Source organism: Tamandua tetradactyla, chromosome 17, assembly GCF_023851605.1.
Source record: "Tamandua tetradactyla isolate mTamTet1 chromosome 17, mTamTet1.pri, whole genome shotgun sequence".
In the NCBI taxonomy this organism is placed as follows: domain Eukaryota; kingdom Metazoa; phylum Chordata; class Mammalia; order Pilosa; family Myrmecophagidae; genus Tamandua; species Tamandua tetradactyla.
Window position 1 is genome coordinate 1,058,383 of NC_135343.1, and position 144,179 is coordinate 1,202,561.

General features: G+C 42.9%; 1 protein-coding gene, 1 long non-coding RNA gene and 1 pseudogene across 3 annotated transcripts; 1 reads left to right on the forward strand and 2 right to left on the reverse strand.

Moving 5' to 3' along the window:
- Window positions 1-2,704: 2,704 nt before the first annotated feature.
- On the forward strand, window positions 2,705-118,393 carry ANAPC1 (anaphase promoting complex subunit 1). Its single transcript, XM_077133718.1, has 48 exons — window positions 2,705-2,960; window positions 4,535-4,771; window positions 5,244-5,405; window positions 9,207-9,258; window positions 9,753-9,853; window positions 10,478-10,560; window positions 12,356-12,429; window positions 14,030-14,175; window positions 14,404-14,624; window positions 15,315-15,524; window positions 18,959-19,054; window positions 20,484-20,574; window positions 20,692-20,757; window positions 25,403-25,537; window positions 27,442-27,582; window positions 28,101-28,161; window positions 29,954-30,141; window positions 41,458-41,532; window positions 45,402-45,670; window positions 46,941-47,032; window positions 47,826-47,974; window positions 52,952-53,030; window positions 53,397-53,433; window positions 53,526-53,593; window positions 55,524-55,702; window positions 58,282-58,496; window positions 60,459-60,577; window positions 63,487-63,758; window positions 66,471-66,705; window positions 68,718-68,809; window positions 70,101-70,235; window positions 70,516-70,598; window positions 71,493-71,571; window positions 72,214-72,288; window positions 78,841-78,917; window positions 80,516-80,606; window positions 80,698-80,751; window positions 81,810-82,003; window positions 94,264-94,350; window positions 96,266-96,383; window positions 100,587-100,664; window positions 100,941-101,008; window positions 101,983-102,121; window positions 104,961-105,047; window positions 106,098-106,193; window positions 114,124-114,322; window positions 116,182-116,316; window positions 117,863-118,393. Exons 2-48 carry the CDS (start codon window positions 4,559-4,561, stop codon window positions 117,976-117,978), a joined length of 5,832 nt encoding a protein of 1,943 aa, XP_076989833.1. The 5' UTR covers window positions 2,705-2,960; window positions 4,535-4,558; the 3' UTR covers window positions 117,979-118,393.
- LOC143660571 (uncharacterized) lies at window positions 58,010-82,750 on the reverse strand. Of its 2 annotated transcripts, none has more exons than XR_013164125.1 (3): window positions 82,643-82,750; window positions 71,411-71,597; window positions 58,010-58,578 (listed from the first exon to the last, which is right to left on the reverse strand). It is a non-coding gene; the product is annotated as an uncharacterized LOC143660571 (long non-coding RNA). The 2 variants fall into 2 exon arrangements; XR_013164124.1 differs by lacking the exon at window positions 58,010-58,578 and adding an exon at window positions 68,426-68,902.
- LOC143661835 (U4 spliceosomal RNA) lies at window positions 71,720-71,796 on the reverse strand (annotated as a pseudogene).
- Window positions 118,394-144,179: the final 25,786 nt, after the last annotated feature.

Consider the following 144,179-nt stretch of genomic DNA (forward strand, 5'->3'; position numbering starts at 1 on the left):
TGTGTTTCCAGTTATATGCAGGACAGTTGAGTATTGTTAGGTAAAAGAAAAAATGTGTGTTTTATTGTTTTTATTTGGGAATTGGGTATGGTTTAAAGTAATATATATAGCTGCCAAGTTGACAAGGGGTGGACTGTCATGGTCAGGTTCATGTGTCAACTTGGTCAAGTTGTGGTACCTGTTTGTCTGGTTGGGCAAGTGCTGGCCTGTCTGTTGCAATGACATTTCATAGAATTAGATCATGACCACGTCAGCTGCATCCACAGCTGATTCCATTTGTAATCAGCCAAAGGAGAGTGTCTTCTGCAATGAGTGATGCTTAATCTAATCACTGGAAGCCTTTTAAAGAGGATTCAAAAGAGACAGGCTCTCTTCCTGCTTCTGCCGGCAAGCCTCTCCTGGGGAGTTCGTCCAGACCCTCCATCAGAATCATCAGCTTCACAACCTGCCCTGCGAATTTTGGTCTCTGCATTCCCGCGGTCACGTGAGACACTTTTATAAATTTTATATTTGCAAGTGTTCTCTGTTCATTGTGTTTCTCTAGAGAACCCTAACTAATACACCAGCTTTCAGCTTTGATTTCAATTGTTTCAGAACATAAAAGATGCTTTCAGAGAATCAGTTAGATCTGTGGCCCAGAGCGCTGCAACAGCCAGCAATTTCAGGACGGTGCTTTGTTTCATTTCCAAGTTTCTTTAGACACAAAAAAATCTTCTTGGTTGGGATACTTTGCTTTCTGCTTGTGGTGGACATGTGTTGCCATTTCTGTCTACCATCTACTCTGCTTCTCATGGTAACAATACCTAAATTTCATTTTGTGGGTCCACCTCAACCCCCTTCTCAGTCCACGAGGAATCTGATTCCATTTCTGGACTTAGTGATTATGATTTAGAATCAGTCAGTCAGAGCCTCTCCTTCCCAGCCCCTGACTGAGTCACAGATGGGCACGTGACCTCAACTGGGCCAACCACGCTAGGAAAGCTCAGGTTTTGGACTTGTTTTTGTGCTCTGGGGGAAGTTCTCTTTCCCACTGGGTTTGGTGTTGGGCTGATGTGTCCATGCAGATGCTTAAAGCCATCATGCATAACCCGACAATGAATCAGATGCAGCAGGAGGTGGCCATGCAACCTTTGGAGATAGAAGAACACAGGTTCTGATAACATGATTTGAGCCCTGAATCCAGCTGCCCTTGAAGATTGTCTCCGCCCTTTCAGTCGTGTGAGCCAATGGGTTATCTGAAGAGTACTGATTGATCTGTAGCTTAATTGCTCCTGTTTTTAATTTTAAACAATTGATATAACAATATTATTATATGATTAACTATAGTCCATATGTACATTGGGGTTCACTCTTTGTGTTGTACGGTTCTATGTTGTTTTTTTTCTTGGTAACTTACACAACCTAAAATTTCCCATTTTATCTGTTTTTAAATATACAATTCCATGGTGTTAATTACAAGTTTTATATTTTGATGAAGTCCCATTTATTGATTTCTATTTTGGTTGCTTGGGCTTTAGGTGTCATACCTAAAAAATCATGGCTTAATCCAATATTTACTCCTATATTTCCTTCTAAGCATTTCATAGTTTCAGCTCCTTTATTTAGGTCTATGTCCATTCTGTTACTTTTTCTATATGGTATGAAGTATGAATCAAGATTTCTTTTTGCTTATGGATGCCCAATACCTCCAACACCAATGGCTGGAAAAGCCTTGTCCTCTCTCCATTGAATTGCTTATGCAACTTTTAACAAAACATCAATTGATGCCATTCTTTATGTGTGGGCTGCACATACTGTTTTCCTTCCAGGGTGTACGGTATGTAAAGAGGGGGTAATCTTACAGTGGAGAAACCTGAGAAACACCACCCAGCTGTCATCAAGGTCAGCACCAACAGCGGGTGTGACGATGAGGAGGGCACTGTACCTCCGTGGTCTCCCCCCTGCAACCCATCGCCCAGCCTAATCTGAGAAATACATCAGACAAATGCCAACTGATGGACACTCTACAAAACTCTTGTCCATTATACGTCAAAACCACCAGGTCATCAAAAACCAGAGGGGCCTAAGCATCCTCGACACTAAACACACTGTGTAATCGGAAGCCGGAAAAGGCAGGAGGGAAAACCGAATAAACAATGTGGGCGAGTCTGCCCAGGTCCGGGCCAGGGGCGCCTTCCAGCCGACGAGGCACGTGGACCAAAGCCCGGCGGACGACGGCGGAGCGAGAGCCAGGGATGGGCCCGACCGCAGGGCCGGTGCGCGGCGAGCGGGAATCCGGGCAGGCGGCCGCAGGAAGGCAGGGTCCGGCCAGCTGGACGAGTCCGGGCGGAGAAGGTGCCCTTCGCTCCCGGCCGGGGCAGGCGCTCCGCCGTCCCGGCCCAGGCCGCCGGCGAGGCGAGGCGAGTGGCGCGCAGGGGCCTCTTCTGCTTCCCGGGACGCGACACTGCGCGGGCGACGCCGGGGCAGAGGCTGCGGACGCCGCCGGGACGGCCCCACGCCCTTCGCCCACTCCTCAAGGGACCCTGGCGCCAAAGGCTGCGGCTGCACGAGCGTCCGGAAGGGCGGAGACCCTCCTAACTCCGCGTCCGCGCAGGCCCGGGTCGTGGGGGCGCGCTCGAGGAGCACCCAAACTGCGCAGGCGCCACGGCCGCCGAGCTCCGCGCACCTCCCGCGATGCTCCGCGCACCTCCCGCCGTGCCCCGCGCCAGCGCGTGGCAGGACGGGAAAGACAAGATGGTCGCGTCCACCTGAGCTTCTGACTTGAGCGCTGCATTCTCCAGCTTGTTTGCTATTGGCAGTCGCGCCTGCTGCTGCTGGTCATTATTTCTCCGGAGTCGGGGAGGGAGAGGGGATGAGCAGCTGTGGCGACCGAGGAGTCACCGTAACAGTCCCCGCCGCTGCCTTCAGGCCCCGGGGAGCAGCCGCGGCTCGCTGCGCCTGACGCGTCCGGTGTCCCACAGGTGCGGGCCTGCAGCTCCGGGTGGTCCATGGCGCGCCCCCCGGCCCTCCGCACCCCGAGGCTGTGCGCACCGGAGGGCTGGGGCGTTGCAGGCGAGCCCTTAGGGGTGTGCGGCCCTCGCCGTCCTTCCCGAGCTAACCGCGGGGTTCCCCGCGTGGCCTCGGCTGCTAGACTGGCCGCTGTCCTCTCCGGACGGATTTGCCGAGGGCCGGGCCCTTAGCCTGTTGCCTTCGCGGCCTCCTGAAAGGACTGCGGGAGCGCACGGCCGTTTTGCAGAGACGCCGCCCGCGGTGCCTTCGGTGTCTCCCGTTCAGTTTTACTTTGTTTGCATGGGCAGCCCGGGAGCCGAGCCCGGAGTCCCGGCGTGGCAGGCGGGACTCGTCTTGCGTTGGGTTTGGGTGTTTGCTAGACCTTGTGGGCTAGAAGCTTACTGGAAAGGAATTTCTAAGCCTGTTCTCTATTCCTTCTTCCAATTGATCTTCTGATTTTAAAATAAAAATACTCTACTTTGGAAATCTCTAGTTGACTCTTTAGTATTTGCCACATATAGGACGTGTGTAGTTCTTGGTGTTAATATACCGTGTGTGTACCGAGTACGGTGTGTATATATACGGAGTAAACGTGTTTACAGTAGTGCCTGAGTTTATAGTCATTTGGGTCGCTCTGAAGAGGCGTTGTGCTTACCTCGGGCAGGTTAGTTTTCGTTCCTGATAGGCAATGCTGATAGTCTTGATTGATGGCATATCAGTTTAGTATAGTGCTTTATGTATAACTCTTTGTGTTGCCTCTAAGTCAAGTAAAAACTTCTTTGTGAAAGTTTGGAGTACCGTAAAAGTATATTTGTTGTCTTAATCGGTACAAAAAATGTACTGTGAAAAATATTTTTCTTTTCACAAAATTTTAAGAATAAACTTGGATAAAATTATGTTATCTCTTTAAATAGTAAAGGGAGACCTGTTGAATTCTGTTGTTTTCTTGTACGTTTTACAAGGCACTTTTTTAGTTACATCTGTTCAAGCTTCCACAACACCTTTTGCTAGCAGGGGGAATAAAGGAACTTGTGTCATGTTTGGTGATTACAGTTATCTCAGAAATAACATTTGATTCACAGAAAAATAAAACTTCGTGGCTCTTAAGGAAATCCATAGGATTTGAGGTATCTATGTGACACAGAAAACTGATGCCAGAAAGACCTCAGGTGAGAAATTGAGGTCAAATCTAATCAAACCCTTTTAATTCTGTGAGCTGTTTCAAATACTCTAAAGTTTGTCTCCAGAGCTGGCATCAAGTGTTTGTTTTGATCTCTGTATTTGAGGATTACAACTTAAATGTGAGACCACAAATTCTGTTTTCAACATAGATGTTGGAGATGGGATTGACACTCAGCTTGCATACCACATTATATAGTGTCAGAATTCTACTAGCTGTTAATCACTATGTAGAAATGTTTGGGAGGTAGAGAGGAGTGTTTTGACCTACAGCTCATTTACATCTCTTCTGTAAACTTTTTTATGGTATTTTTTTTGCTCTATTTTGACTCAAGAAACTGACCAAAATGTATTTGAATTCATACAGAAATAATGTTGATATTTGGAACCCATGTCGAACTTCTATGAAGAAAGGGCAGCGATGATTGCAGCCAGGGATTTGCAGGAATTTGTTCCTTTCGGTCGAGACCACTGCAAGCACCACCCTAATGCACTGAACCTTCAGCTTCGCCAACTGCAGCCCGCCTCTGAGTTGTGGTCTTCCGATGGTGCTGCTGGCTTGGTGGGATCCCTTCAGGAGGTTACAATCCACGAGAAGCAGAAGGTTCCATTAAGTTTCCCGTTATGTTTTTGAAAATAATTTAAGACTACCCAGATGAAACTGAAAAATGAATATAATGCTAATTTGAGGGTAAAGATTAGGGCTTGACTAGTTTAGTCAAGGCTAAAATGATGACTTTACTGTATTATGGTGTCATAGTTACCTATTTTGACATGCTGTAAAACTCGTTGTTTTTATATTAAGTTCAGTGTGGTTGAGATCCATTTTAAACCTCTTCTTCACGTAGTGTGTAGGGACCACATTTCATGTTAAGTATTAAATGGTAGAGATTAGGTATGATCCCTGTTGCAGAAGATTTGCATGCTTCTAGAGAAGCATAAAAAGTGTCACGTAAGTGGTAGAATAGTTTTGGTGGCTTTGACTAAGTGTTAAATTTCTCATTTGTAAACACTCAGATCTTTTTACCTTGAAAAGAAGGGTGCTTGAACATGTCCTGTGTGTGTGAATTTTTAAGGAAAGCTGGCAGCTGAGGAAAGGCGTAAGTGAGATAGGAGAAGAAGTGGACTATGACGAGGAGCTCTATGTGGCTGGAAATATGGTGATCTGGAGCAAAGGGAGTAAAAGCCAGGCACTGGCAGTTTATAAGGCATTTACCGTTGACAGTCCTGTTCAACAGGTGAGTTATTTAAATTTTAGCATTTGATTAACTGTTTTTACACTTAAAAAACTATAACAGAAAAGATGAAATCATCTATCACGATGATTAGCAACTGGGTATATAATTTAATGTGTAGTGAAGGTAATGATAGGAAAATAAAAAGTTCATTTTATTTTGTATTTCATCAGTTTTTTTTCTTGTTTACTCTATCTTTTGTCAATTGAATGATAGTTTTTATTTATTTATTTTTGCATGGGCAGGCACTGGGAATCGAATCCGGGTCTCTGGCATGGCAGGTGAGAACTCTGCCTGCTGAGCCACCGTGGCCTGCCCAAATGATAGTTTTTAAACACTGTTCCTGACTAATTGGACTTATTATTGTCAATAAAAATGTATAGGTATTAACGTACAAAAAAATATTAAGGGTACACAGTGATTGTCATTGATTGTAACATATTGAATAAAATTTGCCGACTTCTTAACAATACTCAGAGAGAAAGGGAAAGGAAAAAAAATAATTTGCTACCATTTCAGTTGACCATTATATCTAACTCGTCTGAAAATTGGTAAAGGAAAATAATTAAGCATTTACTCTGCTTTTTCTGAAAGATGTGCAGTTTATCTCATCCAGTTTCTATTTATAGAAAAAGTCCGCTAATGTACAAGGAATAATGGAGTTAGAAAATCACCTAAAAAGTCAGTCATAGATTTTTAAAAAAAAAATGGAAAACTGTCCTAGATTAAAAGAGACTAAAGGGATGTACCAAGTATGGTATTTTTTTGAACCTTCTTAAGTGAAGCTTGATTGAATCCTGGTTCTAGAAAACCAGCAACAAAAGACATTTTTGGGAAATTTTGGTCAAGTTCAAAAATGTACTGGAGAGTAGTTGATTGTTTTGGTTTGAGAAAGCTGCCAGAATACAATATTACCAGAAACGGGTTGGGCTTTTATACTGGGAATTTATTAGCTTATAAATCGACAGACCTAAGGCCATGAAATGTCCAAATTATGGTATCAGTAGGGTGATACCTTCTCTGAAGACTGGTTACAGGCTCCTGTGTTACACTGTCACGTGGAAAGGCACGTGGTGGCATCTGTGGTCCTTCTCTTCTGGGTTTCATTGCTTTAGTTTCTGGTTCCAGGGGCTGCTTCTCTGAGCTTCTGTGGGTCCTCTGTTAGCATCTCTGGGGCTTTTCTTTATGTGAGCTTCTCTCTTTTTCATCTCTTAGCTTCTGTGTGTGTTTTATCCTCTTATTAAGGACTCTAGCAAGAGGATCAAGACCATCCTGAATGAGGCAGGTCACATCTCAGTTGAAATAACTGAAACAATAGATCTGCACCCACAGGAATAGATTAAAACATGGCCTTTTCTGGGGTGTATAACAACTTCAAACAACTAAGTGACGTTAGAGAACTGTTAATTTTCCCAGGAGTGATGATGATTTTGTGGTTACATAGAATCTCTTTATTTTTTAGGAAATGCATGATAAGGCATTTAGGGGTAAAGTTTGATGTGTGAAATTTATTTAAGTAGTTCGTCCCTCGCCTAGCCAAATAAAAAACACTCCACGTGCACATCGAGGCATGTGCATAGATGAAACAAATATGACAACCTGTTAATAGTTTCGGATTTAGGTGAAACAAATGTTCATTGTACTCTTTGTTCAACTTTTCTGAAAATTTTTGGAATAAAAGTTGAGGGTGGGGAAATGAATACATATATGGCACTTGAGGTTTTGGTGGCTTTGACTAGTGTTAAGTTCCTCATTTGAAAATACACAAACTATTTTACCTGAATTTTGCTTTTTTTTCCTTAGTTGTTTCCTGGTGAGTACTCTTTCTAATTATTTGTTGGAAAGAATAAACTTGGGTTATCATTCCAAAAATTGAGGCCACGTGTAGAACAATACTCTTTTCTGTCTAAGAGTGTTGAAGCCAGTGATGTTTTTGATGATAATTTCCCCTCATGTAACCCATATAGTTAGTAAAGATGTGAAAAGAGGAATTGATGATCTCCAAATAATTCTTTGCTTCTGTGTTTCCATCTTAATTTCTTGAAGGAAGGATTGATTGATTGATTGCCTGGTTACTAGATTCCGTGGTCGTGCAGTGTTTCCATCTTAATTTCTTGAAGGAAGGATTGATTGATTGATTGCCTGGTTACTAGATTCCGTGGTCGTGCAGTGTTTCCATCTTAATTTCTTGAAGGAAGGATTGATTGATTGATTGCCTGGTTACTAGATTCCGTGGTCGTGCAGTGTTTCCATCTTAATTTCTTGAAGGAAGGATTGATTGCTTGATTGCCTGGTTACTAGATTCCGTGGTCGTGCAGTGGAGCGTTGTCTCCTTTATTGCAAAGATCATGTGTATGTGGGATTTCAGTCCTTTTGTTCTAGAAAATAGATTATTTTGTCTTTTTATTAATATGGAGCAAGATAATTTTGTATTTTGATTAAGAAATGATACCAGGTATATGTGATTCAGTTTTTATCCATTTAGTTTTTTATTTGTTTTATAAAGAATTTGTTTCAGACATTGTGTTGGGGATGGATGATAGACAGTTTGTGCTATCGAAGGACTCAGTCTAGAAAGGTGAAAAACAGATAAACTAAAATCCTGTATTCTTAATGCTATATAATAACTGTCCACTGTGTGGTGAGAGTCCAGAAGTGGGTCTGAGCTCTCAAGGGAGGCTTTCTCAGAGAAAATGCTGTCTGAGGAGGTGAAGGAAGGGCATTCCAGGCAGAGAGAAGCTCAGTGAGAGAGTTATAGAAAAATGTGACTTTTTCTAAGTTCAGAATGACTGTACAGAGAGTGTGGGACTTGCAGCCAGATGCTGAAGGTGAGAGGTGGATCCGCACTGCCAGGGTCCTTGCATGTAAACCAAGACATGCACAGAACGGAGCTTACTGAGGATTTTGAAGTGGAAAGGAACACCATCACTTTTGTATTCTGAGAATCGTTTTCCTCGGTAGCAGTAGATGCGACTGATTTGGAAGTAGAGAGATGTGTCAGTAGTCCAGGTGAGAGAGAGAAAGGCCTTGGAGAGCAAGAAGACAAGTGAGAGACAAGCTGAGGGATGTGTGAAAGGGTCAGTGGTCTCCTGGTTGCCAGGGATAAAGGAGAGTTAAAATATTTCATTTTAGAGACTGGGAGGATGGGATTTCATAACACGGAGTTGAGGCTGTGAGATGTACAGGGTAGGTTTAAAGGTTTGGATATAGATTCAGTTTCAGATATTTCAGCTTGAAGTGCAAGTCTGAAATCTGTTTTCCTTCATAAATTTTCATTAGTTAAAATGCCATTAAATAATTCTGATAAGTGATTGCTAAGCATGCCAACTCAAGTTTAATGGCTTTTCCTAGTTTATGTTTTGTAAGGTGGGACTTCAAGAAAGGAAGATGTTATTTTCTCTAAAGTGAGTCTAGGGATTAATTAAGAATGATAAGATCATTTAGTAAGTATGGAGATTTTAAAATAGCTTAGCAACTTTGAACTCTTTAGAGTGATCATAACTTTGTATAGGATATAAGGTTTGGTTCAAGTGGAGCCACCATTTCAGGTCACTTTTGCTGCAAGACTTCTGTCAGGAGTTTTTAAGATTTTGTCTTTCCATAAAACTCAATTACAAACATAGTTGATATTTCCTTGTAATATTTGTCATAAAGTAGTCTAATTTACTCTTCCCATGGTATATTGGGTCAGCTGAGGAGGAGGAAAAGTAATGTACATGCTGTTATTATTATTTAGATACCATTAGTTAATAGGTTATTATTTAGATAGAATTTTCTGAGATCAGCATTTTGTTTTGCTTTTAGGCATTGTGGTGTGACTTCATTACATCACAGGATAAATCTGAAAAAACCTACAGTAAGTTTCTTTCTGAAATTCTAATTCATTTTATGATGATTTCAGCTATTTTATCTCCCTTTGTATTTATTCAAAATAAGAAACTACTAATAGTGGTTTAGCTTAAGGATTTTGTTTTAAATTTATTTGTTTTTTTTTTAACTTTTTTATTGTATAATATAACATATATACAAAGCAAAGAAGTAAAAAGCAATAGTTTTCAAAGCACTCTTCAACAGATGGTTACCATATGATCCTCTCATATTTTGCCTTCTAGCTGCTCCAGAATATAGGAGGCTAAAGGGCTTAAAAACTTTTTTATCATCACAATCGACCTTTTTTCCTTCTTTTTTGTTTTTTTGTGAAAAATAACGTATATACAAAAAAGCTATAAATTTCAAAGCACAGCACCACAATTTAACTTAAGTATTTTAAAATTGTACATTAAAGAACTGTGTCGTTAGGATTGAACTCTTGAGAAAAAAAATTCATAAATCTGTGCTTTTTCTTTGCAGGTAGTGATGAAATAGAAAAATGCATATGCATATTACAAAGCTCATGCATTAACATGCATAGCATAGAAGGAAAGGATTACATAGCTTCCTTACCTTTTCAGGTAAACTTGAATATTTCACTGTTTTGTTGGAAGCATTCTTGAGTAATTGGTTCCAGGAATATTGATACTCTTATATGTTGTAGTAATCTAAAATGTTTTTACTCAAATAAAATAAATTTTAACAGCTTTAGTCACTTTTTCTATTCTGTGCATAAAAAATAAATTATTTAATGAAGTGAGTTATGAAGTATTAAAACATGTTTAGATGAGCCCATCCTAATTCTTAGTTTATTGCGCTAAGTGGGAATATTGAAAGGTATTTTCTGAGAAGTTTGTCGGTTTTAATGGTACGTAAGATATCACTTTGGTCATATTAAATAAGGCAGATGAGCAGTACTAATCTTTTTCCTGTTTTTCATCATGTTGTTAATGCCTGCTGCTATTAAAATTTTATTGCATTGCCATTTTGGTACTGATTTTATTGCCATTGCAGGAATTTCAGACTGCATTTCTCTTCCTTCTTAGAATGCCTTTTTTAAAAAAATATTATAATTATAGTGGTGTTACTTTGTAAAGCTTGTATTAAATTGAAAGGAAATGTAATATTCTATAATGTTTCTTAAGAACATTTTATAAATGGAAATTTCTGTTATTTCTGACTCTTCTCACCCTTTCTCCTGACAGGTTGCAAATGTTTGGCCCACCAAATATGGATTATTGTTTGAACGCAGCAGTTCTTCACATGAGGCACCTCCAGGTCTGCCCAGGTACCCCTTTCCTCGTACAGAACTTGGTCCTCTCTGTGTTGGTCCTGTGATAAACTGTTTACCTAAAATTTGGAGATGATAGTTTGCAAGCTAATAGCATAGACACACAGTGTTCTCGCTAACGTCAGTATTGTGCACTTAGGAGTGCTACTTCTCACCTTGTACTTACTTAGTCACAGCCTCTTTTTTTTTTCTAAGTAGCAAATTGAATGAGCAAATGAGTTAAAGAGAACAAGATTCAGTTCTTAGTTCTGCCCCTTTTTATTGTGCTATTTTGGGCAAATCATTAGAGCTTTCTAAGTTTCAGTTTCCTTCTCTGTTACAAGAACACTATCTGTTACTTCTTAGAATTAAAGATTGAATGAGATAATGTCTATAAGCTCTGACATAGACCTTCCTTGTATATGTTAGGTATGCAGTAAGTGATTGGTTCCTATTGGATTGTGGTGTGTGTTTTTCTTGTCTCTCTTATCAGTGTGAGCTCTGAAGGGCAGGAACATAGCATCTCTTAATTGTGTGGTGCAAAAAGTAGACATTCTGTAAGATTTTAAAAATTGTCTATAAGGGCCTGGCAATGGTGGCTCAGTGGTGGAGTTCTCACCTGCCATGCCAGAGACCCAGGTTCGATTCCTGGAGCCTGCCCATGTCACACAAAAAAAGAAAAAATTGCCTACAGGTTTTAAACTGTCTTTAGATTAAAAAAAAAAAAAACCTTTTTTTTTCCTCTCTATTTCAATCACTCCTTAAATATTTAAGCATACTCTTTTGTAAGCAGTAGGAGACTCCATAACTACCATAGTCACACCACCACTGAGAAAGCTTAGAGAAATGACTGCCTAGTATCCATTTCTATACTAGTTCTGTGTTGATTGATGCCTGCTGTTTCCTGATTCCCCGGGCTAACTCTGTTTCCCTTTGTGTGTGTGTATGAGAGCAGGAGGGATTTCTAGGAACGAGATAGAAGATATTGTGAATAATACTACGTAAAAGTTGTTCTAGTTTGCTAGCTGCCGGAATGCAATATACCAGAAACAGAATGACTTTTAACAAGGGGAATTTAATAAATTGTTAGTTTACAGTTCTATGGCTGAGAAAATGTCCCAATTAAACAAGTCTATAGAAATGTCCAATCTTAGGCATCCGGGGAAAGATGCCTTGGTTCAAGAAGGCCGATGAAGTTCAGGATTTCTCTCTCAAGTGAGAAAGCACATGATGAACGCAGCCAGGGTTTCTCTCTCATCTGGAAGGGCACATGGTGAACACGGCGTCATCTGCTAGCTTCCTCTCCTGGCTTCCTGTTTCATGAAGCTCCCCGGGAGGCATTTTCCTTCTTCATCTCCAAAGGTCACTGGCTCCTGGTCTCTGCTTTGTGGTGCTGCAGCATTCTCTGCTCTCTCCGTCTCATTCTCCAAAATGTTTCCTCTTTTATAGGACTCTAGAAACTAATCAAGACCCACCCAGATGGGTGGAGACATGCCTCAGCCTAATCCAGTTTAACAACCACTCTTGACTAAATCATATCTCCAGGGAGATGATCTAATTACAGTTTCAAACATGCAGTGCTGAATAGGGATTAGAAGAAACGGCTGCCTTTACAAATGGGATTAGGATTAAAACATGGCTTTTCTAGGGTACATACATCCTTTCAAACCAGTATAGTTGCTTTTAGATATTGTAGGTTTCTGGTTGCTTGTGTAATCTGGAGAATATATTTCCTTGCAAGGAAATTGAAAAATTTATGCTGAACAGAGTTGTCTTTTGTTAATAGATGTTTTGTGTGCTTGTGTATTGCCAGAGAGCCCTTACCCACTATGTTCAGCATGCTGCACCCACTAGATGAAATAACCCCACTTGTTTGCAAATCTGGAAGTAAGTGTATTTTTATGAATTCTTTTACATAAGCTCTTTAGTTTGAGCTTGGAGAAGGAGAGGAAATAAAAAAGGAGCTTATGAAAGTTTAACTTGATTTATAAAAATAATATAAAAAAATTTGTATTATGAAAGTAAAGCAAACCTTCTTGGATATCGTTATTAATAACAGTTACTCTGTAAGTATAGCAGATGGGGCCTCCCGGTAAGTCATTCACGAATACTGATGTATTTAGGGATCTACCCACAGACGACTTTGTTCCTCAGTAATTAATAAGTAAATGAATGATACCTGGATGAGCTCATATTGTTTTCTTTTGGAAAATAAGAATGTAGGGACTTAGGTGTGTTCCGTGTAAATTTTAATATTTCATTTTTCCTTCATAAGAACATACTTTGCTGAGGCTCAGAATTTTTCATATTTCTATAAGTATTTCTAAATGCTTAACCAAACATGATAGGTTATAATAATGAGAACTTGAAGGCTAAAAAAAAATTTATAGTCTTTGACCAATTTTACTTTTAGGACGTCATCCCAAGTTCATAATCTGAAATGCCACTGAAATTTTTATGTTTTGTGTCAGGGATTGCCAAACTATAGCCCATGGGTTAAATCTACCCCCAGCCTGTTTTGAAGCCTTAAAAAAACCTTTCAAGGCTTTTTCCATTTTAAAGGGTTGTAGAAAAAAATGAAGAAGAATATGGGACAGTCGGCTTGTGGCTTGAAAAACCTAAAATATTTATACTCTTTTGCCCTCTAGAGGAAAAGTTTGCCAATCCTGTGGTCTATTAGTTATGTTGTAGGGCCTAGGAAGGGAGTAGTCTGCAGTCATTATTGATCCTGATTTTGAATAATAGTTAATGACCTGGGGAATCGCATATTGTTATATTGTTAAGTAGGATAGAAAACTGTAAATACAGTGTGAATCTAATTTTGTGAAAACATAAAATGTTTGTGTATATGTATAGAACCAAGCAGGAAGAAAACCTCCCTAAATATTAGTAGTGGATATTTTGAGATGGTGGGTTATGAGTGGCTTTTACTTCAATTTAAAGTACTTCTGATTCTTAGAAATGATCACTTTTATTTTTTTCAGTATTCTAATTCAGATTTTTAGGAACCTCTGAATAAGCATATAGAACCCTATCCGTGGTACTATAGAAATAGAAACTGGTTACACTGGAAAAAAGTGATTTAGCATTTGTCATCATTAAAACAGAAACAGTAGTGTTTGGAATAGCTATTGCAGAGAACAGATTTTGTGTGTAAGAAAAGAACCAGTAGGGAAGTCAACCTTGGCAGAATATCTATAACAATACCTATAGCTGATGAATTTAATAGCAAGTCAACACAAATCTTGGCTATTTAATTGGATGTATGTGAAATTGAAACTTGTAATATTTCTCATTTTTACTGTATTTTAAGGAAGTTGATATCCAAAGTTGGTTAATTAAAAATTCAAGGTTAATTATATGTTAATGGGTTTTGTGTTTTAATTAGCTCTGTTTCTCTTTATTTTTTAGGAATTTATGAATTCAGTTCATAAAGAATAGTCTCATAATGTTCATTCTGTACCTGGCAATTTTTCTTGTTTTTAAGGTCTTTTTGGTTCATCACGGGTGCAATATGTTGTAGATCATGCAATGAAAATCGTTTTCCTTAGTACTGACCCCTCCATTGTAATGACCTATGACACCGTTCAAAGTTTGCATTCCATATGGGTTCTCCGGAGAGTCAAACCAGAGGTGAGGAGAAAAGTAAGACCTTTCTTCTCCTTGATGTGAAAGGATAGTTAATATTGAAACCTTCATGATTTTTGGAAGAAGTGTTTGAGAGATACCTGAGTGTTTTAGGAAAAAAGAGATACTGTTTCCTAAATAACTGACATCTACCCTGCTTTCTCATAAGGAAATTGCTCTTTTAATCTAATTATAGTCTGTTTTCTTTTTCCTTTTCTTCATTTTTTTCTTAAGGAAGAGAATGTTGTTTTAAAGTTCTCTGAACATGGGGGAACCCCACAGAATGTGGCCACTAGCAGCTCCCTCACAGCTCACCTCCGAAGCCTCTCCAAAGGAGACTCCCCAGTGACCTCGCCATTCCAGAATTACTCGTCCATTCACAGCCAGAGCCGCTCAGCCTCGTCGCCCAGTCTCCACTCTCGCTCGCCTTCCATTTCCAACATGGCGGCTCTGAGGTGGGAGTCCAGTGTGGAAGTTTCTTGTTTTAAACAAGATGTCCCAAGACAATAGATGCCTCATGTTCAGACTTCCTCTGATGTTTGAAGGATCTAAAGTTTCTGTTGACAACTCTTAGGTGTTATTTAGGCAAAATAGTCATTATCCTAGTTGTGTATAGACTTCCAGGTCTACTGTGTCACTTCTTTGAGGAGTCATATTTAGAAGCTGCTTATGCACTTTGTCAGATTGATTGCCTCATTTCTACCACTAAGTGGCAGCAGTTTGATGAATATTACTTAAAAAGATACTTTGGTTTATTTTTTTGTCTTAATTTATATTAGCTTATCTAATGATAAAGGAACATAGTTTTGCTGGCTTGTATATGTCTGATTATGGGAGCCTAGTTTAGACCTTTCTGAATAATACAAACAATTCATTTTTCTGGGGCAGAAATGAATAAGAACTAGTTTTCAGTTGTAGAAGAATGAATTCTTCTATCAAAACTTCTAAATCTGTAAAATATAGTAAAGGACATTGACATGAACTATTTAAACAACTGTTCTTTTTTTCAGATTGTATTTCTGCCTGAGATGAGGTTATGAATGTTATTCTATAGATAGAATATGGGAAAGTTTTACTGGTAATTCTGTTCTATGAGTATACACCAGTGATTATGACAACTCTCATCTTCCTGTTTTACTTTGCAGTCGTGCTCATTCTCCTGCCTTAGGGGTGCACTCTTTTGCAGGGGTGCAAAGGTTCAACCTTTCAAGTCATAATCAATCTCCAAAGAGACATAGTGTTTCTCATTCTCCAAGTAGCACTTCCAGTGACTCCTTTCTTGCACCAGAAACGGAGCCAATTGTTCCTGAACTTTGTATTGACCATTTGTGGACAGAAACGATTACTAATATAAGGTTTGAAATATTTCTTTTTATATTCAAAGAAAAATGTTGCTGAATGTCTTAGAAAATACTCTTTGCTTATAGAGTATTTATATGACCAGTTATTAATACTTACAACAATACTTCGAGTATTTATAATAAGCCCACCTCAGTTTCAGTAGAGGATATTAATATATTAGTTAAAGTGATCATAAAATTTTTTTTTGCTGTTTGGTATTTCTTCCTTAGTAATAAATTCTCAAATTGAGGTGCTGGTTAGTTTGTTTTAAGTGGAAACAGAACTAATTTCTGTGGATTAGGAAACTTGAGATTTTATTCATTTTTCATAAGTTTTACTTTTATGCTAGTTTTACTTTTTGGAAAATACAGATCAGACCTCTGCTCTGTGCGACTGTTGGGGATTAAATCATGTCCCCCACAAAAGACATGTTCAGGTCCCCACCCCTGGTCCTTCGGGTGTGACCCCCCCACTTGTAAATAGAAGCTTTGAAGATGTATTACTGAAGGTGTGGCCTGAAAGAGTGAGGGTGGGCCTTAATCCAATATGGCTGAAGTCCTTATTTCCCAGCAAAGGAAGTGGGGCACAGAATGAGAAGCCATGGGAGCAGCTGGAGCTGGAAGTCGGTGGAACCTGGAAGAGAAAGGAGAAGACACCTCCATGTGTATCATCATGTGATGGAGAAGCCAAGGCCTTAACCCCAAAGATTGCTGGCCAGCCATAAGCTCCCAGCCCTGGGAGGAAGCCAATCTTCTAGACCTTGAAACCATGAGCCCATACATTTCCCTGTTAAGCCAGCCTATAGTATGGTATTTGTTCTAGCAGCTAGGAAACTAAGACAGTGGCCTTTCTTATTTTTATGTTCTCTTTATTCATTCATTTGCTGGGCCATGCATCCATGTCTGTTTCAGTGGCTGTGGCTTAATAGCCAAATAAGTCCTTATCCCAACTCTCAGAAGAGATTGCTATCTCAAATTTGGCAACGAAAGGAGGACTGCCTGTTCTGCTGGTAGGGCATTGGAAAGATGAATAGGTGTTTGCCAGGCAGGTAAGTGGGGAAGGGCACAGTAGGCAGGGGGAATCTACAGAACAAAAGTTCAGGAGTGTGAGTGTGTGAAACATTCAGGGAGTTACAAGTTTGTTTACTTTGTCTTGTGCTGGGGGAAGGGAAAGGACTGAGAACGAGGATGCTTGGCAGAGAGATTGCAACATGAAGAGCCTCTTCATACTTGTATTTGGGAACTTTTGGCATAAATGGTAACTAAGGAGCATGTACAGGTCTGGTCCATGGGATTGCTGGTGGGTGGGTGGGTGGGTGGGAGTCTGTGGGTGAGCTTTCACTGGTGTGTAGGACTTTGTTATTTATGTGCATCTCTAGTGGGCATTGTAAACGCATTTTCCTGAGGAGAGGGTTTTAACATTTATTAGATTCTCAAAGGGCTCTGTGACCCTCAAATAGTTAAAAAACCCCATGATGTAGAATCAGAAGAGGGTTAGGGTATGAAGTCCTGGAAATTTAAGATTTTGGGAGTGAAAAAAGAGTCAAAGCAAGAGAGGTCAGGTGGGGGCCTCCACAGGGACTGTCGTGGAACACAAGAAGAGAGAGCCTTTTAAGAAGAAAGAGAAACCAGGATTGCTGGGTGGGGGTGGGGTTGCTGAAGAGATGTGCTAAGAGAGGAGATCAGAGAAGAGGGCCCTGGGTTTGGCAATGAGGTTGTTGGTGACCTTGGCTGAAGCAGTTCAGGTGGTGGGGAGTGGGGAAAAAGCAAATGGGGACAGAGGAAATGAATATAGGCATGTGAAGTATTTTAAGTTGTTGTTTTTGAATGGGAATGAGAGACAGCTGGCTAGAGGGCATCCTTGGGTAAAGGAAGAATTTTGTTTTTGCTGAACTATTTAAACAAAACAAGTCTGCTTAACATTTTATCCTTAATTACTTCAGTGTGTGTCTAAAAACTGGGCATTATCTACCCACAATATTATTTTTATACCTGCCAAAATAACGTTGTCTTTCCTATCATCTAATATTGAACCTGCTGTCTTATTTTAAGACCTAGTTTTTGAGAGTAGGCTACAGAAAGTGTCCAAATTAGGGAGAACATTGAGAACAAGGAGGAAAGTAAATGATTGATGGAACCAGGGACCAGAAAGGAGTTCAAGTAGTGTTTTAGTTTGTCAAAGCTGCCAGAATGCAATATACCAGAAATGGAATGGCTTTTAAAAAGGGGGAATTTATTAAATTGCAAGTTTACAGTTCTAAGGCTGTGAAAATGTCCAAATTAAGGCAAGGCTATAAAAATGTCCCAACTAAGGCATCCAGGGAAAGATACCTTGGTTCATGAAGGCTGAATGACGTTCAGGGTTCTCTCTCAGCTGGAAAGGCACATGGCAACGTCTACTAGCTTTCTCTGCAGGCTTCATCAACAGTTTCTCCCTGGGTGTTTTCTTTTTTCACCTCCAAGGGTCTCTAACTTTGTGAACTCTGTTGCTTCTAATGCATGCTTTTTCCAAAATGGTTCCTTCTGAACCAGCTCCAGCAAGCAGCCCTACCTTGAATGGGTGGAGACGCATCTCCATGGAAACTGTCTAATCAAAGATTACCACCCACAGTTAGATGGGTCACTCTCCATGGAAACAATAAAAAAGATCCCACTCAGCAATATTGAATGAGGATTAAAGAATTTAGCTTTTCTGGGGTACGCAACAGATCCAAACTGTCACAGGCAGAGAGATTAGCCTTGGGGAGAAAGAATGTCACGTTTGGGTTTTAAATGTAGATTGGCTACTCTCAAGCCTTGCAGCTTCATTTTCTTTGTGAGCTAGAAGGTGGGGGTTGGGGATAGATAGGTAATTGGAGGAAGGTAAAGGTAAGAATACAGTATTGAAGTAAGTTCTCTGTTTTTGTCCTTCAAATATAAAATAATTCCTAGGTTTAAAAATTACCTTTCTTTAAAGAACTTAGTGGTGAGTTGACTATATTTAAGGTGCTTGTTTTACAGAGTGATGGTCTTCTGTGCCACTCTAGAAAGGATTCAGGAAGTAGAGGTTTGGCTTAGGGGAGTGGGGCAGCTAATATGAGGAAGGGAGAATGGTAGGAGAGGGCACCTTATAGAAAGACCCCTTAGGTCTTTTGGAGATTAGTAATTCAAGATTGCGCTGCTTAAGCAGCAGGCAACTTGCATAGTATGACATTTAAAGGCCCATTGGTAGTTGTTTATGGCAAGATTTCAAGGAAAAGATGGGCAAAGGGCTCAGAATCAGAGAGCTGAAAGGAACCTTAAGAGATCATGAAGTTCAATTCCAAAAACAGTTTTTGTGTCTTCAAGGTGTTATTGCGTGGCCCAGGTAGATTTTAGAATTCTTCCAGCATATTTTTAAAGATTTTAATATTTACCATGATAGATTTTTTTGTACCAATGCTGACGGTACTTTAATTTAACTATTTCAGAGAGAAAAACTCACAAGCCACGAAAGTGTTTATAACATCTGACCTTTGTGGGCAAAAGTTCCTGTGTTTTTTAGTCGAGTCCCAGCTCCAGTTACGGTGAGTGCTGTTCTTCTCGTTGAGTCTGTAAATAACTAAGGACTACATTATCTTTTTCTATTCTTTTTTTGGCTTAAGAGCTTTATTAAGAAATAATTTATATACCTTAAAATTGACCTGTTTTAAGTATAAAATTAAAGAATATTTAGTAAATTTTTAGTTATGTAGCTATCACCACAACCTGATGCAGTTTCAAAATATTTCCATCACCTTCTAAAAGATCATTTTTGCGTGTTGGTAGTTAATCTGTTCCCATCCCACCTCCAGGCTACTAGTCATCTGCTTTCTCCCTCTGCGTTTCCCTTTTCAGGACATTTTAGGTAAATAGAATCATGTGACATGTAGGTTTTTGTATCCAGCTTCTTTCTCACATAGCGTGAATGTGTGCTTCCCTTTCTGTTGCTGTAAGTGTGCCATTGTGCCGATAAGGCACATCTTGTTTACCTGTTCATCACTGCTGATGAACTTTTGACCATTGTGAGTGAATCCTGGCACCATGAGTATCCGTGCACAAGTCTTTGTGTGAACACATGGTTTCATTTCTCTTGAGTAGACACCAGGAGTTGAATGGTAAATTTATGATTATCTTTTTAAGAAACTGCCATACTGTTTTTCAGACAGGTAGCACCATTCTGCATTCCCTCCAGCGATGTATGAGGAGTTCCAATTTCTCTTTATCCTCAGTAACATTTGGTATTGTCATTTTTGTAGCCGTTCTGTTGGGTGTGAAGTAGTACTCATTGTGGTTTTGATTTGCATTTCTTTAATGACTTAGAGAATTGAACATGCTTTCTTGTGCTCATTAGCCATTCATTTATCTTTGGTGAAAGTCTATTTAAATTTTTAGGTAAAATGTCTATTTAAATTTTTTGCCAATTTTAAAAAAATTTTTCATTTTGAAATAATTATCAGTGACACATAGTTGCAAAATTGTAGAGAGATTCTGTATATGTACTCTGCTCTCTTTTTTACCCCCAGCGGTATCATTTTCCCTAACCATAGTATATTATCAAGACCAGAAAATTGGTATCAGTACAATCTGCAGACCCTGTTCAGATTTTATTAGTTTTATATGTACTTGTGTGTGTGTGTGTGTGTGTGTGTGTGTGTGTAGATTTCTTTGCAATTTTCTCATGTGTAGATTTGTATAAACCCCACCAGAATGCAGATACAGAACCTTTCCATTACTTCAAATGCTCCTCTCATGTTATCCCTTTATTCAAAATATACTAACCCTCACTGCATCCCTCACCTTTGGCAACAGTCGTCTGTTCTCTGTTGCTATAATTTTTTCATTTGGGAATGGAATCATGCAGTTTGTAACCTTTTGAGATTATTTTTTCCACTCAATAAAATGCTGTTAAGGTCCATACAGGTTGTTGCATGTATCAATCGTTTGTTTCTTTTCTTTTTTTTAAAAAATATTTAGCTGTGTAAAGTTTCAAGAGAGTAATGATAAAACCCAGCTTATCTTTGGCGCTGTCACCAATATACAGGCAAAAGATGCAGCACCAGTGGAGGTAAATGCAGGCACGTTTCTTGAGAAGTTGAAAATTATTAACTTTATCAGATTTTTCTACTGAAAAATCTGTTAATTTTGCCCAGACTGGAAAATCAGATTTTTTGTCCTTTTTCAGAAGATAGATACCATGCTGGTCCTGGAATGCAGTGGAAACTTGGTGCTGTACACAGGGGTGGTTCGCGTAAGTGAAAAATAGCTCTTATTGCTCTTTGTAGGATTGCTTTTAATTATTATTGTTTAATGACACTTTAGTTTGATATTTAAAATTTGTTACTTATATGCAGGATTTAGCAAATTTTTAAGAGTTAAAAATGAAGTGTTCACTCTAGATTGCCCTAATGTGCAGTGCTCATGCTGAGTGCTGCTAGATGGATTGGTATGTGGTGCAGGTGGGATCCTAATGCATAGTGCTAGTGCTTGGTGCTGCTGGTTGAATTGGCATGTGGTGCAGGTGGGATCCTAAATGTGGAGTGCTGGTCCTCAGTGCTGCTGGATGGATTGGCACATGGTTTGTGTTGTTTCTTATTTAAATATTTGGTAGAATTCGTCAGTGTTGCAGTCTGGATATGGGGTTTTCTTGTTTCCTTCAGCAGTATATGAGAGTTCTTGATGCTCTACTTTCTTGCTAATCCATAGTAGCATTAGTATGTGTTTTTATTTTTCCACATTGTTAGTGCATAATGGAATCTCACTGTGGTTTCAGTGATGATTTTTTTTATTACACTTGTGCTTAGGCAGCTTTTCATATATTTATTGGCCATTCAAATTTCTCTTTTACTTGTGTACTATTTTTAATGGTACTTAGGCATTTTTTTTCATTTCCAAATGTTCATTGGTAGTGCATAGAAACAATTGATTTTCATATGTTGATCTCATGTCTTGTTACTGCATTAAACTTATTTATTGGTTCTAGATTTTTTTTGTTGTTGTGGATTCCTCTGAATTTTCTGTGTGGATAATCAATGTCCTTTATGAATAAAGAGCCAGTTTTATTTTCCCTTTTCTAATATGTATGCCTGTTATTTCTTTTTCTTGTCTTATGGCAGTGGTTAGGACTTCCAGGCTTGGGTTGGATAGGGCTGGTGAGAGCAGATACCCTTACTCTCTTCCCGATCTTGGGGGACGGTGTGCAGGCTTTCCCCCCCTTAAGTATTACGTTAGCTGTAGGTTTCTTGAAAATACCTTTATCTGATTTAGGAAGTTCTTTTCTATTCTTAGTTTGCCTAGAATGTTTTTATCATGTATGTATATATCTTACCAGGTGATTTTTTTATCCCTCTCTTTTTGTTTATAAACATGCTTTTCTACTTCTGTGTTTTGATGAGGTGAATCATAATTGAGTAACTTTTAAAAATAGTAACTCAACCTGCATTTCTGTAATACACCAAACTTCATCATGATGCATTGTTCTGTTAATACATTGTTAGATTCATTTTACTAATACATTTTTAAGAGTTCTTGTGTCTATTTCTGTGAGGGATATTGGCCCGTGTTGTTCCTTTCTTGAGATGGATTTATCAGGTTTTGGGGTCAGGATAATGTCCTTATTAATGTTGTTCTTTTCTATTTTTAGAAAGTTTGGTTAGAAATGTGTTGTTTCTTATTTAAATATTTGGTAGAATTCGTCCGTGTTGCAGTCTGTGTATGGGATTTTCTTGTTTTGAAGGTTTTGAACTGTGATTTCAGTTTCTTTTTATTTTGTATTTATGTTATTATATCTCTATTATAAACAACAAACATTCTTGACATGGTTACAACCAATGGCTCACAGGATCGCCACGTAGTTGTGTGTTCATTACCATGGTCATCTTTTTGTGATTTCAGTCTCTTAATACAAGACTGTTCATGATCTTTTTCTTCTTATGTGAGCTTTTGTAATTTGCGTCCTTTCAGGAATTTGTTCATTTTATTCTAACTTGTCTCATTTATGGGCCTGGATATCAGGCATCGTCATCTTGTGTGTTACTGTTGCATCTGTAATGACGTTCCTTCTTCCTTCTGTGATGTTGGTCATTTGGGTCCTTCCTCTTTTTTCCCTGAGTTTTGGTCAGTCTGGCTATACCTTTATCAATACTACTATTCTTTTGAGTAAGCTAGCTTTCATTTCATTGAGTTTTCTTTCTTTTTTGACTTCATTGTTTTCTGCCCTTATTTCTACCTTCTACCTTATGGTTTAATTTGTTCCTCTTTTTCTAGTTTCTTAAGGTATAAGCTTTTGTCCATTGATTTCAGACCTTTTTTTTTTTGTAATGTAAGTGTTGAGTGCTGTGATTTTTTTTCCCCCTCCCAACCCTGCTTTATCTGCATTCAGCATATTTGAGAGGGTGTAATTTTATTTGCATTGAAGCCAGTGCATTTTGTAATTTTCCTTGTGACTTCCTTTTTTAACCATAGGATTTTTCAAATGTTTCATTAAATTTCCAGATTTTGAGAGATCCTTTTTCCCCTATAGATGCAACAGTTTAGAAAAAATGGTACCATTTCTTGAAAATTACAAGCTACTAAAACTCACCTAATATTAGATACTATATTATTAATAGTCCTTAAACTATTAAAGAAATTGAATTTGTAGTTAAAAGCCTTCCAAAAGAAGAAAATCTCCAGGAATAAATGATTTTACTGGAGGATTCTACCAAACAAAGAAGTAAGGCCAATTCTATACAATCTCTTATTTAATAATAATAAGAAATAACATTTCTGAATGCAGTTTGAACACAGTTTATAAGGCAAGCATTACCCTAATGCCAAAATGAAACAAAGGTAGTACAAACAAAAGAAAACTCAATGAGGCTAGTATATCTCACTGATATGGACATAAAAATCATCAACATGAAGTGTTAGCAAGATGACTCATCAATATATAAAAAGAATATAAACCACAACCAACTGGGGTTTATGCCAGGAGTACAAGGCTGGTCCAACATTTGAAAATGTAATATGATTGATCATATTAAGAAAAAACAGATGATTATCAGTTGATGCAGAAAAACCATTTGACAAAATATATTCATGTTTTTGTTTAACAGAAAACCAAATCTCAGTTAACTAGGAGTAGAGGAAATCTTCTTTAAGTTGATAGATATCTATAAAAAATAAATAGAATCTGATTTAATGATGAAATAGAGAAACCCCCAGTTATATGTAGAGACTCAAAATTCCTCTCTTTACCAATACCAAAGAAAAATTGCCAAGGATGCAGAAGCCTTGAACAACATTATCAATCTATTTGAACTAACTGTTGATAGGGAGGTGGAGAGGCCCTTCCACAGGAGCACAGAGTGATAGTGTAAGGCAGACTGGAAAGAGTGCTGCCTGCTCCCTGCTGCCTGCAGGACAGGGAAGGAGTGCTGCCTGCTACCTTCTACCTGCAGAGCGGGGAAGGAGTGCTGCCTGCTGCCTGTAGAGCGGGGAAGGAGTACTGCCTGCTACCTGCAGAGTGGAGAAGGAGTGCTGCCTGCTACCTGTAGAGCAGGGAGGGAGTACTGCCTGCTACCTGCTACCTGTAGAACGGGGTGAGAGAGAGCCAGCCTCAGCCCTGTCTCCAAGTGGGGCAGACACCCCAGTCATTGCAGTCTGCAGGTCGCAGCTCCTGGTGAGAGGGGTCCACACCTGTTCTCATGACGTTGCCTGGAGCTGGCACTTATGGTGAAAACACGTCTCTCCTGTTTGGTTTCTCTTTTCCTGATGCTTTGGCTAGAAAGAGCAAGATTTTCTGGGGGCCTTTTTTTTTGCTGCAACCTGTGGTTTTTCTGAGTTGCAAGGTCCCCAAGAGCCCAGGCTGAGGTAAATAGGAGGTTAAAAGGAGACCCAGGGAATGCACCTGGCCAGTCTACCCTCTCTCTTTCTCCACCTCGCCGAGTCCTCTGTTAGTTGTGACTCTTCTGTGGGGTTTTGTGTGTGTTCATGCTGAAGTTAGTGGTGGGAATAGCATAGAATAGTTTGGACTGTGCTTACTACTGAACTGACAGTCTCTGACAATGTTTTTTTTTTTTTTAAACTTTCTTAGTTATGTAGTATAACATATATACCAAACAAAGCAAAGAAAAAAGCAATGATTTTCAAAGCACTCATCAACAAGTAGTTACAGAATAGATCCCCGAGTTAGTCATGGGCTACGATTCCATCATCTCAGATTTTTCCTTCTATCTTCTTCATCTGATAGCTTTTTAAAAATTTTATATAGACTAGTTCTTAACTGAATTTTTGTTTCTTAATCCTAAAGATTTTATTTAGGCACATTTTTCTTATTTTAATACCTTTTGAATGTTACATTAACAAATATGTATGTTAAAGTTACACTTTAGTTCAGAGCATCTCCTTTTAATCGTAACAGGAGTTTTCAGTTTATGTGAATGTGAATTTCTGTTGTCTTTTTCCTGAAAATCTCAAGGATAGCTAAAATAAGAAGTGGCTAGCATGGATTATTTAAGATCAGTGAAGAATTAACTCTATATAAAGCTTTTTTTGAGGAAGGAATATTTTGTGTTTATGATGTAAGGCAGAGATGGTGAACTGCATAGAGAGTACGGTTTGAATTTAGGTTGAATTTAATTTGAACATCACTCAGTGTTATTATTTTTAGTCCTTGAGAAGTAGTTAGTGTTCTTTCTCTCTGCCTTGAGACAATAGAAATTATACCGAGGTATTTGCGTTGGAGGTAAATTTCATAGATTATTAAAAATTTTAATTTTCTTTGTTTTTCAGATGTATTCATGAAATAACTTATTATTGAAAGAAAGGTTGGCTTACATGCGAGCATGTAACACATCGTAACACATATGATGTGTAAAACCTGTGTTTTTCCTCCTTCCTTTTCTTGCTTGAAGGTGGGGAAGGTTTTTATCCCTGGGCTGCCAGCTCTTTCCCTGACAGTGTCCAGCACCATGCCGCGGCCCAGCACGCCCCTCGACAGTGCCAGCACGCCCAAGCCACTGGGCAAACTGCCGGGCTCCTTGGATGAGGTGAGAAATGGGCTCACTGTCCGAGTTCATCTCGCTTTAACGGAGTGTGAGTAAATAGTCGTTCTTTGGGTGGTAAATACTGTTTGTGCTTTAGAAATGACAGAATTGAAAGGTGAGCTCATCCTTCTGGAATCAGTATTTTCAAACCCAACAACAGTGTGCCCGTGTGGGCGTGTGTCCCTGTGGTGTGCGAGGCTCTTTGCATGGTGCTGCATAGATGAGGGCAACGTGCTCTTCCTTAGGGGCCCCTTAGGGGCCTTGCAGTTTACTTGGTGGAGCAGGTGCAGTCTGTATAAGAGATTGTGATTTATGTGGACTCTGAAAGTAGCACTGCAGAGTACACGATGGCAAGATATGTCCTGATGGGATAATGCGGCAAAGCCAAAGCCTCTTTTCTGAGGGGCCTTTCTGACTTGGTTTGGCTTTTCAGGGTGTCGTGCCTCCAGCTCCTAGCACACAGGTCAAGGACTCAGCAGATCTGAGGAATGAATGAAAACTTATGAAAGTACTGGTGGCCTGCTGGGTGGGCGCTCCAGGGAGGCTTCTCCTCCCTGCAGAGCCGGGCCAGTAGGCTGCACCTCTCCTGGCAGCACTTGGCGCAGATGCAGGAGTGTTACAATAAGTACATCTTAAGCTTAATTGCCTCTCTCTGTCGACAGGACACTCGCTTAGACTGTTCTATAAATTGAAATATAGGAATACAAAGGGGCCAGTAGTCATGACTGGAGATTTAGTATAGGAAGCATCTGCAGGTAATGAGAATCTCAGAGCTTTGAAAATTTTTTTTGCCTATCTGCAGTTGAGCAGATGAATGCTGTTGTATTTGTAGATCAAACACATGCCCACAGGGAGACCCCACTGGGTGCTGTGTCCTTTCTTGTCCTCCTTCCTCTCCAGGGTCAGTTCCTCAGGCTGCTCTGGTCGCCTCAAATCATGCTTTACATCTCCAGCTCTATAAGCCTGCCCTGCTGTCAGCCCTGCCCTTTTTTTTTTTTAATTTTTTAATTTTTTTCTTTAAAAATATAGCAACAAACACAACATCTTGACTTATGATCATTCCATTCTACATATATAATCAATAACTCACAATATCACCACATAGTTGCATATTCATCATCATGATCGTTTCTTAGAACATGTGCATCATTTCAGAAAAAGAAATAAACAGAAATTCATACATAACATACTCCTTGCCCCTCCCTTTTTATTGATCACTAGCATTTCAATCTAAATTTATTTTAACATTTGTTCCCCCTATTATTTATTTTTATTCTATATGTTTTACTCGTCTGTTGATAAGGTAGATAAAAGGAGCATCAGACACAAGGTTTTCACAGTCACACAGTCACATTGTGAAAGCTGTACCATTATACAATCATCTTCAAGAAAATGGCTACTGGAACACAGCTCTGCATTTTCAGGCGCATACCCTTGTTTTCCCCAGCCCTATGCCCAGAGCTGGATGAGCAGTGGGAGGGTACCCACCCCATGCCCTAGCCACAGCCCTCTCTGTAGCCCTCCCCTGACCCACCCTTCGTCCTCCCCACAGCCCTCGCTTGGCTACCCTGCGCCCTTCCCACAGGCCTCCCCACAGCCCTCCTCATGGCCCTCCCCCTAGCTGCCCTGCACCCTCCCTGCAGCCCTCTCCCTGACTGCCCCATGCCCTCCCTACAGCCCTCCCCATGCCTGCACTGTGCTGTCCCCATGGCCCTTCCTGCAGCTCTCCCTGTTCCCTCCCTGTGACCCCTTCTTTCCTAGACTTTGCCCCCCCCCCCAGTCATCCTGGCTGCGCATCAGTTAGATGCTTTGGTATCTTATCCCTTTTTCTAGTTGTTTTCTATGAGAAAGTTTCTTTATCATTAATTTTTGAAAAAATGCTTTGTTGTATTTATGGCTTGTTACAGGTTGTTCTGCTCTCCCCAGTTCCAGAACTAAGGGATTCTTCAAAACTTCATGATTCTCTGTATAATGAGGATTGTACTTTCCAGCAGCTGGGAACTTATATTCATTCTATCAGAGACCCGGTGCATAATAGAGTAACTCTAGTGAGTATATTTTTTAAAGATTAGATAGCCGTCTAAGAAATGGAGCTATTATTTCAAAGTTGCTAGAATACAGAATTTTGTCTGAAAATTGAAAACAGACACTTCTTGTGCTTTTAAAAATCTGTGTAATGTCATTTTTTTTGCTCTGTTTTATTTCAAATAACTATAAAGTAAATAAGCTTAAGTTTTCTCAAGTTTATCCAGAACAATGGGTTGAATTGTATATTGACGGGTTTTTGACCTTTCTTTAAAAATAAATCTGTTTTTTTGTGCTGAATGTTCTTAGTAGCTATAAAAATTAGATGCTTTTTATTAAAACAGATTTTTGAAAATATTTTCAAATATGCAGATTTATAGTTTCTGAAATTTGGAAGTGTTCTGTTGGAGAAATGTTTTTTGCTTTTCACTTACTGTACTTTGTGTGATGGGCAGATAGTCTCATCCTGCATCAGCTGCACATGAGACCTGCCAACCTGTGCGCGGGTCACCTCTCCTTTCTTTCCTGCACTTGCCCCCAGGAGCTGAGCACTGGCGCCATGGTCAGGATCTCTGTCCCCGAAGTCGCCACCTCCGAGTTAGGTATGGCCGGGATTTAGACTTACTGTGTGTTCATAGTGACCGTCAACTCACATTAGATGTCAGGGTTTTTAAATCCTTGGGACTAAGTTTGCCCGAAAATGTGGAGAGCACTTTGCATTGTCCACTTGGTGTGCATGAGGCTGGGTTGGCGGGGGCAGGTGCTGATTCTGTTTCTCTGTGGTGCCTTGTGCAGTGAGGTTAGGGTACCCGGGTCTTCTGTAAGAAAATCTGGGAAACAACGAAGGTTAAGCAGCTAAAATATTTTTTGACATATTCAATGATGTTTTTAATCTTATATCTCAGTTAGAAGTTAACATAACATAATTGAATAAACTTAATATTATAGTCAAGATACAATCAACGGTATTTTAATAAATACAGGCACCTGCTTGAATTATTCTTGAAATGCAATTTGCAAAATACTAGGTAGAGAATATTACTGAACATGGAACAGTAAAAAAATATTGTATTTGAGAGCATTTGCCAATAATCGTAACTTAGGAATGCCTGTATGATGTAGTGAAATTCATGGCATCTATTAGTTTCAAAACCTAACTGCTGAAGCAAATCCTCAGATGCTAATTGTCAGTTGACAGTTTTTGGATTTGTTAAGTAGACTGAAGAGACTTTTGTTTTAGGAATTTTCTTCCCCTGTATGGTACGTAATATTCTGAGTTTGTTTAGAGATATCTTGCTTTTTTAAAAGGCATTTAACCAGATATCTCAAGGCCATGTACCTGGAAGTATTAGAAAACCTAAACAAAATATATAAAAATTAGTAGTGATAAATGAAACAAAATAAATAAAAACAAAATAAAATAAAATTTTACCCCTTTTATAGCCACATAGAAATCACACAGTTTGCACGTTAAAGTTTAGGTACTCTAAAGAGCTCCTTAGACGACCTTGTAAGGTGGCTTACATCTGTTGTAGATTCATCTGAAACAAAATTTTTTTTTTTTTAACATTTATTTCCCTTGGATTCCTGACTTAGCCTTGTGCGTGCATGCATAGCAAGTTGATGAGAAAGGGGACATGTCAAGGAGGCCCAGTGGCTGCAGTGGGAGTGACTGAAAGGGGCAGAGCAGAATATTGTCAAGAGAAGACATGGGAATACAAAAATGTGGCATGCGGTCTGTTAGTATTGGCACAGCCAGCCTCTTCATGGCTGTGGCCCTTGCGTCCTGAGGTTGCCGCCATGTGGCAGTGCCCACGACCGCTGCATTCCCGTGGGTGGCTCCAAGCCTTTGGGAGCTCACTCTGACCCGGGAAGGACGCCCCAGATGCTGAGTGCTGTTAAGTTGAAGGTTGAGAAAGCTTTGGTCAACAGGGATGTTCACTCATCTAGAGCACCTTTTAGTACTGGCTAAGGGTTGCTGTTTGAGGGAGCAAATGTTGAATATTATACATTCATACAACTGAAGTAATTCGGCAAATTTCAGATGGATTTATTCATAGAGAAATTGTGTGTTTTTAGGACACTTTTGAGAGTGAAGGGGAAGTGAAGGGGTAACTATTCATAATTACTGGGGCAGCAGGTACGAACCAGAACTGTCTCAGACAAACTGGGCTATTTGATTACTGTATTTCTGATCTGAATGTAATGGTTGAAAGAATAAGACTGCATACAAGCCCTGTTTCACTTCAGTCACCAGCCTACATCTCAGATGGTCGGCTAGGTGCTTTATCAACAATGCTGTTTTCATACTTACATAGTAGTGGTTAAAACACTTTGTTATTGAAAGGGGGAAAGAAATGCATGCATCCTAAAATTAATCTTTGCTTTTAATAGTGCAAACGTGTTTGCAAGCAATCAGGTTTATCCTGCCGAAAGAAGTAGCAGTGCAGCTGCTTGTCAAGTGGTACAGTGTCCACAGTGCCCCTGGGGGACCCGGTTCTCACTCCGAGTGGAATTTGTTTGTGACTTGTCTCATGAACATGATGGGTTATAACACAGACCGATTAGCGTGGACCCGAAAGGTAAGTACACGCGACTGTTTTTCCTTCTTAACACTTCTGTTGTTAGTGATATATTGTTTGCATAACTGGTAATACAAAATAATAGGCCTACCTTATTCAAAATAGTGAAATAATGCTAAGGCTTACTGTGGTGTTATATTGCAAATCCAATATTATTTGATAGTTAATTATAATAATTGTAATTATCAAGTTTTTAATAAAGCGATAAAAGCTCTTTCTATTCTCATTTCATTTTTGTAAAATGATTGCAAGTTATGTTAGGATTAATTAAAATCGTTTTATCGATGAAACTGAATCAAAAAGCGATCACAGACTTGTAATTTGTACCAAATTGCACATTCATGACCAGTTAGAGCCGGGTCTAGGCCGTGCCTTCTGACTCGTGGCTTCAAGAGCAGCTGTGGTTTCACACACACATGGCTTAGTCTCTGAGTAGGGAGTTGTGATTTGAGGGGGATATATGCTCTAGCTGAAATATTTACTCTGTTAATGGTGTAGGGCCATCCCCTGCCCCTCCCTCCGTAACATTTCCTACAGGCCCTCAGTGGATTATTTATGAGAGCTTGAGGAATAGGCTGACAGCAGTAAAACGGATCCGCATGCACGTGGGTCTCCGCTGCAGCCCATTCCTGCTGTGTGAGTCTGGTAGCCGTAGCAGGGACATTTCTGTGAATGCGAGGCCTGGACTTGGTGTGTTTGTGTGTGGTCATTTGGTTGAAGTTTTAGGTAAGATACTCCCGTTACATTGTGTTGCTTTGATTTTTTTTTAACTTTCATTATTGTATAGTATAACATATATACAAAGCGAAGAAATAAAGCAATAGTTTTCAAAGCCCTTCTTCAAAAGGTGGTTACAGGATAGATCCCAGAGTTTGTTATAGGCTACCTTACGACCCTCTCATATTTTTCCTTCTAGTTGCTACAGAATATAGGAAACTAGAGAACTTAAATACTTTATCATCACAATCGACGTTTTTTCCTTTTATTTTTGTGAACAGTAACATATATACAAAACAGCTATAAATTTCTAAGCACAGCACCATAATTAGTTGCAGAACATATTTCAGACTTTGACATGGGTTACAATTTCACAATTTTAGGTTTTTACTTCTAGCTGCTATAACTTACTGGAGACTAAAAGAGATATCAGTTTAATGATTCAGCATTCATACTCATTTGTTAAATCCTATCTTCTATGTATAATTCTACCATCACCTTTGATCTTTCCATACCTCTCTTTGGGATTGTTTGGGCTATAGCAATGCTAAATTTTTGATATTGAAAGGGTCTGTCACTAATATGGGGTAGGAAGATGGAACCATCTGATGTTCTGGATAGGCGTCACTAGGCCTCAGGACCCATCTGGACCAGGGACCCATCTGGAGGTTGTAGGTTTCTGGAAAGTTACTCTAGTGACTGGAACTCCTGTGGAATTTTACACATTGCCCCAGGTGTTCTTTAGGATTGGCTGGAATGGTCCTGGCTGGGGGCTGGCAGGCCAAGATAGGCAGCAAGGTCTACCTGAAGCTTGTGTAAGAGCAACCTCCAAAGTAGCCCCTTGACTCTATTTGAACTCTCTCTGCCATCAGTACTTTATTACTTATACTTCTTTTCCCCGTTTTGGTCAGGATGTGATTGTTGATCCCACAGTGCCAGGTCTGAACTCATCCCTGGGAATTCTCTCCTGTGTGGCCAGGGAGATCTTCACACCTATATGTCGTGTCCCACGTAGTGGGGAGGGTAATACCTCACCGGCAGAGCTGGGCCTAGAGAGACCGAGGCCACGTCTGAGCAACTACAGAGGTCCTCCAGAAGTAACTCTTAGGTATACCTTATAGGTAGTCTAAGCTTCTCTGCTACCTACACAAGCCTCACAAGAGTAAGCCTCACAATCAAGGGCATGGCCTACCGATCTGGGCATCCCCAAAGTTCGACACAGCACCAGGGCATTCCCTGATGATAAGGTTTAATAGTTCCGTAGATTTCTCCCCTCCTTCAGGGGACTTTGCCAATATGCTTTGATTATCTGCTTAATATACTCTAGGATGTTTCCAGGCATTACAATAATCTGTGCAGGATTAAAGAACCTCTTTCTTATTCTGGGTTTCCTGTGTTTCAGTTGTTCAAATGAGCTATACAGATAGGTTGAACTAGATTTTGTACTACAGAAAATTTCAGTTCCAGATCAAATAAACCATTCTTCTGTTGGTCTCAAAGAGCACATGTGGTTCTAAAATACAGTCTTCCTTACCCCCATGTCCTGAAATACTCCAACCCCAACCTGTTTGGCTTCATTCCCATCTCCAAACATCAGGCTATACACATAAAACAGCCTCCCCAAAGCCAGAAATAACAATCACCACTCCAGACCTAACTCATCCACTCCAAAGGCCTCTAGGCCCGCCTGCCCTGTTCCCTTACAAGCGTCCTCTAAAGGTGACCATACCATTGTTGTTCTCTGCCTCGCGCTCATTCCCTCCCACCAGATGTCCACACGTTCACCCACATCGCTGCACGCCCCACGACGCTGCTAACCCCCGTAGCAGCATAACCCTCACTTACAAGCACACACCGTTGTTCGCCAATCTACCTCCCCGCAAGCCTACACCCTTCGGGCACCATGCAGAGAGTCCAAAGTCCGCTGTTTATCAGCATTCCCAATTCTAGATAATCTCATTGTTCCCAAGAGACAGAAAACCAAAAAACACACCCTTACCAAATAGGAAATCCAAACCTCCTCTCAACTCCCATCCCTCACCACATTGTCAACCACTGCTGTTGCTGTGGTGGTGCCGATGGCCTCTTCCTGAGCATAGCTCACAGCATGCAACAACATTTTTCCCCCTGCATCCTGGACTCTGTGCAAGAATCATATCTTTAAAATAATTCTTACAAGAACTCATTCACCTCTAGTGTGAGTCAGTGGGACACATAGGTCTATATAACCTCTTTCAATCTTGTCATCTTCAATATGGTAATATTACTTGTAGACCCACTAGAGAATCACATTCCTGCCTGTCTGTTCCTTTACATTGGAGTTCAATCTTATTAGCTAATGGTTCACCCATCTCTAGTTTCTGTGTGTCTCTAAGCCCCCATATGCTGTATTATAAAGCTCTGATTATACCTTTATGCTGGTCATAAAAGTGGAATCATACGGTATCTATTCTTTTGTGTCTGGCTAATTTCACTCAGCATTATGTCCTCAAGGCTCATCCATCTTGTCCTGTGCTTCAGGACCTCATTTTGCCTTACTGCTGCATAATATTCCATCGTATGTATATACCACATTTTGTTGATCCACTCATCTGTTGATGGGCATTTGGTTTGTTTCCATCTTTTGGAGATTGTGAATAATGCTGCTGTAAACATTGGTGTGCAAATGTCTGTGTCATTGCTTTCAGCTCTTCTGGGTATATACTAAGTAGTGCTATTGCTGGGTCATAGGGCAACTTGATATTTAGTTCCTAAGGAACCGCCAAAAGTCTTCCATAGAGGCTGCACCATTATACATTCCCATCAGCAGTGCTTAAGTGTTCCAGTTTCTCCACATCCTCTCCAACTTTTAAAGTTTCCTGTTTGTTTAATAGCAGCCATTCTTATAGGTGAAAGGTGGTATCTCATTGTAGTCTTGATCTGCATTTCCCTTGCTTTTGATCCATCTGTATTTGCTCTTTAGAGAAATGCCTTTTCATTCTTTAGCCTGTTTTATAATTGGGTTGGTTGTTCTTTTGTTGTTGAATTGTATGATTTCTTTGCATATACAGGAACTCAAATCTTTGTCCGATATGTGATTTCCACATACTTTCTCCCATTGAGTTGGCTGCCTCGTCACCTTTTTGACAAAGTCTTTTGAGGTGCAGAAGTATTTGATTTTGGAGGCGTTCCCATTTATCTATTTTTTCTTTTGTTAATTGTGCTTTGGATGTAAAGTTTAGGAAGCTACCTCCTATTACTAGGTCCTGAAGATGTTTCCCTACATTTTCTTCTAGAAGCTTTATGGTGCTAGTTCTTATATTTAGGTGTTTGAGCCACTCTGAGTTAATTTTTGTGTATAGTGTAAGATAGGGGTCCTCTTTCATTCTCTTGGCCATTGATATCCAGTTCTTCCGTGCCCAATTATTGAAAAGACTATTTTGTCCCAGTTCAGAGGATTTGGGGGCCTTGTCAAACATCAGTTGACCATGGATTGGTGGTCTGTGTCTGCACTCTATTCGATTCCATTGGTCAGTGCTTCTGTCTTTGTGCCAATACCATGCTGTTTTGACCACTGTGGCTTTATAATAGGTTTTAAAGTCAGGGAGTGTTAATCCTCCCACTTCGTTCTGCTTTTTTAGGATGCTTTTAGCTATTTGGGGTCTCTTTCCCTTCCAGATGATTTGGTAGTTAGCTTTTCCAAATCTTCAAAATAGGTTGTTGGAATTTTGATTGATACTGTGTTGAATCAATTTTGGGGGAGAATTGACATCTTAGCTATATTTAGCCTTCCTATCCATGAGCAGGGGATGTCTTTCCACTTATTTAGATCTCCTTTGATTTTTTTAAGCAATGTTTTGTAGTTTTCTGTGTAGAAGTCCTTTACGTCCCTAGTTAAGTTCATTCTTAAGTATTTGATTCTTTTAGTTGCTATTTTGAATGGAATTTTTCCTTAACTGACTCCTTAGCTAGGTCATTACTTGTGTACAGAAATGTTACTGGTTTTTGCACATAAATTTTATATCCTGCCACCTTGCTGAATTTATTAGCTGAAGTAATTTTGCTGTAGATTTCTCAGGATCTTCTAAATATAGTATCATATCATGTGGAAATAACACGAGTTTTACTTCTTCCTTTCCAATTTGTATGCCTTTTATTTCTTTGTCCTGCCTGATTGCTCTAATTAGAACTTCTAGCACAATGTTGGATAATAGTGGTAACAGCGGGTATCCTTGTCTTGTACCTGACCTTAGGGGGGGAAGGCTTTCAGTCTCTCTCCATTGAGCACGATGCTGGCTATCGTTTTTTCATATATTCCCTTTGTCATATTGAAGTAGTTACCTTTGATTCCTGTCTTTTGGAGTGTTTTTATCAGAAAAGGATGCTGAATTGTGTTGAATGCTTTTTGAGCATCAATCGAGATGATCATGTGATTTTTTCCTTTTGATTTGTTAATGTGCTGTATTACATTAATTGATTTTCTTGTGTTGAACCGTCCTTGCATTCCTGGCATGAACCCCCTTGGTCATGGTGTATAATTCTTTTAATGTGTTGTTGGATTCGATTTGCTAATATTTTATTGAGAATTTTTACATCTATGTTCATTAAGGAAATTGGGCTGTAGTTTTCCTTTCTTATAGTATCTGTACCCGGTTTTAGTGTTAAAATATCAGCTTCATAAAATGAGTTAGGTAGAGTTCCTTTTTCCTTAATTTTTTGGAGAAGTTTGTGCAGATTTGGTGTTATTTCTTTCTGGAATGTTTGATAAAACTCCCTTGTGAAGCCACTTGGCCCTGGGCTTTTCTTTATAGGAAGATTTTTGATGACTGGTTGAATCTGAATCTCTTTACCTGTGATTGATTTGTTGAGATCTTCTATGTCTTCCTAAGTCGGTGTAGCTTGTTTGTGTGTCTCCAGGAATTTATCCATCTCATCTAAGTTGTCTAGTTTGTTGACGTATAGTTGTTCATAGTATCCTTTTATGTTTTTTTTTTTATTTCTTCAGGGTCTGTGGTAACGCACCCCTTTGCATTTCTGATCTTGTTTATTTGCATCCTCTCTCTTTTTTTCTTGGTCAGTCTTGCTCGTGGCCCATCATTTTTATTGATTTTCTCAAGAACCAACTTTTGGCTTTATTGATTCTTTCTGTTCTTTTGTTCTCCCATTCATTTATCTCTTCTTTAATCTTTGTTATTTCCCTTCTTCTATTTGCTTTGGGGTTAGTTTGCTCTTCTTTCTCAAGTTCCTCCAGGTTTGCTGTTAAGTCCTCGATTTTTGTTCTTTCTTGTTTTTTAATATAGGCATTTAAGACAATACATTTCCCTCTCAGTGCAGCTTTTGCTGCATCGCATAAATTCTGGTAAGTTGTATTCTCATTTTCATTCATCTCCAGATAGCTACTGATTTCTCTAGCAATTTCTTCTTTGACCCACTGGTTATTTAAGAGTGTGTTATTTAATCTCCATGTATTTGTGAATGTTTGTGTTCTTTGGTTGTTATTGAGATCCAACCTCATCCCACTGTGACCAGAGAAGGTGTTTGGGACAATTTCAATATTTTTAAATTTATAAAGACCTGCTTTGTGCTCCATCATATGATCTATCCTGGAGAATGTTCCTTGAGCACTAAAGAAGAATGTATAACCTTGTGCTTTGTGGTGCAATTATCTATATATGTCTTTTAGATCTAATTGATTTATCGAGTTTAACTTCTCTATTTCCTTGTTGATCTTCTGTCTGGCTGTTCTGTCTATAGAGGAGAGTGGTGTATTGAAGTCTCCTTCTATTACTGTTGAAATATCTATTGCTCCCTTCAGTTTTGCCAATGTCTGTCTTATGTACTTTGGAGCTCCTTGATTGGGAGCTAAACATTTATGATTGTTATATCTTCTTGGTGAATTGACCCTTTAATTAGTATTTGGTGTCCTTCGTTGTCTTTTATGATGTCTTTACGTTTAAAGTCTATTTTTTCCGATATTAGTATAGCTACGCCTGCTTTCTTTTGGTTACAACTTGCATGGAAAATCTTTTTCCATCCTTTCACTTTTAATCTATTTGTATCCTTGTGTCTAAGATGAGTCTCTTGTAAGCAGCATATAGCTGAATTATGTTTCTTAATCCATTCTGCCACTCTGTATCTTTTAACTGGTAAATTTCGTCCATTAACATTCAGAGTTATTATTGAAAATGCATTTCTTTTTTTTTTTTTAATTTTTTTTTATTAATCAAAAAAAAGAAAAGAAATTAACACAACATTTAGAAATCATTCCATTCTACAAATGCACTCAGTAATTCTTAGTATCATCACATAGATGTATGATCATCATTTCTTAGTACATTTGCATTGATTTAGGAAAAGAACTAGCAAAACAGCAGAAAAAGATATAGAATGTTAATATAGAGAAGAGAATTAAAATAATAATACTAATAAAATATATATATATATAAAAAAAGGAAAAAGAAAAAAAACAAAAACAAAAGATACAAACACACAAACAAACAAACAAAAAACCGTATTTCAGGTGCAGCTTCATTCAGTGTTCCAACATAGTTACATTACACTTAGGTATTATTGTGCTGTCCATTTTTGAGTTTTTGTATCTAGTCCTGTTGCACAGTCTGTATCCCTTCAGCTCCAATTACCCATTATCTTACCCTGTTTCTAACTCCTGTTGGTCTCTGTTACCAATGATATATTCCAAGCTGATTCTCGAATGTCGGTTCACATCAGTGGGACCTTACAGTATTTGTCCTTTAGTTTTGGGCTAGACTCACTCAGCATAATGTTCTCTAGGTCCATCCATGTTATTACATGCTTCATAAGTTTAGTCTGTCTTAAAGCTGCATAATATTCCATCGTAGGTATACGCCACAGTTTGTTTAGCCACTCGTCTGTTGATGAAGATTTTGGCTGTTTCCATCTCTTTGCAATTGTAGATAATGCTGCTATAAACACTGGTGTGCAAATGTCCGTCTGTGTCTTTGCCCTTAAGTCCTTTGAGTAGATACCTAGCAGTGGTATTGCTGGGTCGTAATCCATTCTGCCATTCTATGTCTTTTGATTGGGAAATTCAGTCCATTAACTTTTAGTATTATTACTGTTTGGATAATATTTTCCTCTACCATTTTGGCTTTTGTATTATATATATCATATCTGATTTTCCTTCTTTCTACGCTTTACTCCATACCTCTCTCTTCTGTCTTTTCGTATCTGACTCTAGTGCTCCCTTTAGTATTTCTTGCAGAGCTGGTCTCTTGGTCACAAATTCTCTCAGTGACTTTTTGTCTATAAATGTTTTAATTTCTCCTTCATTTTTGAAGGACAATTTTGCTGGATATAGGAGTCTTGGTTGGCAGTTTTTCTCTTTTAGTAATTTAAATATATCATCCCACTGTCTTCTATCTTCCATGGTTTCTGCTGAGAAATCTACACATAGTCTTATTGGGTTTCCCTTGTATGTGACAGATTGTTTTTCTCTTGCTGCTTTCAAGATCCTCTCTTTCTCTTTGACCTCTGACATTCTAACTAGTAAGTGTCTTGGAGAACGCCTGTTTGGGTCTATTCTCTTTGGGGTGCGCTGCACTTCTTGGATCTGCAAATTTAGGTCTTTCATAAGAGTTGGGAAATTTTCAGTGATAATTTCTTCCATTAGTTTTTCTCCTCCTTTTCCCTTCTCTTCTCCTTCTGGGACACCCACAACACGTATATTTGTGTGCTTCATATTGTCATTCAGTTCCCTGATCCCCTGCTCAAGTTTTTCCATTCTTTTCCCTATAGTTTCTGTTTCTTTTTGGAATTCAGATGTTCCATCCTCCAGTTCACTAATTGTAGCTTCTGTCTCTTTAGATCTACCATTGTAGGTATCCATTGTTTTTTCCATTGTTTCTTCTTTGTCCTTCACTCCCATAAGTTCTGTGATTTGTTTTTTCAGATTTTCTATTTCTTCTTTTTGTTCAGCCCATGTCTTCTTCATGTCCTCCCTCAATTTATTGATTTGGTTTTTGAAGAATTTTTCCATTTCTGTTCGTATATTCAGCATTAGTTGTCTCAGCTCCTGTATCTCATTTGAACTATTGGTTTGTTCCTTTGACTGGGCCATATCTTCAATTTTCCAAGCGTCATCCATTATTTTCTGCTGGTGTCTGGGCATTTGATCAGATTTCCCTGGGTGTGGGACCCGGCTGGTTGAAAGCTTTTTCTGTGAAATCTCTGGGCTCTGTTTTTCTTTTCCTGCCCAGTAGGTGGCGCTCGTGGCGCTCGTCTGTCTGCACGGCAGTCACCCGGGAAACCGCGCGTGGAGGTGGGGGTCGCTGGCCGCCACGGCTTGGGAGAGTGCCGGTCCTAATTGCCCAGCTGGCCCGAAACGCCAAGCGTGACGGGAGGGCCCCGCTATCCAACGTTCCCAGTCAGACCGGGAAGCCACGTGCGTGGAGGGGACCCCAGTCGCCAGCCGCCCCGGCCGGGAAAACGCGCGCCCCTCGGGTAGCTCACCGCAGCAGATTCTCCCTGCCCGTTCAGCTGTTCCAGAATGGGGTACGCTGTCTTTTTGGTCTCTGTCGTGACTCCGGGAGCTGTTTCATATTGTTTCTGTTTCTTTAGTTGCTTTTCTGGAGGAGGAACTAAGACCCGTGTGTCTTACTAAGCCGCCATCTTCTCCGGAACTGAAAATGCATTTCTTGATTCTACCATCTTATTTTTTTTATTTTATTTGTCACATTGTATTTTCTCTTTGTTTTCTTTAAATTACCCTTAGTGGTACTCTTCAGTTCTGTGCCCTCCTCCAGACTTCCCTCTCCTGTCTTTTTTTTTCAGCTGGCAGAACTCCTTTTAGTATTTCTTGTAGAGCTGGTCTCTTGTTGACTGATTCTTTCAGGACTTCTTTGTCTGTGAAAACTTTAATCTCTCCCTCAATTTTGAAGGACAACTTGGCTGGGTACAGAATTCTTGATTGGAAGCCTTTCTCTTTCAGGATCTTAAATATATCATACCACTGCCTTCTCACTCACATTCAGGGTGCAAGTTGAGTTACCTGAAGTCAGTCTTATTTGATTTCCCTTGTATGTGGTAGATTGTTTTCTTCTTGCTGCTTTCAGGATTTTTTGCTTCTCTTCAGCATTTGACAGACTGATTAGTTGTGCCTTGGGGAAAGCCTATTCAATCATCATCAAGAAACATGGCTACTGGAAGACAGCTCTACATTTTCAGGCAATTCCCTCCAGCCTCTCCATTACATCTTGACTAACAAGGTGATATCTCCTTAATGCATAAGAATAACCTCCAGAATAACCTCTCAGCTGTTTGAAATCTCTCAGCTATTGACACTTTGTCTCATTTCATTCTTCCCCCTTTTGTTCGAGAAGTTTTCTCAATCCCTTGATGCTGAGTCTCAGCTTATTCTAGGGTTTTTCTCAATCCCTTGATGCTGAGTCTCAATTTATTCTAGGGTTTTTCTCAATCCCTTGATGCTAAATCTCAGCTCATTGTAGGATTTCTGTCCCACGTTTCCAGGAAGGTCCATACCCTTGGGAGTCATGTCCCACGCAGACAGGGGAGGGTGGTAAGTTTGCTTGTTGTGTTGGCTCTCAGCAGTTTTTTTATATTATTGGATATGTTGGCCCATATTTGAATACTTCACAAAAAAATTTTCCCTTGATATTCATTTAAAAAATTACTTCATTGCCACCTATCTATGTTTGTTTTTTATGTGGCTGTGAATTTTCTTTCAGATGAATAAGATTAATTGATAAGTATGTACATCTTTATCTCGTAGGAGATAGGGTTAGGGTGATTGGTTGTGGTGTAGTGCTCATGTGAAGTCACAGGAACCTCAGCAGTTCTGTCAGAGGGGAGTGGTGTAGAGTGAACTTGCAGAAAATTATTTTTATGTGCGTGTATTGGTTAGGCTAGGATAACTATTGAGCAGAAGGGGCTAAATGGATAGGTGGTTCCTATATACAATGGAAAGCATGTCTTGCTCACATAACAGTTCATAATAGGTGAACTGGTCAGGGACCCAGGTTTGGGGAGGGTCTGTCATCTCCACCATGAGGGTTTAAAGGTTGCTTTGGGTGGGCTGCATTCAGTCAGGTGAAAATGCAGAGGAGCCTGAAGGGGTTGCATGGCGAGCTTTCACAGATGGCTCCACCATCCCAGTCCACACTGTAGTGTGACTGAGGTCCAGGAGAAAGGTAAGAATGAAGACTTTGTAGAGTAGCTACTGGTCTCTGCCATAGAATCAGTAGACTGTGGAGTTGAAGACAAGTTCTAAAGAAATGGCTCCCAGCGAGTTTGTTCTTTGAGGCTTGGATATCTTGTACATGCTTCAAGGCCGGTGTTACACTAGAGGTATGATAATCTCCACCACTGCAGAAGTAGAGGTGGAAAGGAAGCCACCATTGCATCACCTGTGAGCCCAGGCATGGTGCTCAACCCTTGCCCTGGGCTGTTTCCTTTCATCTTCGTGGCAGCCATCATATTCCAAATGTAAAAATGAGCTTTGAAGTCTTTTTTTTTTTTTAGTTTCTATAATTGGTGGAATTGATTTCTGAATCCTTTAAATTGATCAGTTGAGAGTGATGCATTTTTCTCGTTTTGATTTCTTTTTCTGGGGTTGTTTTCTAGTTTGACTTCGAGGGATCACTTTCCCCTGTTATTGCACCCAAAAAAGCAAGGCCTTCTGAGACTGGATCTGATGATGTAAGCATTATTATTTCTTGCAAATATAAATTAGTTTGTTGATACTTGTATTAGTGTCCTATTCCTGTGGTATTACTGTTGATTTGTCTTAGTATTTCTAACATCTTTTTCTTTCTTCATTTGGGACTACAGTTATTTTGATGGCTGGAGTCTTTTATATTTTCTGTGGTCATTTATTCACCTTTGTTTTCAGTGATCATCTAAAATTACTATAAACATATTTCTGTCCATTGGACCGAAGAACTTACAAACCAGGGAAAGGCAGATTAAAACCACAGAGTGATTTTATCGCAGCGTGGTTTCAGTTTGGGTTTTATTAAATGTTTGATCACTTAAAGTGACAGCAATTACCTTTTTAAATGGTGTTTCTCTAATTTATATTCTCAGAAATATCAGGTTCCATGGGTATATTCTTAAGGGATTCAATTTTTTAAAAAATTGAGATATAATTTATATAAAACGCAATTCTCAGACACAGGTTTATAGTTTGGCCCACGTGGACAGTTGCACACTCACACAGCCTCTTGGGTCTGTGTGGACAGATGCACTGGTGGGTCCAATGGAGAGCTGCACACTCACCTATCCTGGTGGGCCCACAGGAGCGGATGCACATTCACACTAGCCCAGTAGTTCCACTTGGACAGCTGCACACGCATGCAGCCCGGTGGGTTGGTGTAAACACATGGGTCCATATGGAGAGATGCACACTCACGCAGCCCACTGGGTTGGTGTAAACACATGGGTCCATATGGAGAGATGCACACGCACGCAGCCCAGTGGGTTGGTGTAAACACATGGGTCCATATGGAGAGATGCACACGCACGCAGCCCACTGGGTTGGTGTAAACACATGGGTCCATATGGAGAGATGCACACGCACGCAGCCCAGTGGGTTGGTGTAAACACATGGGTCCATATGGAGAGATGCACACGCACGCAGCCCAGTGGGTTGGTGTAAACACATGGGTCCATATGGAGAGATGCACACTCACGCAGCCCACTGGGTTGGTGTAAACACATGGGTCCATATGGAGAGATGCACACGCACGCAGCCCACTGGGTTGGTGTAAACACATGGGTCCATATGGAGAGATGCACACGCACGCAGCCCAGTGGGTTGGTGTAAACACATGGGTCCATATGGAGAGATGCACACTCACGCAGCCCACTGGGTTGGCAGTGTGGCCAGAAACACACTCTTGCAGCCCATTGGGTCTGCATGGACAGATGCATACTCATGCAAGCCTGGTGGGTCCATGTGGACAGATGCGGATTCATGCAGTGCGGTGAGTCTGCCTGGACAGATGTACAGTCACGCAGCCCGGTGGGTCCGTGTGGACAGATGCAGATTCATGCAGCCCATAACTGGTCAGGACACAGACTGTTTCCTCTCCTCCACAGAGGTTCCCTACACCTGTTTCTTATTAGTCTTGGCTCCCTCCCTTGAGCAGCCATGGATCTGATGTCTGACACCCTGTGTTAGTATTGCCTGGTCTAAAACGAGGTATAAGTGAAATAATTCAGTATGTATTTTCCCTCCGCATCATGTCTTTGAGGTTCATCCATGTCATTGCTATCAGTGATTTGTTCCTTTTAATTGCTGAGTAGTGTGGATGTGTCACACTTTATCCATTTTTCCTGCAGAATATTCTCTTAGGATCTTTATGAGTAAAGCTGCCACCAGCATCATTTTACAAGTCTTTGTAGATTTCTCTTTGGCACATGCCTAGCAGGGAGATTGTTGCTGGTAGTTTTAAGTCAGACGTATCAAAAGTGGAGGTACCATTTCACTCTGACCTCTAGTGTGTAGACATTCCTCTTGTTCTCTGTCATCGCTAGTGTTTGCTGCTGTCAGTCTTTTTCATTTTAAATGTTTGAGTATGTGTGAAGTAGTTTTTCTTAGTGGTTTTAATTTGCCTTTCCTTGATGAGTAATGGTATTAAGTACTTGTTCATTTGCTTATTGGCTGTTTGTATGTTTTTTTGGTGAAGTTTCTGTTCAAGTTTTTTGGCAACATTTTAATTGGAATTTTAAAAATAATAGTTGAGCTGTGGAAGTTCTTTATTCTTTTTTTTACAATATTTTTATTGACAAATCTTAACACACATGTGGCCCATATATGGTATACAAATCACTAGGCTCACAGTATCATCACACAGTTGTGTATCCATCATCTTGATCATTTTTAGAACATTTGCATTACTCCAGAAAAAGAAATAAAAGGAAAAAAGGAAAAAACTCATACATCCCATACTCCTTACCCCCTCTGTCATTGACCACAAGTATTGCAATCTACCTGTTTATTTTACCCCTTGTCCTTGCTATTATTTATTTATTTATTTTTTAAAGGTTTTAAATTTATTAATTAAAAAAATAACAAATGAAATAAAAATTAATATAGATAATCAGTAATTCACAATATCATCACTTAGTTGCCTATTCATCATTTCTTAGAACATTTGCATCCATTCAGAAAAAGAAATAAAAAGACAACAAAAAAAATAAGATTATACCTACTGTATCCCTTACCCCTCGCTTTCACTGATCACTAGCATTTCAAACTAAATTTATTTTAACACTTGTTCCCCCTGTTATTTATTTTTATTCCATATATTCTACTCGTCTGTTGACAAGGTAGATAAAAGGAGCATCAGACACAAGGTTTTCACAATCACACAGTCACATTGTAAAAGCTATATCATTATACAATCATCTTCAAGAATCAAGGAACATAGCTCACCAGTTTCAATTACTTACCTCCAGCCACTCCAAAACATCATAAACTAAAAAGGAATAGCTATATAATGCTTAAGAATAACCTCCAGGATAACCTCTTGACTCTGTTTGAAATCTCTCAGCCACTGAGACTTTGTTTTGTCTCATTTGTCTCTTCCCCCTTTTGCTCAGGAAGGCGTTCTCAGTTCCTTGGTGCCGGGTCCTGCCTCATCCTGATAGTTCTGTCCCATGTTGCCAGGGAGATTTACACCCCTGGGAGTCATGTCCCACGTTGGGGGAGGGCAGTGAGTTCACTTGCTCTTTATGTATTCTTGATTTGAGTTCTTTGTCATGTACATGTATTGTGACTATTTTCTCCCAGTATGTACTGTTAACAGTGCTTTTTGATGAGCAGAAGGTTTATATTTTGATTGTCCAATATATCAGTTTTACTTTTTTGGTTAGTTCTGTATGTATCTGGTAAGAGTTTTTAAGCTAGAATTACACACTATTATGTATCACAAAAAACCCAATACATTGCAATATCTGGAAATAGTACCCAGATCATGTTCTCTGATCACAGTACAGTAAATCACAGGTGTAAATCACAGGTAGAAACCACAACAGACCCTACACTTTGGAAGATTTAGTCAGTCTGAATATAAAATTCAGGTGCTTATTAGATTATATTGGCGCCCCCAGCATTTTATAAATGTGGAGAGTGATAAGTATATATCGACTTTTGGGCTGCTATGGTGGCTACTACCCCTGCCTCTACTTTCCACATCCCATTTGGTGACCATGGCTTATAAAATAAGGTGTAAGGTGGTCGTGAATTTTTTCTCACAATCTTATCTAAATCGTAGGATTCTTCCCCCAAAGTTTCTTCCCTAAGAGGGCTCTACTGGGTTTTTTTTCCAATGGTTTTTAAAGGTGGTTTGTGTTAATGTTTATCTCTGGCATCTGGAAGTTGCTTGCCTTTTTCATAGTTGGTCCTTCTCTGTCAGCATTGGGACTTTTCATATTCTGAGATCACACAACTTACTGTGAAAGTGGAACTTTGGTTGATATAAGTGAATTTGGATTTTTTTTTTAATGGTGATATTACAAAGCAGCATTGTTTAAAAAATTAATGCCCTTTTTCTTCTTCTTAGGACTGGGAATATTTACTAAATTCAGACTACCATCAGCATGTTGAGTCCCATCTTTTGACTAGATCCTTGTGTCTGAGCCCTTTGGAAATTTCACACGTGAAAGAGGAGGATTGCTCACAGAATCTGAGTTTGGACTCCTCGACCCTTCTCTTCACTCAAATACCTGCAATTTTTTTTGTCCTTCACCTTGTCTATGAGGAACTTAAGTTGAACACTCTGATGGGAGAAGGTATTCGCTCACTTGTTGACCTTCTCGTTCAGTTAGCAAGGTAAGCATTCTTTTGTAGATGATACCACCAAGAGGTCCTTAGAGGAAGCGCTCTTATCCATGAATATCATATAAGAGCCTTGTAAATAAATTTCTGAGGTCTACCTGCTCAGAGAAACAGAGCGTTTTTAATGAACTACAGAATTATGTGATGATGTCATCTATGTAAGGACCTTCTGGACCGTGCTGGGGCTTCAGATCTTCGTCCTAAGATTATTGGAGTCACGAAAGTGTGTTAAGCAGGGGGATGACTGGCTCGGATTTTTTTTGTTGACCGGGGACTGGCTGCGCTGTTGAGGTTCTAGAATAACACCTGCAGAATGTAGAATAAGTTCATATATAAATTGTCAAGCACAGGTGGTATCAGGGTCTCTGCTTTAGCTGCAAGAAAACCTGCGCAGGTCTGTTTCCATGTCCCTTACCAAGGTGGGTTGGTAAGAACTGACGGCACGGGCACCTGCGCGATTTCTGCCAGGTGTGGGCTTCTGCTCTGAGCTTCCCTGCTGCACCTGTGGCCCTTCTGGTCTCTCAGGCACCCACAGGGGTTTATTCTAATGTGTTTTATCGGCCTTTTGGCACCTTTGTGGTGTTTGGCACTGAATTTTAAAGGTCATGCTTGGGTTGGTATTTGAGACTTTGTGACCCTTGATAGAGAAAGTTGATTTTGAATTGAAATGTCAACCTCAGAGTTGAAATTATAGCACGTTTTCTAATTTCTGTGATCTTTCCAAAGAAACTGGAATTTTTTTCTAAGACAGGTAGTTTTAATTCATGGTCATTTTCTCTTTTGATAAATCACTATTGTGAAAATTGTTTTGTAATCAAAATAATTTCTAAACCCAAAGTTGACTGAAATAAGTAACACATTTGTATAATGTGTTACAGTTCATAAGGTATTTTCCTTGTATATTCTCCTACTTGCTCTTTAAAACTTCAGAGTGAGTTCACTGGTCCCCATTTACTAGTAGAAAAAATTGTGGTTGCCAAAGATCGCACAATTGATAAATGATAGAGGAGAAATCAGACCCAGTTCTTTCACTCTAGTTTCACCTCTGTGAAATGCATCCTGCAAAGGGAAGGCGTGTTGCACTTGTCAACTTTGTGGGCATTGTAAGTCCACAAGTGGAAGATGCTAGATTTGGTTACCTTCTTTCTCATGGGGAAGTTTTCAAAATTGAAAAGTTTAACTGATGAATCCTTCTAACCCTTTGGGGGGATAGGTCTATAATACCTTCCTTGACATTTCCTTTTTCATATGCTCTTGTTTTTAGGGACTTGAGATTGGAGCCTTATGTAGATCATTACTATAGAGACTTCCCAACCCTTGTGAGGGCTGCTGGGCAGGTGTGCACAGTTGATCAGGGTGAGCATTGGTGTTAGAGATTTCCTGCACAGTGGGGTGACCGTTGCGTCTTTCTTTCGGTGAATCACAAGGGATGCGTTTCTTACCATTAGCCTCTAAGTCAGAACAGTGTCTTTCCACCAGCATGTCTTAGTGTGTAGTGCTTGGTCTCTGACTTGCTCTAGCTCGTTGGTATGTCAGTTCATGGGGAGAGCTCTGCCCATCCCTAGGACCTAACTTGTGGAGCTCAAACAGGGCTTCCAGGGCCTCCAGGGCTGAGACTCTTTGACCTGAACCTGTGTTGTCTGATACTGCAGGCAGTAGCCAGGTGGCTGTTTAAATTTAAATGAATTAAAATTAAAATGGGTTAGCCACATCTGAAGTGCTTCATAGCTACGTGGCTAGTGGTAAGCACATTGGACAGTGCAGGTACAGAAAATTTCTCTTACTACAGCCTGTCCTGGATTCTCAGCTTATGGACTGAAGGGTGGGGTCCGGTTGTTAGAGCAGGGCCGAGTCTGCATGCCAGTTCTGTGCTCTCATTTCTAGGCCTAGGCCAGACAGATTTGGTTAGGTTCTTTATATGCCTTGGACATAGTAATTTTCCGTTTCCATCCAATAAAATAGTAGTCATTAAAATTCTGCATATAGTGATATAGTCAGTTATATACTGTGTCTAAAAACATGAAGCATTTTGAAGACTATGGAGAAAATGTTATTGTTTTGAAATGACAGTTTAGTACTTTGATCATTTTCCCTTTTATTACTGACTTAATGTATTCTTGTATCTTTACAAACACATCCACTTATAAAGGTCAAACAGGATTTATGCATCATCCATCATTTTTTATGGCTGAGCCACCAAGCATTTATCAGTGGGTGAGTTCTTGTCTGAAGGGCGAAGAAGTGCCACCCTACCCTTACCTCCCTGGAATCTGCAAGAGAAGCAGACTTGTGGTCTTGGTACGTATTCAGATGGTTGCCCATGTTGTTGTTAATTATCATATACTAAAATCGACTATTCTCTGTATTTATAGTTCCATGAATTTCAACACACATGTGGATTGAGGTGACAACCACTATAATTAGGATACAGAGCAGTCCCATCACCCCCTGTTCTAGTTTGTTAGCTGCCCCAGTGCGATACCAGAAATGAAATGGCCTTTTTTTTCCCTCATGGGCAGGCACTGGGAATTGAACCCAGGTCTCTGGCATGACAGATGAGAACTCTGCCTGCTGAACCACCTTGGCCCACTCTGGAATGGTCTTTTAAAAGCAGAATTTATTAAGTTGCAAGTTTACAGTTCTAAGGCTGTGGGAAATGTCCAGATTAAAGCAAGGCTATAGAAATGTCCAATCTAAGGCACCCAGGGAAAGATACCTTGGTTCAAGAAGGCTGATGGAGTTCAGGGTTTCTCTCTCAGCTGGAAAGGCACATGGCGGACAGGGCAACTTCTGCTAGCTTCCTCTCCAATCTTCTTGTTTCATGGAGTTCCCCTGGGAACGTTTCCTTCTTCATCTCCAAAGGTTTCTGGCTACCTGGGCTCTGTGGTTCTGCTCTGAACCTTTTTTCAAAAATGATCCCCTCTTTTTAAGGATTCCAGTAAATTAATCAAGACCCACCTGGAATGGGTGGAGTCACTTCTCCCTCTAATCAAAGGTTAATGCCCACAATTGGGTGAGCTGCGTCTCCATGGAGATAATCTAATCGAGTACTCTACCTACAGTGCTGAATAGGGATTAAGAGAAAGGGCACCCTCCACAGGATAGATCAGGATAACTTTTCTGGGGCACATAATCCTTTCAAGCTAGCACTGCCCCCCCCGAATTCCCACATGCATTTGAGATTCATCACAGGTCATGTGTATGACGAGTTCATTGCATTTTATCACCTGGTCGTGTCTGTTGTGTGGGTGCACCCCAGGTGTCATCCTGACAGCTGTGGGCCGCGTCCGGTTTTCACAGGGTAGACTTTTTTCCTGCATGGGCAGCACCGGAAATCGAACCTGGGTCTCCGGCATGGCAGGCGAGAATTCTGCCTGCTGATCCACCATGGCCCGCCCCATGTGTAGACTTCAGTGTGAACATGTTTCCTATCTCTCGTGTTAATAACCCAGAAGTGGGATTGATGCATCACCTAGTAAGGATCTTTAGTTTCTTAAGAAACTGCCAGACTACTTTCCAGAGTGGCTGTTCTAGTTTCCATTTCCACCAGCAATGTAAGAGACTCAGTTTCCCCATACCATTGCCAGGGTCTTCTTTTGATTTTTGATTTTAGCCTCTCTAATAGATATATAATAATGTCTTGTTTATTAATTTGTATTTCCTTAATGGTCAGCAATATTGAACATGTTTTCATGTGCTTGTTACTTATATATCCTGTTTGGTGAAATGTTTCTTTATGTCCTTTTCCAGTTTTCTAGTAAGATCATTTTTTTATTGTTAAACCTTGAAAGTTCTAGGTGGAAACTGTCCTCCCATACTGGTTTATAAATATTTTTTCCTAGTCTGTACCTTGTCTTTTTATTCACTCACTTTTTCTTTTACAGAGCAAGTGTTTAATTTTGATGAAGACAAATTGATCAATTTTTTCTTTTATAGACTATGGTTTTGCTGTCATGTCTAAGAATTCTTTGTCTAGCTCCAAGTCATGAAGATTTTCTCCTGTTTCTTTCTAAAAGTTTTACAATTTAAATGTTTACATTTAAATCATTTTTTGTGAGGTATGAGATTCAGGTCCAGATTCACGTTTCAGTGTTTAGTGTCGCCTCTTTGGTCAGATTTGTGCTTCACTATTTCAGATTTTTTGATGTTGTATTTTAAAATTTGATTTTTTTCATTGAGATACAACTGATATTTTTATATTGCTCTTGAATGCTGCAACTTTGCTAAATTCATTATTTCCAGTAGCTTTTTCGGATATTGCGTTAGATTTTTCTACCACAGAAAATGAATTTGAGAAAATCAGCACTTTTGAAATATGTTTTTGTGATGTGGATGGTTTGATTTTTAAATGGAAACCTTTGTGTGTGTCTAAGTAGGTACCTAATGTAAATGATTACCTTAGCTCTAGAGAATGACTGTAGTAGTTTTCCAAGGGAACTGTAACAGAGTACTACATTTGGTGGCTTAAAACAACAAACATTTATTCTCTCGCAGCTGTGGAGGCTGAAGCCTGAAGTCAAGGTGCTAGTGGACTGGTTCCTTCTGGAGGCTCTAGGGGAGCATCTTCTCTGTGCCTCTCTCATCACTCCTGGGACTTCCTGGAAGTCCCTACTGTCCATGGCTCTGCCTTCATCTTCACATGGCTATCTTATCTGGGTCTTTGGGTGCCTTCGCCGTTGTCTCTTATAAGGATACCTGCCATTGAATCCGTGATTGTTATCTGGGGCCCTTACCTGGACTCATCTGCAGAGGCCTTTGTTCCAAATAAGGTCACGTACTGGCATTTGAGGGGGGCATGCCCTTTGAACCCAGTACAGGGGCCTTTAGTTGTGTAAATCAGTTTGGTTTTTTTTTCTGTTTAAGGTAAATGAGCATAGTATAAAACTTCAGTGAGAAGCTACTAGATAGTATATAATAGATTATTAGAAGGCCTAAAAGAAAAAAAAAAAACCAAGTACTTGTAAAGATGTGGAGCAACTGAAACTCTCGTGCATTGCTGTTGGGGTTGCAAAAATGTGACAGCCTCTTTGGAAAACTGGCCATTTATTGTAAGATTCAAATATACTTACCACGCTTTCCCATTCCGAGATATTTACCCAAGAGAAATGAAACATGCCGCACAAAGACCTGTATGTCAAGGGTTTATAGTAACTATACAAACAATTGCCCAAAACTGGAAGCAGCTCAAATGCTTATCAATTTATGACTAGATAAGCAATGTTTGGCACATCTGTACAGTGGAGTATAGAGCTCAGCGACATAGAGGAACAGACCACTGGCACATGCGGTAACGTGGATCAGTCCCGGCATTATGCCAAGTAAGAGAAGTAGGACAAAATTCCATGTACTTTACAGTCCACATATATTACATTATAGAATAGGGAAAAGTAGAGGGAAAGAAGACAGGTTAGTTGGTTGCAACTCTAGGTATAGGGAAGAGGATTGACTTACAAAGGAGCAGGAGGAAGCTTTTTTGCTATGCTGTGTATTCTATATCACGATTGTGGTAGTGGTTCCATGATTGTACGTTTGCCACAGTTCAGAACTGTGGAAGTTAAAGAAGACCTGCATAAATGGATTGGAAGAGTTAATATTAATGTCAGTATTACCCAAGGATATATACAGATTCAGTGTAATTCATATCAAAATTTACAGTAGTCTTTTTATGTATAAATGAAAAAAATGATCCTCAGATTCATAGGGAACTGCAAGGAACCCCAGTAGCCAAAACAATCTTGTAAAGAAACAGACTTGAAGAACTCACACTTGCTAATTTTAAATTGTGTTGCGAGGTGACAGAAATCAAAAGTATGGTTGTGTCATAAACATAGACAAATAGAGCAGTGAAACAGAATTGAAAATCAAGAGACTGACCCACACGTCTATGGCCAACTGAATTTTGACCAGGTTGTTAGATAGATATAGTGGGGAAAAAATATCTTTTCAATAATGGTGTTGGGAAAACTTAAAAACTTTTGCGTGCTTAAAGAAATTATCCAGTAAATGAAAAGACAACCTACAGAGTGGGAGAAAATAGTTTCTAGTCATATATTGGATAAGGGTTTTAATATCCAAATATATAAAGAACTTTTACAGTATAACAAAAAAAGTCAAAACAACCCAACTAAAAACTTGAATAGACATTTCTCCAAAGAGGTTATACATATGTCCAGTAAACACATGAAGAGATGCTCAACATCATTAACCATTAGGGAAATGCAAATCAAAACCACAACACAATACTTCTTCATACCCACACACATGGCTGTTAGTAAAAATCATGAGAGTTGGAGAGAAAGTGCAAAAATTGGAACTCTTGTGCATTGTTGGTGGGTGTGTAAAATGGTGCAGACACTGTAGAAAGCAGTCTGGTGGTTCCTCAAAAAGTGAAATAAAGAATTAGAATGTGATCCAGCAATCCCACTTCTAGGCGTATACGCAGAGAAGGTGAAGATAGTGTTGTTGACGGATACTGGTACACCAGTGTTTGCAGCAGCATTATTCACAATAGCCAGAAAGTGGAAACAACCCAAGGGTCCATCAACAAATGAATGGATAAACAAAATTTGGTCTGTGTACACAAAGGAATATTAGACATAAAAAAAATGGAGTTATGAGATGGGCTGTAACATGTAACATGGAGGAACCTTGAAAATATTTTGATCTGTGACATAAGCAAGGTTCCTAGGGACAAACCCCCCCCCCAAAAAAAACAAAAACAAACTGTGTGATATCACTTAAAAGAGAAGAAATAGCAAACTTTCACACAGATTAGTGGACCCCAGGTGGGGAGAGCCGAGAATGTTTGTAAAATTGAAAACAAGCCTCCCTAGTAGGGGTGATTTGCCTGCCATCAAAACATCAGAGTATAGAGTGCTACAGGGAAGGAAAGAGCCTCTGTGTTTTTTTCTGTGAGTGGGCTAGAGTAATGTGCTCTGTCCATGCAGAAGAGAGCGTAAGGGCAGTTGACAGGAGGACAAGAGGAGTGGACGGGCAGGAGTAATGAGGGAAGGCCTGCAACCCAGTGCCACTGTTGTCTTCCTCACTCGCACTCAGTACCCGTCTGTGACGGCTTCATGCCCAAAAGAATGTACTTTATACCACCTTATTTCCATACTAGTCAGGATCAGTGGTAATAGATGCCATGCTTATGCCCCAAACAAACAAAAATACGAAAGCCCCCATCAAACTGCACCCAAAACGGGTGAATTTGCCTGTATGAAAATGTTACCTCGGTGCACCTGAGTTGTGAACAGCATCACTCTTCTCCTGCAGAGCATTGCACTTTACATACGAGGAGACGAGAGCTCTGTGTGCGATGAAGCCTCACGGTATTTATCCAGAATAACTCTAGGTAAGTTGGTGGAATGCTAGGTCCCTCCAAAACCAGTTTTTACAAATGTTAGTAACAGAGTTGAAATAAATTAAAAGTTTCATCAGTTTGCTTCAGAGGCCGCATCTTGCTTCTTAGTCTAGCCCTGTTCTCGCCTGTAGTCTGCAGCTCATTTTCAGAGACAGAATCGCTCAGCTCTGAAAAATAGTATATTTTCAATGTAAAAAAAGGTCTCAGGGGAATTAATTTTCCAACCTGCCGGAATACTTACTTTATTATCCTTAAGAGGTGTTTCTTGGTGAATTCTTAGTTCTAAATCTCTGCTACATGTTTTTCTTTAGCATGATGACTTTCAGAATATTAAAATTTGGTTTTGTTTGCCTTTAGCCCCCCAGAAGTCAAAGGCAGAACAAGAGGAAAACAGGTGACTTTCATTCAGATTGTGTTTTCATATTAAAAGTGTAATACAGTGTTATGTCTTATGACCTGTGTAGTAACTGTTATTTTTCCTTTTAGATTTAGTGTCAAGCATTCTACCGTTTCTAGTCTAGCTGAAAGATTAGTTGTCTGGATGACTAATGTAGGTACGAGTTTCTTTGTTACTTTTTATGCTTTTTTGAAATGAAAGGGAGGAACCCCTCTTCCACTTGGGACACCTAAACGGACCCTGCTTCTTTCCTCCCTTAGAACTGAGTCACTTCGGGAGGGGGTGCCCCTGGCCTGCCATTAATGCCCCCCAGGCCAGACTTCCTTTTCTTGTCCTTCTCAGTTTCTGTCTGTTGTTTGCAGTTCCAGCTTTTTAGTGCTCAGAGGGAAATATTTAATTGCTGTTCACCTTTGACCTGTCAGGGTTGTGGCTGTGTAGATTGGCCTTAGAATGGAGAACTCAAGTCACTGCACACTCAAACTTGAGGCCATTGTGACTCTCAATCTCAGAAATGAGTATTTCTGGTAAACTATAATAATAATTGTGAGGTAATTGTATAAGCATACCGTCTTTTGAAAGATGCAGGCTATGGATTTTAGGTACCAAAATTAATATTAAGCTGGAAAGAAGAGAAAAAGGGGAAGATAGTTCTCCATCCTCTGTTCCTAAACCCTGCACCTCCTCGGCTTTTTTTGCTTTCCCTAGTTTTTAAAGAGTGAAATACTGAAAATGTGCTTCAAAAAATTACTAAAAAAGCAAAATTAAAAATTACTGAAAGAAGATATAAAAAATAATGTAGAATAGACTTTAAAAATTGAGTAACACTTTATTAAATATAACAATGTGTTTTGAATTCTCATCTATAAAATGTTCTATATAATCTAGTTCTTCACAGTTCTTTCTATAATCTCTTGAAAACTATAATTGCCATAGTTTATAATTGCCAAATTCTGTCCATTTGTTTATCTCATAATATTTAATAAAAGTTTATTTTCATATAAAAACCATTTTTGCCTGAATAATTAATCAACTTTCTTCATAAGTAGTACAAAATTTGGAACATCATTACTGGAAAAATAAATTTTAATTACCTTGAAGGTTAAAAACATTCCAAATATGAAATATGGTATTCCTGTGAAAGAATGTGTAGCATGTAGTGTTTAGGCTGTAGGGTAAAGGTGCAGGAATGCTGGTGCAGTGGTTCCTGCCGGGGACACAGGGCTTTCCCAGGGCAGGCTCTGCTGTCTGCGTGGGCGCCGCTGGAAGTGTGCGTTACCTTCTCTAGCTTTTCTCTATAGTCTTACTGTCCTTTTACATTGCTTAGTGTGATGTTTTAGTATTTTAGATATATAGATATAAATACATGTTGTGTTTCTTTCATTCAGTATTATTTTTCAAAGATTTATCCATGTAAACTCACGTTGCTGTACGTCATTTATTTTCCCTCCTAGTGTTTAAACGTCCCAGAACGTATTCATTCTACTAATGATCGGCAGCTGTGTTGTCCCCCACGCCTTTTGCCATTGGTTAACGGTGCTGCTCGTGGTATTTTCATGTGTGTCCCAGTGCACATGTGCCCACGCGCCTTTGTGTCCATCGACAGAACATGGAGTGGGAGCAGCGCTTGTTCAGCCTTACTAATTAACGTGAACTCTTTTCCCAAGCTTTTGTACCAGTTTATACCCCCACCAGCAGTAGGTGAAAGTGTGTCAGGGGCGTGGAATTGTGCCTGGTGGTTTTGGTTTCCCTGATCGCTCATTGGGTAGAGCAGCAATGTTTCATATGTTTGTCGGCTTTTTGTACTTCTTCCTTTAGGAACTGTCTTTTTATTCTTAGTGTTTTCCTATTGGATCTTTGTTTTTTTCCTTGCAGTTGTTAGTTCTAAATTTTTTTTGGATACTAATCCTTTTGGAATTTTTAAAGAGATCTATTATAGTAATCCCTCATATTAAGTCATTAAATCAGTAGTGTGGTAAATAAAATTGAATTTCTCTCTTATTTGTAAGGCTAGATATGTACTAATTCAGTCAAGAGGATAATTGGGATAGTGGCAAATTAAAATTTTTCTCTTTCCCTTTCACCTTAAGGATTCACTTTAAGGGATTTGGAGACTCTCCCCTTTGGAATTGCTCTTCCCATCAGAGATGCAATTTATCACTGCCGTGAGCAGCCTGCCTCCGACTGGCCAGAAGCTGTTTGCCTCCTTATTGGACGACAGGATCTTTCCAAGCAGGCCTGTGAAGGGAATTTACCCAAAGGGAAATCTGTGAGTATCAGCCGAGAAAGTTCAAAGTTCTGTTGTAGCCCCAAATAAAGCAGAATAGAAGTTTCTTCTTTGTCATCCTTTCAGTCTTTGTGAGAGTGTATATATAATCAGTTTGTCTTTATGGCAGATGGGATTTGTAAATGAACTAATCTTGTTAGTTGTAATTTGAACATTTAAAGAGCTGTATCTTGGCAGTTCCCTTCTTTGCTTCTTGAGTCAGTTCCCCTGTTGGTACCGTGTTAGCTGTTGGTGGCTTAGTCCCTGCAGAGCACATACACTCTGGGTTGAATAAAGTATAACTGTCTAGTCTCTCCTTCTTTTCTGATATATTGAATATTTTGAATGAAACTTTAAAAATAGGTGAAGACATAACTGTGTAATCACATAAAACTGAAGCCCTGGGAAAAGGATTTTTTTTTTCACCAGAATTGTTTAGAAAATATCTAAAGTTACTCTTTTTATTAATCACTGAATATGTTTTCAATAATACGTTCTAGGAGTCCCACAGATAGAAAGTGAAGTGTTTATTACCCCCAAATTATCTCTTTTTAAGTCAGCCTCTTTTAAAACTTAGAAATGAAAATGTTAAGCCTTGTGTGAGGCTGTGTCACCCCGTAAAGAAAGTGGTGGTGCTGCACCGGTCCCCGGAGCAGGGAGAGTCCCGGTGATTACCCTTTCCTGTTGATGCCTGTGCAGAGCCATCGCAGACCTGGTTATTTGTGATGATCTTCTCTGCTTTGTCCTGAGTCAGTGCCTGGAAGTTGACACAGAGGTCCTGGGCTGCGAAGCTCCTCCGAGCCCATGGAATCAGGACTCGCCCCTGACACCAGAGTGCCCACTGGGCTGCTGGGCGCATCCCCTGGGTGTGGGTCCCAGCCATGGCTGTCCTGTACACCCTCTTCCAATCTGTATCTGAATATCTCGTTACTCTTAGCTCAGTTAAATTAGTGTTTTTCTGGTTTCAAGGAGAAAGCCAGTCTTTTATGCTCATAGTCCTTTCCTTGACCAAGAGAGGGTTGAGTTCAAAGTCATTAGCACTGGGCGGGCCGCGGTGGCTCAGCGGGCAAGAGTGCTTGCCTGCCATGCCGGAGGACCCCGGTTCGATTCCCGGCCCCAGCCCATGTAAGAAACAAACAAACAAACAAAATATAATAAAATAAGAAAATGTTTAAAGATGTTTCCCTTTCTTCCTCCCTTCCATCCTTCCTTCCTTCTCTGTCTGTCTTTCTTTCCTTCCCTTCCTCCCTCTAATAAAAAAAAAAGAAAAAAAAAAAAAAAAAAAAAAAACAAAGTCATTAGCACTAAAACAAAATGATAATAGATCATCATTTGTGTGTATTAAATGTCATGTAAGTAATTCCTTTTAAATTGAAATTGTTTGGGTATGTGAGGCTACGTTTTATATCTAAGCCCATCTGAATTCAGTTTTTCAGCTATTTGTAGGTACATTTTCTATCTAACCTCATCTATTAGAATATAGTTTATTTCAAACTTAGATATTCTGTAGGAACCACTGTCAATTTTTGTGAGCTAAGAGTGGTTATCTGGTAATAGCTACCGTTAATATTTACTTTCACGCTAAACCTTTTGCTTCCACGTTAAATAATGTGAAACTTCAGTGCATTTAAGTTAGGAATTGAATTTTTATTAACGGGAACGAGTCGGTCGGTGTTGGGCTGGAGACTGCTTCAAAGGTTGCCCTGTGTGCTCATGGTGGCGCAGCTCCCTCGTGCAGTGCTGTGTGCCAGGCTCGTGAGCCCCTGGAGGCTCGGAAGCCCAGGGTGACAGCTGAGTCAGGGAGCTGGGCAGCAGCAGAGGAAAACAGGAGTGTGGGTCATTGGCACCGAGTGCTGAGGAAAGGCTTTAGTAGATTTTACTACTTATTTAGAGTGTTTCTCTCAGAGCGTTCCGGTTGTCCTGAGACAGCTCTTTTCCTCTGCTGTGTTCAGTGTGCGTTGGGAACCCAGTCCCTCCCGGGGCAAGGGCATCACAGAGGCACAGGCCCTGGGCGCAGCTTTGAGAGGGCACTGTATGCCTGAGAGCAGAGAGCTGCAGTGAGAGGCAGGGCTCTGAGTGCCTCTAGCCATGTTGAGCCAGGACTTAAAAGTACACTGTGCGTCACTTCTTTACTAGCATTAAATGCCTCTTAGGAGTAGTTTTTTCATTTTTCTAGATAAATATTGAGCTATTTTGAATGGGAGGCAAAGGATATGGTGAAGGGGTTGTTTCACTCGTTGGTTAGTTTGTGTTGGTTCATGAGTGTGGTCAGGAAACAAAGTTTTTCTAGGGATTATTTTCATTTGTACCTCTTTTATTACATTAGTTTTTTTCCTATGCATAAAAGCATATTCTCGACTTTGGCTAATCTCTTTCTAGGGTTTATTTGTTTATAAGTACCTTCTGCCTGAGTCTTAAAGGGCTCTTAGGGCTTGAGATTTTTAAACTAGTTTTTAGAGCTTTTCTTGTAATTGTACTTGTTTTCTAGTCCCGGTGCAGTCCTGGCGCACTGCCCTCTGTGTCCTTAGGTCTGTGTGTGCTGCCTGGTGTCAATTGTCATTACAATGACGTCTGTCACTCAGGTGCTCTCGTCAGATGTTCCTTCAGGAACAGAAGCTGAGGAGGAGGACGACGGCATGGGCGACCTCTGCCAGGAGGTCATGGCCCTGCTGTGGAGCGAGGACCTGCGGGTGCAGGACGTCAGGAGGCTGCTGCAGAGCTCGCGGCCTGTGCGCGTCAACGTGGTGCAGCACCCGGAGCTCAGCGACCACGAGTTCATCGAGGAGAAGGAGAACAGGTGCAGAGCGGGCCCCACCGTTCCCACATGCTATGGGTCTGCTTCTCTTTCTTCTCCAGTCAAAGGTTTAGTATTTGAAGACCTGAAAAGATAGTTCACATTTACACTGTGCCACCTGTTTTGAGTTTTCGTTCAGTCTCGTGCATGTTTTCACATTATCTTTTGGCATTTGTTGACAAAATTGTTGCTATTTAGGCTCCCCTCTTGAAATAATCTTTAAAATTACCTTAAGTATTTACAAACAATGCCCAACATCAGACTTATTCTCTGTCTTGATCAGGAATAGATTTTGAAATTTTGGGGTATAGTTGATGTTTATAGCCTTCTTTTTTTTTCTGGTGTGGTAGGTAATAGGCTATAAGCCTTCTTTCCTGCCTTTCCAAATAGTCTATAATACATCTTTATACTGTAAAGTGGGTAATAACCAAGTTCCCCGCCTTTGACACCCAGAGCTGTTGCCTTAGGACGCTTCCAACTTACTCTACATCCTGTCCCCTGCTACTGTCCAGTTCTTCCTTTTTCCCATGTGCGTCTTCAGGGTCAAGGGCCAGTCGCACACCTGGCCACAGGCTGCCAAGATGGGCTGTGCCTTTCCCTAGTGAGTAGAAAGCTGAGCTGGTGCGTGGCACGTGGTAGTCAGGGGTGCCTGCCACACTGTGTCCAGCCACTGTCTGCTGGCCTCTGGGGTAACTTCACCTCGTGCTGCTTCACCTGCCTCCTGCGGAGTAACAGACATGGTGAAGGTGTTGGTGACCCGTGCACAGGGTTTAGGGCACCATGAGGGTAGTCAGCCGTCACTACTGAGAGGGTTCATTGATTCAAAATTCATAGCTTTTTTTCATTTTTTAAAATCTCTGAAACTAGACAGCTTTTCAGTCTAAGGGGGTCATAATTCGGTTGGCAACATTCTTAGTTCCTAATAAAATAGTGATGCATGTTATAATTGGTAGCATCTTAGAATCAAGGGATACAGTATTACTGTCTTATTATAATTTGTGACTTTTTCAGGGTTGGGTTAGAGTATGCACAAGCTATCTGCTAAAAAAACTCAATGGGAGGCAATCTCTCGGCCTTGGATTTCCTTTATCCCAGTTTCTCCAGTATTCTTAGGACAACAAAGCTCTCCTCTGCTGTGTGCTGGAAAAGCAGCTGAAAGTGTGTACAGTTCAGGAGAGTGCACGCTTGCGAAGGGATTCTTCATAGAGAAGATGTTAGCCTTGTAAGGGGTGTTTGTGTCTCCTGGTAGAACTTGTGTTTCCCTATTTACTTCCAGATTTCCTGTTTGTTTTTGTTTTGTTTTAAGGCACTATCTGAAATGTAATTTATTGTAACATTTAAACAAGTTCAGGAGTGGTGCATTCATTTCGCTGTATAGTCCATAAGAGCTGTTTTAATCTCAAATCTGTGTGCCTGGTAGATAGTGCTATTGGTCCTGTAGAAGTAGCTGTCATGCAGAAAATGTCTTAGGTTTGCAAACTACTCCTGTGGTTCCCTGGTGGGCACCGTGAGTTTGAGTGTTCCAGCACAGGGGCTTCCTCTCCTTTGAGGTGGTGCAGAAGTACTTCCGAGGTCGGGTCATGAGGGCTGCAGAGAGGACCCAGGATGTCCTGAAGCCAGTTAGACTGACGCCGTCATGAACCCAAAGAAGTATCAGGTTGGCATCAGTCAGGTGGAGTTTTGAATTTCTCTTTTGGGTAGGTAGGGTGAGTCGGCTTGTTTTGTAGACAAGCTGTGTTGGTCAAAGTGATAGGAAACCAGACAGAGGAAGTGCACCTTCCTTTTGGAGTCTCTAATGGGAGTAAGATTTAAACTGAAAATCCCGTGTTTGAGTAGTGCTCCCACCATTGGCCCATGTTACTTTGAGGTGACTTTGTCTTCTTTCAGAATAGTTGCCTACAAACTATAGTCCAATTATGTTTTGCTCTAAAATTTTTGACATGTTGGTTTCTATTTTAATTGTAGATTGCTCCAGTTGTGTCAGCGAACCATGGCCCTTCCAGTAGGACGAGGAATGTTTACCTTGTTTTCCTACCACCCTGTTCCGACAGAACCGTTGCCTATTCCTAAATTGAATTTGACTGGTATGTTAATTCCTGGGTTCAGTGCTAAGGGAAAGTGTTAAGTACCTGTATAGCACAGTCCTTTGAATTAATTTAGTCAACACCAAAGAAACGCTCCTCCTATCCCCAAGGATTTTACATACTGTTAATCGCTATGTCACGGTTTTCAAAGAACTCAAACAGCAAATAGTGGAATATAGTCCATTACTAATTTGTGTTTTTAATGAAACTACTTCAGGATATAAAAAGCCAGTTGGAAAAGTTAAAAAATATATTATCGATATAGGGAGATTATTCAACTTTAAGTAATCTTTAGTATGTGTAATATATAAAAGTGTTTAGTTTTAAGATTTCTCGTTATTTCTTATTGTGAATGTGTGATTATTGTACAAAACAAAAAAATATACCGCTCATGGTAATCTTCACATCCAGAGTTCACCTTCCCTAACTTTATTTCTACATGAATATGAATTTATGTTTGTTTAATCACGAGAATTTAAATCTGTTTCAGGAACTTTTAAAAAGGTACTCTAAGTATCCTTCCATATCTTATATATATGTGTATACAATTATTTATATGTAATGATTATATGTATGTGTGTATTGTATACATACATAACTTTTAATTTTTTCTGGCTTTAAAATCTTTCATTTGATTGCTATGGCATGATTTATATAAGCAGCCTAGCATTTTGGGATGTTGACTGCAGTTATTTTTGCTATTGTACATGTACTGCTGGGGCACAGATACCCAGTACATTTAGGATAAATGTGTACGAGTAGAATTCTTAGCCCAGCAAGATGAACAGTCTTAAGACTTTGTTGTAACATGTTATCGTTACGTTACTTTTTTTATTGGTCATGTGAGTTTTTATTTCTGCTAGATGTAAATGTGTCTGTTTTCCAGTATTCTTGATTATAATGGCTGTGTTTCCATCTTAGGCTGGTTTGGCTGTGTTCTAAAGGTGAACATCGCATGCAGTTGAAATTACCATTGAAAATCCCTAAGTCAGCTGTAACATATAGTATATATGCTTTTGTGTGTACAGATCTGTACAAAATACATGCACACATATATAATGTACAAGTAATATGTGCAAATACAATCCCACAATATTTTAGATGCCATATTTCTGTAAATGAGAATCCCCTCACCCAGTTTTGTGAAGACTGTGCCTTGAGCATCATGTAGGACCCAAACAAGGCTGCTGAGTGCGCGCGCTCCTCCTTGCACGCCGCGCCCTTGCTGGAGCACTGCGCTCACCCAGGGGTGCGGTGGGAGAGTGGCTTTCAGGGTTTGACTTGTCCTCTCAGAGACAAAGCAGCTGTGGCAAAAGGTTGATAATTGTTGGGTCTCGGTAGAGGGCATGGTACAGAAGTAGTCATTGTGCTAGTCTTTTAGTTGTTTCAAAGTTTTCATGTGATAAGTTCGGATAAAAAAGGAAAATCTTATGCAAAATTGGTGAATGTTAAAATATATTAAATGTGGTTGGGTGTTAAAAAATTAATACATAAATAATTTTCTCTGGGTATATTTAGTTAAATTTGCATGATTTAAAATGTGTTTAGGACATGAATCCAGTGTTTTATTCTTGTTTTAATAATTAATTTAGGAAAAATATACTTTCTTAAAATAGTCCCTTCATTCACATTGAGATTGCCTCTTGTACTTTTGTTCATTGTTAATCTTAGTGAAGAAAATCCCTTTGCCTTTCATTTTTCTTTGGAGTGCAGATATTACACCTTATGTATAAGGTGAACGAGTGTTTTTCAATATTAATCTCTGTGTTATTAGAGAATGTAAAAGTAGAACTCGTGAGCTTGTTACCCAGTGATGTGCTATTACCCTAGCATTTGAGTTATCTTTTAGGGACAAAAATGAAATGTTAAAGCCAAATACATTTTACTTTGTGCTGGTATGTGTGTGTGTGTGTGTGTGTGTATGTATGCATACTACGCATAAGACACTATGCTATGTAAAATTATTTTACGTAACTTTTAGAACTCTTAAAATCATATTTTCAAATGCTAATGAAATTAGTCACTTTATGAAATAATTGGAATATTTGTTTTAAATACTCATCCATGACTTGAATTAATACAGAATATAATATGTATTTAATATATTATATAAAAAATATATAAAATATGTATAAATATATATAAAATATATTATTACACTATAAAAAGGATTCAATATTTGGTTTTCCCAAAAGAGACAGAAAATGGAACTCAAAGAGTACATAGTAGCAACATTGAATTTATATTGCTCTTAAATACATTGACCATGAAACAAAATCTAGTGATTTCTCTTTTATGGTTTGCTAGGTACCTCAAACCAATAAAAATATAATTTTTCGAGCTGTCACTGCAATTCGACATTTTTACAGTAGCATATAAGTAAGCCAAAAACATCTTTTCTCATAGAGCAGACTTAGAAACATTTTTCTCTCTTTTTAAAATGTCAGTTTCCCATTGTGTCTAGAGATACTGTAGTTGCTGTCCCTAGTGAAAATATGAGATGGCATATTTGAGATTAACATTTGTGTCATTAATTACTATTGGAAGTTGATGTTCACATTGCCTCATAACTATGATGTCTGGTTTCTAATTAACCTCCCTGCTGTGGGAAGAAAGGTGGAAAGTTAGGTCTCATGGTAGTAGGTATTCTAATCAGATCTATATGAAGTTATATTGTATCAGTTATCCCCTTGGGATAACATCAGCAAAAAGGACAATGAACTCTTGTGAACAGTTAGTTTTTTTTACTTTACATCTGGTTTGTCCCGTGTTGAAAGTGTAAGTGCTGGCATCACAGGACTCGGGTACTAAGGGTTTGGAAGTAGAGAGGTGGTAGTCTCTGAGTCATGGGGAGCTGCTTGCTTTGTGAATCCCTGTTCTCTCCCTTCACGTTTTGCTTGTCTGGGTAGGGCGGGCCCCTCCTCGGAACACCACCGTGGACCTTCACAGCGGCAACATCGACGTGCCCCCCAACATGACGAGCTGGGCCAGCTTCCACAACGGAGTGGCCGCTGGCCTGAAGATCGCTCCGGCCTCCCAGATAGACTCTGCCTGGATCGTCTACAATAAGCCCAAGCATGCGGAGCTGGCCAACGAATATGCTGGCTTCCTTATGGCCCTGGGCCTGAACGGGCACCTCACCAAGCTGGCCACTCTCAACATCCACGATTACCTGACCAAGGTGAGGGCTCGGGCTTCAGCTCTGGCATCGGGCCTCCGCTCCTGCTCGCTCTTTCTCAGCAGGCCGCGTCTTTCTCAAGTGTGAGTCAGAGCAGGCCACTCTCCTGGCAGCACCGTGGAAGGGGCCTTCGCTGCTCCTAGGGTACCCCACTTCTCTAGTCTCTCCTAGCACCTGTCCTCTTTCTTCCCACACTCCAGCCACGTAGATTAGTGCTCTGGCTCCTTGGCCCACCACACTCTTCCACCTCAGAGCCATTTTCTTAGCAGCTTTGTGAGAAATAATTTTCATGCCATACTTTTCACCCAGCTGAGCTGTAAAATTCAGTACATTTTGTATATTCAGATCTGCATAGCCGTCAACACAGTGAGTGTTAGAAAATTTTTATCCCCATTTCTTCCTTCTCCCCTTGCCTCTGCAACAACCACTAATCTACGCTCTCTATATAAATTTGCCTAGTCTGTACATTGTATATAAATGGAATCATACCAGATGTAATCCTTTGTCACTGGCTTCTTTTCATATAGCATAATGTTTCCAAGGTTTGTCTGTGATGTAGCCTGTATCATCATCAATTCGTTTTTTTTTGTTTTGTATGTGGGTGCTAAAATATTTTAGTAAGAAGAATTGAAAAGTCATTACTCTAATAAAAAGGATATAGCTAAGTCTCTTATCCCACAGTTAATGCCAAAGGATGGTCTATTGTATGGATATACCACATTTTGTTAATTTGTTCATCAGTTAGTAGACATTTGGCTTATTTCCAGTTCTTGGCTAATAGGAATAATGCTCTTATGAAGATTTGTGTAAAAGTTTTTGTGTAGATGTTTTCATTTCTCTTGGATATAAATCTAGTGGTAGTATTACTGGCCCATGTGGTAACTCTGTTTATTTGTGGAACTGAGAAACTGTTTTCCACAACGGCTGCACTATTTTACATTCCTTCCAGCAGTGGATGAGGGTTCCAGTTTCTCTACATCCTTTCCAAAACTTGTTACTGTTTTTTTTTTTTGAGTAACCATCTTAGTGGTTACAAAGTGGTATCCCTTTGTGGTTTTGGTTTGCATTTCCTTAGTGAGTAATGATGTCCATCATCTTTTCATGTGCCTGTTGACCATTTGTAACTATGTAGGAGAATATTTATGCGTATCTTTTGTCTATTTTAAAATGTTTTTTATTGTGGTTTAAAAGTTCTTCATATATTCTAGATACGGGTCCTTTGAGGGCTTCATGACTTACAAATGTATTTTTCCCATTTTTTGGGTTGTCTTTACTCTCTCAGATGGTGTCCTTTGAAGTACAGAAGTTTTTAATTTTGATTAAAAATTTAATGTTTTTTGTTTTGTCACTTTGCATTTGGTATTGTGTCTAAAAATTCGTTGCCTACCCAAGTCATGAAGATTTACTCCTGTGTCTTTTCTAACATGGTGTGCAATCAGTGGTTCACAGGGTCATCACACAGTTGTGTATTCATCACCATAAGCACTTTTTTGAATATTTACATCACTCTAGAAAAAGAAATAAAAAAGTAAAAACTCATACATTCCATACCCCTTACCCTTCCCTCTCATTGACTGTCAGTATTTCCATCTACCCAGTTTATTTTATCTGTTATCTCCTCTATTATTTATTTTTTATCCATAGTTTTTTACTCATCTGTCCATACTCTAGATAAAAGGAGCATCAGACACAAGGTTTTCACAGTCACACAGTCACATTGTAAAAGCTGTATCATTATACAATCATCTTCAAAAAACAAGGCTGTTGGAGCACAGCTCTACAGTTTCAGGTACTTCTCTCCAGCCACTCCATACACCATAAACTAAAATACACCATAAACCAAAAAAGGATATCTGTATAATGCATAAGAATAACTTCCAGGATAACTTCTTGACTCTGAAATCTCTCAGCTGCTGAAACTTTATTCTGTCTCATTTCTCCCTTCCCACTTTTGGTCAGGAAGGTTTTCTCAATCCCATGATGCCAGGTCCCGCTCATCCCGGGGGTCTTGTCCCATGTTGCCAGGGAGATTTACACCCTGGGAGTCATGTCCCACTTAGGAGGGAGGGCAGCCTGAAAGTTGGCTGGGAGAGAGAGGCCACATCTGAGCAACAAAGGAGGTTCTTTACGGGCGACTCTCAGCCCTCATTTCAAGTCGCTTAGCCTGTCCTTTGCAGGAATAGTTTTCACAGGGTGAGCCTCAGGCTTCAGGGCTTGGCCCCACTGCTTTTGAGAGTTACAGAAATTCTCCACGTGGGGAAGTTGACTATTTCCTCCTTTCTCTCCATTCCCCCAAGGGGGCTTTGCAATTACTTCTTTATTCACTGCTCAAGTACTCACCTCAGAGCCTTTTACATAGTGTTCCCTAATCCAAAATAATTTTCTTTTTGCCATCCAATGTTAGTGTTCCTTTCCTGCCACTCTTTTCCTGGCTAATTTGTACTCATCCTACATGTCTCGTTATAAACTTTATTTCCTTAGAGATTCCTTTTCTAACTGTTATCTAGCCAGTCTTCTTTCATAGTGCTGTGTATTTCCCCCTCTTAGGGCAGAGCTCCCCTAGGGCAGGCCCTGGCTGTGATCTCCTCCATATCTGGTGCCTCCCTGTCTGTCTGTCCTGTGAAAGGACGCACCGGCAGAGGCAGGAAGTGTGTTAGTCCAGACTCTGTCTGTTTTGGTGGCAGCTCTTAACTTTCGTTCTGTTTTCTCTCCCAGGGCCATGAAATGACAAGCATCGGGCTGCTCCTTGGGGTTTCTGCTGCTAAGTTGGGCACCATGGATATGTCTGTCACTCGGCTGCTGAGCATTCACATCCCTGCACTGCTGCCACCGACTTCCACAGAGCTGGATGTTCCCCACAATGTCCAGGTGGCCGCGGTGGTTGGTGTCGGCCTGGTGTACCAGGGCACAGCACACAGGCACACCGCCGAAGTCCTGCTGGCCGAGATAGGTATGGCACTGCTGTCGCTGGGTCTGCTTGGGACAGCCCTCATTCCACAGGGACCAAAGTGAAAAGTGTAGTGAAGTTATGGAAATGAAGGGAGAAATGATAAAATTGAGGAGAAAGTACTAACACTTGTGTGCATGGCATGATCTGGTACCAACATGAAAAACTGCTAAGTAATATTTTTTGAGCTCATAGTGCTTTGCAAATTATTAGACCAGATATTTAGTCGGCCTGTGCCTGAGCATTTCACTCACCTTTGGAGCAGTGGCCCATGGCCTTAATTGCCAGCGGCCTGCTGCTTACTCTGCTCTGTCTCCCAAGCAACGTCCAGGGGTGCAGAGTGGGTCTCGTGCCCGGAGCCTGCCACACGGTGTGTGCGCTTATGGAAGGCAGCACCTCCAGCAGCAGGGAAGCAACCTGCTCCTGCTCCTCTGGTGGCGTGGTGAAGTAGGGAGGCTCGGGCACTCACTTCAATTAATGTTTCTGTGTTTAATGAAGTCCACACCTTATGGAAATCTGTCTTAGGGGTTGTCAGTTTTTCCTGACGGATGGAAATGCTGCTGGTGTTTGTATATTCGGCAATTTAGATACATGCATTAGTTGTTCTGTTTTGCCCTGTTCAGGACCTTTTGTTTATGTGTGTTCACATTATATTGTTAAAGTATTTATGTCATTCTTTACTATCATTCTATTAACTATTGTACCTGTTGTCACAACAGTGCTGCGTAACAAGCAACCACAGACTCTTAGTGGCACACTAAGTGGGTGCCTGGGATAGCTCTGCTTTGGCAGCAGCTTTCTGGGTGTGCTGTTCCCTTCCAGCTCCACGTACCTTATTCTGAGGCCTGGTTGTCGTGGTGACAGAGGCTGAGGAGGAGAACCAAATAATGGTTGCACATTTCAGGTTTCTGCTTACATTAAACCTCATATTGCAGGCCAAACCCAGACGTGTGGTCAGGTCTACCGTGAGGCTATGTCAGATGTGTAGGTATACATTGCACCTGGAGTTGAGGGTGTAAGGTTGTAGGCTGTAAAGGCACTGCTTCTGGAGTGTAGGCTGTAGAGGTCACTGCCACGCAGGTTGTAGGCTGTAGGGGTGCACTCTTAACTGGGGTGTAGACTGTAGGGTGTAGGTATATACTGCCACCCAGGGCAGTGAAGAATTTGGATCTTTTAGTCTTCTATAATGGTAAAACAAATTACAAAACCAAAATGTATAATAGCGTATGTTCTTTTTGTGAAAAACACTTCTTTGCAAGACCCGCCAAACTAGATGTTAAAACTTATCCATCTGTAAGGCAGTTTGTATTCTTTCACTGTGTAATATTGGTGTTTAATGATGTCGTTATATACTCTCATGGACTCACCACAACTTTCCCATGTTGTGTATAGAGAGCTTCATTCTTGATGTATATGCCGTTATTCTCTCATGATTACATTCAAGAATATATAGACTGTTTTTATGCTGCCATTTCATATGTCATAAATGGGTTTTAAATTAACTTTATACTGTATAATCTCATTGAGTTGCCGTGTGATAATTTGCGTAATGCTTTTCTTATTTTCATATTTTTTCCTAGTTCTTTTCTATTAGACATAAGCATTACACTGATTAACTTTGTGTAAATAATTTTTTTCGTAATTTTTTTCTCCCTTATTTGAGCATGTTTCACCATGTCTAATGAGTATATTTAGAAATAGCAAAACAGAAACAGTGTAAAAGATGAAAAATTGAAACCTTTTTTTCTGAGCTTGAATACCACCCCCTTTTTTTTTTAATTGTCCCTACTTCTTGGTAATTTTTTGGTAAAGTCCAAGTTTCACAGTGTTTGAAAGTCACTTCTTGTGAAGGTTCAATTAGGCAAATTAAAAGAAATATTTTTGGTCCTTATTTTGTAGTAAACTGACAGGGTTAATGTCCACCTTTATGCATCCATAGTCATTTGAAGCTTACCAGAAAGTCTTTACGGGTCAGGTGGAGGGCTGGTCTGAGTCGTGTGCTGTCCTGTTTGCAGGGCGGCCCCCTGGCCCTGAGATGGAGTACTGCACGGACAGAGAGTCCTCCTCCTTGGCTGCCGGCCTGGCCCTCGGCATGGTCTGCTTGGGGGTAAGCACCTCTTGCTCCTTCTGCACTCTGCCTGCCTGGGACTTAACCTGCTTGCCCATGTTTTCTTCTTTTCTGGATGTTTTTCCAGAAAAGCTGTGGAAAGGGGAGAGAAATCGTAGCCAAGAGTGGGGCTTTGAGTGTTCCCAACCGCCACCGCTGTGAGCTTAATATAAGTGTTTGTCAACTATATGAACTAAGGGAATGAAGTTTCTTACAAAGGGTTTAAGAATAAGATGCAGAAGTAACAGCCCACTCAGATAGGAAACAGAAACAAGGAAGGCAGACGTGGCAGGCACCAAGAGTTTGTCTGGACTAGCCCTCTTTTGCCACACTGGTGTTCATTCTGTATCCCTGAACGTGGCCCCAGCGGCGTTGGTGAGAGAGATCAGATTGGACCATCTTTAACCCACTCCAAGAGGCATAGTGCAGAATTACCAAATGCATTTCATAAATGACGGTTTCACCGGGAGTACCGATTCCTTGAAGAACCACCAAAAGAGTGTTGGGGTGAAGCTGTATATAAAGAAAGTTACAATGGAATGTGTTGTTTTCTTGTGTGCATTCTGAAAATGTGCCGTTTTTGACCGTGTCAGGCTTTTAACTCTTCCCTTTCAGCACATGAGCTGAGGCAGGTGGCACAGTTGAAGTGTGGCCTGAGTTTTGGTCCTACCCTCAGTCAAGTCAGGGGAACGCTAAGAACTGGTTTCCTCACCTATGAAATGAGGAAACGAGGCTCTACTGTCCAGCGGTTAAGTAAGCAAATACCTCAAAGAGCCAGCCTGCCTTTTTTATGTCCATCCTGCCATTTGCTAGCTATGTGACCTTGGGCAAGTTAACCCCTTTGCAACTCATTCATGTATAAAGTGGGCTTCTTGTTGGTAGCTATTTGATAGGAGTCTGATATTAAGTTACTTTATGTAAAACACAGAATAGTACCTGGCACAGAGTGTTAAATATGTTGTTATTGTTGGAAGAGTTCATAGACACCAGTAGGCAGGGGTGCAGATGTGCACTTGTAGAGGTCATGCTTCCTTAACTGGGGAGTGCTATTAACTCTTATTTTGCAGCCTTTATGTATTTTATGAAACAGAAGTGCTAATTTGAACATTTATGTACTGTACTGTAATTTTTGGAAATTACTAATAATTTGAGTATTAACTTATGAGTAATAGATATTTTAATTGAAAAAAGTACCCTACTTTGAAGTTAGTTCATCCCTTTAATAGTTGTGGTATGTGTAATGGCTCTTCCATAGGATTTCCTTTAACATATCTGTTATTTTGTTTTCAAGCACGGCAGTAATTTGATAGGTATGTCGGATCTCAATGTGCCTGAACAGCTTTATCAGTACATGGTTGGAGGTCATAGGCGCTTTCAAGCAGGGGTGCACAGAGAGAAACATAAATCTCCAAGTTACCAAATCAAAGTAAGTCAATTTAAAGTACCAGGTCAGGGCAGGCCACAGTGGCTCAGCAGGCAGAGTTCTTGCCTGCCATGCCGAAGACCCAAGTTCGATTCCTGGTGCTTGTCCATGCAAAAAAAAAAAAAGTAATAGGCCAACGTTTTACAAGTGAAGAAGCTAATTTAAAAGTGGTTCTTATACCAATATTTGTAAATATGTCAATTTTAAATATAGATTAGTTTTGAGAAGAATTTTATAAAGTTTCAATTCAGAGCTCTTACGTGAGTGTGATTTTTTTTGACAGGAAGGAGATACAATAAATGTGGACGTGACTTGTCCCGGTGCCACACTAGCGCTGGCCATGATCTACTTGAAAACCAATAACAGGTATTCGTATCTCCTCCCTCTCTACCCTCGTGACACTGTGAAGTCCTTTCCCACCTCTCACTTAGCTTAGTGTTTATTGCCCTTGTGATAGACCAACCTGATTTCCATTCTCTCAAGTATATAACATATAGGTTTTATCTAGAAGTAACACATTGTGCTATTTTAATGATATTTGATGAAATAATTGCCATTTTCTATTTGTTTCTGTTTTTTCAGTTGATGTCTCTGATAGCTAGACAAGTTTCATTTCATTGATTTGACATGTCATCATGAATGCCAGAAATCCTAGCATTGTTCTTTCCTTAGCTACTTGCTTTATGAGGGGCTTCTGCTTAGGCCCTGTACTTTCCTTGCTGACCTCACCTTGTATCTTCTCACCCCTGTAATTGATGCTTGAAAATAGACTTTGGCCATTTCTTCTTTTATGTTTGGCATAAACAGGCAAATTAGGTAAGAGACACTGTACCATGTGTTGTATTTTCATTTAAAAGTACCATAAGAGTCGGGGTGCACGAGTGATTCAGTGGTAGAATGCTTGCCTTCCTTGCGGGGGACCCGGCTTTGACTCCTGGACCATGCATCCACCCCGAAAAAAAAAAAGTGCTGTAAGAGTCAGGAAATTCTTTGGTTTTCTGTATTGCTCTTCTAGGAAAACATGAATGTATGCGGAATTAATAGAGTGACTAAAACATGTTTATAGTTACGTTATAGTAAGACAGATAATACTAAATAAATATATACAATGTTAGAGGGTATAAAGTGCTGTGGAAGAAAGAAACAGCAGTGGGTGGAGAGGGGAGACACGTTCTTACCTTTGTCTATAGACTCCTCGTTCCCTTCCCCTCTGCATGCGGGTGGCGCCTCCTCATGTCCTGCCCGTTTGCTCCCCTACAGGTCCATTGCCGACTGGCTGCGCGCGCCGGACACCATGTATCTGCTGGACTTCGTGAAACCAGAGTTTCTCTTGCTTAGGGTATGGTGCTTGTAATTTTTAAATTTCTGTTAACATGAAAATTCTATTCATGGTTCTCAAATTTAGCTTGCAGTTATACTTTATAGAGAGCCTTTTATTATTTACCCGTCAGGTATTTCTAATTGGCATTGTTGTTTTAAGATTTCCCAAATACCACTTTTCAATTAGCAGTAATTGCGCCTAGGATAAACCTCATTGGCTACAATGCTGCCACTGTGAAAAGGTAACCACATACCGCTTTTGAGACCCCAGGAAGGTGACTGTATTGATATGTAAAGCTTGGAGTAATGTTTTAACTTAGCACACAATTATTAGGACCTTTGTGACAAGCAACAAGGGACTGAGATTCATTACTGCTTTAGTTTGCATTTTTGCTGCCTTTCAAGGAGGAATCCTTCTCTGTGTTTGTTTATTGGTTGTGTGTTTTTTACATAAACTGTCTCTTCATATCTTCCTCTCACATAGCTGTTGGGTATTGAGTGTAATTATATGACATTAACGATTTGACACAGTTGCCTTAAAAACTGTATTTTTTGTTGCAAAATTGAGTTTGGGAACTAATTCTTAGGTTATTCTATGTAATATTATTGTAAAATTTATGAACTTTGCTCTAATGAGTTTTATTTGTATTGCATTTTTAAGACACTTGCTCGATGCCTCATTTTGTGGGATGATATTTTACCAAATTCCAAGTGGGTCGATAGCAATGTTCCTCAAGTAAGTACCTATAGTAAATATTACTGTATCTGTAATGGTATTATTAAATTATGATTCCTTTTGAGGTTTTCTAGAACTCTGTGAAGTGTTTTTTCTTGTGAAGTGATTTTTCAGTGTTGAGGATTATGGTATCCCTTGAAGGCAAAAGAAACTTTTATTTTAAGATTTTTATTTAAGATTCATTTGCAGACCACAGACCACAACCTTTACTCTCAGATCCCTAGAAGGTTTAGAGTTTTAAAAATTAAAATGATTCCTTTGTAAAAACTCATAATTAAATATTGCTTTTTAGTCAATTACCCAGAGAGGTGGTTTCAGTTACTTTTTATTTAGAAAATATTTTCCCCAGTATTTTATTATGAAAAATTTCAAAATGCGGAAAGGTTGAAAGAACTTTATATGAGCATCCATATCACAATCTAGATTTTGCAATTAATATTTTTCTGACTATGCATATGATATTTTTCCTTTATTCTTTTATTATAGTGCTGTGATCTGTTTTTAAACACTAAGCCAACCTTGCTTTCCTGGAATATATCTACTTGATTATGAGTATTATCCTATTTATTTATTGATTTGGTAATATTTCATTGAGTGTTTTTCTTTTAACTTTTTAAATTGTGTTACGTATATACAAAGCAAAGAAAAAAAAATGCAGTAGTTTTCAAACCACTCTTCAACAAGTAGTTACAGGACAGATCCCAGAGTTTGTCATGGGCCACCATACAACCCTCTCATATTTTTCCTTCTAGCTGCTCCAGAATATAGGGGACTAGAGGGCTTAAATATTTTTTTATCATTGCAATCGACTTTTCTTCCTTTTTTTGTGAAAAATAGCATATATACAAAAAAGCTGTAAGTCTCCAAGCACAGCACCACGATTAGTTGTAGAACATATTTCAGACTTCGACATGGGTCGCAGTTTTACAATTTTAGGTTTTTATTTCTAGCTGCTCTAAAATACTGGAGACTAAAAGAGATATCAATTTAATGATTTAGTATTCATACTCATTTGTTAAGTTCTGTCTTCTGTGTATAACTCCACCATCACCTTTGATCTTTCCATACCTCTCTTTAGGGTTGTTTGGGCTATGGCAATTCTAAAGTTTTGATATTGGGAGGGTCTGTCACTAATATGGGATAGGGAGATGAAACTATCTGATGTTCTGGAGAGGCTGGACTAGGTTTCAGGACTTATCTGGACCAGGGACCCATCTGGAGGTTATAGGTTTCTGGAAAGTTACTCTAGTGCCTGGAGTCTTATATATTGCCCTAGGTGTTCTTTAGGATTGGCTGGAATGGTCCTGGTTGGGGTTGGCAGGTTATGATAGGTAGCAAAGTCTACCTGAAGCTTATGTAACAGCAACCTCCAGAGTAGCCTCTTGACTCTATTTGAACTCTCTCTGCCACTGATACTTTATTAATTATACTTATTTTCCCCCTTTTGGTCAGGATGGAATTGTTGATCCCACGGTGCCAGGTCTGGATTTATCCCTGGGAGTCCTCTCCCATGTAACCAGGGAGACTTTCATCCCTGGATGTCATGTACCATATAGCAGGGAGGGCAATGATTTCACTTGCAGAGTTGGGCTTAGAGAGACTGAGGCCACATCTGAGCAACAACTGAGGTCCTCTAGAAGTAACTCTTAGGCATGCCCATAGGTAGTCTAAGCTTCTCCACTGCCTACATAAGCTTCACGAGAGTAAGCCTCATGATTGAGGGCATGGCCTATTGATTTGGGTACCTGTAAGGTTTGACACAGTATCAGGGGATTCCCTGATGGTTCATTGAGCATTTTTGCATGTCTTTGTGGGGGATATTGATCTGTGATTTTCTTTTTTCCGTTGTGCGTGTCTGTCAGATTTTGGGAGTTTTTTTTAAACAGGCATTTAATTAACTTGGAATCAGATGTCAAGCTGTTTTTCTTGAGTGGTAGCACAAATTTCAGTTCGGTTCTTTTATCTGGGCAGTTGGTGTCTCCCCTGTGTGTGCAGTTTCATAGGTCAGGCAGATGTTTGCACAGCATTTATTTGCAGAAGTTAGGCCTCCTTCTCTGTGACTCTCTCCTTCCCAGGATTCTGTCCTCACCTTCCAGAAGCTGTGGTTTCCTGAGCTATCTTTTCTGGTGGTTCAACTCAGGGAGACTAGAGTCTTTTTTTAACTGGTATTTTAGCCTTTTATTTTTCTTCATGGCACAGACTAGAACCTGCCGTCAGGGCAGAAGCATGAAAACAAAAACTCAGCCTTCAATGTTCATGTCTTCTTAGTGTTTCCTTGATGGATCTGCTGCTTTTGTTTGCGCCAGTTCTTCGAGATCAGGGGTGGGTGAATTATGGCCCCTCCAGATTTTGTAAAGAAAGCTTTTATTGTCTTTGACTGCTTTTGTCTTATAGCAGCAGTGATGTTTGAAGACAGACATCTGACCCACAGACCTAAAATATTTACAGTCTAACTGTTTAAGAAAAAGTTTATGAATCCCTACAGTGGGCACTTGTTTTTTATGATTTGCCCAGTGTGCTGGTTGGAAAGAATGTATGTCCCCTAGAAAAGCCATGCCCTATTCAATACTGTATGTTTGAAACTGTAATCAGAGCATCTCCCTGGAGATGTGATTTAATCAAGAGTGGTTGTTAAGCTGGATTTGGTGATGACATGTCTCCACCCATTTGGGTGGGTCTTGATTAGCGTCTGAAGTTCTATAAAAGAGGAAATATTTTGAAGAATGAAAGAGATTCAGAGAGAGCAGAGCTGAACGACATAGCCACAAGAAGCAGAGTCCACCAGCCAGTGACCTTTGGAGATGAAGAAGGAAAACGCCTTCCGGGGAGCTTCATGAAACAGGAAGCCAGGAGAGAAAGCTAGCAGATGACGCCGTGTTTGTTATGTACTTTTCCAGATGAGAGAGAAGCCCTGACTGTGTCGCCATGTGCCTTCTACTTGAGAGAGAAACGCTGAACTTCATCGGCCTTCTTGAACCAAGGTATCTTTCCCTGGATGCCTTGACTGGACTTTTCTATAGACTTGTTGTAATGGGGACATTTTCTCAGCCTTAGAACTATAAACTAGAAACTTATTAAATTCCGCTTTTTAAAAGCCATTCCGTTTCTGGTGTATTGTATTCCGGCAGCTGGCACACTAGCACACCTAGAGTTTATATGTGTTATCTGCGGAAGGGTCATTCTGAATAGGAGTTTGTTCATGCATTACCTAAAGTAGTGGATTCATATGTCTTCAAAGTTTTCATTCCTAGCACATTCAGGTGTCAAAGACATCATTTTTTTTTTTTTTTTTGCATGGGCAGGCACAGGAAATTGAACCCGGGTCTCTGGCATGGCAGGCTAGAATTCTACCTGCTGAGCCACCGTCACACTGCCCCATCATTTCTTTTTGAAAATTCCTTTTAAAATGTGTATCATGGGATTAAATTATACTTTTTATTCCATTCCCTCATTCAGCAAATACTTGTTGATCCTCTGCAGATAAAATGTACCTGTGCTAGATTATGTGCTTAAAGATGCTTCTGACATGTCTGCCCTTGAGAAACTTTAGTTTGCTATACTAAGTTTATTTGTTTAGTTTAAGTGAGATTAGAGATGTGTATATAAGTAATGCAGATTGATTTGAGAGGATTCTCTTTTTAAGTTTTCTGAGAATGTGGCTCTTGAACTTTTTTCCAAGCAATTTTATTGAGATATATTCATATATCATGCAATCCAACCCTTGAACTTTTAATATAAAGTTCTCTCTCTGACATTTCTTTTACTTCAGACTTTACAATTTTTAATTTGGTCTTTATTACGTCAGGGAAACCACAAATAGAACATATAGGAAGTTCAGACTGTGGTGGTTGGTGTTTCCTATCACCCTCCACTTTTTCTCAGTTCTCATCAACTTATTTCATTGGATTTGTAGCAGGGCCCCAAAGAGGAAGCAATCAAGATTCAAAGGAAGGTCACTTTGTAAGCTGCTTGCTTGTTTGAACTTCAGCCTTAAGCACAGTAAGGGATGCCTATTACCTTCACAGTACTTTTTCCTTTATAAAAAATTTTGCTCTATAGCCTTCCTTATATCCTTCTCTGCAGTGCTGTGCTCTGAGTACTTCAAGTGTTGCTCTCATGGATAGGTAGAAATGACTTACTAGTTTCGAATTTCTGTGGTCTGTGCCTCCCTGTTCTAGTTTGCTAGCTGCTGTAATGCAATATACCAAAAACAGAATGGCTTTTAAAAAGGGGAATTTAATAAGTTGCTAGTTTACAGTTCCAAGGCTGAGAAAATATCCCAGTTAAAACAAGTCTATAGAAATGTCCAATGAAAGGCATCCAGGGATAGATACCTTGGTTCAAGAAGGCTGATGAAGTTCAGGGTTTCTCTCTCAAGTGAGAAGGCACGTGGTGAGCACAGTCACAGTTTCTCTCTTGGCTGGAAGGGCACATGGCGAGCACGGTGTCATCTGCTAGCTTTCTTCTCCTGGCTTCTTGTTTCGTGAAGCTCCCTGGGAAGTGTTTTCCTTCTTCATCTCCAAAGGTCGCTGGCAGGTGGACTGTGCTTCTCGTGGCTATGTCGTTCTGCTCTCTCAGAATCTCCTGCATTCTCCAAAAATGTTTCCTCTTTTGTAGGAGTCCAGTAAACTAATCAAGACACGTCTCCACCTAATCTAGTTGAACAACCACTCTTGATTGACTTACATCTCCAGGGAGATGATCTAATTACAGATTCAGACATACAGTGTTGAATAGGGATTATTCTGCATTAATGAAATGGGATTTTGATTAAAACTTGGCTTTTCTAGGGGCATACATCCTTTCAAACCAGCATACTCCCTTAGAGTGTGAACTCCTCAGGTCAGCTACTCTGTCTTTTCCATCTTTTGTTTCCAGCAACTAACCTAGGATAGGTAGAGCTGAGCTTACACCTGTTAAATCAGCCAATAGGGGGTGGGGTAAAATTGAGACTTATACAAGTATGACTTCAGATCTTGAGATTTTTGTGTTGCAGCCTGTACGAGACAGAGGAGTTTAGTGTTCTTTTGCTGATTTCTTGCATACCTCAACCTGCTCTTTATGTTTTTTTTTTACATAGTCAGGTACTGGGAATCGAACCCGGGTCCTCTGGCATGGCAGGCAAGCATTTTTCCCTGCTGAGCCACTGTGGCCCGCCCTGCTCTTTATGTTTTTGATGATTTTTTTTTCTTAATTTAAGGAGAACCTGGAAAAGATGACAAGGACCAGATTCAACTGAAGTTCTTAGTGGTGCTTTTAAATAGTGTATGATCAAGTGTGATAGTGTGAAAGGGATGGCACAGATGGTGATGATAATGATGATGAAGATGATATAAAAGCTAACACCTACAGATGTGTCTGGCATCAGGTTTTAGAGCTTTGCATAGAATTGCATATAATTCTTGTAGGAACCTGTGAGGTAGGAACTTGCCTCTGGTCATAGAGCAAGTAAGTGGCGCCACTGGGATTTGAATTTAGGCCTTCAAGGCCCAGGGCATGTATTCTTGAAGACAGCAAGGAACTTATAAATGCCTTTTGTCAAAATTAAAAATATTCCATCCCTGTATAATACAGTAGTAAACACTTCAGTGTATATGAATCTTAGAATCAAGTTATCCAGGTATATACAAATTATTCACTTTGGAGAGATACCAGTTCTTAAGAATGTCACTCAGTTTTTGAATAGTTAGCATTCAAAATTAAGAGTGAAGACTGGGGAGTTAGTTGAAGTAAATTATCAGTGTATATCTCACAGCCAGGATATCAAAGAAAAAAGGTATTTTAAGTTTTGATTTGGTGATGTTTAGTGCATAAGAAAAATATCATAAGCAACTTCCCAATATTATGGAAAAATTAGAAGGATAGATCATTTTCTGAGTACTCGCACTCATGTGATTGGGAATACATGGCTAATTTTTTTTTTATGAGAAAAGAATCATATCCATTCTTCCTTGTTGAAGCCACATATTTTATGTATTTTTTGTTATTCACTACTTAATACCAAAAGAAAAAGAATATCTTTTTAAACAGTATTTACAGATTATGTGCAGAAATATTGCAGATTAACATATTGATGGCTTAGCTTAAATTAATAATTACTCTGATGATGAGCCTCGCTTCTGGTAGGTAGATAGGCTTAATGGTAGAAACATCCCATAAATAAGAAATTTATGCCTGATTAGAGTTATCTTTGATTGTTTTCTTTCCCCTTCACTACTGCTTCCTCCCGCCCCAACTCCACTCCAAACCATTATCTTGCATTTCAGATGAATAGTGTGAAATATTTCTAACTCTGTATTTGATGCAGAATGTATTTAAGTCCTTCAGTTTATGTTTTCATTCCCATTCAGTTCTAGTTTCTAATTGGCTTATCTGAGATTGGGAATTGCTTGCATTTAATGTGGTTGAAATATAGGCCTTTGAGTGAAATATTTTGGGAAAGCATATTTTGCATAAATATGGCCATAGTAAGCAGTGTGGTGTCCTTCAAATTATTGAATATTTGTAACTTGCACATTGATGTTGAAGTAATCTTTCTTTTTTTCTTAATAGATTATAAGAGAAAATAGTATTTCTCTCAGTGAAATTGAATTGCCTTGCTCAGAGGATTTGAATTTGGAAACTTTGTCGTAAGTAATGTACAATACAAAATAGTTATCCTACCTCGTCAGATAAATAAAAATATTGGTTTAGGTCCTCAGCTGCTAAAACAAACACAGCGGGTTGTCTTAGACAGTGGGAATTTATTGGCTTGCGGTTCTGAGGCTGTAGCAGAAGTCCAAGACTGAGTCATCGTCAAGGCTTTCTCCCGGACGCTGTGTGTTTGGGGGCTGGTCCTTGCTCCTTGGCTTCTCGAGCTCATGGCAGTGTATTTGGAGCCTCTCCTGGCTCCTTGAGCCAGCTGACTTCCAGCTCCTGGATGCCCCCTTGGGCTTTCTTTCTCTCTCCCTGTGGCCTTCTCTGTAAGGCTCCAGGAGTAGAATGAAACCCCAACCTGATTCAGATGGGCCACACCTTACCCTGGGGGCCTCCCCAGAAGGTCCTCTTTCATTGGGTTCACACCCGCAGGAATGGATTAAGACAAGAACATGTTTCTCTGGGGTACAGAACTCCAGGCCACCACAAATACACTATTTAGGAATAATATTGCCGTTTATTTGAATAATTCTGAATTGTCTTTTGTTTCTAACCATTGTTTGTCAAATGTCCACCAAGTTTCCCTTTTCTTTTTTCTCTACCTCAAGTTGGGAGCATTCTTGCCCTTAAGAAACAATATTGAGGATGCATAAACTTGTATTCTTTTATCCTTTCATTTTCTTCTTTGTGTTTAATTTGATATTCTTTTTTTTTAATGTAATATAACATATATACAAAACAGCAATAAATTTCCAAGTACATTTTAATAAATAGTTATAGAACAGATTTTAAAGTTTGGTATAGGGTTGCAGTTCCATGATTTTTCATTTTTTCTTCTAGCTGCTCCAAGACACTGGAGACCAAAAGGAAAATCAGTGTATTGATTCAGCAGTCGTATTAAATCCTACCTTCTCTGTTATACTCCTCTTTCTTTTTTGTGAAAAATAACATATATACAAAAAAGCAATAAGTTTCAAAGTATATCGCAACAATTAGTTGTAGAACTGATTTCAGAGTTTGGTATGGGTTATAATCTCACAACTTTAGGTTTTTACTCCTTACTTGCTCTAATGTACTGGAGACTAAAGAAAATATCAGTATGATGATTCAGCATTCATACTCATTTGTTAAACCCTACCTTCTCTGATAACTCCATCACCTTTGATCTTTCTTCTACTCTTTAGGGGTATTTGGGCTATGCACATTCTTTTTCATGTTGGAAGGGGCTGTTGATAATATGGGATGGAATGGGGGATGGAACCAGCTGATGTTCTGGAGAGGCTGGCCCCTCTACATTTCAGGACTTATCTGGTCCAAGGACCCATAAATTGGCATTGCTTTTTAAAAATTTACTCTCACATGATGCATACAAAGCTGTGCAGGCAAGTGCAGACTGTCTCATTCAGGCCGCGGGGTGCTTCTGCTGGCCAGTGGAGCCAGGGTACTGCCAGTTGCATAGAGGCACAGTCACATGTTCCCAGAAGAACATAAGCCTGACAAGAGAGCAGAGACCGTCATTGCCCCTGTTAATGTGCTGGTGAATTTTAAAGCAGCAGCACAACAACACTGATTTCTCGTCATCTGTTTGCAGGCAAGCCCATGTCTACATAATTGCAGGGGCCTGTTTGTCCCTGGGTTTTCGATTTGCTGGCTCAGAAAACTTATCAGCATTCAACTGTTTGGTAAGAGGCACCCTAGTTTACTCCATCGTTTTTCTTTTTTACAAAGCTTTAAGTGCCTCTTTTAACTAAAAATTTTCCTTTTGTTTTCCAGCATAAATTTGCAAAAGATTTTATGACTTATTTGTCTGCACCTAATGCTTCTGTTGTAAGTTATTTTATGATTCTCATTATGAGTAAGACTGATTTGAAACCATTCGCTGATATGTGCCGTCAAATCTGTTTGCTGTTTGTTGGAACTTAGGGTTGGAGACGTGAAGCTTTGGCTTTTCTTTTTTATTTTTTAAATCTTCAATTTTTGTTCTGGATTATTAGGTGGAAATAAGATTGCCCTTGTTGGGAACAGGAGAAATTAAAAAGACCATTAACTTCATGGATTGTCATATCTCCTATTATTTTCTCTTACTTCTGAGTATCTGTGATTTTCTTTTTTAAAAATCAGTGCTTAGCAAAGATACTATTGATTTAAAAAATTTATTAGAGCAATTGTAGGTTTGCAGAAAAATCATGCAGAAAGTACGCCGTTCCCATATTATCTACTTTCACCTCTCCTAGTTGTCCCTGTTACTGACATTTTGCATTGGTGTGGTGCCTTTGTTACGGTTGACCAAGCATTATTATTACACTTAGAATATTAAATACAGGTACAGTTGCTTTTGAAGCATCACTGTTCTGATGACAGGAAGACTAAGAGATTTTATTTCCTCTTAAATCTCTGTAAAAGCAACAGAGATTTATGCTTCATTGTTTATAATATGGAAATTTACAAGCATTAAAAGGTCTAAAAGTAGTTGAATTAGATTGTGGAACTGCCAAAATCAAGTTGTAGAAGAATTTTTAATGAAAATTACTTATATAAATAAAAAAGGATTAGAATATTATATACAGTAGTGTCTCAGTTCATTTAAGATCATTATGTAGATACAGTACAAATACAGGTATAGTTATAGATGCAGGAAAAGATTTGGAGAAAAAGACAGCCAAATATTAATAGTGGTTCTCCAAGTGATTGTTATTGCCTTCTTAGATTTAACTTTTATTTTCTGTATTGAGCCTGTATTTTGTAATAAAAAATAACTTTTTAAGTTAGCATACATTTTTTTTTAAGTTAAAAGTATTTGGGGTCTTTGATGATGGCCAGTTTAGTCTTTGTGATGATGAAGCATTACAGCACAGCTGCAATAATGCTGCCTTTCCCATCTCCAGACAGGCCCTTACAACCTGGAGACCTGCCTGAGTGTGGTACTGCTGTCTCTTGCCATGGTCATGGCCGGCTCGGGGAACCTGAAGGTTTTGCAGCTTTGTCGTTTCTTGCACATGAAAACAGGTGGTGAGATGAACTACGGCTTCCACTTGGCCCACCACATGGCCCTTGGGCTTCTCTTTTTGGGAGGAGGAAGGTAAATAAGAATACTGTTTTTCCATTGAATGAGATCTATAAGAGTTATGACTTGTTTTAATTTTGAAGATGCTTGAAAATTTCCAGGTTCTTCTGTCTGGTTGTTGGTCACTTCTCTAGTAGTGTTCTTATACTTCATAATTAGCTCCCAGCCCATGCTCTGCTCTGTAGAGGGGCCTCCTGCCTCTTGCCTCCACCTTAGGTGAGCCCATGCTCGGTGTATGCGTGCACTAACCCCTGCTCCCCATGCTGCACTCCTTCCCCAAAAGTCACCAAAATCCTGTGCAGTGTTTCCGTTGTCTTTCCAGAATCTGTCATTGCTGACATGCTCATCCTTCCCAAGACTGTGCTGGCTCTTAGTCATCTGTTACAGAAAACCCGTCCACAGAAAATGTACAGATCGTAGGACCACTGCTCGGTGAATGATCTACAAAACGAAAATCTCTTTGTCATATAGATCAAAGTGTAGAATTGTTCTCGCAACCCAGAGCACACTGGCTTCCTGGCTTCAGTCCTCCAGGTGCTGCTGTCACCTTACTGTTGCTGTCCAAGGGGCCATACTTAGTCCTCTATTGCCTTAGGTTGATTTTGCCTGTTTTTGAAAGTTAAGTGTCATCATACACTCTGTACCCCTTCATACCTTCTTTTTCAAGTGTTGTGTTTGTGAGGTTCACCTGTGCTTCCTGGAATAGTCATGTTTGTCTCAGTGCTGTGTTGTACTCCATTGGATGAGCATATCATGGCTTCTAGTATATGATGTCATCTGTGTTCCAGAATGGGTATTCTGTTTTACAGACCCACCAGCAGCAGGGGACATTCCGATTGTTCTGCATCTTTATCCTCCTGTTCTCAGTCGTCCTTTACAGACCTGCCAGCAGTGTGGGATGTTCTGGTTGTTCCACGTCTTTATCAGTACCTCCTGTTCTCAGTCATCCTTTACAGATCCACCAGCAGTGCGGGACGTTCTGGTTGTTCCATGTCTTTATCCTCCTGTTCTTAGTCGTCCTTTACAGACCCACCAGCAGTACTGGGATGTTCCGATTGTTCCCTGTCTTTATCAGTACCTCCTGTTCTCAGTCATCCTTTACAGACCTGCCAGCAGTGTGAGATGTTCTGGTTGTTCCATGTCTTTATCAGTACCTCCTGCTCATAGTCGTCCTGATTTTAGCCATTCTGGGAGCTATAGGGCAGTGTCTCGTGATTTTAATTCCCATTTTCCTGGATACTGATGATGATTATTATTTTAATGTGTCTCCCTGTATATATATTTCTATATTTATACACACACACACAGAGGCAGATATGTGACATGTATATCATAGGGAATTTTGTTCACAATGTTTGTTTGTATTTTTGGCTGTGGGTAGTGCATGGGCCAGGAATTGAACCCCAGGTTTCCCTCATAGCAGGTGAGATTTCTACCACTGAACTACCTCTGCACCCCATGAATATTAATTATTGAGTGCCTTTTTGTTCCTTTATTTATCATCTGGAAATCGCCTTTGGGGTGTCCATATTTCTTGCTACCTGCTTTTCATATTAGTTTATTTTTATGTTAATAGGTAGAGATTCTTGTCAGCCATGTGTGTCACAAGTATTTTCTTATACTCTGACTTGACCTTTTTACCCTGATTTTCATTTGTTGTTTTTCTAAGTTAATGCCCACTGTTATTGAAAAGTTCATCCTTTCTCTGTTGTTCTGCAGCACACATTTGTCATAAGTTAAGTCTTCATGTATGTAGGTCTTTCTGGACATACATACATGAAGACTTGATCTCCGTGGTCCATTTGTCTATACTTGTACCATTGCCACACTGTAGTACGTTATGTAGGTTTTTTTTAATACTCTTTTTTTTTTTTTTTGCATGGGCAGACACTGTGAATCGAACCTGGGTCTCTGGCATGGCAAGTGAGAACTCTACCTGTTGAGCCACTGTGGGTCCCCCCCCCCCCCGTATAGTTTTTTATAAGTCTTGATAGCTGGTAGATGAAGTCATCCAATCTGGATTTTCTTCTTTATGAGTGTATTTTTTTTCTATCTTTGACTCTGTGTTTTCATATAAATACTGAAATTAGTTTGTCATTTTCCACACGAAGTAATCTGTTAAATTACTAACTGGAATGGAACTGATTGTAGAGATCCATTGGGGAAATTGAAATAAGTTACCATATTGAATTTCCAGTCTGTGAGCATTTTATATCCATCATTTCTTTGGATCTACTATGTGAGACCTTGGCCAACTATTACAATTTCTGTAAGGCATGTAGTCTTGTTTTCCCTTCTTATCTAAGACTGAACTGCACTTGAGGACTTACCCTTCTAACTGTATAGAATGTGGGGTTATCAGAAAGGTGTGAATTTCTTCTTAACATGTTTGGTGGAAAGAAATTGTCTTTCTTTAGTTGTTTATAATTCAGAGTGAAAAAGAGACATTACTAGGAAAATTCATAGTTCTCTATTTTATGATTTATAGAAATTTCCTTTTTTTTTATTTTACAAAATAAGCCCATATGTCTATTCTATGAGTTTATTCAGATTTTTCACTCAACATGATGTCTTCAGGATTCATCCATATTGTTGCATGCATTAGGACTTCATCCCTTTTTATGGCTGAATAATTCTATTGTACGTATGTACCACAGTTTATTTATCCATTCATGTCTTGATGGGCACTTAGGTTGCTTCCATTTTTTGACAACGGTGAAGAATGCTTCTGTGAACATAAGTGTGCAAATATCTGTTTGAGTCCCTGCTTTCAGTTCTTTTAGGTGTATACCTAGTAGTGGGATTCTGGGTCTTACGGTGAGTCTATCCTTAGCTTTCTAAGGAAGTGCCAGACTCTTCCACAGCAGCTGTACCATTTTACATTGTCACCAGCAATGAATGAGTGTTCCTGTTTCTCTGCATCCTCTCCAACATTTATTATTTCCTGTTTTTTAAAAGCAGCCATTCTAATGGGTGTGAAATAGTATCTCATTGTGGTTGTAATTTTTGTTTCTCTGAAGGCTAATGATGTTGAGCATCTGTCCATTCACTTTTGGCCATTTGTATATGTTCTGTGAAGAGATGTATGTCCAAATCTTTTGCCCATTTTTTAATTGGGTTGTCTTTTTGTTGTTAAGTTCAGGGATTTCTTTGTATGTTCTGGATAGGAATCCTTTATTGGTTTGTAGTTTCTAAATATTTTCTCCCATTGTGTAGATTGTCATTTTACTTTCATGGTAAAGTCTTTTGAGGAGAAAAGTTGTCTAATTTTGATGAGGTTCCATTTATCTATTTTTTCTTTTGTGGCTTTTGCATTTTCTCTAGAAAACATGACCTGACACAAGTCCTGGAGATGTTTTCCTTCATTTTTCTAGGAGTTTGAGAGTTCTACCTCTTATATTAAGATTTTTGATCCAAAAGCGCTGCTCTGGGAAGTGCGGTTTCGAGGCAGGTGCTCTTCAAAGCGGCGTTAGGAAGTTTCGCTTACTGAGTTGCCGCCATGAGTCGCAACTACAATGATGAGCTGCAGTTCTTGGAAAAGATCAACAAAAACTGCTGGAGGATCAAGAAGGGTTTCGTGCCCAACATGCAGGTTGAAGACGTTTTCTATGTGAATGATGCTCTGGAAAAGTTAATGTTTGAGGAGTTAAGGAATGCCTGTCGAGGTGGTGGTGTTGGTGGCTTCCTGCCAGCCATGAAACAGATTGGCAATGTGGCTGCCCTGCCTGGGATTGTTCATCGATCTATTGGGCTTCCTGATGTCCACTCTGGTTATGGATTTGCTATTGGAAATTTGGCAGCCTTTGATATAAATGACACTGAAGCAGTGGTATCCCCAGGTGGTGTCGGATTTGACATCAACTGTGGTGTCCGCTTGCTAAGAACCAATTTAGATGAAAGTGATGTCCAGCCTGTGAAGGAGCAACTTGCCCAAGCTATGTTTGACCACATTCCTGTTGGGGTAGGATCAAAGGGCGTCATTCCAATGGACAGAACATCTAGACAGAGGATCAATAAAGAAATAGAGAATCTGAATATTACTATAAATGAGCTAGACTTAACAGACATTTATAGGACATTACATCCCACAACAGCAGGATACACCTTTTTCTCAAGTGCTCATGGATCATTCTCAAAGATAGACCATATGCTGGGTCACAAAGCAAGTCTTAACAAATTTAAAAAGATTGAAATCATGCACAATACTTTCTCGGATCATAAAGGAATGAAGTTGGAAATCAATAATAGGCGGAGTGCCAGAAAATTCACAAATACATGGAGGCTCAACAACACACTCTTAAACAACAAGTGGGTCAAAGAAGAAATTGCAAGAGAAATTAGTAAATACCTAGAGGCGAATGAAAATGAAGACACAACATATCAAAACTTATGGGATGCAACAAAGGCAGTGCTAAGAGGGAAATTTATTGCCCTAAATGCCTTTATCAGAAAAGAAGAAAAGGCAAAAATGCAGGAATTAACTGTCCACTTGGAAGAACTGGAGAAAGAACAGCAAACTAATCCCAAAGCAAGCAAAAGAAAGAAATAACAAAGATTAGAGCAGAAATAAATGAAATTGAAAACATGAAAACAATGGAGAAAATCAATAAGATCAGAAGTTGGTTCTATGAGAAAATCAATAAGATTGATGGGCCCTTAGCAAGATTGACAAAAAGAAGAAGAGAGAAGATGCAAATAAATAAGATAAGAAATGGAAGAGGAGACATAACTACTGACCTCACAGAAATAAAGGAGGTAATAACAGGATACTATGAACAACTTTACGCTAATAAATACAACAATTTAGATGAAATGGACGGGTTCCTGGAAAGACATGAACAACCAACTTTGACTCAAGAAGAAATAGATGACCTCAACAAACCAATCACAAGTAAAGAGATTGAATTAGTCATTCAAAAGCTCCCTAAAAAGAAAAGTCCAGGACCAGACGGCTTCACATGTGAATTCTATCAAACATTCCAGAAAGAATTAGTACCAACTCTCCTCAAACTCTTCAACATAATCGAAGTGGAGGGAAAACTACCTAATTCATTCTATGAAGCCAACATCACCCTCATACCAAAGCCAGGCAAAGATATTACAAAAAAAGAAAACTACAGACCAATCTCTCTAATGAATACAGATGCAAAAATCCTCAATAAAATTCTAGCAAATCGTATCCAACAACACATTAAAAGAATTATACATCATGACCAAGTAGGATTCATCCCGGGTATGCAAGGATGGTTCAACATAAGAAAATCAATTAATGTAATACACCACATCAACAAATCAAAGCAGAAAAATCACATGATCATCTCAATTGATGCAGAGAAGGCATTCGACAAGATTCAACATCCTTTCCTGTTGAAAACACTTCAAAAGATAGGAATACAAGGGAACTTCCTTAAAATGATAGAGGGAATATATGAAAAACCCACAGCTAATATCATCCTCAATGGGGAAAAATTGAAAACTTTCCCCCTAAGATCAGGAACAAGACAAGAATGTCCACTATCACTACTATTATTCAACATTGTGTTGGAGGTTCTAGCCAGAGCAATTAGACAAGAAAAAGAAATACAAGGCATCAAAATTGGAAAGGAAGAAGTAAAACTATCACTGTTTGCAGACGATATGATACTATACGTTGAAAACCCAGAAAAATCCACAAAAAAATTACTAGAGCTAATAAATGAGTACAGCAAAGTAGCAGGCTACAAGATCAACATTCAAAAATCTGCAGCTTTTCTATACACTAGTAATGAACAAGCTGAGGGGGAAATCAAGAAACGAATCCCATTTACAATCGCAACTAAAAGAATAAAATACCTAGGAATAAATTTAACTAAAGAGACAAAAAACCTATATAAAGAAAACTACAAAAAACTGCTAAAAGAAATCACAGAAGACCTAAATAGATGGAAGGGCATACCGTGTTCATGGATTGGAAGACTAAATATAATTAAGATGTCAATCCTACCTAAACTGATCTCCAGATTCAATGCAATACCAATCAAAATCCCAACAACTTATTTTTCAGAATTAGAAAAACCAATAAGCAAATTTATCTGGAAGGGCAGGTTGCCCTGAATTGCTAAAAACATCTTGAGGGAAAAAAACGAAGCTGGAGGTCTAGCGATGCCGGACTTTAAGGCATATTATGAAGCCACAGTGGTCAAAACAGCATGGTATTGGCATAAAGATAGATATATCGACCAATGGAATCGAATAGAGTGCTCAGATATAGACCCTCTCATCTATGGACATCTGATCTTTGATAAGGCAGTCAAGCCAACTCACCTGGGACAGAACAGTCTCTTCAATAAATGGTGCCTAGAGAACTGGATATCCATGTGTAAAAGAATGAAAGAAGACCCGTATCTCACACCTTATACAAAAGTTAACTCAAAATGGATCAAAGATCTAAACATTAGGTCTAAGACCATAAAACGGTTAGAGGAAAATGTAGGGAGATATCTTATGAATCTTACAACTGGAGGCGGTTTTATAGACCTTAAACCTAAAGCAAGAGCACTGAAGAAAGAAAGAAATAAATGGGAGCTCCTCAAAATTAAACACTTTTGTGCATCAAAGAACTTCATCAAGAAAGTAGAAAGACAGCCTACACAATGGGAGACAATATTTGGAAACGACATATCAGATAAAGGTCTAGTATCAAGAATTTATAAAGAGATTGTTCAACTCAACAACAAAAAGACAGCCAACCCAATTACAAAATGGGAAAAAGACTTGAACAGACACCTACCAGAAGAGGAAATACGGATGGCCAAGAGGCACATGAAGAGATGCTCAATGTCCCTGGCCATTAGAGAAATGCAAATCAAAACCACAATGAGATATCATCTCACACCCACCAGAATGGCCATTATCAACAAAACAGAAAATGACAAGTGCTGGAGAGGATGCGGAGAAAGAGGCACACTTATCTACTGTTGGTGGGAATGTCAAATGGTGCAACCACTGTGGAAGGCAGTTTGGCAGTTCTTCAAAAAGCTGAATATAGAATTGCCATACGACCCAGCAATACCATTGCTAGGTATCTACTCAAAGGACTTAAGGGCAAAGACACAAACGGACATTTGCACACCAATATTTATAGCAGCGTTATTTGCTATTGCAAAGAGATGGAAACAGCCAAAATGTCCATCATCAGAAGAATGGCTAAACAAACTGTGGTATATACATACGATGAAATATTATGCAGCTTTAAGACAAGATAAACTTATGAAGCATGTAATAACATGGATGGACCTAGAGAATATTATGCTGAGTGAGTCCAGCCAAAAACTAAAGGACAAATACTGTATGGTCCCACTGATGTGAACGGACATTCGAGAATAAACTTGAAATATGTCATTGGTAACAGAGTCCAGCAGTAGTTAGAAACAGGGTAAGACAATGGGTAATTGAAGCTGAAGGGATACAGACTGTGCAACAGGACTAGATGCAAAAACTCAAAAATGGACAGCACAGTAATACCTAATTGTAAAGTAATCATGTTAAAACACTGAATGAAGCTGCATCTGAGCTATAGGGTTTTTTTTTGGTTTTTTTGTTTGTTTGTTTGTTTGTTTTTTTACTATTATTACTACTTTTATTTCTTTTCTCTATAACATTTTATATCTTTTTCTGTTGTGTTGCTAGTTCCTCTAAACCGATGCAAATGTACTAAGAAATGATGATCATGCATCTATGTGATGATGTTAAGAATTACTGAGTGCATATGTAGAATGGTATGATTTCTAAATGTTGTATTAATTTCTTTTTTTTTCTTTCCATTAATAAAACAGAAAAAAAAAAGATTTCTGATCCATTTTGAGATGATTTTTGTATATGATGTAAGGTAGGGGTCCTCTTTGGTTTTGCAAATGGAAATCAATTTTTCCCAACACTGTTTCGTTGAAGAGACTGCTCTTTCCCAGTTGAGTGGCCTTTGTCCCCTCATGAGAAATCTGTTGGCTTTAAATGTGGGGGCTGATTTCTGAGCTCTCAATTCTATTCCATGTGTCTGTATATCTGTTCTTGTGCCAGTACCTTGCTGTTTGTTACCATGGCTTTGTAATAAGGTTCGGAGTCAGAAAGTGTGAGTTCTCCGACCTCATTCTTCTTTTTTACGTTGGCTTTAGCTATTCAGGGCCCCTTACCCTTCTGTATAAATTTGATGATTGGTTTTTCCATTTCTGCAAAAAGGTTGCTGGAATTTTGATTGGAATTGCATGCAATCTGTAAGTTGCTTTGGGTAGTATTAATAGCTTCATGATGTTTAGTTTGACAATCCATGAACATGGAATATCCTTCCATTTGTTAAGTCTTTTCTTTGATTTCTTTTAGCAATATTTTAGACTTTTCTGTATATAAGTCCTTTACACCCTTTGTTACATTTATTCTTAGATATTTGATTCTTATAATTGATATTGTCAGTGGAATTCTTGATTACTTTTCTTCTGATTGTTCTGTGTACAGTAGAAGCATGGTGGTATCTTTATGTGGCTTTGGTACGAGGGTGATGATGGCCTTGTTGAATGAGTTAGGGAGTGTGTTCTCTCCTCTTCAGTTTTTTGGAAAAGTTTGAGTAGAACTGAAGTTAAGTTTTCTTAGAATGTTTAGTAGAATCCCCTGTGAAGCTATCTGGTCCTGGGCTTTTCTTTATTGGGAGGTTTTTCTTTTCTTTTCTTTTCTTTTTTTCCCTGCATGAGCAGGCACCAGGAATTGAACCCAGGTCTCCGGCATGGCAGGCAAGAACTCTGCCACTGAGCCACCGTGGCCTGCCCTATTGGGAGGTTTTTAGTAACTGATTCAGTCTCTTTACTTGTCAATTGTTTTGTTGAGACCTTCTGTTTCTTCTTGAATCAATGTAGGTAGTTTTTGTGTTTCTAAGAATTTGTCCACTTCATCTATGTTATCTAGTTTATTAGCATACAGTTGTTCATAGTATCTTCATATAGTCCTTTTTATTTCAGCAGGATTGGTAATAATGTCCCCTTGTTCATGTCTGATATTCATTATATGCATTCTCACTTTTTTCATTGTCAGTTTGGTTAAGGGTTTGTTGAGTTTACTGATCTTTTTAAAGAACTAACTTTTGGTGTTTTTGATTCTTTTTTTTGTTTTCTGTTTCATTTATCTCTTGTTCCCATCTTTATAATTTCCTTCCTTCTGCTCACTTTGGGCTAGTTTGCTCTTCTTTTTCTATTTCTTTCAGTTTTGAAGTTAGGTCTCTGGTTTGGATTCTTTCTTCTTTGTAAATGTAAGCATATATAAATTTCTGTTTCTGCACTGCCTTCATTCTTCGCTTAGTCTTCATGTTGTTCACTCATTATTTTCCTAATATCCTGTAGTTCTTTCTCTGTGCCTTTCTTCATCTCCTTGAGTGTTTTTAAAATCTTTTTTTTTTTTCAAATATTTTTATTAGCAAATCTTCACACACATACAGTCCATCCATGGTATACAATCGGTGGCTCACAGTGTCGTCACATAGTTGTGTATTCATTACATGATCATTTTTTAGAACATTTGCATCATTCCAGAAAAAGAAATAAAAGGAAAAACAGAAAAAAACTCATACATCCCATGCCCTTTACCCTTCCCTCTCATTGAACATTAGTGTTTCAATCTACCCAGTTTATTTTACCCGTTATCTCCCCTATTTATTTATTTATTTATTTATTTTATTATTATTTTTTTTACATGGGCAGTCACCGGGAATTGAACCCGGGTCCTCTGGCATGGCAGGCAAGCATTCTTGCCTGCTGAGCCACTGTGGCCCGCCCTATTTATTTATTTTTTTTATTCATCTGTCCATATCCTGTGTAAAAGGAGCATCAGACACGAGGTTTTCACAATCACACAGTCACATTGTAAAAGCTATATCATTATACACTCATCTTCAAGAATCAAAGCTACTGGATTCTTTCTTCAACTATTTCTTCTACTGTTGTTTCTTCCTTCAAAGGTACTGGAATACAGCTCTACAATTTCAGGCACCTCCTTCCAGTCACTCCAGTACACCATAAACTAAAAAGGGATATCTATATAGTGCATGAAAATAACTTCTGGAATGACCTCTTGACTCTATTTGAAATTTTTTCATCACTGAAACTTTATTTTGTCTCATTTCTCTTCCTCCTTTTAGTCAAGAAGGCTTTCTCAGTCTCATGATTTTGAGTCCTGTCTCATCCTGCGATTTCTGTCCCACATTGCCAGGGAGATTTATACCCCTGGGAGTCGTGTCCCACATAGAGCAGAGGGTTGTGCGTTTATCTGCAGTGTTGGCTTAGAGAGAGAGGTCATATCTGAGTAACAACAGAGGTTCTCTGGGGGTGACTCTCAGGCATAATTAGGAGTAGGCCTAGCCTAGCCTTTGCCAGGAATAAGTTTCGTAGGGCGAACCCTACGGTAAGATCATTTTTTCAAAGGCTTTGTTCAGTGTGTCCACATCCCTTTGTTCTTTGTTGTTTCCTGTATTTTTATCTTCCTTTAAATGAGCCAACTTTTCCTGTTTCTTTGTTTGTCTTTTTCTGTTTCACAGTATATGTTTTAATATTTAAAATTGTTAACTCTGGGATTTAGGTCCTAAGATGTCTGTTTCTTGGTTGTGTAAGACAGAGGTTTTCTTGAGCTTCAGCCCTCCTGTCAGGAGGGTCTGTCCAAGGTGAGCACTGTGTGCAGGGTTTTCCTTGTCCTCCAGGGCCTCTGTCTTGTCCTGGGCTTTTGCTTGTGAATCGTTCTAAGGTTTACAGGAGTTTGCTTGTCCCCTGTTTCCCAGCAGACAAACCTCCCTCTTCCAGATATTTGAAGCCTGCAGGCCTGTGTCCCACATTGTTCACCTCTGTGGTTTTTTTATACTGCTTTCCTTGTCTCCTGCTGCTTTTGCCTGGGCTGGTGGAGAAAGCTTTTCCTGGTGTGTCTTTTCCCAGCCAACCCAGGGCAAGGGGTCCATGAAAGGGGCACAGAACAACTCCCAAGTGCCTTGTTTAGGGGGTCAGGAAAGGTGCCCAAATCTTCTCCAGTGGCTCAGATGCCCAATAAATGCCCCCTTCTCCTGACCACCCCCCACAGCCCTGCAGAAGCCCTGCGTCTCTCCAGCTCCATCGTCTCTCCCCTGCCTGGAGGAGGCCTTACAGCAGTGGCTGTCCTTAGAGCGTCGACCTTGCAATCAAATTCTCTCACCAAAAGCTGTGGTCAGTGATCAGCCATGCACACCATTAATGGGAAAGATGGTTTTTATGTCCTTTTCTGTCACCAGCAGCTAGCCAGGGACTGGGTGCTGGTTGCTGCCTTGCATGGAGAGAACACTTTACGTGTCTTTCCTGTAATTTATCAGTCCCTTCCTCCCGTTCTTCCTTGGATGCTATACAGTGGTCTTCTGGCTGCTCAAGTTTCTGAGTCATTTTTTCACACAGTTCCTGCTGGTTTTAGTTGTTTTGGTGGAAGCATTGAGTCCTGGAGCCCCCTACTCTGCCATCTTCCCTGAAAGTCCTTCAAATTCATTACTTCTTCCCTAAACTTGTACTCTTCCTATGGTCACTGTCTCAGAGGGTGGCACCCACATTCATCCAGTCCCCTGCTGGAAAGCTTGGAGTTGTTTCATGTGCAGGCCTTCCCCTCCTTTCCTGTCCTTTGCCTCTAGATGCCCGGACAGTCACTGCCGCGTGGAGTTCAGATTGCTCTCGGTTTCCCTCTAGTCTCACTGCCTCCACAGTTTGAGCCTTTGTCATGACTACTGGTTTATCAAAATGGTCTTACCTTGTATATCTGGTTTTGGCTTTGTCTCTTTTATCTTCTCCCCACCAGTTGCCTCCCCACTATACTGCTTAATTCACTAATCTCAAGAGTTCTTTCTTACAGTATCTTTCTCAGCGCACCAATTCTAAGCTGCCTTGAGTTTGAAGATGCTGTTCCTCCTACCTTGCCCCTGCCCTCTTGCTTATTTTATAAGCCAGGTTCACTTTTTAAGACAATTAGAGTTGTCTTTCCTTTAGGAGGCTCCCTGTGTTGCCCCCACCAGCACTTCCTTGCAGTCTCTTGTGCCATGTAAGAGACCTGTCACTGGTGGTTTTCATGCTATGCTATGTGGCCTCCATGTCCCATCTCCAGCTCACACAGAGCATCTTCGCTCCGGGCTGCTGTTCCTGTGTGGTGGTCGTGAAGTCGCCTGAGGACTGATGGAACAGGAAACAGTTCCCATTCCTGCGCCTCATTGTGATTGCCGCAGCCCCCACTGCCTCCCCTCATGCTGGGCTCTTTCGCAGGTACTCTCTGAGCACATCCAACTCTTCCATCGCTGCCCTCCTGTGTGCCCTGTACCCACACTTCCCTGCGCACAGCACTGACAACCGGTGAGTCCCGCAACTGCTCAGAGTTCTCTAGGGCAGAATTTGATTGTTTGGCTTCATGTTAAAAAAGCTGGTTCGTAAATCTGAACCACTTTCACTCTTAAATAGTGAAAAGAATAAATAAGGCAGTGTCCATCTTATGTGTCTGTGGCAGAAGTATAACCCAGGACCAGTGGCAGAAGTAGGGCCATGCACTTTAAGGATAATCATCAAAAGCAGTAGCCAGGGAAAGCTGAATAGCTGTATCTTCCATTTTGTAATCGCTTAATTCCAAGAGAAGAGGCATCTGATTTAGTGCAGTGTGTGTGTATGAGTTCCTTTTCTCCCTTTTTTTCATGAATGCTGAGAAGTTTCATGCAAATAATATAGAAGGGACAAAAGCCAAAGTGCAGCAAAAAAGCAGTGGCCCAGCAGCCCCTCCAGCCACAGTGAAGCAGTCAGATAGTACAAAAGTTTGGTGTTTTGGAGCATAAGGAACCGCTGACCCTTCGGTTCCCTGGAGCTTTGATGGCAGATCTCTAGTACGTAGGAGGGGCAGCAGATGGGTGCCCAGATCTCCCCTGAAGCAGGTCGGGGGCTCCACGGTCGTGATCCCCATTGCGTTAAAGTGCAGTGTAATGGCTAAGCAACGAAGGGCAGGGCAGAGACCACTGCTTCCCGCAAGTGGCCTGTCTGAAGTCCAGACTCAGGGTAGTTGGGATACAGGAACATGGTGGCTAGCGCATTCATGCCTCTCAGGTCATGTCATGCCTGCCAGTCTTGGAAAGCGTTTTTAAATTGGTCAGTTCGTTACTCGCTCAGGGACAGTGGAGAGCCATGCTCGGATGGCCGCTCGTGCCGTCCGGCTGGTCCACCTGTTTAACAAAGCAGCTTGGGGATGAACACCAAGAGCCTTATGTAAGTAACGCTGTCAGGGTTTCTGACCTGCCTGATTTAATTTTTATTAGCCTGTAGAAACGGGTGGATTTGGGGTGTGAAGAGGAGGTTATTGTCTACAGCTAGCTGTAATTAAAAAAAAAAACCAGGTCTCATCTATCCCTCTTTTATGGGATTTTTCAAATGCAAAATTTATTTTGTGTTTAAATTCTGAAATACAGCTTTTAAAGACATATAACCACTATTGTTTCTAAAATAATACAATTATAAAGAGGATGTATGCTCATTTAGAACATTTTTGAGATTCAGGAAAGCACACCCACAGAAAAAGAAAAATATTGCCAAAATCCTACCTATTAATTTTTTTGTACTGTCTTCTAAGGGTTTGTGTGTACTTTTGTGTGCAATTAAAGACATTTAGAAGAGTTTTTCTTTCTGAGGGAAAATGGCAATCTTTTTTCTCCCTCCCCTGCCACCCATAAAAAACAAAACAAAACAAAACAAAACTGAAAGTAAATTCCTGAGAATGTGAGAAGAGATGCCTGTTCAGTGGAATTTATCCATCAGTTTTTAACCAAATCTCTCTTTATTCCTCTGAGAGGGATTCCCCGGAAGGCGTCCCTCTGAGGTTGTAGGCCGCGGCAAGGTGCTCCCTCCTTCCCTGGAAGGCATCCCTCTGAGGTTGTAGCTGCAGGAGGGTGCTCCCTGCTTCCCTGGAAGTCGTCCCTCTGAGGTTGTAGCCACAGGAGGGTGCTCCCTGTTTCCCTGGAAGGCGTCCCTCTGAGGTTGTAGGCCGCGGCAGGGTGCTCCCTGCTTCCCTGGAAGGCGTCCCTCTGAAGTTGTAGCTGCAGGAGGGTGCTCCCTGCTTCCCTGGAAGTCGTCCCTCTGAGGTTGTAGCCACAGGAGGGTGCTCCCTGTTTCCCTGGAAGGTGTTCCTCTGAGGTTGTAGGCTGTGGCAGGGAGCTCCCTCCTTCCCTGGAAGGTGGTCCTCTCAGCTTGCAGGCCGAAGCAGGGTGCTCCCTCCTTTGTTTCCTCTGAGCAGGTGCCACCTCCAGGCGCTCCGTCACCTGTACGTGCTGGCTGCAGAACCAAGGCTGCTTGTGCCTGTGGATGTGGACACAAACACGCCCTGCTATGCCCTCTTAGAAGTCACCTACAAGGTAACTGTTCTCCTGTGATTTATTTGGAATTTTGTTGCTATTCATCTGTCTTCGCTTGAAGCTGGTTAAAATATTTCAGATGTATTGTCCGTTCAAAAGTGACAGCAGTGAATTGAACTCATAAAAATTTTTGCTTGTGTATAGAGGAATCATGGTTTTGAGGATTTGTTTTGCATATTTAACTGCTTTGTGAATGAGACCTCAGCTGTGTGTAGTGGAAGGAGAAGTAAAAATTCATACTTGTTTGATACTTTTGGGTTTGCATCACACTTCTCCCCACAGTTGTTAGGTTTGGTTTTCAAGTTAATACCATGAAATAAGTTGTCTAACCCTATTTTATAGACAAGAAAGCTGAGATTCAGAGCTTAAATGACTGGTTTTGAGGTCACATGCTGGGTAAGTGGTGAGTTTGGAAGTCAGACTGTTTCTCAGGTCCCAGAGTTCCTGTGCATTATAGACCATCCGGCTTATTTTTAGTTGATGGGTGTAATTTCCTAGGGATAACTGGCTGCCCTTTGGTCCTCAGAGCTTGTAGTGTGAATGTCCTTGTTGATCAGAGTGGCCTGGCACTGGCATAAGGATAGACCTACGCTGTGGAATAGAACTGAGTCTATGAGTAAACCCTATATCTGCGACTAATTGAGTGTTGACTAGTGTGCCAAATCCACTCAATGGGAAAAGAATAGACTCTTCAACAAATGGAGCCTGGACTACTGGACTATCCCATGCAAAAGAATAAATTTGTACCCAACCTCTTACTATATAGAAAAATTAACACAAAGGCAATCAATGACCTAAATATAAGAGCAAAAACTATAAAACTGTTAGAAGAAAATATTAGAGTAAATCTTCATGACCTTGTATTAGGCAAAGGATTCTTAGCTATGACACCAAAAGCAGAAGCACAAGCAACAAAAGAAAAAAAATAAATTGAACTTCAAAATTTAAAACTTTGTGCCTCAAGAAAATTAAAAGGCACTATACAGAATGGGAGAAAATATTTGGAAATCTCATATCTGATAAGAATTTAATATCCAGAATATATAAAGAACGCGTATAACTCAACAACATAAGAACAAACAACCTGATTAAAAATTGGCAAAAGACTTGAATAGGCATTTCTCCAAAGGAGATAAACAAGTGGCCAATAAACACATGAAAAGATGCTCAACATCATTAATTATTAGGGAGTGCAAATCAAAACTATTTTGAGATACCATTTTATACCCAGTAGAATGGCTACTATTTAAAAATCAGAAAATAACAAGAGTTGGCAAGGATGTGGAGAAATTGGAACCCTTGTGCATTGCTGATGGGAATGTACGACGTGTTGTAGAAAACGGTTTGGTAGTTCCTCAGAATGATACATGTAGAATTAACATTTGACTTGGCAATCCTACTCCTAGGTGTATAATCCCAAAAACTGAAAGCAGGAACCCAAACAGGTATTTGCACACTGATGTTTATGGGAGCATTATTCTAAATAGCCGAAAGATGGAAAGAACCCTAGTGTCCATTAGAGTCTACTAATGGATGAATAAAATGTGAATTATATATATTATTCAATAATTCACTGAGTATATGTATATTCATATTCAGCCATAAAAAGAAATGGAATTTTGATACCTGCTATGATGTAGAAGAGCCTTGAAAGCATTAATCTCCATGAAATAAGCCAGACAAAAATAAGCCAGGGCAAGTATTGTATGATCCAACTTATAAGAAATATCTAGAATAAGCAAATTCACAGAGGCAGAAAGTAGATTGGAGGTTAGCAGGGTCTGGGGCCGGGGACAGATGGGGGTTCTTGATGGATGGGTGCAGAGGTCCTGCTTGAGGGGATGAAATCGTTCTGGAAACCATGGTGGTGATGGTTAGGCAGCATGCGAGTGTACCTAATGCTGCTGAGCTGTACCCTTAAAAGTGTTTAAAACAGTATGCTTTATTACATACATTTTACCACAGTTTTATTTTTTGCTTTTAATTTTCTTCACTTTTAATCTAGCACATTTTACGTTTATAGAAAAATCGTACAAAAGGAATAGATTTTCCATACACCACCCCCACCCCCGACACACAGTTTTCCTTATTATTGACATTTTCATTAGCATGAAATCTTTGCTATAACTGATGAAAAATATTATCATAATTACACTATTAACTATAGTGCATAGATTGCACTAAATTTCACTCTTTGTGTTATACATTTCCATGTTTATTTTAAATTTTTATTTAGTAAAATATCTCATGATTTCACTTTTCTAATGAATAATGAAATGGAGCATCTTTGCATGTGCTTCTGGTCATTTTTTTTAAAAATTTTTTTTACTGTATAGTATAACATATATACAAGGCAAAGAAATAAGAAAGCAATAGTTTTCAAAGCACCCTTCAAAAACTGGTTACAGGACAGTTTCCAGAGTTTGTCATGGGCTACCATATGCTCCTCTCATATTTTTCCTTCTGGCTGCTGGAGATTATAGGAGACTAGAGGGCATAAATACATTTTTATCATCACAATCGACTTTTTTTCCCTTCTTTTTTTGTGAACAGTTACATATATACAAAAATGGTATAAATTTCCAAGTAGAGCACCACAATTAGTTGTAGAATGTATTTCACACTTTAACATGGGTTACAATTCACGATATTTTTTTAAAAAAGGGAAAAATAAAGAATAGAAAGCAAATGGGTTGCCTGACTTCAGGGCCCAGCCACCACATTGATTCACCACTGCATATAAGCTTTGGTTCTTTAAATAAAGAGCATTTTGGTGTTTTAAAAAACTGAAGAACCAGCAAATTAAAAAATGAAGTCTGTTAAGTTTACATGGTTTATTGCAGTGTTTTTTTTTTACATTTTTTTATTAATTAAAAAAAATTAACTAACACAACATTTAGAAATCATTCCATTCTACATATGCAATCAGTAATTCTTAATATCACATAGATGTATGATCATCATTTCTTAGTACATATGCATCGATTTAGAAAAAAATAGCAAGACAGCAGGAAAAGAAATAAAATGATAATATAGAGAAAAAATAAAAATAAAAAATACAAAAATATATAAGAAAAAAATAAAAAAAAAACTATAGCTCAGATGCAGCTTCATTCAGTGTTTTAACATAATTACATTACAATTAGGTAGTATTGTGCTGTCCATTTTTTTTTTTTTTTTAGAAATCGTACCATTCTACATATGCAATCAGTAATTCTTAACATCATCACATAGATGCATGATCATCGTTTCTTAGTGTATTTGCATCGGTTTAGAAGAACTAGCAATATAACCGAAAAAGATATAGGATGTTAATATAGAGAAAAAAAATAGAAGTAATAATAGTAAGAACAAAACAAAACAAAACAAAAACCTATAGCTCGGATGCAGCTTCATTCAGTGTTTTAACATGATTACTTTACAATTAGGTATTATTGTGCTGTCCATTTTTGAGTTTTTGTATCTAGTCCTGTTGCACAGTCTGTATCCCATCAGCTCCAATTACCCATTATCTTACCCTGTTTCTAACTCCTGCTGAACTTGCAGTGTTTTTAAAAGCTAATTGGTTCAGAAATATTCTTAGATTGATTAACAGAATGTTTTAAAGCCCAAGGTTGTGTGTTTTAGAAGGTACTTTGGTTTGAGATGCACGCATAGATTACAAATCATGAACTCCTCCTTCATTCGGCAAATTATTATGCACCTTCTGTGCATGGAAGCTGGCTGTACTGAGCTCCGGAGCTGTAGATGAGAAGACATTGCCCTTTCCCTTAAGGAATTCTTATCTGCTGGGAGCCAGACGTGACTGCAGTGATGAGTGTGTGACAATCAGAGGTGTCGTGTGCAATGCAGGAGGAACAGAGACGTTCCCAGCTGTGGGGACTGGGGAGGCCCTCTAGGCTGAGGGTTTCCAGATGAGTGGGGTGCGTTCCCAGTAGAGAAGACAACGTGTGCAGAAACCCAGTCCTTTGGCACTGCTAGCATTTCAGGTGGAGGGCTTGCTGTGGTTGGCGGTGATGCACGCCATGTGAAGGAAGTCAGGCTTAGCCCTTTAAGACTCGCGCATGAGAATGGATTTTATGTGATCTAAGTCTGTGTACCTACAGACTGCAGGGGGAAGTTGTGTAGAGTGGAGGCTTTTCTTTTTTGACAGTTTCCCCTGACTACATAGTGAACTGTGGCTGTTCTTGTACATTTGTAAAGGGCACTCAGTGGTATGAACAGACCAAAGAAGAACTGATGGCTCCTACTCTTCTCCCAGAGCTCCACCTTTTAAAGCAGGTAAGCTGGGTGTTGTTTTAGGAGATCTTTTAGAGAGAGCAGCATGTCATTAAAGATAACTAAAAGCATTTGTGTCATGCATTATGGAGAATGGGATTGCCGCAGCCTGAGTCGTGGAGGTCAGAGGAGAGCTTGACTGACGGGGCCGTTCACTGTGTCTGGAAATGGACCTTGTGCACTGCTCAGTGTCTCTGCAGTCCGACAAGCCTGGGTTTCATCAGGCAAACTCGCACTCTTTCAGCTTTGGCTTAACTGTGTTTACCTTTATCTTGCCAGATTAAAGTTAAAGGCCCACGGTACTGGGAACTGCTCATAGATTTAAGCAAGGGAACCCAACACTTGAAGTGAGTATATTAAATTTCTTGCAAGTACCTTTTGGGAAGTAAACAGGCGTGCTGAAAGCTCAGAAAGGCATGAGTTAGAGACACTTACCTCCAGTGCTGCTTGCCGTCTGCCGCCAGCAGGGCGGCAGACAGGGACGCATTGCACAGTGTGGTTGTAGCTTTGAGACAGAGTTTCATGGAAAAATGAGAATTTTAATTTGGAAACTAAAACTTGTATTTGTTCATTGAGAACTTGAACTGGCTTAAGTTGAGGCGGTAATAGAATTGTCTCTTGGAACAATAACCCAAGATTTAGTTTAAGAAAATAAGGTTGACGTATATGTCTACAAGGGGAGCTTTGTCACAGTGATGTTGGTTGCAGTATGTCTTCTGTGCCTCTGTTTCCATTCTCCTAAGTTCAAGATTGTGGTAGACTGCATTTGAGTGAAAGTAGTTATATGCAAGTAATCACTTTAGTGAACAGAAAGTGTTAATAATTTTATACCTTAGGTAATATGTAAATTTAAATTTATAGAAAATTTAACAAGCCTGTAAAAATGTTTGTAGTTTTGCCCTATTTTAAAATTTCCCTGACCTGTCTATATAATAGCTGTTTCTCTATTGTTCTCTCATTGCCATCTTCTTTCTGCTTCATGACAATCAAAATTAGCATTTAGAATATTTAGTACCGCTGTGTCCCATTTGTAGTGCTTAGTGCTATTGGAAACACCAAGAAATCAGGTAAAATACTGCCTTTGAGGCTCACACTTTGGCATTTTGCAGATAATAAAAATGCCCGCTCATTTAACAAGTTTATTCTAGGCACCAAGGAATAGCAGAGCTTTGTTTTCGGCTCTCTCATAGGGACTGGGTTGATTTAGACACTAGACCTCTTAATGGAAAATGTGAACATGGTATTATTTGTAAAACACTCAATTTTCGTCTAAGAACTGCCAGTAATACTTCATGTTAAAGTCACTCTTGTTTTCTTTCAGATCAATCCTTTCCAAGGATGGGGTTTTATATGTTAAGCTGAGGGCTGGTCAGCTGTCCTACAAGGAAGACCCAATGGGGTGGCAAAGCTTGTTGGCCCAGACTGTTGTTAACAGGAACTCCGAGGCGCGGGCTTTCAAGGTAGGCTGACTGGTGGCTCTGGGTGGTGTGTGGGCGTCACTCCTGACCCATCAATCCCCCCCACTGATGGGGCACTGATGGGGAGGAGCGTTTGCTTCCTTCTCCCACGCCACAGGCTGATCAGACCCAGTTTCAGTGAGTTCTGTTCATTCAGCAGCCGTAAGAAAATACAGGTGCGCCCCCAGCACTCTTAATATGCCTTATCTTAAGTATGACTTAATATGACTTACATTTTTAAAATGACTTACTTAATATGACTCACATTTAAAAAATGACTTAATATGACTTACATTAAAAAAAATTTTTTATGAAGTTTTTAAAAAATATATAACAAAAACATTCTTAACGTGATCATTCCATTCTACATGTATAATTAGTAATTCACAATATCACATAGTTGCATATTCATCATCATGATCATTTCTTAGAACATTTGCATCAATTCAGAAAAAGAAAGAAAAAGAAAACAGAAAAAGAAAATTATACATGCCATACCCCTTAACCCTCCCTTTCTGTGATCACTAGCATTTCAAACTAAATTTAACATTTGTCCCCCCATTATTTATTTTTATTCCATGTGTGCCACTTGTCTGTTGACAAGGTAGATAAAAGGAGCATCAGACACAAGGTTTTCACAATCACACAGTCACACTGTGAAAGCTATATCATTATAACAATCATCTTTAAGAAACATGGCTACTGGAACACAGCTCTACATTTTCAGGCAGTTCCCTCCAGCCTTTCCACTATATCTTAAATAACAAGGTGGTATCTACTTAATGCCTAAGAATAACCTCCAGGATAACCTCTCGACTCTGTTTGGAATCTCTCAGCCATTGACACTTTGTTTTGTCTCATTTTGCTCTTCCCCTTTTTGGTCAAGAAAGTTTTCTCAGTCCCTTGGTGCTGAGTCTCAGCTCATTCTAGGATTTCTGTCCCACGTTGCCAGGAAAGTCCACATCCCTGGGAATCATGTCCCATGTAGACAGGGGGAGGGCAGTGAGTTTGCTTGTTGTGTTGGCTGGAGAGAGAGGCCACATCTGAGCAACAAAAGAGGTTCTATTGGGGGGTGACTCTTAGGTCTAAATTTAAGTAGGCTCGATCTATCCTTTGTGGGGTTAAGTTTCATATGAACAAACCCCAGGATTGGGGGCTCAGCCTATTGCTTTGGTTGTCCCCACTGCTTGTGAGAAAATCAAGAATTCTCCACTTGGGGAAGTTGAGTTTTCCCCCTTTCTCACCATTCCCCCAAGGGGACTTTGCAAATACCTTTTTACTCACTGTTCAAAGCACTCTGGGATTTACTGGGGCATCACTGGACAAACATACAAAATCTTATGCCCTACTCAAAGTTCCATGTACTTATTGTGTTCAATTAAGCTTGTCCACATAAGTTATTTTAGGAACTGCACTAATCAAAATATAAATTTTGTACCAAATAAACATTTTTTGCTTTAATGACTTACATTTTAAAGCAGACACAGTGACAATATATCAAACACCATAAAAAATTTTAGTTTAATGTTACTAATCCACAAATCAGACCTTTATTCCTTAACATGGCAAAATAGGAGAAGACTTTTGCACCAGAGCACTTAATAATTCCATTTTTAAACCACCATTTGCTGCTTAAATTTTGGCAAGAATATAAAGATGATAAAGACAGCATCATTTTATTAGTTAGCACAGTACATTTGCTTGGATGCTAGTGCAGTTGTTGGAAATGAAGAAATAGTGAAAAGAGTATGTGAACAGTACTTTGCCCTTCATTCCAGAGCTCATATAAGTTTCTAGTAGTAGTTGTTCCATAAACTGGCATTAGATTTTCTGAATTTAAACCCAGTTTTCAAGAATTCAGTGAACCAATAAATATGTTCCAGCTGAAGCTGTGCTGAGGAGCAGTCTCCAGTAGTCAGGACCGCTAAAGGGTGGCCACACATAGCAAATACGTGGCGGGTAGGCCAGCCAGGTGCAGCAGCCAGGTGAGCAAGCTAGCGTTCTTTGTTCTTCCCAGTGAGGAGAAAGTGATTTATTTTAATTTAACTGATATCTCATTTTAGAGTCAGAAATGTACAGGTGGATCTTTGTAATAGTTCCCAGGTTTGAAATCAATGGGTTGATATCAGTGAATTATGCGTAACAGTATTTTAAGGATTTTTTTTGGACCCAGTTTAACTTAAATGGGCACTATAGCATCTCCAGACCCTGATCTAATTTAAAGAAAAATTAGCTAAGTTCAGACTTCAGTTTCATGGGGAAAATGTATAAAATTGAAAAACATCCCCATTTCCTGCTTGTTGAGAGTTCACAAGTAAAAAAACTCAGCGAAAATTTAACACCTAATATTCCATTTTCAGTCTTGAAATTTAGTGATATTCTTTTTTCTCACCTTTTTAGTAACAATTTTGGTTTCTAGTTTGCTTTTTTGTTTTTTTTCCTTGCATGGGCAGGCACTGGGACTTAAACCCAGGTCTCTGGCATGGCAGGTGAGAACTCTGCCTGCTGGGCCACTGTGGCCTGCCCTCTAGTTTGCTTTTAGGTTAGTAAAGGAGGGGAAAAGCCTTTTTTGGATAAGTTGTGTAAGCAATAAGACCTGTTTATCATTGACTTTTGATAAATCAGTTGTTCATATTAGTTTGGCTAAAAGCGTCTAGTAACTCCTTAGCAGGACAGGTTGATTCAGTTCTAGGAGTTCATCACAGCCTTGGGTTTTATGGGAACATTGTGTGAAAAAAAGGAGGTTGACATCTTATAACTGAATGAGCTGCAATTTGAGAAGTATGCAAAATAATATTTTATGATACCATTTACATTTTGTTGTTCTTTTTCCATTCTTTAGCCGGAAACCATTTCAGCATTCACTTCTGACCCAGCACTTCTGTCGTTTGCTGAATATTTCTGCAAACCAACTGTGAACATGGGTCAGGTATGTATTGTATGGTTTGTTGGTGTTTCTATCTATGGACCTCCCTCCGCCCAAAATCTATAATATCTATGTCTGTCTATGAAGAGTGAAGATATTCCTCAGGCATGCTATTAATCAAAAAGATGATTTTGCTTGGCAAACGCAGATTTTTCCATAGTCTGAAACTATTAAATCCAGTAACTTCTTCCCTTGGTAGAAGAAAACTTAACATTTCTAAGACACTGGTCCGGACAAGTGATGTTTTGCCATGTCCACTCTTGTACTGGTTCGTCTTTTCTTTGTTAACCTCCCTCCTCTTATTTTTATGTACTTTATGGATTTAGTTTCCTTCTCCCTATTGGTCATAAAATGGTTCTCTTCAGGATGCAAGGGCTGCCTGCCAGGTCTCTGACGCCCAAAAAAGAATCAGAAGATCTAGGATTGACGGGCTGTCACTTTCCAGCGTGTGTGGTCTTGGGAAAACGTCTCAGCCACTCTGAGATGCAGATTCCTCCCTTCTGAGTGGAATTATGGTAGAAGCTGCCCACAGCACCCTAGTGAGGGCAGCTCTACCCGCCGTGTCCTTACTCTAGCTGACTCAGTGATACCTACTGTATATACATCTTTAATTCCAACCCTGAGCATGGGTCTGCTGTCAACATGGGCTTGCAGATGTGGACGCTGCCCCAGGTCACACAGTCTGCTCTAGGGCCCTGGCCTGCCCTCAGCCCCCTGAGCACTGCACTGCCTCCCTGTTGTCCCCTGCTGCATCTTTGCTGGTGTTGTGCCCCATTCCTGTGGCCTGTCCCTCCAGCCCAGCCTGAGAGATTTGCTGTCATGTCCACTCTGCTTATCTCACCACTTACTTGGTCCATCTGTTTCTCCACAGCACTTAGCATCCTGGACAGTATCTCACTGTGTGTGATTTTATAAAGAAGATAGTTGTCACATTTTTTTATATCATTCACTGGAAAGCTATAAGAATAGCTGTAGTGCTGCTGTGTACTTATTTCTTGAATTGAATTTGGAGTATACAGTGATGTGCCATAAAAAGCTTCTGTTTTTCTACAGAAACAAGAAATTCTGGACCTCTTTTCTTCAGTACTCTATGAGTGTGTTACTCAGGAGACCCCCGAGATGTTGCCTGCCTACATAGCAATGGATCAGGTATGTGTTGAAAAACCTTTTCTACTTCAGATGAGATCTGCCTGTACTTAAAGGAGTATATTGAAATTGAAGCCATCCTTTTAGTTTCTCGTTTGCTTTTAGAAATTCGAAACGGGAAACCCTCTCAAAATCCAGAAATAATAATCACCACTCCGGACTTAATGTTTCTGCTCTAAAAGCATATAATCTAGGCCCCTGTTTTCTTATAAGCAGTTTCTAAAGGTGACCATACCATTGTTGTTGTTTTGTTTCTGGCTTATTTGTTTCACCACATGTCCACATGTTCACTCACATCATTGCATGCCTCGTGACATTCTTCCTTTTTGTAGCAGCACAACCTTCGTTCATAAATATACACCATTGCTCACCAATCTACTTCTCCATCATGCATGCTTCAGCCGCCTGCGTTCATCAGGCATCATGTAGAGGGCCCAAAGTCTACAGTCCATCAACATACTCAATTTTAAGTAATTTCATTATTCCCAAGAGACAGAAAACCAATGAATACACCCTTACCAAGTAGGAAATGTAAACCTCCTCTTAAATCTTGTCTCTCACCCCATTCTTTACCTCAGCTGTTGCTGTGGTAGTGCTGATGGTTTCCTTTTAACATAGCTCATAGCATGCAATAGCAGATTTCCCCCTGTACCCTGGACTTAAACACTCTTTACACAAGAATCATATCTTCAAAGTAATTCTTATGAGAACTCATGGGACACGTAGGTCTATACAACCCTTTTCAATCTTGTTCATCTTCAATATGGTAATATTACTTCTGACCCACTGGAAGTATCCTATCTATTCCCTTACATTGGAGTTAGTCCCCTATATTCTATATTACAAGCCTCTGATTATACTTCTGTGCTGGTCATAAAAGTGGAATCATACAGTATCTGTCCTTTTGTGTCTGGCTAATTTCACCCAGCATTATGTTCTCAAGGCTCATCCATCTTGTCATGTGCTTCAGGACGTCATTTTGTCTTACTGCTGCATAATATTCTATTGCATGTATATACCACATTTTGTTGATCCACTCATCTGTTGATGGGCATTTAGTTTGTTTCTATCTTTTGGCAATTGTGAATAATGCTGCTGTGAGCATCAGTGTGCAAATGTCTGTTTGTGTCATTGCTTTCAGCTCTTCTGGATATATACCAAGTAGTGCTATTGCTGGGTCATAGAATAATGCGATATTTAGTTTCCTAAGGAACAGCCTCACTGTATTCCATAGTGGCTGCACCATTATACATTCCCATCAGCAGTGCATAATTGTCTCAGTTTCTCCGCATCCTCTCCAACATTTACAGTTTCCTATTTGTTTAATAGTAGCCATTCTTATAGGTGTGGGGTGGTATCTCATTGATCTGTATTTTACTTATGGCCAGTGAAAATGAGCATCTCTTCATGTGCTTTTGAGCCATCTGTATTTGCTCTTCAGGAAAATGCCTATTCATTTCTTTATCTATTTGATAATTGGGTTGTCCTCTGAGTTAGATACCTAGCAATGGTATTACCGGGTCGTATGGCAATTCTGTATTCAGCTTTTTGAGGACCGCCAAACTGCCTTCCACAGTGGTTGTACCATTTGACATTCCCACTAGCAGTGAATAGTGTGCCTCTTTCTCCACATCCTCTCCAGCACTTGTCATTTTCTGTTTTGTTGATAATGGCCATTCTGGTGGGTGTGAGATGATATCTCATTGTGGTTTTGATTTGCATTTCTCTAATGGCCAGGGACGTTGAGCATCTCTTCATGTGCCTTTTGGCCATTTGTATTTCCTCTTCTGAGAAGTGTCTGTTCAAGTCTTTTTCCCATTTTGTAATTGGATTGGCTGTGTTTTTGTTGTTGAGTTGAACAATCTCTTTATAAATTCTGAATACTAGACCTTTATCTGATATGTCGTTTCCAAATATTGTCTCCCATTGTGTAGGCTGTCTTTTTACTTTTTTGATAAAGTTCTTTGATGCGCGAAAGTGTTTAATTTTCAGGAGTTCCCATTTCTTTCTTTCTTTCTTCAGTGCTGTTGCTTTGGGTGTGAGGTCTATAAAACCACCTCCAAGTATAAGATTTATAAGATATTTCCTGTAGGAAGATTTTTGATGACTGATTGAATCTCTTTACTTGTGATTGGTTTGCTGAGATCTTCTATTTCTTCCTGAGTCAGTGTAGCTTGTTTGTGTGTCTCCAGCAATTTGCCCATTTCATCTAAGTTGTCTAGTTCATTGGCGTATAGTTGTTCATAATATCCTCTTATGATTTTTTTTATTTCTTCAGGCTCCTGTGGTAATGCACCCCTCCTCATTTCTGATTTTGTCTATTTGCATCCTCTCTCTTTTTTTGTTAGTCTTGCTAGTTTCCCATGAATTTTATTGATTTTCTTAAAGAACCCACCTTTGGTTTTATTGATTCTTTCTATTGTTCTTTTGTTCCCCCATTCATTTATCTCTGCTTTAATCTTTGTTATTTCTCTTCTCCTATTTGCTTTGGGGTTAGTTTCCTGTTCTTTTTCAAGTTTTTCCAGGTTTCCTATTAAGTCCTTAATTTTTGCTCTTTCTTGTTTTTTAATATAGGTATTTAGGGCAAAAATTTCCCTTTTAGCGCAGCCTTTGCCATAACCCGTAAGTTCTGATAAATTGTATTCTCATTTTCATTCGTGTCCAGGTAGCTACTGATTTTTCTAGCAATTTCTTCTTTGGCCCACTGGTTGTTGAAGAGCGTGTTATTTAATCTTCCATGTATTTGCAAATGTTCTCATTTTTTGGTGATTATTGAGATCCAGCTTCATCCCATTGTGATCAGAGAAAGTGCTTTGAATAATTTCAGTATCTTTAAATTTATAAAGATCTGTTTTGTGCCCCAGCATATGATCTATCAGAGAGTGTTCTGTAAGCACTAGAGAAAAATGTATAACCTGTGCTTTGTGGTGCAATGACCTATATATCTCTGTTAGATCTAATTCATTTATCAAGTTTTTTAACTTCTTTGTTTACTTGTTGATCTTCTGTCTGGTTTCTCTATCTTTAGAGGAGAGTGACGTATTGAAGTCTCCTACTATTATTGTTGAAACATCTATCGTTTCCTGGGAGCATAAACATATATGATTGTTATATCTTCTTGGTGAATTGACCCTTTAATTAATATATAGTGTCCTTTCTTGTTTCTTATGATGTCTTTACATTTTAAGTCTATTTTGTTTGATATTATTACAGTTACTCCTGCTTTCTTGTGGTTACAACTTGTGTGGAAAATCTTTTTCCATCCTTTCACTTTCAATCTGTTTGTATCCTTGTGTCTAAGATGAGTCTCTTGTAAGCAGCAAATAGCTGGATTATGTTTCTTAATCCATTCTTCCAATCTGTCTCTTTTAATTGGTAAATTTAGTTCATTAACATTCAGAGTTATTATTGAAAAGATGTTTCTTGATTACCTTATCTTTTTTATTTTATTTGTCAGATCTATATTTTCTTTTCCCTCTTTTTCTTTGTATTCTTTAAATTGCCCTTAGTGGTACTCTTCAATTCTGTGCCCTCCTCCAGACCTCCCTCTGTTGTCTTTTTTTTTCAGTGGCAGAACTCCTTTTAGTATTTCTTGTAGGTCCGGTCTCTTGTTGACAAATTCTTGCAAGACTTCTTTGTCTGTGAAAACTTTAATCTCTCCCTTAATTTTGAAGAACGGTTTGGCTGGGTACAGAATTCTTGGCTGAAAGTCCTTCTCTTTCAGGATCTTGAATATATCACACGACTGCCTTCTCACCTCCAGGGTGCTAGTTGAGTAGTCTGAACTCAGTTTTATTTGATTTCCCTTGTATGCAGTAGATTGTTTTTCTCTTGCTGCTTTCAGGATTTTCTGCTTCTCTTCAACATTTGACAGACTGATTAGTTGTGCGTTGGGGGAGGCCTATTTGTATTTATTCTGTTTGGAGTTCTTTGGGCTTCTTTGACTTTATATTTATGTCCTTTATGAGGGTTGGGAAGTTTTCCCCCATTATTTTCTCAGCCACTCTTCCCAGCCCTTTACTCCTCTCTTCTCCTTCTGGGACACCAGTGATTCTTCTATTTGTGTGCTTTGTTTTGTCTGTCATTTCCCTGTGTTCTCATTCCATTTTTTCCATCTTTTTTGCCATTTGCTGTTTTGAGTCTTTGATGTCACTTATCCTGTCCTGTATATCAATTATTCTTTCTTCTGTCTCTTCACATCTGGTCTTGTGTGTCTCTAGTGTGTTTTTTATTTGGTAAACAGTCTTTTATCTCTGAATACTGCTTTTTTTCTATCTGTTCTTTCAAATTCCTCTTTGGGTTCTTCTACCATCTTCTTGATCTCCTTTATGTCAATTGCTGTCCCATTTGTTTTCTTAAGTAGAGTCATATGAACATCTCTGATTAGTTGTTCCAGTGTCTGTGTCTCCTCTGGTGTTTTAGTTTTGTCATTAGGCAAGTCTGTATCTGTCTGCATTGTGATATGCTTAGTGATCTTCTGCTGTCTTCGTGGCATGTAAATATCTTGATTGATTTACTTTGGGAGTTGATTTCTTTCAGTAGTCTAAGGTCTTGTGTTTTTGGGATGGGTTGTACAGCAGGGAGCAGGGCACAGGTGGGGCACTCAGTACGGTGATTTGTTTTAGGGCAGGTGTGGGTGCAGGTTGGGGATGTGACTTTGGGGCTAGTGAACATGGGCGCCCGGTGGCCAGGGAGGATGTAGCTGAGCTGGTGCCCTGGTCTGGGGGGCATAACTGGTCTATGTTATGCTGGTCTATGGCTAGGGGCCCTTTGTGTGCATGCGTAGAGCTGTGGAAGGTGGTCAGTATTATGCCTTTGTGGATTGGGGGCAGATATGACCCAGCTGTGCAGGTCGGCAGTTTCTTGGAGCTGGGAAGTGTGGCTGGGGGCTGGTCGCATGTGCGGTTCTAGGACTGCTTTAAAGTGCAGTTCCCGCAGGTGAATTACATGATTGGGGGCCCGTGTGCTGTGCAGGGGCCTGGGAGTGCCGTAAACAGATGCACTAAGCTCAGGGAGGGCGGGGTGAGGCTGTGCGAGCGACACTATGAGCTGGGAGGCAGGGGTAGCCTGGGTAAGGAGGTTACTGCCCGCAGCCTTTATGTGCTGGCAACTGCCTGTAGGAAATACAGAGGGGGAGGTTGTGCTCAGGAGGGGTACAGGAGACGCGGGTTGGGCTCCACTTGGAGTGGGGGTCTGGGGCAGGAATGTGCACTGGGGCCTGGTGTGGTGGGGGTGCTTGGAGTGGGAATTGGGAGCAGGTGATTGGGTTCAGGGGCGTGGGGTGTGGTGTGAGTCACCAGTCACGGCGCTGCACCAGTGAGTGTAGCGTGCCCAAGAAACGCTGCTGGCTCACTTCCTAGTCCTGGGCTCCTGCCGTGCACTCCCGTGGGCTCTGTGCCAAGTTCCAGCTTTCTGCTTCCCAGTTCCTCAGCCTCCGCGACCAGTGCTGCCGCTTATGGTGCAGAAGGCTCGCTCAGGTCAGCCGCACTCCCGAATCGCTGCCTCAGTTACCCTCCTGTCCTTTCTCTAAGTTTTCCATGGTACAGGCCTAACCTTGAGGACTCCATTTGGCCATCTTCCTGGAAGTCTACACCGGGAAATATTTAGAAAAATATTTTTATTGGGTGGTGCAACAGTGGCTCAGTGGTGGAATTCTCACCTGCCATGCCAGAAATCCAGGTTTGATTCCTGGTGCCTGCCCTTGCAAACAAACAAACAAACAAAAAAATATCTTTAGTGAGATATCTTCATGACCGTATAGTCCATCCAAAGTATACAATCAGTGACTCATAGTATCATGACATAGTTGTGTATTCATCACCGTAATCATTTTTAGAACATTTTCCTCACTCCCCCCCAAAAAAATAAGAAAATTACTCATACATTTCATACCCTTTACCCCTTCCTCTCATTAACCACTAGTATTTCAGCCTATCCAATTTTTTTTTTTACCCCTTATTCCCGCCTCCCGTTATTTTTTTATTTGTCCTTATTTTTCACTCATCTGTCCATACCCTGGATAAAAGGAACATCAGCCACAAGGTTTTCACTGTCACACAGTCACACTGTAAAAGCTAGTTTTACAGTCATCTTCAAGAATCATGGCTATTGGAACACAATTCAGCAGTTTCAGTTACTTCCCTCCAACCGTTCCAATACATTGTAAGCTAAAAAGGGATATCTATATAATGCATACAAATGACCTCCAGGATAATTTCTCGACTCTGAAATCTCTCAGCCACTGAGACTTTATTTTGTCTCATTTCTCTCTTCCCCCCTTTGGTCATCAACCCCATGGTAATGGATCCTGACTCTTCCCCGGCCGGGGAGATGTACACCCCTGGGCGTCCTGTCTCACGTGGGGGAAGGGCAGTGAGTTCACCTGCCGAGCTGGCTTAGAGAGACCACATCTGAGCAACAAAAGAGGTTCTCTTGGGGGTGGGTGACTCTTAGGCATAATTATAAATAGGCTTAGCTTCTCCTTTGCAGGAATAGGTTTCACTGGGACAAACCCCAAGATAGAGAGCTCACCCCATTAAATTGGTCATCCCCACTGCTTTTGAGAGTATCGAGAATTCCTCAGATGGGGAAGTTGAATAGTCTTCCTTTCTCCCCATTCCCCCAAGGGTTCTTTGCAAATACTTTTTTATTCTCTGCCTAAATTACTCCGGAATATATTGGGGCATCACACTAACCTGGACAAACCAAGAAGATCTCACATCCTATTCAAGATTCCATGTACTTGTGGTATTCAAATATACTGACCATACAAGTTAAATTAGATAATATGCCACCAAAATACAAAGTTTTCACCAAACAAACATCTTTTCCTTTGGTGTCACACAAGAGTTGAAGTTTTAAATTATAGGCCAGATCATCCTTTACCCTGTATTCTGATTTACTGTTGTCCTATCCAGATCAGTTATAGCTGTTTTTGAAAGAGCCTAAAAAAGGGTAATGCAGAAAATGAAGTTCAGCAGTTTCCTTAAATGGTCTGACCAACTTATAGGAACAAATATGTCTCTTTTCAAAGTGTCATATCTTCCAGACCTACCAGATAGTTTTAAAACCTGGTAAAATTTGTCTGGGGTAATTAAAAAAAAATAGAGATCCTCAGATCCCATCCATATCAAATGAATTAGAATTTCTGGGGTGATGTTTGGAATCTGTACCTTTAAGCAGCTCTTCATGTTCATGTGAATAGCTAGTTTGCAGATCCTTGAGCCAAAGGAGATGACCTCTAATGGCAAAATAAACCAAACTAGAAAGCTTAGTGATTGAAACACGTTTAGGTAGAAGATAATTTCCAGCGACCTCAACATCATACTGTTAGATAACAGCCATGATTAAAAGCCAGTTTCTCGTAACCAAATGGACCCAGAAGGCTGTTATTCACGGGAGCCTACACTTGACTGAAAAGTGTGGGTCCACAGTGCCTCCCGTGCAGTAGCCAGCCCCGAGCTATGCTCCTCAGCTGCTGACTCTTCTTACACAGCAAGCCCTCTGTCCCACCAGCCACGGGCAGGGCTCTGCAGAAGCTGGGACATCCCTTCTGGTTGCAGCCATGTTGCCCTTGCAGATGGGTCCTGAGAGTAGTACATCACTGGTGGAGTTTTGCCTTCTGCCCCGGGATCCCAGGCCTTGTCCTGGCTGCAACTTTGTATTTATTGCTTTGGCCTTTCTAAGGTGACCAACTGTGGAACTTGTAGGTCTTATAGATTCAGGGCTGTTGAGACCAGTGTGGGCACAGCCACCTTTGTGGCTGGTCCCTGAGAGCTCTTTGTGTGGCGGCATGTTGCAGAATCGGCCCTCTGTGGGGCAGAGCGCGTCAGAGCATGGAAGGGACCCTCTCACGTATATCGCTGCCCAGGCGGCAGTTAGAGCGAATTCACTCTCGCACGAAATGCATCGCCATTCCTCTTTTCTCTTCCAGGCTGTAAGAAGACTAGGAAGGAGAGAAATGTCCGAAACCTCTGAGCTGTGGCAGATAAAGTTGGTGCTGGAGTTTTTCAGCTCCAGAAGCCATCAGGAGCGGCTGCAGAGCCACCCCAAGAGAGGACTCTTTATGAACTCCGAATTCCTCCCTGTCGTGAAGTGCACTATTGACAACACTTTGGACCAGTGGCTGCAGGGTAATGTAGCATCATGTTCATAAGATATACTGGACTTTGGCTTCTCTGTTTAAACTTATTTTTTATTGGTAAGCAAAATGAATGAGAATAAACCAGAATGGCTATAGATTTAATGTTTCCAGCTGGATGAATTAGACTGTGCTCTAATTTGTTGAAAAAAACATGCATTTAACCCAGCTTTATAACTATGCTGGGAATGTATGTATGTGATTTTGTATATTACTTGACACCCAGGACTTTTGTCTTCTAGCCTTGGGCCCTGTTTCCCTTTGCATGCCCCTGTCTTCTTTCCCAGAGGCGGGGGATGTTCTCTTCCCTTGTGCCCCCACCATGTGCTCTGAGACTTGACACCTGCTTGTTGCACGAATGTCTGTGGGTCGGCCAGTGTGCTTGTCCTTGTGAGCTTCGTGTGGAGGTGAAAGTCCTGCCTGTGATGACGAGGGCACCGCGAAGTTAGCTTTAGCAGTGTGGAATGGTTCTGCCTCATAAGGGGTAACGGTGGGGCCTCCTGATTGATGTTTTGAAATATGAGGAAGGCCTGAAATGGATTTTGGGGGGTAAGCTTCTTGGTGTTAATCCTTCAGCGCTTCAGTGCTTCCGAAGCGCGGCCTGGCAGCAGCTGGAACCCGAGGAGTGCCGGCAGCAGCAGCTCCGGATTACTAAAGCTATTAGTGATTAGTAGGACCTAAGTGCTTGGACATAATTCAACTAAAAACCATGATACCTGCAGTCCTAGGAGATAAATTACTGAAAATAGCTCGTGTGTAAACTGTATGTGAGGGATATATATGGAAAGCAGAGATTTCAAATTCCTGGAGTTTATGGCTAACACATGTTTCTGATCTGTCAGTTCATCTTGGAATTTTAAAAAATGAAATCATTTTTTTAATTTAATAACTTTTAGGAAGAATATATGGTATTGCATGTATTTTGTTGTTTTGTTTTTATTCAGTTTAGCATTTAATCACCTTAGAGCAGACCATTGCTATTGATAAGGAATGTGCCTCCACATTTTGGCAGAGCCTCTGCTTTGCAGCTGTCATATGTGCAGTGCACGGTGCTCTGGCACTGCCTGGAGCGTTTTCTAAAGCAGAGATGGACTGCTTTTTCTTATCACTCTGAAGGCCCGAGCCCTGTTCTGGCCACCCCCAAAAGTTGATTTACTACTCCAATTTACTAAAAACCTGAAGTTACTTTCTGTTGAAGAAACATCACTCTTTGACAGTTTTTAAATCTGTGGTCCCTTCTCTCACTAGTCTTAGTAGTTTGCTCTGGCGTGGAGAACAGTAAAGCCAAGTGAGAAAACATAGCGCTACCCTTAGTGCTGGAAAGTGGGATTTGACTTTGTGTCTTAGTCACATCGCAGATACGTAATGTGGCCTCTTGGAGCCACATACTGATGGCCCAAACTGTAATCAATATTTCTGAAAAGGCAGCTGATTTATCATATTCCAAATGTTTTGTGCATATATTTCTTTAATTAGATTTTATGTTCTTGAGCAAAGAACTTGGGTCTTAAACTTTAAAAAATCAGTATTTTTATAATTATTGTGGAAATTTAAAGCATATGCAAAGTAAGCGGAATAGTATACTGAACCCCAGCTGCAGCCGCTATCTTGTGTTGTCTGTGCCTCGCCCACCACTGCCCGGTTCAGTTACTTTCCTGAGTGTTTGTATCTTTCCATTCCCCCTGCAGTTCAGTTTGTCATAGTCAGTCCTTGAAGTTTGAGCAGCTCCGTGAGTGTGGGTTAGCTTTGTGTCCCCAGATGACTGATAGGATGGTGGGGGGCCCAGGGCGAGCCGTCTGTGGCCTCCTGTCCTGGAACTAGCCGCTTCTTTTCCGCCTATGTCTCCTGCAGCCGGGGGCGATGAGTGTGTGCGCGCCTACCTCGGCGGGCAGCTCCCAGAGGACGCGCAGCGCAGCATGCTGGCCTGCTTCCTCGTGTACCACGCGGTGCCCGCCCCGCGGCACCTGCCACCTGGAGGGCGAGAAGGTAGGCGCTGGCCCTGCTGGCTCTCGCACGTCTCCCTGTCCCTGGGAAGAGGGCTTTCTAGTGAGCGGCTTCCCTTCACTCAGACCCGCGCATTGTTGCTGAGGATTTCTTTCTCAGCAGCTTTATCCACATACCAGGTGGCCCGTCCCAGGTGCACAGCTGATGGCTCTTGCTGTAAACACAGTTTCGCATTCACCACTACAGTCAGTACGAGAACGTTCTCGTTTCTTCTGAAGAAAACACCCGTACCACTTAAGTCCTCCTACTACTGACCTTTAGCCTTGCTATAGTGCCTTCATCATAATTATGAAAGAATATTACAGTGTTACTATAGATCTCAGTTTGCATTAATTGTAAAAAACTGTCTGAACTCTACATGCATAAATTTGTGTGCATTTATATTCAGAAAAGGAGTTCTTTACTTACTCCCAGAGCCCCAAACATCAGTCTTATACACCTAATAAAATAAATGTTCATGTTATTTGCCTGTTAATCGATTTTTATTAAAGCTATTTTTCTTTATTTTCTGGGTTTTTAGTTTTTTTTTTGTTTGATTACCAGTCATAATTCTAATATAATGAAACTTTAAAATGAGTAGCTGTCTACTTTTTTTTTCGTAATAGAGAGTGAAAAATTAATAGTGCTGGCATCTAGCTGTATTTTTCAGAATATGAAATCAAATATGAGATGTGCCCAGTAAGTAGTAATTTTAAGCACCAGTAATTATTTATTTATATCACTTTCAAATTGCTGTGCAATTTTTGAGAAGGGGGAGAATTGCTTCATTTATTTAAACTTAAAGTGTGATACTACTGTTTTCTTGCTTTTTTGAAAACCTCCGATAAGAATGCATCCTCTAGAGACTTCTAGTTCTGGCCGTGGTGGAGTGGCCTGTGTTAGCCCTGCCTTTAGCAGATGCTGCTTTCCCACCTCCGCCTCTCATCCGCCCACAGTGAGGGGCGCCGGGCCCCTGTGGAGGTCTGGGCCACGCTGGGAAGAGGTTGCTGAATGTGGCAGGGACGAAGGCAGAAAGGAAAGCGAGGCAGAATAGCCTCCAGTTTTGGTTCTGGGCTGAGTCTGCCCCATCAGGTCCCCTGGGCAGTTTTCGAAAGCCCAGCCCTCCGGCTGCAGCGTAGGGCAGAGGAGGCAGAACGCGGCTTTCTGGAGGAGGGCACCCACCCTGCTCCACTCGGGCTTATTTTGAGCCTGAGTTCTTTTTTCATGTAGAATATTTAGTGCGTGGATTAAGAAATAAAGTATTAGAACCAGTTAAAAGAGCATTTATATGGTAATGGAAGACAGATGGGCACATTTATGGGTTCTGTTCAGACAGTTTATATGATTGACAGTCACTGTAGGTCACTTTCTAGAGTAGATGAATTTGCTCTCCTCTGTCAGGTCACATTAGTGCGTTGGCAGCTCCATCACTCACACCCGGTCCTTGGGCAGTGGTTTACAAGGGGAAGGGTGTCTGTTTTGAACCTAGTTCTGCTTCTGAAACGTCTTTGATTCAGGGGTGTGACCTTCCTCCATGCCTGTCTTTCAGGAAGCATGAGCTTTGCCGAGCTGCTCTTCCGTTTTAAGCGGCTGAACATGCCAGTGCGTGCCCTGCTCAGGTTGGCGCCTTTGCTGCTCGGAAACCCACAGCCCATGGTCCTGTGACCCCGCGGCCCATGGACCCATGACCCTGTAGCCCACGGCCCCGTGACCCCGGAGCCCTGATCCTGTGACCCCATGGTCCCGTGACCTCAGCCTGTGGTCCCATGACCTCGTGGCCCTGTGACCCTGCAACCCGTGGTCCTGTGACCCCGCGGCTCATGGGCCTGTGGCTCTGTGACTGTCGGAGGCCCCACCCCAAGTTGGGATCTGTGCACAGCGAGGGGCCCATCATCAAGGCTGATACGTCGTTATGCTTTTTATAATACAGTGAGGGGAAATTAGATTGCTTAGACCTCGGTGTATTTTAAAACATTCCTGTTTTAAGTGTTCCAGAGAATATTGCTGTCAGCATTTACGTTACATGGTATGTAAGACTGAGGTAAAAGTTACTTTTATAAATAAAGTTTTTTGGTTTGTTTTCAAAACTTGTGAAAATTGCTTTAGTTTTGAGCTTCAGAAATAGGGGAATGGGCATTGAGGTGGGTAGTTTTTGGTGTCTTCATACCATGGCAAGTCAGGAGAAAGGGACTGTGCTCTAAAGTGCAAAGTTTCTTAAGAGCAAGGTAATAAAGTTTTAATAAAAGATGTTAAGCCTCAGAACCCAGAAACTCAGAGTCAGACTGCTGAAAACCAGAGAAAAAGAGAAAACCCTAAAGGTGGCAGAGAGGAATATAAATATTATGTACAGAGGAACAGGGATAAAAAGTGCCCCAGCCTGCCTGTGAGGAACCAGGTCACTGGGGACAGCAGAGTGCTAGCTGTAAAATGCCAGGACTCAGAACCCAGAACGCTGTGCCCATCAGAAAGATGTTTTACAAAGGTGAGTTAAAGATTCACAGATGAGGGCATATTTTATGAAAAGGAAACAGATCCACACAATGAAATAATGGGAGAAATGGAGAAAAAGAACATACATGGAACAGGCGTTTTACTGCTGTTTTTATTAGCTTGTAAAAGGTGAGTGAGGATCTAAATTGTGAGTGTGGTTATACAAGTATACATTTCCATTTCACAAACAGTGTGTAAAAACTGGTGAAATCTGAACAAGGCTTACAGTATAGTGCAAATCATACTAAAGACAGTTTCCTGGATTTGATATTGTGCTATGATGCTACTGGAAGAAGCTGACCAAATGGCACCTGAGATTCTCTGTGACTTTTGCAGCTTCCTAGGAGGTCATAATTGTCTCAAAATAAGATATATGAAAATAAATAAAATAATTCACAATCTATAAAAAACAGCAGCTATGAATTACGGAGGTTCACAGCATCTAGGTAAGTGAAGCGGAGATGACTGCAGCAGGAGGGGTAGGAGGAGTGAGGCACGGGCACGGCCAGGCTCTCTGCTGCACGTGGAGCGTAAGATGTTCCTTTGAAGGTCGGCCATGGTAAGTGAAAATGTGTGTTATAAAGCCTAGGGCAACCTTGATTTTTTTTAATGGGTTTTTTAAAATATACCATTAGAGGAAATAAAATGGAATAAAATGTATTAGAATGCAGAAGAGGAATAAAGGAACAAAGTACAGATGGGACAAACAGAAAGCAAATGGATGGTAGATTAAATCCAACCGTACCAATATTTACCTTAAATAAGAATTGTCTGAACACCCCAATTACAGGCAGATATCAAGGTGGAGAGACCATAACAAGTGCCGGCAAGGATGTGGAGAAATTGGAATCACACACACTGCTGGTGAGAATGTAAAACCGGGCAGCTCTGTTGGAAAACACTCCAGTAGCTCCTCAAAAAGTTGAAGCTAGAGTTACCATGTGACCTAGCAGTTCCACTCCTAGACATGTGCCCAAAGTGCTGAAAGCATGTTTACAGAAAGTTTAGAACAGCATTACACCTAACAGCCAGAAGGAACCCAAGTACCCATCGACTGATGAATAGCTAAACAAACACGCCCATCCACGCGGTGGAGCAGTATTCATTCATGAAAAGGGATGCAGCTCAACACCCTATAACATGGATAAGCCTCGAGAGCATTACACCGAGGGAGAGAAGCCAGTCACAAAAGACCACGTTATGTGATTGTATTTGTAGGTAATGGAAGGTCAGCCGGTGATTGCCGGGTGCTGTGGGGAGAGAAGCCACTGCGTGACAGGAGAATGTATTTTAGTGTGATTCTGTTCATGTGAAATTCTAGAACACTGTGATGAGTCAGACGTCGTACCTCTAGGTGGGACGAGGTCTTGACTGCAAGAAGCACAAGGAAACTTTCTGAGTTTTGATGGAAGTTTGAGTTATACTGGAGAATACATTGTTTAGAACTAAGCAAACGTACATTTAAACTTTGGTCATTTCATAGTATGTAAATATTATAAGAAAAATGTAAACGAATATTAAGTTCTAGTTAATGAAGTGTCCTCACTGATGTTTTGAATTTACTCTGAAATTCATCATGAAACGAGCTAGATGGAGGACGGATGGATGTGGGAGAAAGCAACGGGAGTGAAATGTTAATGGTGAAATCAAGGGGTGGGCATGTACATTTTTATTGTAAAATCCTTTTGACTTTGAGGTCTGAAAAAAGTTAAAATATTGGGGGGAGAAATCTCCACAAGGGCAGCTTTGGAAAATCTTGGGGACGGACAGGGTGTGTGGGGAACGTGATGGGGGGGGGCATGAGCTAAGGGGTCCTCGAGCCTGGGCAGCTGGTCTTGGGGTGTTGGGGCTGCAGGTCTGGGGAGGATCTGGGCCTGGACAGCTGGTCTTGGGATGTAGGGCCTGTGAAGCTTGTGTTGGGGCTGGAGAGGGCAGCCCCATCCGTGTGTCTGTAGGAGGGCTTCTTGGGTGCCCCCCTGCCTCAGCAGCCTCTGTGGTTGTCGCAGGTCCTGGGGGGTCTGAGGGGCAGTGTCCAGTCTGGGCATAAGGAGGGGCAGTAGGTCTGAAGCCTTTCCCGCCACGTCCTCCTCCTCGGTCCCCCAGGGGGAAAGACACCCTGGACATGGGCCTCCGTCTCCGGGCCTTGGGACCGTGTCCTCCCTTCCTCTTGGGGAAAGCCCTGCTCAAGGCCGCTGGTCAGCACACATGGGGGACCGGGAACAGCAGCCAATGGAGCCAGTGACTTGGGGCCCCAGCCTGGGGTTGTTCCGTCGAGAGCCTTGCTCTGTGGGTGAAGGTTTCGGGAAAGAAGTGGCCTGGCTACGAGTGAGGCCGGCGGTCGCCCTGCTCTGGCGACAGCAGGAAGTCCGCAAGCGCATGAGGCTCCGGAGAACCCAGGGCGCTGGGCGTTTGTCTGTGAATCGGTCCTGGGCGTCTCTTCCGTGGAGCCAGTTCCTTCTGGAGCCCGAACGGGGCCCTGGAGGAGTGGGGGCTTTTGGGGGAGCCTGGGGCCCGGGTGGGAAGTGGACGTGGCAGAGCAGCTGCAGTGGGGCAGCTGACCCCTCCGGCCTGTCTTGGGACATCTGCTGTCATGGCCGCGTGGCCAATCAGTCCGCGAGAGCGGCCCTGGGCAGAGGGGTGGCCCCGGAGGCCCCGGCTTGGGTGGACTCCCGGCCTGGTGGGCCGGAGGGTGTGGGCTGGGAAAGGGGAGGCCGGGAGGAGCCCACTGGACGGGCGGGAGCCGCGGAGGCTGCTTCGGCTCAACGGGCCGCAGCCAAGGCACAGGGCGGGCGGTGCCGCGTGGTGGCCAGGCTGTTCCCCCCCCACGGCCCTCACATCCGCTCGGGTCCCTGCCGCTGTGCCAGCGTCCCCAGGCGTGACGGCTTTGGGGTCTCGCCCGGGAGCCAGCGATGGAACGGGGGCCCGACGGCCCACGGCCTGCGCTTTGACCGCCTTCTGGACCAGCGCCTTTGCCGTCGGGTCCGAGAGAAACCGGGTGAGAGGGGAGCCTGCGCCCGGGAGAAGTGGGTCAGGATGGAGCAGCAACCAGGGGGGCCGTGCCCCGGGGTCCACTTCTGCCACCGGCGCCCAGGCCCGCCGACATGCCCACGCAGGACGCGGGGCCCAGCGGTCCCGAGGGGAGAGAGGTGCTTTTTACAGAAGCAAAGCCGTGGCCGGGCCGGGGAGCAGCTGTGGGGTCGGCGCGGGGGACCCTGGCGCGGCCCTGCCTGGCCGTTTCCTTCCCAGGCCAGGGAGGTGACCGAGCAGGGAGATGAGTGGAGGGAGGAGTGGCGGGTGGAGGAGGAGTGTGGCCCGCTTACTTGACCACCTTTCCTATCTGTGTTTGGTTGTGGCCTATGAAAGCTGCTGCTTAATTTCTTTGTATTCTGAGACAGATTCCCATGCAGTTGTGAGAGGGCCCCACACACACCTCAGCCCACTCCCCAAAGGTCACACCGGGGGACCGTCGCCCAGGGAAGTGACATGAGCACAGGCCGCTCACCCTGGTCACGTTTCATCAGTTTTACATGCCTTTGCTTGTATGTGCACCTGTGTGTGCATATGTGTGTAATTGCTTGTGTGTACCTGTGTATGTGTATATACTCGTGTGTGTAATTGCTAGTGTCTATCTGTGTGTGCGTATGTACTCGTGTGTAATTACTTGTGTGTACCTGTGTATGCGTATGTACTCGTGTGTGTAATCGCTAGTGTGTACCTGTGTGTGCAAATGTACTCGTGTGTGTAATCGCTTGTGTGTACCTGTGTATGCGTATGTACTCGTGTGTGTAATCGCTAGTGTGTACCTGTGTGCATATGTACTCATATGTGTAATCACTTGTGTGTACCTGTGTATGCGTATGTATTCGTGTGTGTAATTGCTAGTGTGTACCTGTGTGTGCGTATGTACTCGTGTGTGTAATCGCTTGTGTGTACCTGTGTATGCGTATGTATTCGTGTGTGTAATTGCTAGTGTATACCTGTGTGTGCGTATGTACTCGTGTGTGTAATCGCTTGTGTGTACCTGTGTGCGTATGTACTCGTGTGTGTAATTGCTAGTGTGTACCTGTGTGTGCATATGTACTCGTGTGTGTAATCACTTGTGTGTACCTGTGTATGTATATGTACTTGTGTGTGTAGTTGCTTGTATGTGTGTACTTGTGTGTACACTTGTGTCTGTGCTTCTGAGTATTCGTGTGTGTACATGCGCATATGTTCAGTTCTGTGCAGTTTTACCAGGTGTAGATGGAGTGGCCCCACGACAGGAAAGCTACAAACCTGCCATCACAAGGACCCCTCAGCTGCTCTCTTATAGCCACAGCCTCCTCTGTCCTTTCTCCTTTCCTAACCCCTGGCGACCACTCATTTGTTCCCCATCTCCATGATTTGGTCCTTTCATAAATGGAATCAGACAAGGCATAACTTCTGATGTGACACTTTTCACTCAGCATCACTGCCCTGCTTCCACCCCAGCTGTGGCCGCATCTCTAGCCCACTCCTTTCAGATGTCGGTCCACGGTGCGGGGGCACCAGCCTGTTAAACTGGTCACCCGTGGAAGGACGCCCGGTTATCTTGGTTCTTGACTACTGTTAACTAAACCTTCACTCAGGTTTTGTCCCCTGGGTCAACCCAGGAGTCGGTGCTGGGCTGGATAGCACATGCACTCAGGTGTGTAAGAATCTGCCGTGCTCATACAAGCCATTTGTTGGATGTGCAGTTTGTAAACATTTTCTCCCAGTCTATAGCTTGTCTTTTCCTCTTTTCGTAGGGTCTTTCTCAGAGCAAAATTTAAAAATTTTAATGAGGTCCAGTTGGTCATTTTTTTATTTTATGGAATATGCTTTAGCTAAGTCTCAGAAATTCACCTAGTCCTCCAAAGATTTATATATCTATTTTCTGAAAGTTTCATAGTTTTACATTTTACGTGTATTTTTATATAAGTTGGAAACTTAGGTTGAGGTTTGCTTTCTGTTCGTTTTGGTCTAAGGATGCCAAAAGTTGCTCCAGCGCCATTTGTTGAAAAGGCTGTTCCTCTACTGAAGTGTTCTCACGCCCTTGTCAAACGTCAGTGGGGCATTTGCATGTGGGTCTGTTTCTGGGTTCTTTATTTTGTCTCTGTGCCTCTCTCCCTCGGCCAGGCCATGTGGACTACACTGCAGGACATTGTAAACCTCTGTGGTATCCCTTCCTTTCACTTTCTTCATCTTTTTCCAAATTGTTTAAACTATTGCTGGTCCTGGGCCTTTTCCATATAAATTTAGGAATAAGTTTACCTAGATTTATAAAAAGCCTCGCTGGACTTTTGATAGTGATTGCATTAAATCTTTAGAGCAGTGTGGGGAGAACCGACATCTTTGTCAGGTTGAGTATACTAATGCACGAGCACAGGATGTCTCTCCTTCTAGTTAGGTCTTTGATTTTTTCATCAACATTCTGTAGTTTTCTGCAGCAAGTCCTGTGCAGGTTGGTTTGATTTACACCTAAGTGTTCTGTTTTCTTCAAAGCAATTACAAGTTGAATTGTGTTTTTAATTTCTGTTTCCACATGTTCGTTTTAATATATTATTTGTGATTGACTTCATTGTGATGATTTGTATGTGCATACTGGTTGAACTCACTTACTAGTTCTAGGAATTTTTGTGTAGATTCTTTGGGACTTTCTATATAAACAGTTCTGTCATATGAAAGCAGGGGCTTATTGCTTCCATTTTTATCTGTATGCCTTTTATTTACTTTTCCTGCCTTATTGTGCTGCTCAGAGCTTCCAGTGCTGTGCTGGGTAAGAATGGTGGACAGGGGTCTTTGCTTTGTTCCTGGTCTCAGGAGAAACATCCAATCTTCAGCAGCGCCGGTAATGACAGCTGTCCTTCTTTTGTAGCCGCTGCTTGTTAAGTTGAGGAAGTTTCCCTCTATTCCTAGTTTTCTGAGAGTTTTCTTTTGAAATCATGAATATAGAGATTTTGTCAAATGCTTTTCCTGCATTCATTCATATGATCTTTTGATTTTTTCTTTAGCCTGTTGATATGGTGGATTACATATGTTGAATTTTGAATGGTGAATCAGTTTTGAATCCTTCGAATGAATTCCATTTAAGCCATGGTGTGTAATTATTTTTTGGACTTTGTTGGGTTTAGTTGGCAAATATTTTGTGAAGGATTTTTGCATCTAAGTTCATGAGAAATAGTGGTCTGTTTTTGTGGTGCATGGCTGTCTTCTGGTATCAGAGAATACTAGCCTCATGAAATGATTTGGAAAGTGTCCCTTCCTCTTCTGTTTTCTGGAAGAGATTGTATAAAATTCGCGTTAAATCTTTTAAAAAATGGTTGGTAGAATTCCCTCTAGTAAAACTACCTGAGCCTAGAGATTTCTTTTTTGGGAATTTTTAAATTATGGATTCAATGTCTTTAATGATTACAGGACCATTCAGTTTGTCTATTTCATCGTGGTTGAGTTTGGGAATTTGTGGTTTTGAGGAATTGGTCCATTCTTTCCAAGTTGTTGAATTTATGGACATAAAGTTGTCCACAAAATCCTTCGTACTGGCTGCAGACTCTGCAGCGATACCCTCATTTCATTCCTGATTTTGGTGATTTGTATCTCGTCCCTTTTCCTTTATCAGCCTTGCTCGGGATTTATCAATTTCATTGATCTTTTTTTCTGAGTACCAGCTGTTTGTTTCTTTTACTTTCTCTATTGTTTTCAATTTCATTGAATTCTGCTCTTGTCTTTATTAATTCTCACTTTTCCCTGCTTTGGGTATATTTTGCTCTACTTTTGCTGGTTTCTTGAGGTAGAGTCTTAGATTATTGTCTTGAAAACTTTCTCTTTCCTAAAGTGAGTGTTTAGTCTTATACATTCCCCTCTGCTCTGCTCTGTCTGCACCCACTTCTATGTATTTTTAAAATTTCCTTTGAAACTTCCTCTTTGACTCAGATTATTTAGAAGTTCATTGTTTAATTTGCAACTGTTTGGAGAATTTCCTCTTTTCTTTCTCTTATTGATTTCTAGTCTGATTCCATTATGGTTAGAAAATATACTCTATGATTTCAATTCTTTAAAAATTTTTGTTTGTTTATAGCACAGGAAATGGCCTATATTGGCAAATTTTGAGTTAATTTTTGTATATGGAGTGAGCTGAGGGCCCGTGGACATCCAGTTTTCCCAGCACCATTCGTTGAAGAGATGACTCTTTCCCATGAGAGGACTGGGTACCTTTGTCAAATAGCAGTTGGCTGTAGACAGGAGCGTTCATTTATGGACCCTCCTGTCCGCTCCCCTGGTCTGTGTGTCTGTCCTTGCGTCAAGCTTTCTGTATTGTGAGACTCTGTTCTTTGGTGTGCACACGTTTAGAATTGTTGTATCTTCTTGTTGAAGTGATCCTTTTTATTTTTATGTAATTTCCTCTTTGTCCATAGCACTTCCCTTTGCTCCGAAGGCTACATTGTCTGTCATTAGTATAGCCACCTCCACCCAGGCTTTTAAAAAAATTATTTGCATGGTGTCTGTTTTTAATCCTTTTACTCTCAATTTACCTATGTCGTAATAAAAACAAATTTCTTATAGACAGGATCATGGCGTTTATGTGTTTTTTAAAAAATCTGCTATGCCAATCTCTCTCTTTTTAGTTGGTGTGATTAGGCTATTTGTATGTAAAGTAATTTTGGCATTAAGGTACTGTATTAGGACTTAAGTCTGCCATCTTATTATTTGATTTATTAAAATGTTCCTCTGCTTCTCATTTCTGTTTTCTTTTCCTTGTCTTTCTGTGGACTACTTGAATATTTGTGTAATTCCGTTTTGATTTACTTATAGAGCATATGCATTTGTTACAGAGCATCTATCACTCTATAGCTTTGCTGGTGGTTACTTTAGGCGTTATATTATACATTAAAATATACATATATATTAGAGAGAAATCGCATCATGCCTTCAGAGAAGGAAAAAATGGGTAAAAATAAGAACAGAACTGTTCTAAAATAGACGGAGCAGGGAAATCTGTGGTGGAGACCATGCATAAAGCGAATTTGATAATGCTCATCATCTAAAGCAGGACAACCTCTCCGTTCCGCCGGCCGGGGCCCCAGCCTGCTGAGGTCTGGACTCCTGCGGGCAGCAGACCAGGAGGCCGTGCGGGCTGCAGAGGTGCAGGGACCCGGGGCACGGGGTGCGGGCAGGTGGGCCCTGCGCCTCCCAAGAGCTGCCGGCCTCGTGGTCCTTTGCTCGGCGCCCTGGTGGACCCCACCCGATGGCTCCATCGGGGTTCACGGGCCGCTGTTTGAAGAAAGCTCAGAAGCTCAAACTGCCTGGGTGGGGAACGGGCAGGGACCGTCCCGCTGGCCTTCAGCCCGGGTCTGCTCGGGGCTCCTCCCCGGGCCAGCTTCATTCCAGACGGGGAGACGGCCAGGCTGCCAGCCCAGGCCCCCGTCAGATGACCCAGCCTCCAGCCGACGCCGTCTGTGTTTTACGTGTTGGGCCATTTTGTTTGGTAACTTGGTCCTGAAGTAGGATTAGGACGTGACCTCCCAGCCGTGTGCCCTGGCTGTGCCCCTGGGTGGGGGCAGTGTGTGTGGGGGACTGGACAGGCGGGGCCACCCAGGGTGCCTAACTGAAGGCTGATACCTTCGGGGCCCCTGCCCAGGGAGCCCCCAGTCAGGCCACCTCCGGGAGGTGAGTGCCAGCCGGCTCCAGGGAGGGCAGAATGGAGAAATGTGCTAGAAATTTGTGCTAATGGGGCCTGTTTAGCCTGGAAAAGACAAGACTTCAGAAATGCTTTTTTTTTTTAACGTTTGAAAATTACCAGGAGGCAAAAGGCAGCTTGTTGGGGAAAGGGTTATAAGGATTCGATTCTCTAGGTCAGTAGAGAGGTGTTTTGATTTTTAAACCTTTCCCCATCATTTTATTACAAACACGTTTAAATATCCAGCAGAGTTGAAAGAATTATATGATAAACACCCAGAGGCCCCATGGCCTGTAAAACTACAGTGAACATTGTACCATAAATGGTGACACACAAATCTGTTATCCGTCTCTCTATCTATTCTTCAAACTTTTTTTTTAACAGCTTTTATGGAGCTATAATTACATAGTATAAAATCCACTCATTTAAATTTATGATTCGATGAATTTTAGTGTATTTCTACAGAGCTGTCCCACCATCACCACTATCTAATTTCAGAACGTTTCCACCACCCCAAAAAGATTCTTTGCGCATTTATCATCACTCCCCAATTCTACCCCCTGGCCCAGGCAACCATGATTTCTTTCTGTCTCTGCACATTTCCCTGTTCCAGACAGTCATGAGTGGCATCACGCAGTGTGAGCTCTTATGTCTGGCTTCTTTTCCTCAGCATAATGCTTTCTGGGTTCAGCCACGTTGTAGCACGAATCAGGACTTCATTCCTTTTGATGGCTAAATGACATTCCGTTGTATGGATAAACGACATTTTATTTATCCATTCATCAGTTGGTGAACATTTGGGATTGTTCTATTTCTTTTGGCTATTACGAATAATTCTGTGAACATTCATGTGCAAACTTACAAAGTCTGTGTGGATGTTTCAGTTTTCGTGGAGTGGAATTGCTGGGTCATGTGGTCACTCTATGCTTTATCTTTTGAGGAATTGCCGAAATGTTTTCCAAAGCAGCTGTTTTAGTTTCCATGAAATAAGATACCATGAAATGCAGTGGCTTTAACAATGGTCATTTATTAGCTTACAAGCTTGCAGTTTTGAGATTGAGAAAAATGTCCAAATCAAGGCCCCACAGGCAATGCTTTCTTCCTGAACAACAGCAGCTGGCGCTCCCGGGCTCCGGAGTCACATGGCGGGGCACAGCTGGCATCTGCTCGTCTCTCCCTTCTCTTCCCGGCCTGGGTTTCTTGCTTTCAGCTTCTTGCTTCTGTGACTTTTCTCTCTCTGTGTGTCTGAATTTCATTATGTTGTAAAGGACCCCAGTAAGAGGATTGAGACCATGTGTTAACTGAAGCAGCCTCATTGAAGGTCCTGCTCATGATAGGACCCACCCATAGGGACGAATTAACTTTAAGAACATGCTTTTCTGGGGTACACATCTGAAATTAGATGGTGGTGATGGTGGTACACTCAGCTGCCATGCCATTTTACATTCCCACTGGGAGTGTATGCAGATTCTGAGTTCTCCACATCCTTGCCAACACTTCTTATTATCTGACTTTTTGATTTTAGCCATCCTAGTGGGTGTGAAGTGATAGTTCATGGTGGTTTTGATTTGCATTTCTCTAATGACTAATGATGTTGAGTATCTTTTCATGGGCTTTTGGCCATTTGTATGTCTTCTTTGGAGAAATATCACTTAATATCCTTTGGCCATATAAAAACTTTATTACTGAGTTGTGAGCATGCTTCATATATTTTAGATACAGGTTCCTTATCAGATCTTTGATTTGCAACTATTTTCTCCAACTCTGTATATTGTCTTCTTACTTTCTTGGTGGTATCCTTCTGAAGCCCCAAAAGTTTTCAATTTGATGCTGTTCAGTTTATCTTTTTTCTTTGGTTGCTTATGCTTTGGATGCTATATGTGAGAAACTTGCCTAATCCAAAGCATGGAGAATTACACCTGTGTTTTCTACTAAGAAGTTCATAGTTTCAGCTCTTACATTGAGGTCTTTGATCTCTGTTGAGTTAATATTTTTATATTTGGTGTGAGGTAGGGGTCCACTTTCATTCTTTCCTTGTGGATATCCAGTTGTCCCAGCACCATTTGTGGAAGACGGTTCTTTCTGTCATGGAATTAGCTTGGCACCCTTGTTGAAATAATAGGGAAGTTTTGTTTTGTTTTTTGTATGCTACATGGCAGGGTCACATTTCATTATTTTTCCACTTGAGTATTCTGTTATTGCAGCACCATGTGTTGCATTTTTTGTTTGTTCCTTGTTTGTTTGTTTGTTTGTGTTTGGGGAAGTGCATGGATTGGGAATTGAACCTGGGAATTCCCTGCATGGCAGGTGAGAATTCTACCACCGAACTACCCTTGCAGCCTCCAATAGGAAAGTTTCTAAACAGATAGAATTGGCCCAAGTGGAACAGGCCACCTTGTGAGGTGAGTGCTCTGTTCGAGGCCCAGTAGGCCAAATGCTGGCGTGGAGGGACTGGGCGACCACCAGGCATTGGTGGAGGCCTCACTCAGAGGGTCTGTCCACTCCCTGTGCTGGGACCCCTGGGGGGTGGCTGTGGCAGGGAAGTGTGTTTGTACGTGAGCCGAGTTGAACAAGAGAGAATAATTACCTTCCTCCTTTTTGTCAGACAGACCAAGCTTTGTTTGCATCTATTTTGTAGACTGGGAATCTGTGGAGAAATTAGTCTGAAAACAAAAGCCTGTGCTATAAAAATCATTTGGGACCCATTCATGTCAAGCCTTTTGTTGATAAGTGAGATAAACAGTGGATCTTAGCACATCCGGACTTACCCACGACCACACATGCAGGTTCTGCAGAAAATGCAAAAAGCCAGCCACTGCCAGGGCTCTCAGCAACCCTCTCCTGCTGGCAGACAGCAGAAAAGGTTAGATGAAGTCACCGAGTCCTCTGTGGAGGCCAGCGTTGTCGGTTGTGATGGCGAGGGCAAGAGCAGAGCTGTGAGCTAGAAAGCTTTTATAACTCTAAGGAGGAGGTAAAGATCAGTCCCAGACTTAGAAGACACTCTGTGTTCCGAATACATCGCTAAAGTTAAGCTGGGTCAAGATGGGTTGTTTCCATGGAGATGTGACCCATCCAGTTGTGGGTAGGACCTTTTGATTAGGTAGTTTCCATGGAGGTGTGCTCCACCCATTCAAATGGGTTTTAATCCGCTTTCTGGAGTCCTTTAAGAGGGAACCATTCTGGAAAAAGCTCAGAGCTGACACAGACAGAGACCTTTGGAGATGCTGAAGGAAAACACCCCCTGGGAAGCTGTTTGAAACCAGAAGCCAAAGGACCAGTAGGCACCAGCCTCGTGCCTTCCCAGCTGCAGAGGTGTCCTGGATACCATCAGCCTTTCTTGATGCCTTAGTTGGACATTTTTATGGCCTTAGAACTGTAAACTTGTAGCTCAATAAATCCCCTTTATAAAAGCCAACCCATTTCTGGATTATTGTATTCTGGGAGCTTTAGCCACTAAAACAACTCCCTTCAGTTCTGCCAGTGTTTGCCTTATGTACTTTGGGATCCTTGATTAGGAGCGTAGATGTTTGTGATTGTTATTCCTCCTTGGTGAATTGCCCCCTTATTTATATATAGTGTCCTACTTTATCTTTTATAACATTTTTGCATTTAAAGTCTATTTTGTCTGATATTAGTCTGATTTATTGTTGTTGATTTGTCTGATTTATTGTTGTTCCTACTTGTATAGAATATCTTGTTGCATCCTTTCACTTTCAAGCTTTTTGTATCTTTGGGTCTAAGATGAGTCTCTTGTAGACAGCATAAAGATGGATCATGTTTCTTAACCAATTCTGCCGTTCTGTGTTTAATGGCAGAGTGGAGCGTTTAATCCACTAACATTCAAAGTTATTACCCTTGGGCCTGGCTGGGAGGTCGCCTCGTCCTCCGCGGGGGAGACCGGCCCCTGCCGCAGCTTCCCTGGGGCCCTGGCGCCTCTGTCCTCAGCGTCCTGTCGCCTGTGCGCCGTGGTGGCAGGTCAGGGTCACCCTGTGCGGAGGCCACGTCGAAGGCACGGGGAAGACGGCCCAGGGGTCATGGGATCCATGGCCAAGTGTCTGCCCTGGGCTGCCTCCGCCCGCCACCAGCACCCCGCCCTCCACCCCGCCGCCCCCCCACCTCGATGCCCTGGACTCTCTGCTCTCTGGGGCGGGACCCCCTTGTCCGCCTGGACGGCAGGTTGGGTGGGCACTCGTGGTCACTGGGTGAAGCCGGCGTCTTGGAAAGAGGCTCCCCCTGTCCTGTGCTCCGCGCTGCCACTCCCAGGCAGCGGAGGGGACGTGGGGTCTCCCTCATTTGGGGGGTCTCTGAGCTCTTCATGCAGAGCAGTGACCCGAGTCAGGACACGGCCACTTCAGGGTCCTTCGGGAGGGGTGAGGCCCTGGGGGGGCGAGTGGGGGGAGAGCCAACCGCTGCCTGCTGTTCCCGCCCCTCCCCTCCCTCGGGTCCGAACCCGGCTGCTGCCGCCCTCCGAGAGACTGGCCACCAGCCTCGTGTGACCGCCAGCCTGTCCTCAAGCTAGGCCTGTGGGCTCCTGTAGGAGAGCCGCCTGTGACCTCTTCGCCTCCAGGGTCATCCCAGGAGGACAGGGGCCTGCTGCCCATGGCCGCTGCTCCAGAGGGCAGCTGAGGAATGGGGCTCTTTTCTGGTCTAGCCAAGGGGTGAGGAGGGAGCTGGAAACTGACCCAGTGACCTTACTTGCGGGGAAGTGTTTCCTTTTGATTTTGAGGCACATTGAGCGGGATACACCATCTAGAAACAATTTCTGGGGCGGGGGCTCCCTCGTGCGAGGGGGCGCTGCGGGTGGGTGGGGGCTGGGGGACTGCGGGTCAGCCGAGGGGGCCTGGTCCCTGATCGTCCGGCCTGGCAGTGCGGGTGGGACGCCGTTTCCCCTGGGGAGAGAAGCGGGAGCCGCGGGCCCCACTTATGGGCAGGAGGTGCTGCCCAGCTCGCGGGGTGGCCCGGGTCTCGGAAGCGGTGCTGCAGATGTCTGCCGAAGGCCCCAGCACAAGGGGGCCTGGGGAAGTCCGGCCCAGGAGGCCACCCACCACCCTGCCCTCCTCCAGAGAGCTGGGGACTGGTTCAGAGGACACTTGGGGAGCCTGGGGGCTCGGGGGTGGACGGTGTGGGGAGAGGAGGCCTTCCCACCAGGGTGCGAGGCATGAGCCCAGACGCGGGTGAGTGTGTGCACAAGTGCATGCATGTGGGCGCATGTGCATGCGAGTGCCCGTGTGAGGGCGTGTGCACGTGTTCCTCAAGTGCAAGTGTGTGCATGTGCAAGTGTGTATGTGAGTGCATGTGTGCACGTGTGTACATGTGTGCAAGTGCCCTTGTGCAGTGTGCACGAGTGTGTGGGTGCACGTGTGTGTACATGTGCTCAGGCCGCCCCCCTCTTCCCTCGCTCTCTGAGCGAGTGTGGCTTGTGTCCTGGCTTTAGATCCTGCTGCTTCTGTCTGCACCAAGTCCCTCTGTTGTTCCACCTTCGAAATGTTCAGTGTGCATGCTACTGCCACAGAGTATGGGCCTGTGTGTCTGTGTGAGTGTGCATGTGTGTTTGTGCAAGTGTCTCTATGTGCATATCTGTGTGTGTGTGCATGTATATTTGTGTCTGAGCATGTGTGCATGCATATGTCTGTGTGTGTGTCTCGTGTATGTGTGTGTCTGTGTCCGTGTGTGTGTGTATGTGTGAACATGTCTGCACCACCTGCACGCTCTCCCCTGCTAACTGTAGACGTTGGTCTGGAATCCCCTACACAGGAGCACGGTCCCAGCCTCAGTCCACACCCCACTTGGGCCTCCCTGAGGCACCCTGCTGTCCACTAATGGGCCCTTTCCCTCTCCACGCCCGCATCCTTGCCCCAGCCCGCATCCCAGCTGAGTAAACGGCTGCTCAGTTCTCCCAGCTGCTCACGCTGGCCCCTTTGTTTCTCTTACCTCTGGCATCTCATCAGGTGCCTGGAGCACCGCCCTCCTGGATGCCCTTGCCCAGTCTCCGTACACGAGTCCGAGGCCTCACAATCAGGTCAGACCATTTCACTCCTTCCCGGCGCCTGCAGGGCCTGGCGGTCAGCTCTGTGCACCTTGCAGCCCTACGCCTGCTCGTCCTCCCACTGACTCTGCCTTTGCCGGCCCTGATGGACCTTAAGACCCAGTGAGCTGCCCCAGGCCCTTTGCACGGCCGCATCCCATCCTGGGGCATGTGCCTGGGGGTGTCCCCCATCCCTCTGGGCATACGGTGACCTCCCAGGCCTCGGCCCCTCCCCCTGCTCCTTTCCTCTTTCCTTCCCACTGCTTGGAGTTGCTCTTGCTTTGCTGACTGTTTCCTTCCTTTTGTGGAAAAATGGAGAAAAGCACGTCTCTCTTCCTCTGATGACTGAGGACGTGGAGATGTGCCGGCATTTGTAAAGCTACTGGGAGGAGATGGGTGGCGGGAAGCAGCTTGGGGTCGGGAGGGACAGCGAGAGAGGGGCAGGCTCTAGACCGTCCTTGCTGGCCGTGCTTCGGCTGACACTGCACAGGGCCACTTACCCCAGAGTCGGGATGTGGCTTAGCCGTTTCCAGGGGCCTCCTGGGTCCGTCCACTCTGCGATAGGCCTCCGTCCCATGACCCCAGGCTGCATCAGGGAGGGGTCCCCAGAGGGCAGGAGCAATGGGGTACACCCCGTATGTGCATGGATGTATGAATCTAAAGAGATTAGTTGTGCAGAATTGGCTCACGATTGTGGGTGCTAGTAAGTTCAAAACTCAGTGTGGTAAAGGTGAAGATGACCTCTGCGTGGTGGAAGGGATAACTCCAAGGGTTACAGCTTTACTGGGCCATAGAACTTGAGCCATTTTCTGTGTCTTCAACAACTCGTCTCAGCCTCTTCCCCAGCCACTATGGCTCTGTGTCCCCGATGCTCAACCCGGCTTTGCGGCTTCTGGTCCCTCGTCGGGTTAGGGGAACGCCCCCACTGTGTGCATGAGAGGGTGAGAGCCAAGTTGCTGATATTCTGAAAACTGTGCTTTGACAGAGAAGTTGTGCAAACCCAAACCTGCAAAATGGAGCCAGACAGCCACCGAGTTCTCCTGCTTTACCTTTTGGCGTGTGTTCCTCGCGGAGGGCCGGTCCGGAGGCCTGGGACACACCTCCCTGGCCTCCAGGCCCTATGCCCTCCCGGTGAGTCATCCCTGCGCACGAGGAGGGTGCTCCAGCCGGGGCCGGCCCCAGGGGCTGTGCTCAGGCGACTTCCCACCCCCCACCCCGTGGGGTTTGCCTGTGGGGCGGGGTGCGGCCTGGATCCCAGGTCTGGGCGGAGCTGAGCGAGCCCCTCTGGCTCCCAGCCGGCCTGCCCGGGACGTGTGGCCCGAGCTCGCGGGCGGCTGCTCGGCACTGTTTGGCCTCATTGTTCCCTTGGCCAGCGTGGAACCCGCCCTCTTCACTGCCGCACGGAGCTGTGAGGGAAAGTGGGGGAGAAAGCCTGTGCGAAGCCGGTGAAGCTGCTTTCTGGAGGCCACTGTCACTCAGGTGGGGAAGGCAGAGCCGCTCCAGCGCTGCCCACCTGGGCAGGTGTGTCCTCCTCTTTCTGAGATGGGGGCAGGGGGTAGGGGGTACAGGTGGGGTGGGGGGAGCCGGTAGGATGGGGTACAGGGGGAGCAGGTGGGGGCTGCAGCACCCCGCAATGCCTCACCTTGCAGTTCCTCGGGTCTAAATTTGGAACTGCTTTTTGTTCTAAGCACCTTTAAAAGTGGTTCTTGTGTTTCTAAGAAACCCTTAACCAACCAAACATGAAAAAGAAGTCTGCACAAACAACGTTAAACCGCGCTGGGTCAGCTCTCGGCCAGCTCTGTCTCAGCCTCCTGGTGCCTGACGCTGGGTGGGGGGGAGGGGCGAAGGGAAGGGTGGGGGTGGCAGGGGCTGGTGCCCCAGGGCTGGAGGCGTTGCCCACTGCACTGATGGGAAGTCTGCGGGTGGACGGCGGCGTGGACGTGGGGTCCGGGTGGACGGTGTAGACGTGGGGTCCGGGTGGACGGTGTGGATGTGGGGTCCGGGTGGACGGCGTGGACGTGGGGTCCGTGTGGACAGCGTGGACGTGGGGTCCGGGTGGACGGCGGCGTGGACGTGGGGTCCGTGTGGACGGCATGGACGTGGGGTCCGTGTGGACAGCGTGGACGTGGGGTCCGGGTGGATGGCGGCATGGACGTGGGGTCCGGGTGGACGGTGTGGACATGGGGTCTGGGTGGACGGTGGCGTGGACGTGGGGTCCGGGTGGACGGTGTAGACGTGGGGTCCGGGTGGACGGTGTGGACACGGGGTCTGGGTGGACGGCGGCATAGAGGTGGGGTCCGGGTGGACGGCGGCGTGGACGTGGTGTCCATGTGGATGGCGGCGTGGACGTGGTGTCCGTGTGGACGGTGTGGACGTGGGGTCCGTGTGGACGGTGGCGTGGACGTGGGGTCCGTGTGGACGGTGGCGTGGACGTGGGGTCCGTGTGGACGGTGTAGACGTGGGGTCCGGGTGGACGGTGGCGTGGACGTGGGGTCCGGGTGGACGGTGTGGACACGGGGTCTGGGTGGACGGCGGCATAGAGGTGGGGTCCGGGTGGACGGCGGCGTGGACGTGGGGTCCGGGTGGACGGTGTAGACGTGGGGTCCGGGTGGACGGTGGCGTGGACGTGGGGTCCGGGTGGACGGTGTAGACGTGGGGTCCGGGTGGACGGTGGCATGGACGTGGGGTCCGGGTGGACGGTGTGGACACGGGGTCTGGGTGGACGGCGTGGACGTGGGGTCCGGGTGGACGGTGTGGACACGGGGTCTGGGTGGACGGCGGCATAGAGGTGGGGTCCGGGTGGACGGCGGCGTGGACGTGGGGTCCGGGTGGACGGTGTAGACGTGGGGTCCGGGTGGACGGTGGCGTGGACGTGGGGTCCGGGTGGACGGTGTAGACGTGGGGTCCGGGTGGACGGTGGCATGGACGTGGGGTCCGGGTGGACGGTGGCGTGGACGTGGGGTCCGGGTGGACGGTGGCGTGGACGTGGGGTCCGGGTGGACGGTGTAGACGTGGGGTCCGGGTGGAGGGTGGCGTGGACGTGGGGTCCGGGTGGACGGTGTAGACGTGGGGTCCGGGTGGACGGTGGCGTGGACGTGGGGTCCGGGTGGATGGTGTGGACACGGGGTCTGGGTGGACGGCGGCATAGAGGTGGGGTCCGTGTGGACGGCGGCGTGGACGTGGGGTCCGTGTGGACGGCGGCGTGGACGTGGGGTCCGTGTGGACGGCGGCGTGGACGTGGGGTCCGGGTGGACGGCAGCGTGGACGTGGGGTCCGTGTGGACGGCGGCGTGGACGTGGGGTCCGGGTGGATGGCGGCGTGGACGTGGGGTCCGGGTGGACGGTGTGGACATGGGGTCCGGGTGGACGGTGGCGTGGACGTGGGGTCCGGGTGGACGGTGGCGTGGACGTGGGGTCCGGGTGGACGGTGTAGACGTGGGGTCCGGGTGGACGGTGTGGACACGGGGTCTGGGTGGACGGCGGCATAGAGGTGGGGTCCGGGTGGACGGCGGCGTGGACGTGGGGTCCGGGTGGACGGTGTGGACACGGGGTCTGGGTGGACGGCGGCATAGAGGTGGGGTCCGGGTGGACGGCGGCGTGGACGTGGGGTCCGGGTGGACGGTGTAGACGTGGGGTCCGGGTGGACGGTGGCGTGGACGTGGGGTCCGGGTGGACGGTGGCATGGACGTGGGGTCCGGGTGGACGGTGTGGACACGGGGTCTGGGTGGACGGCGTGGACGTGGGGTCCGGGTGGACGGTGGCATGGACGTGGGGTCCGGGTGGACGGTGGCGTGGACGTGGGGTCCGGGTGGACGGCGGCGTGGACGTGGGGTCCGGGTGGACGGTGTAGACGTGGGGTCCGGGTGGACGGTGGCGTGGACGTGGGGTCCGGGTGGACGGTGTAGACGTGGGGTCCGGGTGGACGGTGGCGTGGACGTGGGGTCCGGGTGGACGGTGTAGACGTGGGGTCCGGGTGGACGGTGGCGTGGACGTGGGGTCCGGGTGGATGGTGTGGACACGGGGTCTGGGTGGACGGCGGCATAGAGGTGGGGTCCGTGTGGACGGCGGCGTGGACGTGGGGTCCGTGTGGACGGCGGCGTGGACGTGGGGTCCGTGTGGACGGCGGCGTGAACGTGGGGTCCGGGTGGACGGCGGCGTGGACGTGGGGTCCGTGTGGACGGCGGCGTGGACGTGGGGTCCGTGTGGACGGCGGCGTGGACGTGGGGTCCGGGTGGACGGTGTGGACATGGGGTCCGGGTGGACGGTGGCGTGGACGTGGGGTCCGGGTGGACGGTGGCGTGGACGTGGGGTCCGGGTGGACGGTGTAGACGTGGGGTCCGGGTGGACGGTGTGGACACGGGGTCTGGGTGGACGGTGGCGTGGACGTGGGGTCCGGGTGGACGGTGTGGACACGGGGTCTGGGTGGACGGCGGCATAGAGGTGGGGTCCGGGTGGACGGCGGCGTGGACGTGGGGTCCGGGTGGACGGTGTAGACGTGGGGTCCGGGTGGACGGTGGCGTGGACGTGGGGTCCGGGTGGACGGTGTAGACGTGGGGTCCGGGTGGACGGTGGCATGGACGTGGGGTCCGGGTGGACGGCGGCGTGGACGTGGGGTCCGGGTGGACGGTGTAGACGTGGGGTCCGGGTGGACGGTGGCGTGGACGTGGGGTCCGGGTGGACGGTGTAGACGTGGGGTCCGGGTGGACGGTGGCGTGGACGTGGGGTCCGGGTGGACGGTGTAGACGTGGGGTCCGGGTGGACGGTGGCGTGGACATGGGGTCCGGGTGGATGGTGTGGACACGGGGTCTGGGTGGACGGCGGCATAGAGGTGGGGTCCGGGTGGACGGCGGCGTGGACGTGGTGTCCGTGTGGACGGCGGCGTGGACGTGGGGTCCGTGTGGACGGCGGCGTGGACGTGGGGTCCGGGTGGACGGCGGCGTTGACGTGGGGTCCGTGTGGACGGCGGCATAGAGGTGGGGTCCGTGTGGACGGCGGCGTGGACGTGGGGTCCGGCTGGACGGCGGCGTGGACGTGGGGTCCGGGTGGACGGCGGCATGGACGTGGGGTCCGGGTGGACGGCGGCATGGACGTGGGGTCCGGGTGGACGGTGTGGACGTGGGGTCCGGGTGGACGGCGTGGACGTGGGGTCCGTGTGGACGGTGGCGTGGACGTGGGGTCCGGGTGGACGGCGTGGACGTGGGGTCCGGGTGGACGGCGTGGACGTGGGGTCCGTGTGGACGGTGGCGTGGACGTGGGGTCCGGCTGGATGGCGGCGTGGACGTGGTGTCCGTGTGGACGGCGGCGTGGACGTGGTGTCCGTGTGGACGGCGGCGTGGACGTGGGGTCCGGGTGGACGGTGTGGACGTGGGGTCCGTGTGGACGGTGGCGTGGACGTGGGGTCCGGGTGGATGGCGGCGTGGACGTGGGGTCCGGGTGGACGGCGGTGTGGACGTGGGGTCCGGGTGGACGGCGGCGTGGGCATGCAGCCCTTGCAGCCCCTGTGGCGTGGGCCATGTGTGCAGAGCTGGGTGGGCCGGGGTCCATCCTGAAACGCGCCTCCTGTTGTGTTTTGACCTTTATGCTCCTTGCCCTGGGCTCTCATTGGACGCCTTAGCCCTGGGCAGTGTGGCCCCCGCTCTGTGGCCACCTGCCGTTCCCTCCTGGAGGAAGTGGCCTCACAGTCACCACTCAGTGCAGTGGAACACGTGCCTCCCGCGGGGGTGGAGACGGGCTGTGCCTGAAGAGCTGCCCAGGTGGACCGCGGCCTCCCGTCCCGACACGGGGACTTCGGAGATGCATGCGTAGTGCCATCAGTGCAGCGGCCCTCTCCTCTCCCCTTCCCCTGTCCCCCTCCCCCCTCCCCCTCTCCCGTCCCCTTCCCCTGTCATCTCCCCCTCTTCCCTTCTCCTCTGGTTTCTTCCAGCGCTCGTAAGCATGCATCCGTAACACACACATGCCTAGGAAAGAGGATGGTTTGAACAACTCCACACCACAAAGAGGCACTTTCAGCCTGAGTGTGCACAGGGTCTCTGCCTGGCTTGTGGTTTCCCCACCCTGAGGCCAAACCGCAGTGAGAGCCCCTCACCACCAAACCACACCAAAGGAGGGGAGGGAAGAGGGGCTCTGAGCTCCCCTGTGGTCTGTGATCAGAGCTGTCAGGGCTCTGAGGTCCTAGGGAGGGCGTGGTGCCCACTCCCAAACGCTGTCCCTGTGCATCTGAAGGGGCTGGATTTGTGACCTTGCCTGAAGTAGAGGATGACCCTGTAGTCTGTGTGGACCCCAAGCGTGCTTGTTGGCTAACGACCCTTTGGAGATGGACGGCACCACCCTCCCTTCCCAGTGGGAGGCCCAGGGCTCGGCCCCTGCAGCTGGCCGGGTGCGCATCTGTCCCCTGGTTCCCTCTCCTCCCACCTACCCATCTCCTGGTGGGTTGAGCTGAGCATCTTCTCAGCTCCGGGGGCTTGGGGAAGGCTGGGCATCGAGGATGAGGCAGGGCCCAGGGTTGGGACGTTTCTCGCTCTTCCGAAGGATAAGGGACCCCACCGGGGCTGGCAGCAGCATGGCTTAGCCCCGGGTCAGGCAGGCTGGAGGTCGCCAGATGAATGGGGTGATGGCACCTGCCCTCAGGCTGGGCCATGGGGGTCTGAGGGTGCGCCGAGCGGGGGTCCGATCTTGGGGAGTGGGGAGTGGCCGCTGTTGCAACTGCCGGGACTGAGCTTCCTGGGTGGGCTGGCGGGTGCCCAGGGATTGGGGACGGAGCCTCGCTGGAGCAGAGGGGGAGGCTGCTGGGGGAGGCTGTGGGGCCTCTGGGGGGAGGCTATGGGGCGGGGCGTCCCTGGGAGCGTGACCCCCTCGTCTCCAAACTGGCCAATGACCTGGACTGGTCAGGAACCAGGGCACGAGTGCGAGGGGCAGCATCCCAGGGACAGGGGCTGTGAGGTGGCCGCATGTGGTGGGCACCCATGGCCAGGGGGCCCCACAGGGGGCCCCATGCAGAGGGGTAGTTCCCACGCCACTGGGCCGCTCGTGGGGCTGGGGTCCGAAGGGGCAGCCCCTGGGAGCTGGCCCTGCCCTCGCATCCCAGCTGAGATGGGAGTTTCTGAGGAGGAGACTGTGATCCGGAGGGGGGCACAGCAGAGGCCCCAGGGGCAGGGTTGGGGGGGCTTGTGGGTGGCCCCTGCCCCCCCCCACCTCCCCACTCCAGGTCTCCCGGCGGCGTGCAGAGCTGAGCCACCCCGGGGAATGTGTCCGGTGATGGGGGGGCGCCACTCGGTCCCCTGCACCCTCGTTCTGAGCTGGAGGCCGGCTGCCCCCTGAAATCCATGTGTGTAGGGGGCGGGGGGGGGGAGCGGCTGACCGGGCACCTCACCGCTTGCTGCGAGAGAAGGACGCCAAGGGGCATCACGAGGAATCGTTAAATGAAGACGACAAGCTGCCCAATGACAGGTGTTGCAAGGTTTATTCGGAGCGAATGTAAATACTAGCTCTGAAAGGCTGCACGTCAGACGCGGACAGCGGTGAGAGCACAGGAGAGCTTTATGTTCAGAAGTTTCAGAGAGTCTTAAAACGTGACTTATCCTACAGTACATGCCATATGCACTTTTCTTTTCATTTGACGTGTCCCAGGAACCACAAAGCCAGCTCAGTACTCAAGCCCTCGGTTGCCCCGACAGGAGCAGGGCAGAGTCTCCAGGGCTGTAACTCACCTCCACCCTTTCTCCTGCTGTTGCTGTTTGGCCGTTTCTCTCGTCCTGGGCTCCACATTATTGACAATTTTTCTTAATCAAGCCTCAATTTTTTGAAAGTATCCTTTACTTTTTTTTCCTTTTTGGCATTGGCGGGCTCCCAGCATCAAACCCAGGTCTCTGGCACGATAGACGGGAACTCTGCGCGGAGCCACCATTGCCTGCCCCCACCCCGTGCTTTAGCATTTAGTGAAGCAATTTTGAAAGCCACTTTCCACGACGCAGGGCAAAGAACCTGCATATCACAAACTCCAGGGACCTTTGAAGGGTCACATGGCTTTGGGTTCTTTTTTCTATTTCCTCCCCGATATTCTGTGTGATGTTTCCTTTGTTTCAACCAGGCATGGCCTTATTCTCTCTTTAATTTCGGAAAACCGAGTTTCCCGGCCGGCACGAGCCTGCCCTGAAAGCACAGGCTTTCCTGGAGACATTTCATCGTGTCTCAGTTGTCTGTGGTTGGGTTTATCACCCCCGCGCTCTCCATCCAGGGGCCTGGTGCTGCACCGCTCCCAGAGCTGGGGCCAGTGTTAGAACAGCAGCGTCCGTCCTCTGGCATCCGCTGGTGGTCGGCGTCCACGCAGCCTCTGCAAAGGCCTGGGGTGCACCAGGATCCTGCAGCACCTGGAGTTTCCACCATGAGGAGAGGAATTGTCGGAAATTACGTCCCAGAAGGCCCGGTGGGCATCGAGGCTGTGTGGGGCAGCAGGGCCTCAGGGCTGCACCAGGACCTCCTCTGTGGCCGGTGCACGAGCAGCCACAGCCTCGGCCTCGCCTCCCCTGGCCTCCTTGGGCCAGGTGGAGTCATGACAGCCGTCCCATCGCGGGGACTCTTCACCCTCTGGACGCCCTTGGGGCCCCTGCCCAGCCTTAAGGTGGAGCGGTGCCCGGTGAATGGGCGCTGCACACCTAGTCCCCTCACCTGCCATGGGCACGCGTGCTGCTTCCACCCCTCAGCTGCCATGGGCAGCGCTGCTGTGGACACCAGTGGACCAGCATCTGTCCATGCGCCATGGTCAGTTCTCTCAGGAACATCCCTAGAAGGGAGATTGTGGGGTCATAGGGTCTTCTTCCTCCCCCTCCCCCTCCCCCTCCCCTCCTCCCCTCCCCCTCCCCCTCTCCCCCTCCCCTCCTCCCCTCCTCCCCTCCCCTCCTTCACTCCCCCCCCCCCCCCCCCACTCAATGAGGCTGGTATCGGGCGTGGTCTGGGGTACAGTGTCTGCCCGCCCCTGCTGCAGCCTTGCCCTGCCCTGCTGGGGGTCCGTGCCCACGTTCCTCACCGCCCCGGCCTCGGCCCCCAGGTCCACTGTAGGGAAACTGGAAACTGCATCCGGGGCTCCGGGAATGCTTTGCGGTCACCCTCCAGTGCTTGCCCCGGGGAGCGCGAGGGGTGCACTTGGGAGTCGGCTGCTGGGCCTCAGCAGCTCTCTCAGTTTGCCCCCACCCGCCCCCATGCCGCCTTCCTCTAAAACCCGGAGCTGTTCTTTATTATTAGGGGGTCTCGCCCCTGAGTGCACAGACGTCTCTGGCGACTGCAGCTCGGCCAGGTGGCTGCTTCATCCATCACCGGTCACCCCCCCACGCGAACTTCCGGGCAGCCCCCCGCCTCCCTCAGCCTGGGGGTTCTGTACCCCAGGGCTGCACTGGGACTCCTGGGGGCTCGTGTGATTTGAGTTGCTGCCACGCGGGCGCGAGTGCATCTCCTCTGCCTAGAAAGTCCTTTGTGAGGCTCAGGAGTGGGGTGGAGACATTGTCCACTCTTTCTCCCCCAAGCAACTCCAACTCCCCTGTGGTTTTCCTTCCCAGCAGCGCCTCTGCTGAGTCTGGTCTGGGGGACTTGGGGTGCGCCCTGCCTCTCCCACGACTTCAGCCTTCTGAGGAAGCGTTCCGGGTTTGCGGAGTTTGAGCTGTTGAGCGAAGAAATGGGAGCGACGTGTTATTTTGCCTCGTGGTGTACACGTGTGGCTCCATAAAACACCACCTCAGCAAACCTGGGTTCCATTCAGCTTGATTTTAGAAACTCCGCATGACCTCCTGAGCTCAGCCGGCCATCCCCCCAGCCCGGCCTCAGCGGGCTCCCGGCTCCATCATCTTGCCTGCTCGTGTGGCCCCCCATAGGCCCTGCTGCCGGGCGTCCCCCCCACCTCACCTGGCACTGGACACTGTGGGAAGTTCCCTTGACCTTTTTTTTTTTGTATTTTTTGAAGTTAATAGACTTTGTTTTAAAGACCAAGCTCATGCTTAAAGAGAACCTGAGGCAGCACGGTGCGCCCCCGCCGCCTTCACGCCGCCGTGGGTTCCTGCGGCCTGCATGGGGGAGGCGTCTGCTGCCGTTGGGGGGCCGGTGTTGACGCTGTTACTTACGGACGCACAGCGTTTGTTGGGGGCCGCTCTGGGCGCGACAGGTCTGTCCAAGGAGGACGTGGTTGGCCACGGGGGACGCGCCTGGCGCCGGGGATACCCGGGGGGCACCCGTGCAGCTCCTGTCCCTGGCGCCCAGGACACGCCCCAGAACCCGGCAGGTGCCAGTTGTTCCTCGGGCACCACTGCGGCCCTGAGAGACGCCCCTGCTGCCCCCGCGGTCTTGGGGACAAGGTGAGGGGTGCAGGGGCCAGCCGCCCTGGCATTGCAGGGGACACTCTCCAGTTACCCCAAACTGGCACCGTTACCTGGGGAAAACCTTACTTTTCCTTGTGTTTTGGGTGGAAACTTTTCAGATATTAAAAACAAAATTTTTAAAGGGACATATAGAAAATAGTGAAGGGATGAAGGAGAAAATAAAAATGAAGCATCTCCAGTCTCGGCCTTATGCGGTGTTTCTCCCCAGTAACGTGTGCGCACGCGTGTATGCGTGATTTCATTGTTTGTGGAGTTGTGTGTGCACCGCTGGACTACTGCCCCCCCTTTCCGAGCCTCGTGACCTGGGCCTGCACCGC

Excerpts from the sequence above, each read along its gene's own strand:
- ANAPC1 (XM_077133718.1), top strand. The coding sequence starts at position 4,559 with ATGTCGAACTTCTATGAAGAAAGGGCAGCGATGATTGCAGCCAGGGAT. Across the intron at positions 12,430-14,029 it reads ACTTGTTTGCAAATCTGGAA|GTCTTTTTGGTTCATCACGG; the intron begins GTAAGTGTATTT and ends CTTGTTTTTAAG. Across the intron at positions 14,625-15,314 it reads TCCAACATGGCGGCTCTGAG|TCGTGCTCATTCTCCTGCCT; the intron begins GTGGGAGTCCAG and ends TTTACTTTGCAG.